This window comes from Pholis gunnellus, assembly GCF_910591455.1.
Source record: "Pholis gunnellus genome assembly, chromosome: 17".
Classification (NCBI taxonomy): domain Eukaryota; kingdom Metazoa; phylum Chordata; class Actinopteri; order Perciformes; family Pholidae; genus Pholis; species Pholis gunnellus.
The window spans coordinates 19,667,248-19,809,341 of NC_136544.1; the positions used below are offsets into that span (position 1 = coordinate 19,667,248).

The 142,094-nt window shown below is 41.1% G+C and overlaps 11 protein-coding genes across 13 annotated transcripts in view; 5 read left to right on the plus strand and 6 right to left on the minus strand.

Moving 5' to 3' along the window:
• Window positions 1-6,940: 6,940 nt before the first annotated feature.
• On the plus strand, window positions 6,941-11,234 carry unm_sa1261 (un-named sa1261; the record flags this gene model as incomplete). Its single annotated transcript, XM_079176893.1, has 3 exons — window positions 6,941-7,112; window positions 9,908-10,110; window positions 10,416-11,234. The coding sequence occupies 3 exons, from the start codon at window positions 6,941-6,943 to the stop codon at window positions 11,232-11,234; spliced, it is 1,194 nt and encodes a 397-aa protein (XP_079033019.1).
• Window positions 11,235-14,882: 3,648 nt separating this feature from the next.
• LOC306709672 (uncharacterized protein) lies at window positions 14,883-22,302 on the minus strand. 2 transcript variants are annotated; one of them, XM_079177912.1, is made up of 6 exons: window positions 21,972-22,302; window positions 18,813-20,776; window positions 17,937-18,030; window positions 17,700-17,749; window positions 16,697-16,765; window positions 14,883-16,225 (listed from the first exon to the last, which is right to left on the minus strand). In XM_079177912.1, exons 2-5 carry the CDS (start codon window positions 20,772-20,774, stop codon window positions 16,724-16,726), a joined length of 2,148 nt encoding a protein of 715 aa, XP_079034038.1. In that variant the 5' UTR covers window positions 20,775-20,776; window positions 21,972-22,302; the 3' UTR covers window positions 14,883-16,225; window positions 16,697-16,723. The 2 variants fall into 2 exon arrangements, with proteins under 2 accessions (XP_079034038.1, XP_079034039.1); XM_079177913.1 differs by lacking the exons at window positions 14,883-16,225; window positions 16,697-16,765; window positions 17,700-17,749; window positions 17,937-18,030 and adding an exon at window positions 18,270-18,397.
• A 1,699-nt stretch (window positions 22,303-24,001) lies between these two features.
• Window positions 24,002-44,714, minus strand: LOC306709266 (uncharacterized protein; the record flags this gene model as incomplete). The annotated part of the gene is made up of 22 exons (XM_079177333.1): window positions 24,002-24,646; window positions 24,746-24,832; window positions 25,174-25,275; window positions 25,440-25,599; window positions 25,699-25,816; window positions 26,425-26,572; window positions 26,732-28,891; window positions 28,998-29,090; window positions 29,208-29,718; window positions 30,178-30,287; window positions 30,369-30,458; window positions 30,545-30,613; window positions 30,697-30,753; window positions 31,599-31,697; window positions 37,293-37,410; window positions 39,200-39,341; window positions 41,042-41,219; window positions 42,112-42,196; window positions 42,278-42,429; window positions 42,781-42,846; window positions 42,951-43,028; window positions 44,589-44,714. 22 exons carry the CDS (start codon window positions 44,712-44,714, stop codon window positions 24,506-24,508), a joined length of 4,890 nt encoding a protein of 1,629 aa, XP_079033459.1. The 3' UTR covers window positions 24,002-24,505.
• A 2,333-nt stretch (window positions 44,715-47,047) lies between these two features.
• Window positions 47,048-57,440, minus strand: LOC306708994 (splicing factor U2AF 65 kDa subunit-like). Its single transcript, XM_079176994.1, has 11 exons — window positions 57,339-57,440; window positions 55,174-55,357; window positions 54,455-54,558; window positions 54,128-54,279; window positions 53,894-54,010; window positions 52,748-52,886; window positions 52,592-52,671; window positions 50,152-50,274; window positions 49,982-50,068; window positions 49,529-49,765; window positions 47,048-48,813 (listed from the first exon to the last, which is right to left on the minus strand). The coding sequence occupies exons 1-11, from the start codon at window positions 57,385-57,387 to the stop codon at window positions 48,682-48,684; spliced, it is 1,404 nt and encodes a 467-aa protein (XP_079033120.1). The 5' UTR covers window positions 57,388-57,440; the 3' UTR covers window positions 47,048-48,681.
• Window positions 57,441-58,796: 1,356 nt separating this feature from the next.
• LOC306709083 (dehydrogenase/reductase SDR family member 7C-B-like) lies at window positions 58,797-64,085 on the plus strand. Of its 2 annotated transcripts, XM_079177110.1 has the most exons (8): window positions 58,825-58,930; window positions 60,171-60,250; window positions 60,858-61,023; window positions 61,723-61,835; window positions 61,983-62,193; window positions 62,275-62,367; window positions 62,925-63,074; window positions 63,519-64,085. In XM_079177110.1, exons 2-8 carry the CDS (start codon window positions 60,197-60,199, stop codon window positions 63,722-63,724), a joined length of 993 nt encoding a protein of 330 aa, XP_079033236.1. In that variant the 5' UTR covers window positions 58,825-58,930; window positions 60,171-60,196; the 3' UTR covers window positions 63,725-64,085. The 2 variants fall into 2 exon arrangements, with proteins under 2 accessions (XP_079033237.1, XP_079033236.1); XM_079177111.1 differs by lacking the exon at window positions 60,171-60,250 and having other exon boundaries at window positions 58,797-58,930; window positions 63,519-64,084.
• A 577-nt stretch (window positions 64,086-64,662) lies between these two features.
• LOC306709924 (protein NATD1-like) lies at window positions 64,663-66,136 on the plus strand. The gene is made up of 3 exons (XM_079178244.1): window positions 64,663-64,854; window positions 65,565-65,674; window positions 65,748-66,136. Exons 1-3 carry the CDS (start codon window positions 64,704-64,706, stop codon window positions 65,862-65,864), a joined length of 378 nt encoding a protein of 125 aa, XP_079034370.1. The 5' UTR covers window positions 64,663-64,703; the 3' UTR covers window positions 65,865-66,136.
• Window positions 66,137-68,456: 2,320 nt separating this feature from the next.
• Window positions 68,457-75,938, minus strand: LOC306709670 (germ cell-specific gene 1-like protein; the record flags this gene model as incomplete). The annotated part of the gene is made up of 5 exons (XM_079177910.1): window positions 68,457-68,760; window positions 69,684-69,795; window positions 71,961-72,113; window positions 73,495-73,542; window positions 75,635-75,938. 5 exons carry the CDS (start codon window positions 75,936-75,938, stop codon window positions 68,457-68,459), a joined length of 921 nt encoding a protein of 306 aa, XP_079034036.1.
• A 4,135-nt stretch (window positions 75,939-80,073) lies between these two features.
• Window positions 80,074-81,467, plus strand: rcvrna (recoverin a; the record flags this gene model as incomplete). The annotated part of the gene is made up of 4 exons (XM_079177414.1): window positions 80,074-80,155; window positions 80,203-80,591; window positions 81,128-81,239; window positions 81,349-81,467. 4 exons carry the CDS (start codon window positions 80,074-80,076, stop codon window positions 81,465-81,467), a joined length of 702 nt encoding a protein of 233 aa, XP_079033540.1.
• A 4,311-nt stretch (window positions 81,468-85,778) lies between these two features.
• Window positions 85,779-102,714, minus strand: gas7a (growth arrest-specific 7a; the record flags this gene model as incomplete). The annotated part of the gene is made up of 10 exons (XM_079176888.1): window positions 85,779-85,910; window positions 87,011-87,109; window positions 87,831-87,910; window positions 88,926-89,049; window positions 89,906-90,037; window positions 91,454-91,532; window positions 92,672-92,746; window positions 95,050-95,165; window positions 96,508-96,597; window positions 102,586-102,714. 10 exons carry the CDS (start codon window positions 102,712-102,714, stop codon window positions 85,797-85,799), a joined length of 1,038 nt encoding a protein of 345 aa, XP_079033014.1. The 3' UTR covers window positions 85,779-85,796.
• Window positions 102,715-119,984: 17,270 nt separating this feature from the next.
• On the plus strand, window positions 119,985-134,743 carry LOC306709267 (myosin-4-like; the record flags this gene model as incomplete). Its single annotated transcript, XM_079177334.1, has 39 exons — window positions 119,985-120,188; window positions 120,429-120,572; window positions 121,251-121,407; window positions 121,490-121,517; window positions 121,893-122,001; window positions 122,101-122,193; window positions 122,283-122,346; window positions 122,430-122,528; window positions 122,617-122,720; window positions 122,811-122,949; window positions 123,031-123,149; window positions 123,483-123,632; window positions 123,726-123,896; window positions 124,242-124,548; window positions 124,928-125,004; window positions 125,394-125,481; window positions 125,560-125,677; window positions 125,747-125,870; window positions 125,941-126,077; window positions 126,804-127,059; window positions 127,136-127,378; window positions 127,457-127,633; window positions 128,424-128,569; window positions 129,107-129,197; window positions 129,281-129,670; window positions 129,757-129,883; window positions 129,965-130,083; window positions 130,164-130,360; window positions 130,937-131,120; window positions 131,664-131,829; window positions 131,914-132,038; window positions 132,287-132,595; window positions 132,673-132,876; window positions 133,360-133,485; window positions 133,564-133,734; window positions 133,879-133,983; window positions 134,338-134,433; window positions 134,513-134,644; window positions 134,720-134,743. 39 exons carry the CDS (start codon window positions 119,985-119,987, stop codon window positions 134,741-134,743), a joined length of 5,820 nt encoding a protein of 1,939 aa, XP_079033460.1.
• Window positions 134,744-136,447: 1,704 nt separating this feature from the next.
• The window catches only part of LOC306709268 (myosin heavy chain, fast skeletal muscle-like), a gene marked incomplete at both ends in the record, with an annotated part of 14,174 nt that continues 8,527 nt past the window's right edge, over window positions 136,448-142,094 (minus strand). Inside the window, 14 exons of the mRNA XM_079177335.1 lie at window positions 136,448-136,489; window positions 136,706-136,840; window positions 137,442-137,537; window positions 137,670-137,774; window positions 138,436-138,606; window positions 138,680-138,805; window positions 138,898-139,101; window positions 139,466-139,774; window positions 139,858-139,982; window positions 140,068-140,233; window positions 140,319-140,502; window positions 140,972-141,168; window positions 141,262-141,380; window positions 141,537-141,663. Of these exons, the coding sequence (XP_079033461.1) occupies window positions 136,448-136,489; window positions 136,706-136,840; window positions 137,442-137,537; window positions 137,670-137,774; window positions 138,436-138,606; window positions 138,680-138,805; window positions 138,898-139,101; window positions 139,466-139,774; window positions 139,858-139,982; window positions 140,068-140,233; window positions 140,319-140,502; window positions 140,972-141,168; window positions 141,262-141,380; window positions 141,537-141,663 (2,106 nt within the window). The remainder of the gene's footprint in view (window positions 136,490-136,705; window positions 136,841-137,441; window positions 137,538-137,669; window positions 137,775-138,435; window positions 138,607-138,679; window positions 138,806-138,897; window positions 139,102-139,465; window positions 139,775-139,857; window positions 139,983-140,067; window positions 140,234-140,318; window positions 140,503-140,971; window positions 141,169-141,261; window positions 141,381-141,536; window positions 141,664-142,094) is intronic.

A 142,094-nucleotide genomic window follows, 5' to 3' on the forward strand; every position in this document is an offset into this window, starting at 1 on the left:
GAAAGTAAGGTCATGGATGAAATAGGGGTGAATTGTTTTTTGAGGAATTTCTCAATCATGCAAGTCTTTGTTGAGCATTTTTGCTTTTATCTCATGAATTATTACCTTCACTCGAATAGAAATCTATTACATTTCTACGGCGATGCTCGCGGCTCTGTGCGGCTAATGACATGCTAACAATGGCAAGGCTAACATGCTGATGCTAGGCAGGTGTTGTACTTATCATGTTAATTGTCAAGTTATGTTCTTAGTGTGTGCATTTTCCCCACTTGAAAGGGATCGACGAGTCCGCTCGAAGGGTCCAACTGGATTTCACTCAAATGACCAAACAGTTTTTTTTTTCTTTTTCCTCCTTTTTATTTTGGTAGGTTTGCAGTTCATCAAACTTAACCACAGTGTGGCGTTGTGTAGTGCATTGTAGTTTAGCTTAGTTCAGTTCAATTCAGTTCAGTTCAGTTCACTTAGTTAGCTCAGTTTAGCTTAGCCATCTAGTCAGTTTTAGCTCAGTTCAGCTTAGCCATCTAGCCGTTCAGTTCATTTAGCCATTTAGCCGTCTAGCCGTTTAGGTCTCTAGGTAAAAAACCTTTAAACAGAAAAGAACAGAAAACAGAACTCATATATTAAATATATAAATTAATGTACACAGGCAAAGCTTTGATAATTGCTTGATTAATAAAGCACCACATCCTATTGTAAACATGCCCTGATATTAATCAATACAGTTAATGCTGTACATCAGTAAACAAATTAAACCATTTAAACTACTACAATTTACCACAACCAGATAGAACCCATTCCCGGACAATCAACCACAAACAAACAACAGTATTACACAACAGAGGGCCAGACTATTGGCGTATGCATTTGCCGCAGATAACGCTAACGCTAACCGATCTTCACGTCAGCCCCAATGTCTCAGTTGTTGTGCAGTTCAGCTTCCTTACCGGCTGCCTCTCCAAACCTTTCGGACTCGTTAGTCATGCAGTGGCATCGCAGATCTCCACACTGATTCACGTCGGTCCGGTGCTTGCCCGACGCCGGACCGTATTGTTTGCGACACGACGTGTTACTGCGTCTCTGCTTATATAAACCTCCAGGTAGATTGGTTCCGCCCTGCTCCCCTCCGAACACTAGTTTGAACTCCTTTCAGTTATTCATATTGTTTATCCTTACATAAAAGAAAACCCCTGTTTGACTTCACATTAATTATTTTAGTTTAGTTCATTGGGAATGTCATAAGCCAAAGAATCGGACATTGTGAGGTTTTGACTTCATGGTGGCGCTAGATGAAAAGTTTTGAGGGATCACCAAAGTTATTATAGTTCATCCTGAGGGGACCATGAATGCTTGTGCCAAATTTCATTGCAATCCATCAAATATTTCAACCTCATGGTGGCGCTAAAGGAAAAGTCAGAGGATCACCAAAGTCTGTATGGTTCATCCTCTTGGGATCATGAATGTATGTCCAAACTTTAATGACAATCCATCCAATAGTTGGATAGTCTGTACCAAACACCAAGTTACTGCTGGAATACAGGATGATTAATGAGGTGTTGCTTTCTGCTCTTTCTGGAACTCTTTCGAGGTGGAACAGACGTTTGCGTGCAGCCAAATATAACTTAAGATGAGAGCAATTGTTCCTTAAGTATTTTCTCGTTGGCTGACAAATTGATTTAGCGTCACAAATGATTAATTAGGTGCTGAATGTTTTACAAGTCGATGTTGGCCTGAACTCAAACGGGGTGATAGAGGCAGTTTTTCTGCAGTGCTGAATGTGTGTCTACTTTAACAACAGAGGCCATTACTCAGCACTTCTGTCAGGTTCTATGTACATTTGCATGTCATGATGTGTAGTTGTATATTATCAGGTGTGATGTTGTGAACGTGCAGACGGCAGCTCCTCTGTCGGTCTTTGGTTAAGTTTTGGAGAGTCAGTGGATCATGACTGGAGTTGTAGAAGTCCTATGATCTTGAAATCGATCCTGAAACTAACTAGCGGTCAGTTCAAGGACTCCAGAACAGCAATGTGATCTCCCGTCTTTGTTCCAGTTGAAACTCCTGCAGTGTCGTTCTGTACAAGCTGTAATTGATTTACTGACTTTCTGTGGAGACCTGAGAGCATTGAATTGCAGCAGTTGAAGTCTGCTTGAAATGAAAGCTTGTACAGGCTTCTGTGTCGAGGGGGAGAAAGACACGTACTGACCTTTTTAGTGATGTTCTTTTTCTGCGAATAGAAAATTAGGCCAGAGGCGGTCATGCATACAATTCTTGCCTACAGTGTAAAGTCTAAATGCCATTTCTTTGGATTTGAGTTGTACTACATATACAATATTTAAGCTTTTTTTCCATGTGTCCAAAGCTGTTCAGCACAAGATCTGAATGGATAGAGGAGAGAGTGTCAGTGTTGCAGGAATGTAAGAACCACATCGACGGAGCATTCTGAGACAAATCAATGTGAAAACAATATTAATAATTCAACATAAAAGGTCATGTAAATTATTGGATTATGACTCTTTGATTATCAACAAACTTTGTCTTAATTTGTACTTTTATACATGTGTATATATGCTACACATTACTCAAAGAAATACATATTTTATGCAGTTGTACACATTTTTGCCGATGTACTATGGTTCTCCTTTTGGTAGTTCTTACAGTCAAAACATTGTTAAAGAACAACCGGTGTTTTTACAATCCAAAGAAAGCATTCAGTCTACGAGGAGACCCGAAGCGGACATGACAGATTGCTGCTGCCGGTGCAGGGAGATGAATTAAAGGTCTTTAAGCCCGTTCCCCCTTCAGGTGTTAGACCTGTTCTGTGCAACCGGCCAGCAAACGTTAGCCGGGAGGTACAGATGGAGAGAAAAGCAGCAATGACGCAAAGCACATTGGCTGAGTTCCAGCTTTGATTACAGAAGAGAATTTCACTGAAAAGAAAGACGGCGAGGCGGTCTCTCTTTCCACCCCCCTTTTTATCCGGGAGGCAAGAGGGGCTTGGCGCTCCTCGAGGCCCTCTGGGGAGCCGCCATGGCACCGTTAGCCTGAGAAGGAGCGTCGCGGCTGCTGAGAGCTGGCGTGAACAGAAGATGCTTCTAATTAGTGCCGGTTGTGTCTTCTTTCATCTGCTGGCTCTTTTGAAATGACGGCAGTGTGAGCGCACATAAGAGAGTACGTATGCTTATGCTCGGGAGGTTTGACGGTCGAGAGAATATGAGCGTGAAACTGTGCAAACTGCATACGTGTCACGGTTATGGTTAAGTGAAGCTAAGAATAACACAAGGCAGCAAGTGAACATGTTGTCCCACTCAGGAAACAGTGGTAGCAAGTTTTAGCAACATAATAGATTAAATTCAACTTATATCATTGAACAAGTACTGAGACAGTGAAATGCAGTTTGTCCAATCAGAAGAAATCAGAATTTAATGTTTTACATTTATTAAATGAACAAAAACAAGCAGAAGATACTCGTTTACAGAAGAAGTTCTGTTTATATCATGCAGCTCAAGTTTTAAACATTTCTGGAAAATTTGCAAAAGAAAATATAAGTTAATGCACATTCCATCCTCTATTGCTATTTTAAATATAAAGGAATAGTTCAAACAAAGATAATGTAAATGGTCTATAATACTCTCCTCCTATTGGCTCTCTGTGGTGCCACACAAAGACGTGTGTCCAACGGTGTGAAGGAGAGCGCTGCGCAAACAATCTAGAACCTATCGGTGCAAACAGACGAGAGAGATGAAGATTAGAAAACTTCTGAAACCCTTTTCTGAAAAATCCGGTGCAGCATCATCCAAGTGTCTTGTAACCGTTCATGGGAATCAGAACACACATTTTGATGCTAAACTATCTCACAAGAACAGAAGGGAACCAAAGGGATGAGTGAATATTCTGAACACTCTTGGTAAACAAAGTGTAAAACATGATGGAAACAAGAGTCTGTTTCCATCATGTTTGTCGCATTTAGATTGTATTGATGCACCAACTCTTCCATCTCATTAAGTGTAAATGCTGCTTTGAGATCTTTCAACTTTCTTTTTACAAATTTCAGGCATTTCTCCTCATATACGTACATATACGTGCAGTAAAAACCGGTGAAGTGAAACCGACTTATTGTGTATCATCATCGACGTTCTAAGCTGTATCACGAGGGGATTTGTTTACTGTTTGTACAACTTGAATGCGTGGGAAACACACAAACTGTGAAAATCATTCTAAACCAATCTGCTCCTGTATTTTCTGAGTGTTGGTAAACAATGATGTGAAACCCGCTTCAGAGCGCCTCCTCCTGGACCGGATAATATTCTAGAGTTCAGCCTTTGTTTAAAGCTGAACATTGTTTTAAAGCTGGTACAGAAAACCCATTCTCATGTATTGTGTTGATAAAGTAAACTGTGGTGAAGACGAACTGGACAACGCCGTTATTATTCAGAATTGAATTCTAATCGAATCACAGAACCAGTAAATGAAAAAGAGAGTTTTCTGTTTGCAGCTCTGGCTCCTCGTCCGCTGTGTGTTTGTTTTATTGACCTTGTCAGACGGATGCTGAGTGGACCGGTGACGGACAGCCAGTCGGCTCCTTTGGGTTCAGCTGACTCGTCATTTTTATCTGCTTGTCGTCCTTTTATGCTCAGCACATACTGTTTGCTTTCAGCCTCCTCCGTCACTGCAAGAAGACCCAACGTTCTGCTGTGACTCTCAGCTCCTGAACAATAAGAACGATCACGATACGCGAGGACGGTTAAATCGATGTGTTGCAAACATGAGGAGTTCAGTCCGGGTTGATTTGGTGGTTTGATCACGAGGCAGACGAGTACCTGGTGTATCTGTTCACAGTGCAGCCAAACAGAGTATCATAGCTAGTAGATAATACGAGTACATTAGTACAGCAGTCAGCAGCGGTGGAAAGCAACTAAACATTTACTCGAGTACTTAAAGTGTTAAACTTAAGAGCGTCTTTATCTTCTGTACTGTGACTGATGGACGGATGGATTGATGGTGTATCTTCTGATGTTGTTGGTTGTATTTGGTTGGTATTCGCCGACGTCAGCACGCGTCATATTCTGTTGTACGGGAAGAAAAGATAATTGGATTTTGCTAAAGAAATACAAAGAATTTTTTTCCGTATATTGTTAAATATGTGCACAATATGACTAATCGTGACTTAAAGTAGAATTTTGAGGTTCTTGCACTTTATTTATTTATGTTTAAAGTAACTTTATACTTAAATCTAAATCTCAGAGGCAGTTATTGTACTTTCTTCTTCACTGCATTCATTGTAAAGCTTTAGTTACTGTACAGATTTAAATCACTGATACCGAATATAATGTTTAATAACATTCATAACTCATGTTGTTATAGATTAAGCCCACTATTACAAAGTAATAAACTTATCTTCATATGTACCTGCTGCAACATTAAAGTGATGAACACATTAATGCACTAATAATTAGAATCCAATAATATTATATATATTATTCTGAAATGAGTACTTTGAGTTGATTTTAATGCTAAAGCTTTACTACTTTTACTTGTAACAGAGTATTTCTACACTGTAGTATTACTACTATTAAGGACTTGTAAATAACACAAAACACAGTTTTACTGTCACTGCAAGTATTTCCAGTGAAACATACTGTGTTTTTTGTGTTTGTGTTGTTGTTTCCACACGTTTTTTTTGTTTGTTTCGTGCACACATGTCCGCGTCGTGCACGCTCTCACCGTAGACAGATGGACCGTCCCGTCTCCTTCAACACTTTCTCATCCTCGTTAATGAGACTTGGTATAATTGTGCGGCGCCATCAGGGCTGCGAACGTCTCTCCTGTCATCGGATGTCTTGGCCCGCTGCGAGTGATGCAGCAGACGAGTGTCGCTTGGCTTCTTGTGGAAGCAGAAGGAGGAAGGTGAGACAGATTTACTGAGATTGGAAGCCAGCGGGCGCGACGGAGTGGAAAACACGCCGAATCAGAATTAGACTTTCATTAATGCGGGAGGATCATTAGTCAGCTGCAGAGGATGAGCTCCACAAATAGCCAAATGTTTCTCATCTCACATCCACTTTGATTTTATCACTTAACCGGCTTTAGAGTTCAGTGTTTGACTGAATGTAAAGAAAGATTCTGGGGAGTTTTATCTCTGACTTACCGACCTTCAAACCTGAGGAGGAGAAAATGAAAACCGCTCAGGAAAGAGTCCGTGTTGCTGCCATCGTGTTGCTGCCATCGTGTTGCTGCCATCGTGTTGCTGCCATCACGTTGGAACGACGACGACTCACAGCCAGGAACTCACTTCATGTTGCAGACAGTTTTGAGCTCAAATGTATAAGTAAACTAATTGCATTCCCATAAGTTTCAGATTAACTTGGCGTTTTGAGCTAATTAGCTAACGCACGCAACTAACTGGTTTGGAAGCAAAATTCAATAAAACTATCTTAATTGCAGAAAAAGGTTTTACGCTCACTTGAGACGTTTTTTTGTCATTTTAAACTAAATCCTGAAACTTGTCTCTACTTTTCTCTCGTCGACGGTTCGATGGCGACTCGTCTTGTCTCCGGTTCACAACCTCTAACTTCTTCTTCTCTGTTTATCGTTGGATTACACATTTCAGAAGTTGACTTAATATTTGCTTGACTATTGACTGAAACATGACTAATGTGTCATTGCCATTTATTTTCAGTCTCTCTCTCCCTGTGATCTCTAAAAAACAAAAAAACGTTCTCATGAACACAAAGTGTCGATTCAAAGGTTGAATGCAGTTCTTTTGGCCTGAACACAAAGCATTCTGTCCACACGTGCAGTCGTGCACACACAATACAGTAGCTGTGTTTACGGTGGGGGGGGGGGGGGGGGGGGGTGCCGGTCACATAGTGAACCTTTCTCTTCCTTCCTGCTCCTCCCGTCCCGCAGGAACATCCGTCTCCAGACCAGACCCTCCACAACAATGAGCTCCTCGCCCCACGGCTCCCGAGCCTCCATCGACATCCTGGAGGAGCTCCAGCTGATCGCCGCTCAGAACCTGGAGAAGCTGGACATCAACAAATACTACGAGGTGGTCTGTGAGCTCGGGAAGGGCACCTACGGGAAGGTGGACCTGGTGGTCCACAAAATCAGAGGTAACTTCTGTTGGACGCCTTTTTGAAGCTAGCGTTGGATTTCTCCACATGAGCACAGTGAGCGCGAGTAGAAACAATAACTGGAGTTTAATACGTAAAAAGAAAATGCATTCGAAGCCCTCTTAACTTTCAGACACACCTGGATGTAACAACTGACGATTACCCAGAATTCATAGAACCAACACAGTAGATAGTGACAGGGTAGAATATATGAATACATGAATGAATACATACATTCATTCATTATTGATCAGGAGGCCGTACATTTGCCATTTACGGAAGAAGTACTCTGATCATTTACTTGTATAACAGTAACGATACCACAGTGCAGAAATACTCTGACAAGTAAAAGCCTACGATCAAAATGTTACTTTAGTAAACGTACAAAAGTATCGGCATCAGAATATGCCGCCTGCTGTTTGACGCTTCATTTCCAAAAAGGAATCCAAAAGATCAAACTCAGAGTCGATGAAGACGGTTTGACGTTTTGACTTCATCGCCTCGCGTGTGAGAAGACGTGTTAGATCTTCAGGGCTTACTGAGTGAATTAAAAAAGAATCCTGTTTTCACTCAGGTGAAGTGTTGAAGCCGCTCTTTAATGCAGAGCTTCAGAACCGATCTGGCACCAGACGGCCTGAAGTCACTACTTTAACTAATAGAAAAATCTGTTCAACCTTTTCACATTAAAAGCCCGACGTGTTGCCCGTCGGCCGCGAGCTTCTAAATCGTCTCTTTTTATGGAGCACAAAGCTCATTTTCAGAGCGGCTGCAGTCCGTCAACGAGATGAGTTCTGACCTTTTCCTCCAGCCTGTAAAGTGCAGTTAAAGCAGAAGATAATGAAACCAGGTCCACGTGTTTCTCTCTTTAATACAGCCTCCATCAGACGGCCAGTGTGGCTTTAATCGTCTGCTGCTCTGTATAAATCTCACGTTAACTATGAGAATAAACGGGCTGAAGGAGACGATGTTCTGACCTTTTGAGTCCTTATTGTGTGCAAATACATTTTAGTGAAGAAGAGAACTTTAATGAGAATCAATCACAGATTTAGTTTCTGCCCTGAAACACTAAAATAAATAACGGTTTATCTTTGCACATTAGCCGGCAGGCGGATTCTAACAGAGCAACTCGTTCTCCACGTAAACATGAAGCTGCTGTTGATGCTGCAGGAAAATAGTTCTTTACTCCATTCAGAGAAGATATGCTGACTGCTGCTGCGTGTTTGGGAACGAATACTTTAATACTATTAATAGTAGGAGTCAGAAAAAGATACGAGTGCAGAGGAAACAATACAGTGAAGTCAGTTTGGTGTTGCTGCACCGATCCAGAGCAGTATTAGAATCAAATAAAGTACCAAAAGTAAAAGGTCTCGTTCAGAATAATGTATATTAAAGTACTGGATTATGTACTATTGAATCATTGATTTGTTCATTAAATGTACTGTTGCAGCTGGTAAATGCAGAGCTCACTTCTTACTGCTGTGTATCTTAATTAACATATATTATAAAATTAAGTTATTCATTTAATATCTTTTTGTTTTCTAAATCTGAAATTTGCTATTGTTTTCAAATAAATGGAATAAAAAGCACAATATTTACCTCTGAAATGTAGAGAAGTATAAGTATGCGTACAGTACTTAGTTTAAGGGGACAACGCTCTATAACTCCAGAACCTTTCTCAGTGATATTTATATGTACATCCAGTAGTACACTGCAAACAAGAACTAGTACTAGATGATTCAGCATACTTTTAATGTACTTTAAACTCAAGTTGTAGCCACTTGAATCAAATGCAGATTTATAATATTTATAAGAAACCTCAGGGAGATGATCAATTTGCAAAACTTAGAGCGTGATGGAAGAAACATTCTTCATTTATTTATTCACGGTGGCGGTAAAGTCCTTCTGCATCACGGCGTCAAACACACCTCCTGACCTTTTCCCAAAGAGTGTCTGCACTCTGGAAAACTGTAAAACTGTAAAACTGCACAAAGCTCTTTGCAGAGCTGACCCGGTGGTATTGGAGAAGCGTCTCCTCTCGTCCTCGCTGACGCTCTGGCTGTGGTTGTGCAGAGAGAGGCAGACGTGGCTGCTCTCCAGCTCCGTGCTGTCTGGGCTGTTTCACATTTAGCTCTGGTTATTTCCCCTCGCTGCTCCTCTTGCTGCAGTGAAGTGTCTGCCGAGGCGAGATGATGCATCTGAACCTCACAAATTACTTTTCCCGTGTTCCCGCCGGACGACTCGCTGTGTTCCAGTGAATCTTTTACATTATTAAATCAAGAGGCTCGTCTTCGTCGGCTTTCTAATCCAATTTATGTCTGCAGCCGTTGATGTAAAAATACACGAGAAGAACCGTGTAACTAAGTACATTTAGTACAGATTCAACATATTGTACTTGTTACTCCTGTCAGAGGTACATGTGGTACTTTTTACTCGGATAATACTTACATATTTAAAGTTATCAATACAGGACCTTTACTCATAGTGGAGTATTTTAACAGTGTGGCATTAGTACTTTTAAGTACAGGATGTAAATACTTCGTCACTGCATGAAAGCAGCTCAACGTGTTCGCTCTGTGGGAACATAATCTGGCAGAGGATTTGAGAAATGGCAGCAATTAATTCATTGACATTGGAGTTTTGAATTATTCTTCTAATTTTGATCATTTTAATTAAGTTTCATTCACGCAATTAAGCGGCCGTGAAATAAATCAGTTGGGAAAAGATCAGGAAGAAGCGAGGATCTAGATTTATTTGAGTTATCTAACGCTTCGCTGTCCTCTTTTTCTTCTTCTCAGGGACAAAAATGGCTCTGAAGTTTCTGAGGAAGAAAACCACCAAACTGAAGAGCTTCCTGAGAGAGTACAGCATCTCCCTCTACCTGTCGCCCTGCCCCTTCATCATCAACATGTACGGCATCGCCTTCGAAACAGACGAGTACTACATCTTCGCTCAGGAGTACGCTCTGGCAGGAGATCTGTTTGACATCATCCCTCCACAGGTGAGGAAAACGATCAGCTGTGAGAGAAACGTACATAAATCTGCTTTGTAATCATGATGTAACGTAAGAAAAGGTATAAATATTACATAGTATAACTCCAGAACTTGCCTCAGAATCATTATGTTTTTAAGTTTTCTCCAGCATCAAAGTAATCCGGTGATACGGGGACAATAACCACCAATACTTCATACAGCATACTGTTAATGCTGCTACATTTGACAAAATGTAAACAAATATAGGCTGAAGAAAAAGCACTGAGGTGGCGTCGTGTACCTATAACTTTATTTGTCTTGGTCTCTGTTCAGGTGGGACTACCTGAGCCGGTGGCTAAGCGCTGCGTCCACCAGGTGGCCATCGCCCTGGACTACCTGCACTGCAAGAAGCTGGTCCACAGAGACATCAAGCCCGAGAACATCCTCATCTTTGACAAAGAGTGCCGGAAGGTCAAGCTGTCCGACTTCGGCATGACGCGGCGCGCCGGCTCTCCCGTGAAGCGCGTGAGCGGCACGATCCCGTACACGGCGCCCGAGCTGTGCGACACCGCGCGGCACGAGGGCTTCTGCGTGGACTACAGCACGGACGTGTGGGCCTTCGGCGTGCTGCTCTTCTGCATGCTGACGGGAAACTTCCCGTGGGAGAAGGCCATGCCCAACGACGCCTTCTACGAGGAGTTTGTGCGCTGGCAGTGTCGCCGCACGGGCACCGTGCCGTCGCAGTGGCGCCGCTTCACCGACGAGGCCCTGCGAATGTTTCGAAGGCTCCTCTCCATCGAGCAGGCGCGTCGCTGCTCCGTCAAGGAGGTCTTCAGCTACTTCAACCTGTGCTGGATGTTGGACACGGAGAACGGGAACAACAACGGCATCGGCAGCTTGGCGAGCAGCGCGCCTCCTCTGGACATCAGCTCGTCTTCATCCGAAGAGGACGTGTTGGTGGACAGGCTGAAGCAGCAGAGGTTGTCGCCCGCTTTTGCGGTGGCGAAGGGGAGCATCATGATGGACACCCACTACTCCTCCATGTCCACGAACAGCTCGCCGTCCTCCACCGGCAGCTACGAGCGGGTCAACAGAGATAACAACGAAAGAGGACGCATCTTGGTGGCGACGCCCATCGAGATCTGCGTGTAGGCGGCTTCGAGCGGCGCCGCGGTGGTTCAGGCTGCCTGCTCACGCGTGTGAGCTGAGGAGGAAGATGTCTCCGATGATGACGAGGAGAGTGTAGTTATTGGTGCTTAGCGTCGGGGTCAACGGCCTGACATACATTGTAGCTTCACTGCGGATTTACTCGTTTCTGATGAAGACGAGCTCTGAGGAAATGAGCAGCGAGACGACCACAGGCCTCTTTGTTTGTGGTTTATTTATCAAGACACTGAAATGAACTCACTGGACAAACATGTAAATAAAAATAAAGCTGAAGGGGAAAGAAAACAAAACAAAAAACGAACAAGCATAATCCACAAGCAATATGTTCAAATGTTTGGAATAGTTCACTAAATGCAAAAATAATCTGTGAAGAAAAGATATGATCAACTTTCAAGATGACGTGTTGATGGTACTGTTGTGTTTGTTTGGTAGATATGTTCCTGTAAAGTGTGTGTGTGTGTGTGTGTTTTTTTTGGAGTTAAGTTATTTATTTATATCAGATGCATATATTTATGATTTGTTTTTACCAGAGTTTAGAGTTTCTGTAGAAGCAGGTGGCTTTCACAAACCCACGTTTGTCTTTAAATATGTGTCATGTTGTCGTGATCTCACATAGAAAATAAGTAAACAGACTGTTCTTTCTCACCCTAAATGTCCTTTTTCATGTTTGCCTGTGATGCCTAAACCAACTGTGCGGTAGCGACCACTGACGTGAGCGGCTGAGGACGCACCGCGGGTGAATTGGGCATCTTCTTACTTTTCTAGCCTTCTAGAAAATGGCTGCAGCCAATTAACTTTTAAGGTAAAAAAAAAAATACGTATGTAATTATCTATTTGGTAACATGACGAGTGGGAGAAGAAAACACTGAAGTATCTTGAATAACCTTAGTTTTTCAATATGCATGGTTGATAAAGAAAATAGAAATTGTACCTTTCATGGAAATTATGAATTAGTCTTTTTCTGAAAAATAGGAGAGATCAGGGAAATATCCTTAAAAATGGAAAACAACATAAAAGTATTTGGGGAAACTCAACTTTTTATTCCTTTCTTTTGCTGATTGAGTTAAACCCTGAAAAGATGAACAAATGTTTGAAATATTTCAAAAACACTTGGGGGATAGAAATGTTACGGAAGTTTTCTTTGTGTTTTTTAAAAGTATTGTATGACGTGATTATTACTGTGGTGAACATTTGTTGAAATAAACACCCAGAAAATTAAAAGTGGACGCTGTTATTTGTTCTTTCGACATTTCTGGAAGATTTTATACTATTCATGTCTCGACGCTACAGAAAGCAACCGCTTCGCTAGAAGACAATGGAGGGAAAGAGCTAGCTTAGCTTTCTAACCATTAAACGATTCTGTCTAAAAGTACCTCTAAATACGAGGTTCTCATGCCACCATGTGATTGAGGGCCGCACAGGAAAAAGGTAAGCGTGAAACCAAATGTCTTTTCCATCTCACGTCAAACTAGTTCTCCACCAAATCTGCTAACTTTTGCTAATAGCGTGACAGAACGTCATCAATGCTTGTGTCATAAAAAGTCCCTGTATACTATTATACACTGTGTACTATGTCATATGAATTAGACATAGTCATGACATGTCGTGAAACAAAGTAATATATGTCGAAAAAGGGATAGTAAAGTATGTCATGACAAAAGTCCTAGTATAGTATTTAATGCAAAAGCCATTGTATGTAGAAAAATATAATTAAAAAGCAATAGTGTCATACTGTGCTGGAAAAATGTCCTCATAGTATGTCGAAGAATGTCATGAAAAACGTCATAGTATCCAACGATATAACGGTTTAACCGTTTTCTGCTATTTTAATTGATCACACTGCAGATTAAAGCCAAGAGATGTGCAAATGTGCATTCCTGCGTCAGCATGTATTTTCTATATTTAGACTTTTTCGGCATTAGATGACGCTTCGCTGCATGTCGGTCACATAATTATGCCCCAATAAACACACCGAGCTGTGGAACCACTGGGGCATGTTTCTGACAGTAACGAGCAGCGTCTGCCTCCAAAAAGCCTCGCAGGAAGCTGAGTTACATAACACGCCCACCGAGGCACAGAATGTGATTTAATGTTACAGCTAAAAAAAATATAATACACACACACACACACACACACACAACAGTAGATCTGAGGCTAAAAACACTCGTTTCTGATGCAGCAGACGTGCACATCACACTGTGTTTGATACACTGATACGAAACAGAGAGATTAAATTGGTGTTTCCAAGCAGAATAAACTCAAGTCTGCTTGTATATAAAGGATGGAAGAGGAGAGGAGGAAACATCTAAGTGCAGCTGAGCATCGCTGCATGTTCAGCATAGTAATTACAGCTGCACTCACTGATCTCAGTGTTTCTCCCACCAACATGTTTACTCACCAGCAGACGGAGAGTAAATACCAGGAATGTTCATCTGCTTCTGATGTTCACATCTGTTACTTCAGGAGTTGTAATACTACACTGATGTACAAATACTCTGGTACGAGTAAAAGTAGCTGTAAGTAAATGTACAAAAGTATTGGCATCAAGATTAAACATGTTTCAGGATGTTTCGGACGTCTCAGAATGTCTCAGAATGTCTCAGGATGTTTCAGGACGTTTCAGGATATTTCAGAATGTCTCAGGATGTCTCAGGATGTCTCAGGATGTCTCAGGATGTCTCAGGATGTTTCAGGATGTTTCAGGGTGTCTCAGCGTTTCTATTCTGAGGGAGAAGCAGCTTCCTCACGCCACCGCAGGTGAAGTGACGGAGCAGAGCTGTGACGTGTTTATAGAAATAGATTCTAACGCTACGACGTGTTGGAACTATTTCCATCAAAGTGACTCCAGAAGCAGAGCTCAGTGTGAAAACACTCTTTTATTAAAGTGTATTTATTTACTGGATGTTCAGCTGCTGCTGTAAATCGCACATCCTGTTAATCCTTTGATCATGAAGAAAAACCAAATACCTGCATTAATGTATTAATGAATGAATGTGAATACTGTTAGTTCCGTCTAAGATGAGGCTTTAGTTAAATATAGATAAATTAAAAAAATATATATAATATAGTATTTAATGTAATAAAACTATAACATAATATGCAGTATTAAATATAAGACATAGTACAAGGTGAAATGTAGTAGTATATTCAAATATATAGTACAGGAATCTAACATGGCATATAAAAGTATAATTTAATATAATAAGTAATAAATATATTATATTATATAACAGACATTTAACCAGATCGAGTTCCTCAATGACGAAGAGTTTAAATCTTTATCTTAAAACCATGAAATTAAAAAAGTTCAAACTTATAAATTGTTGGATCTCGATTGTTTTAAATGAAGTTTGAAATATTTTCTTTGGAAACGTATTTCTGCTCGTTATCACACAAACCTGCCAGATGTTTGAACTTGTTTACTGAAAGACAAGATATGAATCTTGAGAATAAAACTTTCAGATATTTGGTGATTTGCCAAAAACGCAGTAAAACTTCTTCTTTCAGAAACAAGAACATTTAGTTTCTGAGTAACGAGTGTGGATCCCAACAAAGAAAACTACAAACAAACATGAATCCGTGTTTCTAAATCTATTCGTCTGTTTAAAGACAAAGACAAGAGTTCAGTTTTATTGACTTTTATTAAATAACATTAATCATCTTTTTCGTTCCTCAAATGATAAAAGTTGAAGTTCTTAAACAATGAATGAGTCGTCCGTCACATCACAGGAGCTCAGAAACAGACGATCGTTAAAGCTCGACGACATATTAAAGGGTCAATTCACCCAAATCACAAAAATACATTTCACTGCGTCGCTTTGTCAAGTTATGAACTTAATGTACAGTTTGATTTAATGAGGACGACATCAACCTGTCTTCATATTTAATAAAAGAAATTCCATAAATCCTGGTAGAGGCTCACTATAAGCTACGATACGTTTCTTCTGTTTAAAGTAATCCAGTGTCTGTCTGTACGTCTGTGTGAACACCGCAAACTAAATCTTAACAAATACTACAAAGTACTTCCTGTTTACACCCCCAATACCAACAATCATGGGAACTGTAGTTCTAAAGTAATATTCAAATAGTTCGTTTTGTCTGAACAAACACTAAATACTAATAATTAATCAATGATATGAAACAAAGAGCAGAAGCAAATCCTCACATTTCAGAAGCTGGAATTTGTATTTTTGTATTTAAAATCACAATTAAAAGAGCATTTTATGCATTTTATTTTTTGTGATTTTGTTGAAGTGACCCTTTATTTTGAAACTTCCTTCAGTCTTGTAACGTCACAATAAGAGAAAACTTCACAGAAACATTGAACGCCGCCGTTTATCAGAGGTTTGTTTAAATAAATGTGCTGATAATAAGTAGAATGTACAGTTCGTGGTCTCAGAGGCTTTAAACAGGAATTCTATCTTCTTACACTAAATTTAAATAATACGAGTAAAAAGGGGGAAGATTAAAGTCTACAAATAGACATAAATAATAACCGATAAACATCACCTGTGCATGCAGCTTTATGAAAATAAATAACTTTTTGTTATGCGATGACTGAAGAATGACAGGAATTCAAAAAGTATTAAAAAACACTGTAGAAAGAAAAGAAGTGCTTCATATAAAGATATCCTAAACAACCAACCAATACATCGTGTAACTCTAATTATGACGGTCGAACAATAAAACTGAATTTGTGACATTAAGTGTGGAAGAATAAATACCCATTCTCTCACACACACACACACACACACACACACACACACACACACACACACACACACACACACACACACACACACACACACACACACACACACACCTTATAAAAACCTAAAGTGGCCCCTGATGGATCGTCTCCGATGTGGAATCTTACCAGAAGATTTTCCTTCTGCTCGAGCAAACACACGTGAACTCTCGTTAGTTAGTGTTTAAAAACAGCCGAGGTGAAATCAGGAGGAGATCTGTGGATCGTTCTGGAGGAAAGAAAGACAATAAAGATATAGAAATGTATTTATGGACATATTATTATTATATTTTTATACATTTATACGAGTAGAGCTGAAAATAATCTGATCGTCTTCTTGATCAATTGTTCGTTTGGTCTAAAAATATGAGAAAAAATAAAATAATTACAGGTTTCAAGTTATTTGTCGTCATATTCACATTTACAGAGACGCTCGCTCCAATAATGATCATTAAATATTGATTAAAGTACCAGCTGTGTACAAGTACCTGCTGTGTACAAGTACCAGCTGTGTACAAGTACCTCTGATTGGTCATCACTATAGAGGACCAGGTGACATCTTTAAATGTCTCGTTTTGTCCGACCAAAAGTCCAAAAATAATATTCAATTTGCTTTCAAACGATTAATTAATTTCTGAAATAGTTTTGATTAGTTGCAGCTCTACAAACAAGCAGCTTTAAATGTTTGAATGTTACAAACCTCCAGTTCCCCCAAATGTCTTGCGCGTCATCTCTTCTGTTGTCGGGTCACAACGGTCAACAATTTGTTCTGTCGGATACAAACACACATTATTAACAATAATAACAAATAAATAAACCCACCAAAATATTTTTCCAAAAGCAGGACATGTGTGACGGTGTATTAGGGCCATTGTAGGTTACTTTTTTTTTTAAACTTATTTATTTATTTATGTTCACAGAAAGACGTGTATGTATCTTCCAGGACCTCGGCCTCTCACAGCGGCTGTCCGTCAGAAACAGAAATCTTTAGGATTTATCTGATAACACGTAAATAAATCAAACTCAGTTCTGCTGAGTGAAGCCAAAGCTTCATGTGTTAAGCTGCATTCTCTCTAGTGTCCACCAGGGGGCGACTCCTCTGGTTGTATAGAAGTCTATGAGAAAATGACTACTTCTCTCTTGCTTTATTACCTCAGTAAACATTGTAAACATGAGTTTATGGTCTCAATCTCTAGTTTCAAGTCTTCTTCAATACAGCATGATGCTCATTTAGTACATGATGGTCCATTTTGAGTCAAACAGACCATAAAGCAGGGGATGCTTTCTACAAGCATCTACATTTACTCGCTTACATTTTATTGTGATTTATTTACAGTCTATAGTTTACAGGAATTAAATATATATCTGTTTGCTACAGTATGTTGTGTTTTTAATATTTATTTTGGAAACAACAAAACAAAGAAATGTTCCATTTAATATATTCAAATATGGGATTTAAATCTATTTCTCTATCCATCTTTGTGTGGCTATACTGCACTTTGTATTAAACTATTTCTGTTATTTTATTCTACAAATATCAAGATTAACTTTCAGTTGTTGATACCAACATGTAACGAGTCTCCTCACACACTCATGATGCAGTTTTAGATTTTGATAAACCACCAGTGACCCCCGGAGGCCGAGCAGCTCCTCACACTGTGAACCGACAGACGTAAAAGCTCTCTCACTAAAGCTGAACTCACTTTGTGCTCCGGACATCGAATTGAGAAGTTTTCCTCATTTAAGACGCAGCCTGAAAAACACAAAACACACAAAATAAACGTTCACGTTCTGAAGTGTTCGTCCCTTCAGGCCGAGTGAGAACGAAGGTTTACACGAGCTGTTCAGACAAGCAGGTAAACAAAAATAACATTTATCCGTTTCATTTATTGATCTCTTCACAGCTGCAATATCTGAGCGGCACATGTGTCAGACTGCACCTGACTGAACAGCACATCTGTAGTGATAGTTTCTGGGACAGCCCTTCTGGAAACATCCGATGATTGCACCCGTTCGTTGGCACGCTGAACACATCTGAAAATGAAAAGCACATTTATCTCTTTATGTGACGCAGAATCACAGAAAACAACAAAGAAACATTCATATTGATATTCAATGCAGCATTACATTAATAAAACTCTTTGCACACAACAACTTAAATATGTAATATTTCATCTACGGATACGTTTACTGTCTCTTAAATGTATTTTAATAAAATAACTCACTTCCTGTTATGTATTATTTAATAGTTATTGGATGCTAAAAGTATTCCTCCTCTTCATGCCGGCTGGGAAAAGATCCTCAACACACACATCAGTCCTCATAAATGAGTCAGATCACGGTCGGGTCCTCGAAAGTTTGCTTTTAGTTTGAAAATCCCTCTTTGCTTCCTTTCTGGCGGCTGTGAGAGGATTGTAAAACAAAGAGGAAGTTTCAAGCTAAAGAAAATAAATGTAACTTTTGCGCTAAAATGATTTGTTGATCGCTATTTTAAATAAGTAATTTTTCAGGCAAAAGTAGTGAAACAATCTTTATCGTTTATTATTGTAAAGTAAATCGTTTAGGGTTTTGGTCTTTAGGTCACATGACATTTGAAGACGTCACCTTCGGCAGCCAGGAAGTTGTGCAATTTTCACTATTTATGACATTTAACAGACTTAATTAATGAAAGATGAAAAGAATCATGAGTTGCTCTGATACACTTGATCTGACTTTGGGTTTCATCACTTCTATTGGAAGATGTACAACAAGAACTTCAATAAATAATTAAACTATCATTTAATTATGATGCATCAGACGATGTGTGCGTCACTCACTGTTTCCTGTGCGAGCCGAGCCGCCTCCTCCAGCCCGTACAGCTTCCCTCGGACCAGGAAGACTCCGGCGGACCAGATCCCGCAGTCCTCGTGGATCCAGCCCTCGTCCAGACGAAGAGGCACCTTCGGGAGAGAGCGGCCGTCGCCCTCCAGCAGACCTTTGACGGCGGAGCAGTCCAGACCGTCTAGACCGTCCTCGGAGGAGTTCACTGAACGTCTGCTGACGAGTAAACGTGGTTCTTCCTCTTTGTGCTCGGCCCTGTAGTCCAGAGACGGGTTGGTGGGGTAGTACGGGCCGTGGAGGTCCCCGAGGCCCGTGGTGTTGGCCGTCTGACCGCACAGGCAGCACAGCGGCGTCACCGGACTCCTGTCGTCCGAGCCGAACCGACCCAACTGGAAACAGGACGTACTGGGAAGGAACCCGGGCAGAGAGCTGGAGGCGTTCTGCTGCCGTCCTCTGCTGCTCCGGACCGTCTCCTCTTCCTCCTGGTAGTTCACAACGGAGCACATCCTCTTCCTCACGTGAACAAACGGGCAGAAACTTTCCAATTTCTTGATCTTTTTCTCCCTTTTCATGTTTGCATACTTGAGTTTGATTTCTGGCTCTCTGGGAGAGAACAGAGCAGAAGGTCCGGTCTGTGAGCGACCTCTTTTCTTCCGCCTCGCCACAGGTTTTTTATTTGTTTTCTTTTCGTGCTGCTCTGCTGTGGAGCTGCAGTTTTCTTTCTGTTTTGTCCTCAAGCTTTTAGCTTTACGAAGCGTCGGGGGCTTCTTTCCTTTATTGATGCTTTTGGCGTTGGAGGCTTTGTTCTGCTGCTCCTCCGGCTCTCTCTGCGGCGACTTCCTGTCCGTCCGAACGTCCACGTCGGACTCCTCCGAGTTACTGCTCGCTCTTTGCGACGCATTCGGCTGCGAGGCCGACTCCTTGTCCGCATCCAAGCTGAACAGCCTCACCGCGTAGTCCATCATGTCGTCAGAGTCACAGCTTTCGTTATAAATACCCACCGCGTCGCTTTTGGCTTGTCTCCTCAAACTGTGGCGAGACACACTGCAGGTGAACGGAGGCGTTTCAGACACAGATTTCCGGATTCTGGGGCTACGTCGAACTTCTCTGAGTGGAACTTTTTCGTCCTCGCTCTGAGGAGGAGTTTCTCTCACGAGACTCTTCTTCTTACAGGGAAATGTTTTCTTCTTTTCGCTCGTGACAGACACCTCGATGACGTCGCTGTCGTCGCTCGTGACGTCCACCGGAGATCCGGCAGCGTTGCCGTAAACGGCGGCGAGGTCGGACAGGAGCACCACGGGTCTGGTGTGATGGACGGGAATGTCCACCGAGCTGTCTGAGGAGTCCTCCGAGTACGAGCTGTCAGGACTGGGTGAGCTCAGAGGCTGAGGTAGGTGATAGCAACCTCTCCCCGCCTCCAGTGAGGACACAACCGGGGTCAAGGGCTCCACCATGTGCCTCACGCTGTCTTGGAGGAAAGAAGTGCATAAAAGCGGCTCCTTAGCGGAGGACACGAGGAAGATAACATCGGAGCCGCTGCCGCTGCCGCTGTCGCTCTCCTCTCCGCCGCTGCTTTCTAAGACTGGACCGCCGGTTTGGTCGGGTCCGTAGAACCCCGGGTGCCACAGGCTGCCGTGAACTCCGTCGCGGTACAGATCCAACCCGGGAGCTAGTGTTGAGTTCACGTAGTCCCCCAAAGACTCGGGGGCCTGCTCCGGGTCCCTGCAGTGGACGGGCGCACCGGGCTCAGGATGCAGCGGAGCGCTGTAGGAGGACGAGGCTCTGGACCTGAACGGGGAGCTGATGTCGGTGCTGCAGCTCGGCGGGCGTCTGTGGTACCACTCGGGCTTCCTTGCCAGGTCCATGGACTCCGTGTGGCTGCGGGTCAGCGGGTTGACTGAGTAGCTCTTTGACAGGTCCATGGCCATGAGAGGAGGGTCCTGAGGGGACACTTCCATCACTGCAACAAACATCATGAATTCAGTGAAATGTATCATTTTAAACCAGTTTATTATAATTTCTTCAAAAGAAAATAGTCTGTTTGCAGGTGTTGAGGAATACTAATGTGTATGAGATGCATATATAACTTCCGAAGTGACATCTTCAATGTTTTAGTTTAAATAAAAGTCTAAAACCTTTAAGATATTCAGTTCACAGTTCATCATGATGATGAGAAACAGCAGATCATCTCATCTGAGAAGCTGAAACCAGAGAATTTGGGCTTTTTTCCCATTATTACTGCTGGAAAAATGAACCTTTCCAAATAGTTGATGGTTATTTGTTTTTGTCAATCAGCTGTTTAATCTCTAGAGTAGCAAGATCCCCAGACGGAAAGAGATGCCGCCATGTTGTTTGAGGTGGTTTCGTGTCTTTTTCAGTGGCACACTAAAGGTCAACCACAACCAGAAATATACAAAAATATATACTTTGATGATTGGTTCGTTGTTTCAGTGACTTTTCAAGCAAGAAATATGTTTTTTAATTCACTTTGGAGATGAAGAGAAGCTGGCTGAGGCCTGTTTATCACGGTGAGCTGTAGTACTCATAGAAATACTAATAATCATGTTGATTATTGTATTTGTGAAGCAGCGTTCAAGATGGGAGCACATTGTGCTTACACAGCATGAATACAAAACTCAAAACAGCAAAATACAAGCAAACAGTTCAAATAAATGCACAAATAAAAAATCATCCAAAAGACAGAAGAAGAGAAACTGTTCAGATAAACTCGTGTAGTATTATGTAAACAAAGGCTGTAAAAATGTTTCCTAAACAGGAAGCAGAAACAGATGCAGTCTCTATTTTATGTATTTTAATTCTGTTTATTTATAATTATTTACTAACTTTAGTGTATTTAAATAAAACAATGTCTCAATATGCTGTACAGCCTTAACAGGGAAGAAAAAAATCCACTAAAGCAAATATTGGATTAGATTTAGTTCACAAAGACTAAAGACTAAAATTGATATTATTTATCTATTCATTAATTAAGAATCAGGATCAGGTCTTTAATTGATCTTTCTCACCTGTTAACAGGTAGGCCCGTCCATGAGTAACGTAAAAGGTAATGTAACCCGCTTATAAATGAAGACATGTAACGTTACTTTAACTCACATCACAATAATAATGTGTGTTTTATTAAAGTGTTAAATTACCCCTGAGGTGGCAGCAGGTCTGACAGACGACCCCCGGTCTTGGTCCTCACAGAGCGGCTTTAAGAGGACCCTCTCCCCAGAAAACACGCCTGGTAGCCGGGTTAGCTAACACACCTCACCGTCATCAGGACCGGATGTAAACAAGAGCAGCGACTCCATGCTAGCTGGCTAGCTAACGTTAGCACGCTAAGCTAATTCAAACCTAGCCAACACTCGACGCGATAACGGGACATAAACATTGTTTTTGTTTAAATAATTTGCTGTCAGGCAGTTACAACCCCCTCTGGCTACTGTTGGTATTTTAAAGTTGTCATCATGGAGACCATCTTTCTTCAGCGTAAAGTCGGACTAGAAAACCAGTAGAACACCGGAAGAGAACGGCGTCCTTTCAAAGTAAAGGACCTCAAGAAGCAATGCACACGTTTTGAAATGTGTCCCTAATCCCAGTGGTATGGAAGCCCATTTAAGCGAGAAAAAGATGAGAAGTTAGACTTGATAATAAAAATATCCCCATGGTAAATCAAAATTATAAGATACTTAAACACAACAGTCATAGAAGCAGCTCTTCATAGGTTACCCTACATTTGACATATAAATGTATTGTGAGTACATTGAAGACTTTAAACATGGCTTTACAACAGATGAAAAGCTCTGGAGTAGAAAGAATAAAACCGATGTGGCTGAGGAGACAACCTTCATTGAACAGCAACAGGAAACATCTGGTCAGTGTCATGGTTGCAGATGGATGCACTAAAAGTGTCATGGGGATCTTTTTATTACCAAGTCTAACTTTTCATCTTCCAGCTTCCATACCGATGACTCCCCAGTAGAAAAAAATGGTTTCTCACTAAATCCTCTAAATAATAAAGCCCCTTTCAAAGAGATTCCACATAAAAGGCATATTGGAATCGGTTTATAAATAATAAATATATTGGAAGTCACACAACAAGAAACTCTGGCAAGACCTTCGCAGATTTGTCATTGATCATATCTGTAAAGACTGTGGAGCGTTCGGTTTCTTCAATAGTATGTAAATAAGAACAATAACAGAAGTGCCTGGGTATATCGTACTGAACAAAATATATATAAAACAGACAGATATTAAGTGTTTTGTAGCCTTTTTGTTAGTAAATTGCCATCATTATGAAATATATTATTTAAAAAGTCTCTTCTTTTCTTGAGTTGTACTGAAGCTGTATTATGTTATTTTGTTTAAAATAAAAATACATTTAAAAAGTTTAAAAGATGAATTCTTGTATATGAAGTAACAGTTCTGCTCTGACTGGTTATGTTTTTTATTACACAACACGTTCAATGTGAGTTAATGTCAGTGGTGGAGAAGTATTTAGATATTGTACTCAAGTAAAAGCACCAGAACAACAACATAAAAATACTCCATCAAATATATTTAATGTTTTTATGTAAAAGATTGACCTGAAAAGTAGCTAAAGCTGTCAAGTAAATGCAGTGGAGACTGCAGGATGAACTGGAATTACTCAAGGAAAGTACAAGTACCTCAAAGTTGTACTTAAGTACAGTACTCGGGCTAAAGGAGTCACTTTCCACCACTGACACATGTTCAAGCAAATCAAAACATTTTAGCTATAAAGGTCATTTTTACTAGCAGTGTATACAGCAGTACGCCACATTACAGTTCGTACAATAGATCTTAAGAAGTTTATATTTAATGTTGAATCTGATTAAGTTTAGTCTATTTCTTTCACTATATTCTGTCCGACTGTTAGAAGAGGAATGTCAATAAGGGCTTTTATTTTGAAATAATCACTCGCAGCCACAGAGCTGAACTTTATTTTTCAGGAGGACTTGACGCTCTTCCTCTTCTTCTTCCTCTTCTTCCTCCAGAAGGAATGCTGAGTACTGTCATCGGGAGTCGGAATATTACAATATAATATAAACTGACTTTGATTTAAATCTTTCATTTATAAACTTCGTCTCATTAACAAAATAAAATACAATGTGTCCGTGTTGGTTAAATCGGCCAATTTGGTTTAATTAATAAAAAACATTTATGTTTTTAATACTGGAGTTTACAAATATAAATTACAAGTAAATTTACCTGCAAGATTTTTGTTTAATTTAAATTATTTAATTGATAAAAAAGAAAATACTTGACCAGTTTAATGACGACACTTACAGCAGAGGTTAGAGAGCGACATACACGTCAGATTGAAGAGTTACAATGACAAAATGACTGTACAGATACAATATATACATCACACACATTAGGACCTTTTTTGGGAAACACACATGTTAAAAATAACTGTAAATGACAAACTCAGGGTCACAACGGTTAATAACTGATCTAAACATCCACAGACAGACAATATAAACAACTTTAAAAGCAAACATAGAAAAGGAGTGTGAAATGAGATCGTGTTCCTGGATTTATTAAATAAGACACACGCTCAGATTTCTTTGTTTTAAATATCTTTCTTGTGGGTAAAGCTACAGGAGAAGTTCTCCGTGTTACAGTGAAGACGAGTGTGTCGTTGTTGTTGTATAATCGGTTGTTTTCAGGCTGACGTCTGGTCCAGAGCGTGATGAGCCAGCCTCAGGTTCTCTCTCAGCTCGTCCATCTCTCTCTCCGCTTTGGCTCTGGTGACGCTGAGCTCCGTGTACACGTCTTTGCACTTCTTTGAGGCGTTCCTCTTGTCCTGAAACGTGACAGACACCACACCACGGTCACTTCTTCTCTTTTTCATTCACAGATGTTATTTATGACTCCAGCAGCTGTCCCCGTGTGTGATTCTCACCCTCTGTGCCGACTGCAGGTCGTCCCTCAGAGACGTGATCTCCTGCTTCAGACACTGAACCTCTGACTCCTTCACTCGCAGGGTGATCTGAGACAAAATCAAAGAATCAGCTTCATATCTTTAGAATAAACAGGATGCAAAGAATCAGAGAACTTCTTCACACTGAAATGACACATACACATGTTTAGAGTTCAGTTATTCATGTAAACTAAACTTGAGGCCCATAAAAGAAAGTGACCACCCCTCCATTCAGATCACACTATAATAATAAACCTTTTTATTGCGTCTATTTGCAATTATTGACAACGAGCAGCAGAGGGAGCCACAGACAACTTCATGATGGAGGTTTATCTCTTTTCACTAAGTTATAACAAACTGAGAGTGATATTGCACATGCTGTGGTTATTATTGTCATATGATTGACGAACCTCCATCTCGTACACGTCCATCCCCTGACTGAGCGGCAGGGCGTCCTGCTTGGCCAGAGAACAGAGTCGGGTGATCTCTGCTGCGAGGTGACCACTCAGCTCCTGGACGACAGAAACAAAACCACAATGAGGCTTCTTACTTAATGATATAATAATCTGAAATATACCGTAATAACATATAATTCTCTCTTTAATCAAGGCACTGGAAGTAGTTTTACGCCCTGGGTGTCTGTGATGTAATAAAGAAGGCGTATCGGAGCTCTCGCCTGGTTTCTGGTCCTCAGGTCCTGGTTCTCCTGCTGGCACTGACACAAGGCCTTCCTCTCAGCATCCACAGCCTGGACCAGATGTCCGTTCTCCAGACACTTCAGAGAGAACTGCTGGGACAAAACCTCCAGCTCCCGCTGGTACGACGCCAGCTCCTCACTTCACAAACACAGAGACATTCGACATGAAGATCAACGTTACATAAGAACATATTAAACCCCCACGAGACGCCCAAATGATACGGTTTACAAGACGCACCTGTGCTGTCTGTACACGTCCTCCAGGTGAGCGTTTCCTGTGCTGTTCTGGGTCTGACATCTCTTCTGCACCTCCTTCTCCAGCTCCAGCCGGTGAGCGTTCTTGATGGCTTCGATGGCTGAAACAAGATTTTATGATAATTAAAGATTTATATGTTGAACATCAGAAGCAGCTTGACACGTGAACACATTCTGTAAAGTTTGACTCAGAAAAGTGTTTAAAGTCTGATGATGATAAAAATGTCAAATGTTATTTTTACCAAGTGGACTAAATAGTTCATTAAATATATTATAATAAAGCAACAAATACTGCTGTGTAACAATCAGCTCAGAATTAAATATACTTTATTATGCAACAAATAAAAGACCCAAACTGCAGTTTGACCAATTAAATTACAGGTTAATATTCAAGCATTATAAAATGTCTCTTCTTCTTCTTCAGTCCCAGAGACCTCACAAATTAAGGGTAAACATAAGAATAATACTTTGATGCTTTGAACATGATTATCCCCCAAAGAGAAGAAAGACAAAGAATACAGATGGAGTTACAAAATACATTCATATTAAATCTTTTCATGTAATCAATTGTTTTACCTTTAAATATTGAATAATGTTAAGAACACGAGGGTTAAAGCTGAAGGAGACTCAAGAGCTCGATGGGTTTAATTCTTCCTTATAGGCAGATTTTCAAAATAAAAGTCAGGAGTGACGAGAGTGCCTTGCTCACCGATTGCAGTAGCAGCGCTCTCCTCCTCCAGCAGTCCGTCTCTCTCCACCAGGAGGCGCTCCACTCCCTGTTGGTGTTGATGCTGCAGTTCCTCCACCACCTTCAGGTGAGACGCCTCCATGGAGGCGAAGCCGCGCTCACACGTCACCTGGAGACGTTCACACGACTCACAAACTTAATACTTAAACTTCAGCATGTTAGAGATAAAACACGTTAACCTGTCAGATATCTATCAAAGTTTAAACACACAATATGTCATTGTCTCTCAATCTGAGGTCATAACGTTTGTGTTAACCGCTCCTCTTACCTTCAGCTTTTCCATCTCCGTCTCGTGTTGCGTCTGAACAGAACTCATTTTCCCATCAAGCTCTTCTTTCACCTCCTCCGCCATGACGGCCAGCTGCTCCTCCAGCTCCTCCACTCTCCTCCTCAGCACTGACACTCGCTCCGTCTCTACGTCCGAAGGATCCGTCTCCTCGTGCGTCGCTTCACTTTCCTCTGTGTTTCCTTCGTCTGTCTCCTGGATCTCCAGCTGACCCTCCAGGCTCTCGGCCTCTTCCTCCCCAGTTTCACCTGCAACACTTCTATCTGCCACCTGTAACTTAACATCCGTGTCCTGTGGGTAAGCTTCTTCTGTCTGACAACAGCTGTTCATCGTATCGCCCGAAGACGACGGCGACTGTTGTGCTTCTAAGTCTGACATTCTTTCTCTCAGCTCCCTGTTTTCGTCCATCAAGGCGACACAGTTGTTGCAGACGAGAGAAGAAGTGAGTTCCTGTTTGGTTTCTTCTAGTCGCCGCTCGTACTTTGACTGAAGTCTGCTTAAATGACAGCAGTGCAACGCCTCCGTTGCTGCAGAGTGAATGAAACCAGACCAGGGGTGCCGGTCGGAGAGCCGGTCGGCCGTCAGCTGCAGTTTGTCGTGGGCCGAGGAGCCGACCGAGGAGGCGAGGTGGTTCAGCAGAGAGATCTTCACCTGTGCGGCGCTTCTGAAATACTCCATCTCATACAAGTGGTTGTTGAAATCAAACATCTGGTTGGTTTCTGTCTCACTTGCAATATTCCAAATAATGTCCAGTTGTTTCACACCGTTGTCGGTGCACGTCTCAGAGAGCAGACGATGGCCTAAAAGCAGCATTTGTTTCTCCGCCATCATACGTTCTGTCACCTCACTAAGAAGCTCCTCTACAGGTTCCTCCTCGCGAAGCTCGGACGGATTCACCTTCAGTTTGTCGAGCAGAAAACCCCAAAACTCTTCCTCCCACCTCAGCTGACTCTCCACTGTGGCCGTCGTCTCCTCCTCCATTCTCAAACCAACATCAAACTTGTTCATCACCTCCAGTAACTTCTCCAAAGCTTTCAACCTCATGACCATCCCGTCTATCACTTGCCGGATCCTTTCTTCACCAGAAGCACACCCGTTGCTCTCTCCATCTTTCAGCCTCTCCTTCTCCAACTCTTGATTCAGCCTCCTGACGTCGGCCTCGGCCTCCGCGGCTGTTTCACTGCATCGTTTCTCAGCTTCCCTCAGCTCTGCGTTCTGCGTGCGGAGCTCCCTGCAGGTGAGCTCTGATTGGTCGAGCTTCCTCTCCAACTCCGTCAGCTTGGCCTCGGTGGCCTCGAAACACCGGAGCAGGTATCCCTTATTCTCCTGTCCCGATTCTTCCGTTTCTCTCGGGACGTTCAGCTGCAGCAGCGCCTCCATCTCCCTCAGATTCTCCTCCAGGGAGGCGATCACGGTTTGGGCCTCCAGGAGCTGCTGGTCTCTGGAGCTCAGCTCGCTCTCCAGATCTTCCACTCTGGTTTGTCCCAGCTGTTCCACTTCAGGGAGGTGATGGGGTTCGGTGTACCTGCTGCTGAGCTCCGCTTTCAGTCTCTCTATCTCGCGGTCGGCCTCCGTCAACTGGTTCAGCATCTCCTGGTTGCGTTGGTTGAGAGCCTCGTTCTGGCCGGTGAGCAGCTCCACCTCATGGGAGAGCCTCCTCACCGTCGCCTGGTCTGGAGGTGAATGTAGCTCCACACAGCAGCCGAGCGAGTCGTCGTCTCCTTCTGAAGGCGTCTCCAGAATCAATGAACTAAATTCACCGTTATGTATTTGCGTTTCTGAGCTGGGAACTTGCTCACGGTCGCCTCTGTCCAGCTGATTCTGGTGGTTGACTGTTTGTCCGTCACTCTGAGAAAACAGGAGTTGTTTCTCTGATGCAGGTGATAACAACAAAGTTGTGTCTTCTGTCTCAGGAAGCAAATCTCCCAGTTCCTGGAAGTTGCCCTCCGCGTCCTGCAGCCAGATGCTGGGCGTCTCAGGTGTTGGAGAAGGCGACTCGAAGCTGAGCTGCTCCTGCATGTTGATGAGGTTCTCTCTGGTTTCTTTGCACACATCCTTCAGGGTCTGCGAGCTGCCGTTCAACAGCTTCTCATTTGTGTCCGATGGGCAAAAATCTGCTTCGGGAGTCAGAGGAGGGTCCAGCTGAGAAAGACAACAGAGAAGAGGAGACAGGAAGAAGCATTAGCGACCACACGGGTATCAAACACTGAGAGAAAAGCGAGTAGCGGAGGTGTAACATGTGGCGAACCTGCAGCGTATGAAACCCTGCTGTACTCAGCTGAGCCTCCAGGTCCAGTCTGTGACGCTCCGACTCGATCAGCTGAGCCTTCAGATCCTCCACCTTCAACAGAAAACCAGTTTGTATAAAAAGCTTCTCACGTTTCTGTAGCTACAGCATAATGATCTATTGTCTGTTCTATATGTTGTTGTGAGTTGAAGCCAGACGTGAGGCACTCACCCCCTTCCTGTAGCCGTCCAGCAGCTTCTCGGCCTCCACAGAGTCTTTGTCGTCGGTGATCAGCGGGACGTTTCTCTCCAGCCTGAACACCGTCTTCTCCACCAGCTTCCAGCACTCTTCGATATCTTCTTCCACTTTCTGCTGAGATTTGGGACTCAGCGCTCTGACGCCGCCGTCTGCCGTTGTACCTCCGATCACCTCCCAACCCAGAGGGAAGCCCAGCATGCTCTCGTACCTCCTCCTCCTCTCCTCCCTCCTCTTCCTCCTCTCCAGCTCGCTTAACTCCAGCGAGCACAGAGCTTTGGTCCTCTGAGGATCCAGAGTGCGTTTGCTCTGCGGCCTGAACTCGGCCCAGTCGAAGGTTTTGTAGCGTCCCTCCCGCCGTCTCTCCATCACGGTCCTGTGTTTGGGGTGAGGGTCTCTCTCTGTGGAGACGTCAGCGGAGTCCTGAGTCACATCTGGTTTGGGGAGAGCTTCGGGGGGGATGCAGGAGACGTGGTGGCCGGGTAAACTGCAGAAAAACACGGAGGTATGTTTAGATGGAGAACAGGAACACATGGAAATATAGAGAAATTCATTTTTATAATCAAGTAACTGTTAAAAATGTGAAGATTTTCTACTTTTCATTGTTTTATATCAGAGCAAATTAAACATCTTTGGGTTTTGGACTGTCGGTCGGACAAAACAAGTTATTTCAAGATGTTTACTTTTACTTTTAATACTTTAAGTACATTTAGCTGATAATACTTGTGTATTTCTACATTGATGTCTTGGTACTTTCATCTTTACTATAAGATCTCAGAACTTCTTCCCTGATTGGCTTCAAAATATGCAGATTTCTTTTTCTATTTATAATAAAAACGATTAAATGTCTTTAGGTTCAATGAAACTGATACCGAAGGCTGGCTACATTAGGACTGCTTTAGGATTTGATATTTCATTATAACAATAAAAGAGTGTTTAAATGTACCTGGCCACATCCGGGGCTCCAGCTGGACGAACGCTCTTCATCAGAGCCTGGATCCAGTTCTTCCGTATCCCTGAAGTCATCGCTGACAACGTGAAGACACCCTTTGGGGTCTAAAGCAAACATTTTACTGACTTTAATGTTGATGCAGAGGAAACCTATTTGCATGTTTAGTGTAGGAACTGTTTTCTTACATAGATCTGAAAGCCATAGTTCCTCTGCACCTGATACTCAGACACACTGTAACACTTCGTCAGGTCGATTTCTCCTTCCAGATCTGAAGCCTGAAGAAAGAGAGAAAAAGATGTTTGACAATTATAGATTAAACACTTTATTTTTATTTTATATAAACAAACTAATATTAGAATACCTCCTCAGCTACGGAGTCCTTGTAGCACCTCAGACTGTCCATCGACAGCACGAACCAATATTTCTTCCACTAGAACCGAAACACAAACAAGATGTTTACAAATCATTCAAACCAAGAACTTAAGTTTAGTTTAAGACACTTCAAATGTTTACCTGCTCATTTTCATCCAATTTCACCATCCAGCCTTTTTTGAAGTTTAATAAATCTGGCTGTAAAGAAAACACAAAGTTTACACGTTTACTGTGAACAACAATAATCAGACTTGTGTGTCAGCAGCAGTTCAAAGGTTTTGTGTTACTTTGTATTTAAGTGGTTCATTGTGAAACCAAACTTAACTTTGTTTATTGAGAAATAAATGAGATATAAGTGATGAGAGAAGTGTATTTATAATGTTTGTAATTGTAATTAATATTCATATTTTAACTTCAAGTTTTAAGTTTTGAATATGTGAAACTTTTTATCTTTTCATGTTTGCAAGCAGTGGAGAAAAGTAATTTACTTCAGCACAACTTTAAGGTTCTTATACTTTAGTATTCTAGGCTCCTTCATACTTCACCTCAGTTCAGAGAGAAATATTGTACTTTTTACCAAACTAAATGTTTCTCAGTTACTATTTTCACAATTTCTACAAACTAAACAATCAATCGATTAATGGAGAAAACAATCAGCAGATTAATTAACACAACAAATAATCAGTAGAATCCTGCTTTTACATGAATGCATGAGTAATAATAATCTAATGATAGAATACATAACAATAGAACAGACACAGTTAAGTACATGTTAAGACTTTTATTTGTGTTATCTTGTTTTCACAGTGTAGTATTATTACTTTCACTGAAGTAAAAGGATGTGAAGACTTCCTCCACCACAGATGTTGGTCGCTTCTCTGAACTATTGAACGTGTAATGAGCTGCACGGCCTCCAGGTGTCGCTATCGAGGCAGTCGTGTTTTTATCTGCTTCACTCCTCTGATGCAGCCACAAATAAATAGTTTGAAGTTTGTTGAAGAACGAATCACGAGTGAAAAACCTGGTTCTGTTTGGTGTCTCACCGTCATGACGGTGTCGGACGTCCTGCGGTCCAGAGACTTGGCTCTTCTCTGGGGCGGGGGGGCGCTGAGCTGGGCTATGTCTCCACATGACTGGAGCTTCTGTGGGAGGCAAAGACTAAAATAAATCAAATGATAACAACTCCAAAGTTAGTTTTTTATCTGAAGACGTGAGGTGTTTTCTGAATCAGTGTGTGTGTGTGTGTGTGTGTGTGTGTGTGTGTGTGTATGCGGCCTGCATTCCATCAAGCAGAGTAACCGATAGTCTGGATCCTTGGCAGAGACGTCAGCTGTAAGGATTAGGCCCGGCTGCAGAGCACCGCGGGGAGCCCAACAGGCTTTTCTACACTGCCTGTTAAACTCTTACTCACATCGACACCCGGCTGCACACGGATGACTGCATTCGGCTGAGTGGAATGCATGAAAAGGTTGTTTATCCCTGAAACTTTGAGGCTTTTTGTGTTGAAAATGATGCTACAAGTCATGGTTCTTCATGGTTCATGCTGCACGTATCTCTTTCAAGTCTGAACTACAGCATTAAATAAAACAACGGTACGTTTTTGTTATTTTTGTTTACTTGAAAAGATCCATTCTTCCCTCTTATATAATCACTTCAACGGGGGAAAAATGACCACTTTGAATGTGACAGAACATTCTTTGTGTCTTTCTTTTCCTGGCATTTACATTGAAAACTATCCAACACACGGAGGAACACGGCGCTCCGGGCTGCACCGATCTCTTTCTTTCTTCTTCTTCTTCTCAAACAATCGCTGACCGCTGCAGACAGAGCCCGTCCTCTGTTTGGTGAAGAAGCCTCTCAAAGCCGGAGGGGGAGGAGGGGGAGGCTGTCTTGTGAATCCGGGCTCTGAGGCCTGAATGAACTCCAGACCGGCTCTTTTGACCTTCTCCTGGCTACCAAAACAAACGCTCCCAAAGACACATAAATCCTCACATGGGATGAAATGTGCTGCCGAGTGTATTTAAAGGGCAAATCCTCTGGAATGAGCTCCTCTGTTTAATCAAAGATTAACAGCTGCCTCAGTGATGACCATCTGGGTCAAAATAAATGTACCGTTTTCTACATCAAGAAGAGAAAAGTAAACCGCTCATTGTTTCATAAAAAAGTCACGTCCGGTTTATTTCGTTTCATTTGTTTTGAAACACAATAAACATCAAAAGCATGTGAAGAAAACAGACACGTTGGGACTAAACTGCACATTTAAAGACATAAGATGGAGAATAAAAGATGAAATCAAAGCCCAGGAGAACTTTCGGCTTCATGTTTCAGGTCAGCAGTGTGAGCTCTGACTCTTAACGTCGCTGATCCGCCACAACTGGTATCACAAACATGTTTTAATACCTCGCACGGCAGCTGGATTCTCACAATATCACGAGATCACATGAGCATTGTGGGTAAATCCGTCTAGTCAGGCTTCTGGGAACGTGTTTGTGTACAAACCACAGAGGTGAGAGGTTACTGGAAGCTATGGGATGGTTCAGGTGTGTGAGACGAGACACAGAGAGGAGACTGAAGAGGTTAGCGTCGATGCTGCATTAGCATCAGTTATATCAGAGCTGGAGAGTATTTCAAAGAACGATGGAAAAGATGTTTTCACTCTTCTCCCAGCTGGCTTCGATAAGAGTTTGATTGACAGGCGGTTCAACCAATCACACGCCTAGTATTTATTTAAAGTGCCGGCCCTTTTCCAGTGATGACTTCTTAGATTGTTCTGTGTGACAAACCATCTGGTGCGTCACGTTACATGTTTCATAAAGCAAGATTACCAGTTAAAGCAGACTTTTTTTAAGTAAGTCAGCCTGATTTTCTGGAAATTCTGTTTCATAAAGGAGGTTTAAAAAAGTCTTTCCGTCAGAGGTTGACACTTAATTGCATGATTCAAATCTGAAGTCATATCTTTTTCAATCTAAAAGTCAACATATTGTTTGTTTTTAAAATCGCTGCAAACAGCTTCGACCTCATGCTGCAGCCTCGTTCCCTTTAAATGTCACCACATCAAATTAAAGAACCATAAACCAAGAAATCTATTTATTTACACTTTATGTACACCATATGGATGCTGTAATGTCACTCATAAAAACCAAGTAACAGTTCAACTAACAGAGAAGCTCAATACTTTACTTTACTTATTCAAGTTGTTTAATAGTAATCTTATGCATCTTTGATTTTCAGCACTAATTATATGAAGAAAGTTCACATAATAAATAACAGCTGACGTGAGTTCATCTCTACTTCTGAGAGTCGGAGATCTCTGCTGACACACGACTCTTTTAGTTTGTTCACGGAGTGATTTTGTTCTCCAAATTAAACTGAGTTGAGCCCAAAGATAGCCGACTAACCCACTAATCAAGGTTCAAGCTTCAGCTTTATTGTCATTATTTAATACAGGATTGCACAATGAGATGCAGCCGACTCCCTATTACACACAGTAACTCTACAAACATATGAGTTAGAATAGAATGAAAACAGGTCGTAAAAGTATGAAAGAAGCACCAAAGGAAGAAATAAAAAGGAAAAATAAATTGTAAAAAGATATATATTTACCTATATAAGTACATAGGTAAAATATAATTTTCATAGCTTTGCAGTAAATGCCTTTTTTGTAAATGTTATGTAAATTATTGTTTTTTAATGTATTTATCTATTTGTAATACTTATTTAGGTCCTGTGTCAGGAAATGTCCTGTTTTGGGAAAAAATGGCAAATTCAATTTAAAAAGAATGATGTGCAATATGAATGTAATATGTATGTTATGGTGCAAAAAGTAATTAAGAAGAAGTGTGAATGAGATCAAAGGTCTCGCTTCAGTGTTTCCTGAAGTAAACCTGGTTTAACTGGTAATCTTTATGCTTCATGTTTGTGTTAATACTGTCACACACAGACAGACACCCGTTAACGTCTCCTTGCCTCCTTAATCACTAGGGTCTAGCCCGACAGCACACAGTGACTATCATTCACAAACAGATGTGCACTTGGAGAAGGAGGCACGACTCTGTGTGAGTTCATCAGGTTCAGTAAATACAGACCGTCATGTGAGTTATTTTAGATTCTCGTAAAGACTTGTTGAGAGTTCTCAACGTTACACTGTATCTTGTTTTATATCCGAGGAATCCGGGAAAAAAGTCTGAGAGGAACGCCGTCCCCCAGATTACAAAACACACAAAGCAGCCGTGCTGAACAGCTTCGGGGCATCAAAACCAGTTCTGTTCGCAAACGAAATGCAGCTCTGAGTGAATCACCGCCTCTCTCCCACCTGCTGACACATGCAGCCCCTCACACACACACACACACACACACACACACACACACACACACACACACATGCTCGGAGGAAACACACAAGCCTTGACACGGCAGGATCGACTCGTCCACGCGTCTCGTGCCAAACTCTCGTCACCTTCTGCTTTTCGACGTGAGACGAGCTGTTACAAAAGCAGACGACTTGACGTTTAACACGTGTCGGTCGACGACTGACGCAAACACAGATCCACTTCGTCCAGCCGAGTGTTTGATCAGGTCAGAGCTCTCGTCGTTAAAGTGACGATGTTCTCTGAGTAACACCTGGTTGTTGTGTGAATCATGTTCAAACCAGTCCAGCCCACAGCTCAGCCCAGTGCAGGCTGAGTACAGCTGGGAACAGAACAGGGACTGACTGGTCTTGATCATGACAAACCGAACTTGAGATTAATCAGCAATTCCGTTTTATGGCAAATGGGAGCGAACGACCACAGTCAGGAAATGGGTTTTTTAATCGTTTGCTGATGTGGCCCTTAAAATCCTATTTTATTATTCATGTCCCTGCATTATGCTACGAACATACTATTAACTACTGTAATCATAGTCACTTCTAAAAGGGATATTTACGCTTCTTTCACCTGGTTGGAATAATAATTTGACGTCAGGTACACCTCAAACATAACCACTCTTAACTCTTCTACCTGCAAACAAACCTGCCAGCATCTTTATTTCTGTCCTATTTCATTTGCCCTTTATTTTCCTTCCATTTGCCTCTAAAACTAAATGTTAGCTGTAGCTTCATTTGTACCATACAAACGTGAGAGTCGTCTCATTTCACTCGAAGCATTTACCCAAAAAGTAGAACTGCTCCTTTAACAGACACTGCATGACGTTCATTGGTGTTTTTCACAGCGATGACAAAAATGTATGTAACGTGCAGAAACCTGCAGAAATTATATAATCGTGTGGCTTTGGTGATTTGAAAGTATTCATTGTATGTTGTCGAACAAAACACGGCCCCTCTGTGACTAACCTTGAAGATATTTTGGGAGGAGACCCCGTGACAGACCCAGAACACGTTGGAGGGATTACATATTGACGCCGTCCAATCAAAACCATGTGTGTCCAAATTTGGTGATTTTTAATCCAAAAGGAGGAGAAGGAGATCTTTTATGGGTCTCTAAGTGAAACCACTAAATTATTTTTTTATGCTGTAAACAAAATCACAAAAGGTGTTTTTGGACCAAACTGTTGTGATGACTTCCCTCGAGAACTACAAACCTTTACATTTTGTTCTGCTTGCATTCGCAGCCTCAATAGAAACACTAAAGTGATGTAAGACGACCTGAGACGCTCCCACACATCTCCAGCTGGGAGAACGGCTACTTCGCTACATTCCACCAAATCTGTTAGCTTTTTTCGAAATACTTAACATAAAGAATATATTAACACCTCTGTTACACGCCACAATCACAGAAACGCCATTAAAGTGCCGTCATGAAAGTACATTTTGCAATTTCTGTTCAAATCAGTTATCGCTCTTTGGCCCTGTGGGTGTGCTTTGTGCTACAAGGTTAGCCGTTGTGCTACAGGGTTAGCCGTTGTGCTACTGGGTTAGCCGTTGTGCCACGGGGTTAGCCTTTGTGCTACGGGGTTAGCTGTTGTGCTACTGGGTTAGCCTTTGTGCTACGGGGTTAGCCTTTGTGCTACGGGGTTAGCCGTTGTGCTACTGGGTTAGCCTTTGTGCTACGGGGTTAGCCTTTGTGCTATGGGGTTAGTCGTTGTGCGACTGGGTTAGCCGTTGTGCGACTGGGTTAGCCGTTTGTGCTAACATTACTGGGTTAGCCTTTGTGCTACAGGGTTAGCCGTTGTGCTACAGGGCTAGCTCGCTGAGCAGCGGTTCCCACTTGCTCTTTGCTTCAGTGTGTATGTGCTTATGAATAAGTTAACTTCTGGACTTCACTGTTGTTTTATTCGTGTTTTCTTCAATTTTTTTGAGTTGTCTGTTTACACGCCTAAGGGTTTTTAAAAACGTTGATTGTTGGTGCTGCACTTGCTCATGTGTTGGACCGATTACCATAATGACATTATTACTGAACGAAGGTCCGTGTCTTCTGTGTCCTCTAACCCCCCACATCACTAACTATGAAACCACGAGGCCACAGTCATCACCCACCACTCCACTGCTACATCTATTAATTATGTTGACAGGGAGGGTTCTAGCAGGATTTGAGGTTGTAGTGAGTCTTTAAGCTACATTTAAAATCATTTTGGATTATATGAAAAATATACATGAAAACAACCGTGACAACTTCCTACTTGACCTCAGGATCCATGAGGAAGAACTGGGCGACTCCCAGTAACTTAGATAAAAGGGATAGTTTGACCTGTGTACTGTCGAAGGTATACTGTAGTACTAAACGTGTACTTGGTGTGGTTACCTCTCGCTTGCTGGTGCGAGCTTCACTCCTTCCCATCCTGGAAACAGCTGTTCCTTCTTCCTGCTCTTTGTCGGTGGCCTCCGATCCCAGAAGCCTCTCTGTGTGACATGTGCCATTGCTGGAAAACACGAACAGCTAATGAGTGAAAAACTGTATGTGTGGCTTTCTTGACCTCGCTAACACAGAAGTGGGTTCTGACATAATTTCCCCCCACTTGAAAACTGAGGATGACAGCTTAATAACAGACTCCTTACAGCACCTGTGCAGAAGACAAGAGCCCCAAAGACACCAGATCTCCTACTGTTATTGTTGCTATTAAGAGACTAAATAAGAGCCGACATCCTTCCACTGGTGTCAGAGGTGTTTTGTGTAGAAGTAGAGAAGGAATTACACTGACCGAATACCCCAAAGTAACCTGATATAATGTATACACAACTGTCAAGGTAAGAAAAGCACTGTTGTCATTTAAAAGTTGGGTTTAGTATCAATCAATGTGTGCTGTTGGGAAGTTGATCTCAAGCATGACAGTAACATTTACATTCTTCAGATTTAAAGGGTTTTGTAAACATGTTGATTTGTTTGCTTTGAGTTGGTATTTTAAGTTTAGTTGAGTTTGATTTCAGTATTTGAAGTAAAGTTTAATTTTATGGGACGTTTTTAATTCCATCAACATCAATCCGTTGGCTAATTCTGATCATCTTAATCGTATCGTGAATTGTTAATCAAATAATATATCAAATATCAAATACCCAAACATATGATTATACCTCATTAAATGTGAGGATTTACAAAATGTTTTAATATTTTTAATCAGATTGTGCACTGGTAGTTTATTGATATTTGTCAGTAATCAGTAGATTAACTGATAGTGAAAACAAGAAAACATGCCAAAAAAAAAACATGCCAACATGCTAACAATGACAATGCTAACATGCTAAGAATGACAATGCTAACATGCTGATGTTCAGCAGATATAATGTTGTTTATCATCTTGTGTTAGCATGCTAACATTTACCCCAAAAACGAGAAAGTCATTAGTTTTTTTCAATAATTCGGTCATAAATTAAACAGATTGAACAAACTAAAATGTAGAGGAAGAGATCAAAGTTATTACAAATCATCCTGAGGGGAACGTGAATCACTCAACCACATTTAATAGCAACAGTTGTCCCTTAAAACCTCGTTCTTGTTAGCACGCGTCTTTAAAAACCTGAAACATCACATGAAGAACTGTGTGTAACTCTTTCAGTACATAATATATATATATATATATATATGATTATAAATGTAGTAACTTTTCCTGATCCTCATGTTTTACGCTCTACCTCTGGTGCATCCAGACAGCTTCTTGCTCTGACTCTGAGCTTCCAGCTGAAGTCGACTTCCTCTGACAGCCGGGCAGACAGTCAGTGTGAAGGTCCTGAGAAACAATGGCTCAGATATCCAATTACACCAGCGTTTTGGAATTTCTGACCTTATTTGGGGGCCATTAAGTATTTTGTGTTTTTGTTTCCCAAAAAGGCAGTGAGTGAAGAAATGAGATGTGCTCTCCTCACGTGACCAGTTCACATGCTGCTGGGGCTCAAACTGGGAGGGATTCTTTAAGCTAAATTTAAAAAAGCACCAGTCAGATCTCTAATGGAGGGGTAGAGCGTGAGCCTTTGATCTGGTGTTTAGCGGTGTGTGATGGCTGTTCGGCTTTATACTGGGGGGAAGCAGAGAGGCATTGGATGTCCTTTGTGCTAATTGCTTGCACATTTACCCCCTTTTCCTCCGCCAAGGCACTTTCAATGGCTGTTACCAACAGAATACATAAGAAAATAAACACCACACGGCTGACAAACACAACATATATACAAGTTATTCATCAAAAATGGCTGGAAATCTACTTCCAATACGTTTCTGACCTTTTGTCCTGGCTCTGGTTCTTGTTGTTTGCTGATGTTTGGATGTTGTTGGCCTCAGCCGGCTGGTTTCTACTGGCGGGGTCGGTGTTTCCACTGGTCACCAAATCCAAGGAGACGGGCCTCAGGTAGCTAGATGTGTTGCCTGGATATAGAAAACACCACAAAAGGGTTTCAGACTGTTAAACATACCGAGAGCAGGAACATAGTTTGGTTTAATTCCACACTGACCGGCTTTAAAGAGCCAGCAGCCAACGAGCTGGATGAAATCATTCTTTATTTAATCACACAACACTACGTCAGGGTTCACACTGAGTCCTGTGGCTAAAAACCTCCAGAGCTTCCCCTCTTAAGATTTTACTCCATGATAAACTGTATTTTTTATCAAGATTAGGAAATTACCTTAAAGTTAAACGAAGCATCTTCATCTGTTTTTCTGGATAAAATACTAAGAGGTTTAATATTCATGATTATTGTGCCAGAAACACAAATAATTGATGACTTAACATGACAAGAATAAAACACAACATTCCGAACCAAATGTCATTTTTCTACGTTCAAAGCTTCTATTGAGGTTTTTGAATGAAGCTTTGAATGTGTGTTGTCTTTATTTATGGCGACATCACCATAAACAAAACCTAAAGAATCCTCGAACAAAATCCTCAATTTGAATAAAGTAATTCATCAAATTAAATGAGTATTCTTTTATTAAATCAACTTTCGTTAAAGAATAGAACTCGTCGGTGTATGAACATGTATTTTTAAAGAATAAAACGCCAAGAAATATGGATTGAAGCAGAATGTTTTGTTGAATAAAAACATGTTGTGAATGTTGGAAATTATCTTTTTAAATACATTTTGGTTCTGGAATTGTTGGAAATTGGAAACAGTCCTTCGCAGCCACGACCAGAATACAATTCAACAAGTGCAGCCTGATCTTTATCTGCAACTGTGACGAAAACACCAAAAACACTAAAAACACATGCAAGAAAAGAAAAGCTGTGCAGCGTTCAGATAAATTTAGAATTTGAACGTCAACGTAATGAATGAGGCGTCAAAGCTTTTCAGCACAGCCCAACAAGATATCTATATCTATATATATATATATATATAGATATATATATATATATCTATATCTATATATATAGATATATATAAATATTTGACTGTATGAGTCTGTTCATGTTGTTTGTCTAAAAGGATGAACGGTTTGGTATTTTACAGCAATGCTGAAAACATCTTAAAGAATTCAATGATTGTCCAGGAATCAGGACAGGAGGGAACCCTGACTGAGCATCTTTCACTAGACAGCCTCCCTCATGTGCAGCCTCCATCGCTCTAATGAAGAAGCCCATAGTCAGCAGGAGTTAATCCAGACCTTTATTGCAGGACCAGTCCTGCAATAAGTCCAATGCCAGATGGGTGCTGCTGTCCACTTTGTGGCTGCACAAAGCTCCACTAAGGGGAGAATACCTGTCCTGTGCTAATTAGGACGTGTTTAAGAGCTCTTTTATGGATCATGTTTGGCTTTTATGATGCCGGAAGCTTAAAAACAGACGTTTTTTCCTGCACATCCCACAGTGTGTTTCTGTCTGTTCGTCTCTGTTTATGTAACTTCCTGCTTCAGCTCCTCTAGCCTGTTCCCATGATTACAAGTCAGTGCTGGATCAACATGCCTGGTTAAACGAGGGTTAAATGAAATGTATAAACAAAAAAGCTGGAAGTGTGAGAACATCTGCAGGACGTTAGGACAGTGAGAGAGAGAGGACAGGAAGTGGCTGTGATTGGCCAACGGACATAAAAGCCTGGGTATGTGTGTGTGTGTGTGTTTTGCTTCTGCTGCACCTGCAGGGGTCTTCTCCAGGCCCCGGGGATCTGGGTCTGGGACATTATACTCAGTGGTTTCCCCCGGTCCACTGCCCTGCTGAGGGTCTTCCTGCCACCGACCGCAGCCGGACTCTGCAGCGTTCTCCGAGGATGGAAAACTGGGATCAGTTGCAGCCATTTTTGCTGGACCGGGTTCCTGATGTTTAAACAAACAAAAACATTCAATAACATGTTTTCTTATTCATGTCCCATCTCAATTCCCCAAAGCCCAAGATGATGTTTATAGAACCAACAATCCAAAACCAAAAATGATTCAGTTTAGAGCTGAAATGATTCATCAATTAATCTATTCGTTGATAACTATTTGATGAATTGTTACAGTTAAAGGTTACAGCCCCATATTCTCTTGTTCCAGCTCCTCAATTGTGAGGATTTTCTGCTTTATATTTAAGGTTTAGGATTGAAAAAAAGAGACTTGATGCTGTGATCTGACATTTTTATACCAAACAATAAATCAATTAAGATTTATCGTCAGATTAATCCGCAAAAAAAAAGAATCTTTAGTTTAAATTTACAAATATACAAACACAGAAAAGCACAATTCAATACATTCAAACGAAAGCTTGTTGGAAGCAACAGAAAAAAAAGCCAAAATGGAAAAAGGGTTCATCCTCTGGAGAACCTGAAACTCTGCTCAATAGAGTTCCATATTTCTAGCCTTGCTAGCAGCTTTAAGGACGGCAATGGTTGGTCCACCGCTCTGGTCCAGACTGAAATATCTCAACGACCTGATGGACAGCAATGTTATTTGGTACAGACATTCATGGTGCCCAGAGGATGAATCCTACTGATCGGTGATCCTCTGACTTGTACTTTCCCGTTACCAGCAGGTTGACATTGGTGGTTTTGGTTTTAAATGTCTCTCAACAACAAATGTTTTATATCGATGTTCCCCTCAGCATGAAATGCAAAAACTTTGATGATCCAAGACGGAAGGTTAGCGGGTCGCCAGAAACAACATGGTTTATCCTCTGAGGACCATGAATATCTATATTGAATTGTATGGCAATGGACATTTGCTTTGCTACCTGGGTGGCAACAGGTTCCACTTTGCGTTTTTTCTTCTGAGTCTGCCTGTTAGTCCGCAGATAGACGGCTAGCTGTTCGGTCCACCTGGTAAAACAAAGACATCGGTTACAGAGAAACCTTGTTACATGCTGCTCCAGTAATTTCTCTACAGTTTAATATACCGACCCATTAATGATCTCTTTATTGTCCCCACGGATGAATATTTCCTGCTCCGGCGTGACGATGCAGAGCGCGTTTCTCTGGCCCGTCTTGGGCTCTGCATCCGCGACGTCTGAGCACAGATTGAGGTTCACCGTGCCCTGTGGCAGAGTGCTCGGCTGGAAGGGGAATCACAGCGTGTAAATTATTCTGGTGAGCTAGTTACAAGATCTGGCTTACTGAGAGGACTGATCCCCAGATGAGTGACAGTAAAACAGAGAGCAGTTTGTGGTGTTGAGTGTGCAATGAAAGAGATTCGAGGGGATCACAGAGAGAGAGAGAGAGAGAGAGAGAGAGAGAGAGAGAGGGGGATGTGTGCATTAGAGGTCGAGCTAAGCCCAAATCATCTGCTGTGGTTGTGCACACGACATCTGGCCTAAAGATGCTTGATCCCGACATACTGTAAATGCAGATACAGAGCAGGATTGACTGTACACTGCTACCTTATGTATTTTGTTTTTGCTTCTTACCAGTTCGTCCAGGGCGAAGCTGAGGCTGCCGTCCTCATACAGGATGAAGAAGCGTCGCTGCCATTTCTGACGTTGAGACACGACAAAACAAAATCACCATTTTTACTTGAGGAAAAAAATCACGATAAAGAACTAGAAAAACAAATGTGTTTCCGCTCATCATGTCCTACCCTCGACTTCTGCATCGGGTTGTCAAAGTCTGTCCCCTCAGGAGCCAAACACAGCCAGCCTCCATACAGCGGTTTGGCCTAAAAAGTGGAGGAAAGGGAAGTAATTAGCAAGTATTGTGTACACAGTATGTACTTCAAAACATGTTAACAACAGTCCAAAGATGCTCCACCACAGCTTTGACTTCAGTCACGTCATGTGTAGAGTTTGCAGGTTGAGCAACAGGCACTGAAATTACAGGGAACTGTGAAAGCAGCGACGTGGACCGAGAGTAATAACATATTTTAACAATGTGAGGCATGAAGTCTTCTTACATCACCTCCACATGACAGACCTGCAGGAGGAATGTCTTCAAAAGGCAGTGGACAGAGTGCAAAGTAAATAAATGCCTCTTCTGCTGAGATGTTTCATCAACAACTGAGAGATAGTTTGGATATTTAATTAATGTTTGTCACATAAGAAGTAAAAAGCAAACATTTTATGATTCCACAGTCAAAAATGCTTCTTTTTTTGCAGGTTTTCTCTGATTCATTCAATAATAATTTACCAATTTCTAAATTTACAGCAAACATAACAAAAGCTTTAACTTTTATGACACATTTAAGTTCAGATCTTTTGCAACGATGCAGAAGAAAATAAAATGTGGCATTTAGAGTGATGGGGAAAAGAAATCCCTGAAACGGAGACAGTATTTTGGTTCCTTTATTTTGCGATTATTTCATTTTGTTTTGTGTGTTTGTTTGTTTTTAATGTTCTTTATATCTATTTATCAAAATGTAAATTTGGGGTTTAAAAACTGCTAATAATTTGTGTACAGTCCCTAAATGTTCATGCCTTTTAACTAACAGATCCCAAGAGAACATACAGTAGCAGATACAAACTATTCTGTAACGTTTTTACATTTATATTTGTATGTTTTCAGACTTGAAAGGAAGGCTAAAAACATTTTTATGAGAGTTAATTTTTTAATGACTAAAGTACTCTTTGAATACGGTAATTTGATGACGCAAATAACGTTAACATCCGGACGGTTTAGGATGCGATTAACAAGAAGGATGACAACATACGTGGAACATGAGTCACAAAAAGATGTTTTCTTGATGTAAAAGTTGTGACAGTTCATTTATCATACTTTACTGTTTGAATGTATTAATTGTCACAATAACTGAATAAAGGTGAAGTTTAACTGAAAACTGAAAACTAGCTAAAATACAGTCATTTAATCACGCAAATAACAAAAAGGAGTGGACATTTACGTTGAACATCAGTGACTCACAGTAGTTTTCTGAACTTAAAAATGGGTAAGCAGTTTAATTTTCAATTAATGTTAATATTTTTAGTGTAAAATCACTTTATTCTGTAAGTTTAACTATCAAACTGCCTCAGTAACTACATAAAAAGTAGGGTAAAGTTGATTAAAGATAACAAATTCCGATCACAAGAGGGAGCAGACTAATGACGTCACGTACGTCGAACATGAGTTACCATAAAACATGTCTTCTGGACGTAAACACAAGTCTCACAACTTCTATTCTGTAATGCATAATTATCAGATAACGTTCCGTTACTCTTTAACTAATGCACTAACCGTCACGTTAATAATAAAACATAAAAAATAAAAAGAGTAGTTTTAACGTTACCTGCTCCATGCCATGGTCGGTCAACAGATGCAGCTCGCGGGACTTGAAGCAGTTTTGACATTTACTTTTATTAAATATGTTCGCCTGGAATTTGTTGCACGGACTCGTCGCCTTTTCTCCCGACATGTTTTGCACACGGCGCCGCTCTCCCTCCTCCGGTACTTTGGATGGAGCGGTTGATCCTCAACGAACATCTGTCAAATACTCACAGAGGGAGCTGTTGACTCTCTGTCGTCATGGACACGTCACGTGACAAGGTAACCCCCGAGCAACATCCGGTCACAACCTACATAATTAAAAGCAGCAACAGATTTCTATAGTTCTTTCTTAAAAAAAAGAATAAAGTATGGATAGCAAGTAACCAGTTATATAAACAATATGCTAAAATAAAGTAAGGTAAGATCCAGCTTGATCCAGAGGGGAAGTGCAGGACAGAAATAGTAGAACAATAATAAACATATTTTAAATAAAAAATAAGAATGTAAATAAAAATTGCCCCAAAAAACTCAAAATTACAAGGCAAGTATGTTGTTCTAGATACACAAGAACTGTACTTATATTGCAATACTGTCTTTAGTGAAGCAACATAGTATGGTTATGAGTAGCAGCAAAGCCAGCAGATATATTATATATCTGTCTTTATATATAATATTTTAGTTATTGATTTTTTACTTATTTTATATTCTCTACTGTTTTATTACTTATTTATAATACTTGTTTTGATGTTGTTTTTTTTACTATGTTTCTTGTTTGCATTATATATATATATATATATACTCCACTTTGCTGCTGTAATCCTGTAAATTTCCCCATGCCGGACAAATAAAGGATTATCTTATTTTATCTTATTGTATGTAAAAGTAAGATACCATCTACGATGACAACATACACCAGAATCATATATATATATAAGTAAAGTGTTTGTCTGTATTAATATATAAATACGATGTGGTACATAATATAATAAATATGTGTGTAATACAGTACGATATAGTACAGTATAATATGGTATGGAATAAAAAATGTATGCAATAATATACAAAATATTACAGCAGTAAATAGAATAATACAAAATTAAAACTGTGTAAAGCTCTCATGTTACATTCAGCTGTAAATGAAATGTATTGTTTGACAAAGATAATCAGATCAAAGAAGATTGATTTGATTTGATTTAATAATAATATATTCAGTGAATCAAACCACTCAGCGTTTACCTGCATGTGCAATAACAATAACATGACAATACAATCACCATCAAGTCCGTCAAAATGAATACTGAGGTCATGTCTTATTTAGTTTTCTTTACGGAAGTTTTACTTGATAGCTTCGTTGGAGACGTTTGAAGCAGTCCTCTAGATCGGTTTGTATTTACTATTTAGTTTGAAAGTCATAAGCGGAAGTGAAGGAATTATATTACGTCTAACTTGACATTTGATCTCCACGCCAGAAAAATGTAATTTAACCCATTTGTGCCCAAAGACTACATTCAGTATGATAAGGAAACATGCCACAACATTGGTTCTGATTGGTCTAAAGTCTTACAATTTGATATGTATATACTTAAGGAACATATCTAACAGTTATATTTTTAATGATACAACATTAAAAAAATCACACTTTTGTTAATAATAAAAGACAGGATTTTTGAAAAATGAGGACAAACGTAAAACAGTTTTTATGAAATGTCTATCATATCAAATGTATTTGTTTACACTGCATATGTGCATATCTTTAATATTCAACTTGTTATGAGCTCACTTATACCAATTAATTGATATTCCTTGTAGTTTCTAAGATACAGCAATTCTTATTGTACTATATTTAGTCTTTGGGCACATGGGATTACAGTTATTTTATTTAGAAAATGCATTAAAATATTTTTTTTAGGTAGGTTCTTTCATTATTTCCAGTACACAGATGCAAGAGGCTACTAAATATATATTCCACAGAACTACTATAAATCATGCAGCAGGTGAAAACATTCACTTGAGGACAAATTCTCCATTAGTTTCAATGGATTCTATTCAACAAGTTGTTTTGTTAGATAATTCTCAAATACATATTGAAATGGAGAATGGCTTCTCATGGCTTAAAATATTTCTGTGCAACTTTTATTCAAATGGAATATATATAAGAGCTTCTCGCATATGTGTAGTGAAAATATATATATTTTTTAAACTACATTTTTACTGCTTATTTTAAGGCATTTTCTTCAGGATAAAAACCCTCTCTGTTAGCCATGGGTTAAATATAGTGTTGCAGTTTCACACTGTGGCCACTGGAAGGCAGTGAACACTCATGTTTCTAAACACAATAACATATAGACAGAAACAACACAAAACTAACAGCTGTAAATGTTAAATAAATACATTTTTAATATCTGTATCATCACGTAACTGAACAAATGAATGTCACAGATAAATGTATTCCACACAGACAGACTGACAGTGGATGCAAGCATTTATTCAAGGCAATGGCAAGGATTGTTCAAACTAGAAAGGTTTTTCAAATTGTTGGCCATCCAAAAACGTATAAAATACAGTGGCTGTTTATTATCAGTTGATATGTTCCACTTATTACACTAACATACGATTTAAAACAGGACAGTTTGCTGCATATGCAAACCAGGTGACTTCTAATGCATATTTTCTCAGATTTGTTTGGGTATTTGTGTCTGCACTATTTCGTAATAAATTAATGCTTTAATTTAATGTTTTCTCCGACAAATCACACAAAGAATAAAGCTTAAAAAAAATAATTCAGTTTATCAACAAAACTTAAAAAGGTGCATTTCTTAAATAAGAGCACGAAGACGGATTTGATTTTGTTATTCTGATTTTGACAACAAATTGTCGACTATTGCTGGTTGGATGGACGCATTTGACGTTCATTAAGCCCCGCCCCCTTAGTTACTGTACTGTTGCTATGTCGGTTAAGCTAATGTTGGCAGATTAACCTTTGAAATCTTAAGTATTTTTTTAAACAATGGGTCCTTGATTTAAGACAGAGGAGAACAAAAGTTCTCATTTAAAGCCGGGTGACTGTCAATTTCTTTTGCAGATTTAGCTCGCTAGCTAGCTCATTGATCTAACGTTAGCCCTATTCCATGAATTGGTTGAAAACATATTTGACGTTTATAGTTGTCTGCCGACTTGTTTTCAAAATAAGAATCTCACAAAAGGATTCTTAAATACTCAATGGATACATACATGATGATGTGCTAAAAGAATGAGGCTAAAGCTAAATTACCATCCTCACTAGGTGATGGTCCACCTGGAAGACAGAAATAAAGAATTGTTGTTTTGCATTGTAGAGCTAGCAAGCTAAGTTAGTACAAGAAATATCAGTTAGCTACTGTAGCTAGTAAGCTACTTAGCCGGACATGCTAACATGTAGCTTACATTGGAACTGACAGTTTAATCTATTCTTTACACTTAAGTTCTTTAAGATTTTCCCAGTTCGTAATACTGCAAATACAAAGGCTTCCATCAGCGTACCATAGGCTCGACCACCATTGTGTGTCTTCGAGATTATTACTTTGATGTTTCATATTTACAAAATGTCCGGTTGAGGCCGTTCTGACAAAAACAAGATGGACATTTGGTGTATGTAAGCAGTGCAGATAATAGCATTATTCATATGGTTAAAGAACATTAATATGCAACACATAGAAGAAAATATTACTTTGGAAAAATAAATAAATAAAAACTTTTTCAGTCTCATAGCCCCAGAATAAACATTTACGATGGCTTCTCAAATCTAAAACGGAGAAATAAATGTTTGTGCTCAGGAGTTTAATCTAAACATTTGACCAGCTACTCTGGCATCATCAGGCAGTATTAGTTAAGGTACATGTCACATTCATTCTACTACAAATCTAATGGATACTACAGTACTTTTTAAAGTCAGAATGTTCACTGTGTGGGTGTTAAAGCTAAAGCTGGGAGTTAAGATAATCAGTGAAGAAACACACACACACTGCAGTCCAGTTTGTTAAGTAGAAGACGTAATAAAACAAGTCTTTTCCTTGACGCCTTCGCGACATTCAGAGGAGTAAAGAAACAAACAGAAAGCAAGGACGTCGTCTGTGCTTTCAAAAGTCGTGTCTGTGATACATGTCCGGGTCGTAGTATTTGGTGACCACCACTCTGTTGGCAAACTTGCGGCCGGTGAGAGCTTGCATGGCTTTGTGACAGTCGGCAGCAGAAACGTACTCCACAAAGATCTGGAGAGAAAAAAACAGTCTGTCAGGTCCTGAACTATGAAGATGAGGGTCTCAGATCTGTGACTCATTCAGGAGCTTCTTCATATGTGTGGAACGTTCATTAAACATTGTGTTGTGGCCAAAAGAAACTCATCATTCTCAGACCTGAATGTATCTCATAGAAAATCTTGGAAATGCGGTTCTGCCGAGAGAAGTCAATGCTTCATGTGTTAAAGCTGCATTCTCCTTAATGACCATCAGGGGGTGACTCCTCTGGTTGTATAGAAGTCTATGAGAAAATGACTCTACTTCTCTCTTGATTTATTACCTCAGTAAACATTGTAAACATGAGTTTATGGTCTCAATCTCTAGTTTCAAGTCTTCTTCAACACAGCATGATGTTCATTTAGTAAGCTGTGGTCCATTTAGAGTCAAATAGACTATAAAGCTGGGTATGCTATAGGGCGGGGCTTACTGTGATTGACAGGTCTCTATCAGAGACGTATACGTTGTCTCTACGTCTCCAATGAGGAGAGAGCAGCATACGGCCACCTTGAGAAAAGACTGATTTTTGAGCACATTTTTCCAGTTTGACAGTTAAAAGCAAAGAAAAAGAACAACCAAGTGAGTGCAGAGTTTGAGGGTTTGTGCTAGCTTAGTGAAGCTAATTCATCTTAAGAGTGTATAATAATAATAATTTGTGTTTTTGTGGAGATAATGAGGTCTAAACTCGTACCTTTCCACAGCCGGGGACTTCCACTCCGTCGACGGGTCGGGGGATCTCGATGGAGCGGACGCTGCCGTACTTGCAGCACTCCTCGCGGATGTCTTCCAGGATCTCCTCGTAGTCCTCGTCGTCCACCAGCTCCTCGGGCATCACCATGTTGAGGAGACACAGCACCTCCGTGGGGATGACGGAGTTCTGCAGCCTCTGAAGCCCGGGGACCTGCAGCGTCACCGGGGCCTCTATGATCTGGGGGTTGGAGGAAGAGTCATACTCATCAGCTCAGACTACAAATAAGATCCTGACTTTTATCACAAATATATTTCCCATGAAGCCTGCTGCTTCGCCCCCTCCGGGTTTTGTGGAGGAACCCAAGGAAATCTCAGGATGTAATTTCCCGGTATGCTGGCTCACTGTCACACCTGTTGCTTCTCTAATTTAATTGAAGAAGGTAAAAGGACTCACAGGATTAGCGTTCTTAGCTCCCACGCTCGCCCTTTGGACGATCAGCTTTTTGTCGCCCAGCTGCATCCCGTTGAGTCCGGTGACTGCCTGATGGAGAAAAACACACAGACCTCAAAGTGAACATCTCAAACAGCGCGGCCATTAATCTCAGCAGCTCGTCGCACCGTTACCTGATCGGTGGCGCCGACGTCCACGTATTCGCAAAAGGCGTAACCCTTCGACAGTGACGTGGCACTGTCCTTCACAAGATTGAACGCTTTGAGAGGCCCGAACGAAGTCAAGAGCTCCTTCACCTGTGAAGAAGAGTCAAGGAGAGAAGATATGAGGCGGAAAATCCACAGCGGACACGCAGAAAAACCTGCAGAGTGAAACATTAAATCACAAAGTCTAGCCGATGACATTATTACTGGAGACAAAATGTGTGCCGTTAAATAGAGTTGGCTTTGGTCGTTTGAACATTTTGTATTTTTACAGATTTGTGCATTGCTATAAATAGAAGGAAGAAGAGACGATGCTCATGTCTTCTGAAGGTTTGTGAAGAGCTGATGATGTGGATCTGAGCAACAAAATAACTTGACATTGACTTGACATAATTATAAATATATAATATATATAATCTCACGTTCAAAGTTGGAACTTTTTTTCTCCTTTTTTTACAACAAGCTGAGCAATACAGTAATTAGATTTTAACTTGTATTGTATTTTGCCAGCTATACAGGCAAATTACAGTTAATAACAGTTGCACAATATGTTTTCTTACCTTTACATTAATCCCCTCCCACCACCACAAAACCACCAGCAACAACAACAACAACATCCTCAACTCTTAATCCTTCAGGCCTTAAACCCCCTAAAACCCCCGGGGCCTAAACGCGCTCCAAAAGCATGATGGGAGACAGAGAAGAGCCTGGCGGCTGGGAGTGAATCCGTGTGAGGACCAGAATGTCTTACTTGCCTTGTGTTACATGTTGGCATGGCAGCAGTAGATGAGTACTACTGAACAAATTATGAGCGCAGACTTAACGATCTTACAGGCCCCTAGCTGGGGACAAAGTGGGGGAACAAAAAATGAAAGAGCTGTGAGTATCAACGCAGTGGCAAGTGACTGCAAGAAGTAAAAAAACAAAAGAAGTCAGTGAGTAATATACATCTACGACGGCCTATTATGGCTATTGTCAGTTAAAATAAAGTTAATTACAGAGGCGGAGGAGACGGTTAATATTCCCAGAAAAGAACTTTCCAAATTTCCAAGATTAAAGTAGTAAATTAACAACAGAAAACGTGGGTATTCACTGAGATTAAAGTCGCAAATTCACTTTGTTTTGCACATTTACAGCTTTATAACCTCAGAATAGATAGATAGATATCTACTTTATTCATCCCCAGGGGGAAATTTGTAACACATTTGTTTTCTCGTAAATTTGTGATTTTTGTCTCATACATTTACCAGTTAAATCTCAGAGGATATCCACGGTTCTTTCTATGAATATCACCCCCCTCCCCCGGCTCTGTAAATATATATATATATATGTATATTTTTTACCTACAACAGCCCTAAAACGCCGTCGTATACATCAGGCTTCATGTGCTCTGTGAGCTAGTTAGACTAAATGAGACAGAATGAGTTAAACTGTCACAGAGAAAGTTTTCACCATCTTCTCACCTGAGAGCAAAGATGGAGTCTTAGACTCAGTGGAGTGAAGCCTTTTTATGAGCAAATATTTAAGTAACGTTTTGATATTCTCAAAGAAAAAGTCCAACTATGGATTTAAACTTCTAGTTATGATTCATTCACAACATTCAAAGCACTCTTTTGACTTTTTTGTGTGTTCCCACTTTCCCTGAACCTGCCTGATTTTACCCACAATGCCTTTCTACAACCACCTAAACTTATTGTCTCAGTTAACAGCCGGTGCAAAGTCGGACTGCAGGTATAACCCGAATAAAACTGGATTTTTTAGGCTGATACTGATATCGATATTTGGGAGGGTGATTGTACAGCTACTGTACTCTACGTATGACAGCCACTCTATTTCAAAATAAAACATGCCGTTTTCTTAAAGTGGACTTTTTCTTTGACAATATGGACTCAAATGAATCGGGAGTCTAAATACACACAGAAATAAAACACGTCTGTTTATCAGCCTCTTATGTAAATATACTGGACTTGTCTTACCTTTCTTTAATCAGTATGCTTAACATGAGAAAGGTATAAGCAGTTTACTTCACAAAAAGCCTTTTTATATATCATTAATGACATGATATGATTCATGTTTGTTTGATATCATATGGTTTTAGCAAAACACACAAAAAATAATCTGCAGAAGTCATTGTGAATAATGAACCTATTTTTTATTTTTCCTATATCGTGTTATTGTTAAATTGTTGTTTTTTTGTGTTTATGCTGCGGGGTCACGTTCTGTTTCTGGATCTTATAAACATTTATTCCTACTTCTGTTTTCTCTCTACAACAACACAGTTATTTTATGACATAAAGAAACGTAAAACATATTTTGTGGGTATTTAAAATGTGACAACAAACCTCAGCAGGTGAGAGAGAAAAAGAGGAAACATGAGTGCACCTGTTCACTCTGTTTTTCAGTTAAATACCTGGTCATCGTTCAGGTAGTTGGGCAGGCCTCCGACGAACAGTTTGTGGGGGGAGTCGGGAACGACCGTGGAGACGACGCCTACAGACAACAAGACAAACATTTAGTTGATGGTGTAACAGAAAACGTCATCGCTTCATATGAGTCAGTGACACACCTGGAACGTGGAAGGCCGGCTGCTCTGAGATGCCGGGTAAAGGCCGATAGTCGTGAGGTCGTCTGATCTTCAGTGACTGACCCTGAAATATGATCCCATCGAAGGCCATCGCCTGCGTCGTCTCGTCTACGGACCGGAACTGGAGAGAAAAAAACATCTGCTTCATTATATATAAATACTATATTATAGTCAAATCAAGTAATAATAGCAGACTTTAAAGAAACTATATGAAAACATTCAATATGTCTGGATGATGTGTAAATGCCCTGTTTATTATTATTATTACATTTTCAAATAATTTAAAACTTTTTTCCAGTTATTTACTCTGCATTTCTTGTACATAAATAAAGTTTTTTTTTTATCATTATTTATTGTAAAAATTGTGAAAGTGTGTATTTAAATAGAAGGTACAATCTTATTTATGGACATTTTAAAAAACAGAAGAAAAAAAGCCGTAACACAATCCAAACAAAAAAACAAAGTTTAAAAACAACAAGTTGTGTGTAGAGTCTGTGATATTAAATAAAACTTCTTTCTGAAGAAATCACGGTGTGAATGCTGAAACGCTACCCCGAATTGCTGGCTTAAATTTGTAAGAAGAAGGTGAAGTAGTAGTAATAGTTAAATAAGTATAAATGTCATTGAGAAGTTTAATTACACCAATAATCTATAAAAGATGTGAAATATTTTAAGATTTGAATGAAGTTTCTATAAGTAGAAAAGATTTAAAAAAGGTAAACAACGTTAGCTCTGTAAGCACCGTTGCCATTGTTTTGCACTGTTCATGCTGTTAGCACCGTTAGCCGCGAGCCGCCGGCTCAGCCGTCGCCATGTTGAGAGCTGTGTGGAGGCAATAAATATGGATATCGATTCACCTTTAATTAGTGATCTTTGGAGCTGCTGGTAGGTAGATTTATTTTTCTAACCTTGGTCAGAGCCGGGCTAGCTGTTTCCCCCTGGTTCCAGTCTTTATGCTACGCTAAGCTAACCGGTAACTAGCTGAAGCTTCATATGTAACACTAACGTGAGAGTGATAACGACCTTCTCATCTGACTCTCAGCAAAAAGAGAAGCATAAAAAAGTATTGCTTTAAATAAAGACTTTGTGAATGTGTGAATGGATCGTATGCTACATCACAACACGCACCTCTAAGAAAGCAAAGTTTTTATCCTGGTTGATCTGCACAGCGAGCACAGGGTTGCTCGGGGCTTGTGAGAGGCCTGCGAGCCTCATCTGAGCATTGAAGAACTCGGCCATGGACTCCTGAGGAGGCAGACAACAAACAGCATGGCTGGAAACAACACGAACATATCAGTGTTTGGTATAAATACCACAGAATGAGCAGGCAGTCTACGAGAAGGGCAACGAGAGAGGCTTCACCTCAGTTACTCCAAAGGGAATATTTCCAACGTAGAGGCGCCTGGCTTGTCTCGTCATCTGACTGCCAACTACGGGCACTTGTGTTGGAGCTGCAGCCACTCCGGTGGTGGTGGACGTCGCCAGCAGAGCTATCGTCGGTATCTGGCCGGCGGCTGGAGGAGAGAGAGGAACGTGAGGAACGTGAGGAACGTGAGGAACTTCAACTACAAAACGGTTACCTTCTGCAAACAATGCTGCATATTTCTTTTCTTGAAAGACTTGTTGGTCTCCATTTAAAAATCTTTAGAAAATCTCTACTTTTACTCAAAAGGAGAACATGATAAGTACCTTGCATAGCTTTATATTGCATTGGTGTGATGTGTTCAAAGCCAGGAGGAGAAACATCCCAATACTTGCAGGTCCTTTTCTTCCTTGTTCGCCTCGGAGAGTGGCTGGAAGCAGAGGAATTACAAAATAAAAGCTTAAGCGCTGTATTAACAGTGACACATAAATGCCATCAGTTCTCTACAAAAAGCTCGCAGTACACTCGCTGCTCAGCAGAAAACATCAGACAGACACAGTCAGAGACGAGCTGGTGAACATAGTGGAGCATTAAGTAGCATTTAGTAGCTAAAGAGACAAGAGATATTTAATTTAAGAGGTGGTGGAGACCAAAAACAGAGCTAAAAGAGAACTTATGTTTACACAGTGGAGGAGGAAGTATTCAGATTCTTTACTTACGTAAAAGTACTAATACCACACTATAAACATATTCTGTTACAAGTAAAAGTCGTGCATTGAAAAGTATAAAAGTATAAGCAGGAAAATGTAGTTAAAGTATTAAAACTGTATATTGTAATACAAGTACCTGCAGACTTTCCCCCACTGACCTGTGCTTCTTGTGATCCCTGGAGGAGCTCCGGCGGTCCCGGCTCTTCCGGTCTCGGCTCCGGCTCCGGCTCCTCTTCTCTCGGCTCCTCTTCTCTCGGCTCCGGCTCCGGCTCCTCTTCTCTCGGCTCCGGCTCCGGCTCCTCTTCTCTCGGCTCCGGCTCCGGCTCCTCTTCTCTCGGCTCCGGCTCCCTCTGTCTTTGCTCCAGCTCCCTCTGTCTTTGCTCCGGCTCCCTCGGTCTTTGCTCCGGCTCCCTCGGTCTTTGCTCCGGCTCCCTCGGTCTTTGCTCCAGCTGCGATGTTTGTCGCCTCGGGCCGGAGATCCACTGCGACTCCTCTTTTTGTGTCTTTCTCTTTCTCTCTCTGTGCAGCAACAAGCAGTGATTACTATTTGTGTCTGTTATTAAATACTCCACATTTATAAATAACAATGGAGGTACAAGAGCTGCAAAAGTAGACAGAAAAATAATTGGCGAATATTTTGATAATCAAGTCATTTTCGGGAAAAAACATCCTCTTTAAGTATTTAAGTAGGCTACAACTCAGAGGTACTTGTCCTTACCTTGAGTATTTCCATTGTATGATACTTTATACTTCTACTCCACAACATCTCAGAGGGAAACATTGTACTTTTTCCATTTATTTACCAGCCATAGTGACTTTGACTTTACGTACATACAATTAACCTGACGTCGACAATGAGAACGATAAAGTTTGAATCTGTCCCACAACAAAACTAACAAAATAGAGAAATAACTAAAAATGTATTTCTCATGCACACATTATTATTATATTGTTTTTTTATTTTGATTAATTTCTCAAAAACATAACGTGCAGACTGAACGAAGATGAAAAACCACCGTTAGAAGCAGCCCTATGTAGTATTACTGCATTACTCTTATCTCTTTACAGGTAATTAAGATGATTAATTAACCAATAATTTCTGCATTATTAGCTTGTTAATATTATTTAAATGTGCCTAATTCATTCTTATAATTACTGAGATGACCTGACTTTAAATACTGTACCTGAACTTATTTCATGGGACTAACTGCAGTTGATTGTATTTTCTTAAAACCAATGACCACACAAGGTGAAATAAGGTTCACCATAAAACACATCGTCTCCTCTCGTTATTAATAGCTCTGATTCCCTCCAGCTCCTCTGAGGAGTCACCAGACCACCGCGTCGTATTTCTTTGAGGAATCTGACAGATTAATGTGGTTGTTCTTCTTGGCTAAAGGAGAACGTGAGGTAGAACACGACTTAAGAGCTTTTAACAAATCAATAGAGGTACTTTTCATTTCTGCTCAGATCGGATCCATCTGGCAGCTCCACGTTGATTTAAAGTTTTAGATGCATTATTGTATATTTTTATTCTTTATTTCTTTGTGTTTGGGAAAATGATTGGTGTTTTATGTTACTTCTTCATCTTACTGTACTTGAGCTCCTTATTTATTTCCTTTATCAGTTACTTCAACTTTTTTTCCGCAGGTTTAATAGATTGATTGTTTGGACTTTAAAAAAAACAGAAAATAGTTTAAGTTTCTCATCATTATTCCTCATTTTAAAAGTCTTGTTTTGTCAAATAAAACAAAAAATGCAGGACCGTCACATTGGAGTAAATGGAACTATGGAATTTTAGGATTTTAACTTAAAAATGTCTCAATCTTTTATCTATTTGTTGCCAATTATTTTTACGATGATCAGTGTTTTCTCATGATTGTGAAGCCTTGTACAACTTTGCTTTTTTTTTTTAGACGTGCTACACAAATCAAAGTTATGATGGGAATGATGCTGTTGATTATTATTATTATCGCTTTGTTTTTGTCGTCAGGTGACTATATAAGTAATATGTGTTTTCTTTGTGGTTTTTGTTTATTTAATCCTATTAATAATGTGTTGCAACTCTTAACAATGGATGCCAAATTGAAAAGTACATCATAACGATTCAGAAAATCCCAAAGTGAGTCACTTCTGCGCACGTGTACCTTTACAGGAGAGGATAACAATTTAAAAAGGTGCCATATTTTAATTAATTTTCGCATCCGGCTGTCTCGCGCACGAGAGAGCCGGAAGGTAACTTCGGCTGTGTTCTCTCACCGGTACCCAGACTACGTCAGGTTCACCAACGGCTGTGGGATGACGTTACCGGCATCATTCATATTTTAATATTAATAATTAATAATTATGCTAACACGAATTAGCTGAGTCACGTTGTGGGAAAAACCACGCGCTAAAGTTGTGCTGTCAGGAGGAGTTATTCATTCATAAAATAATCATAATGTCTATTGCGTAATGTAGCTAGCTTGAAGACCAAATTGGGGGCACAGTTAACACTCACCCTGTCGATTCTCGCTCAGCTGTTTCTCAAATTCCTCGAAATCCGACATTGTTTCGGTTTGTTTGTGTGTCTGAAGATGCAGCAGGTCTGTCTGTCTGAGGAGGACGATCACACAACCAGTCCGCTAAGTGTCAGTGCAGCAAAACACACTGAAATCTCCCCGGAGTCCAACAACCACAGAGGCAATAGATAAATGTACAACATCCGGTTAAAACCGTCAGAATAAAAGCATCCAGACGTACCGGGGGTTTTAGTTGAAGAAAATGTTTCACTTTTATTTACACATATTAGTTAAACCCTGAAATAAAAAAAGGAATCAGTAAAAAGAGATCTATGATATGAGGAATGTGTATAAAAACACACAATGTTCATACATGTGGCAAAGAAATAAAAATACATATACCTGTATATATTACTTTTGGTGAAATGTAACTAAGTGCATTTACACAGGTTTTCACTTTGTGTACTTTTTTTTATTCCACTACATTTATCTGATCAGATTAAGAAACAACATAAAAAACATATACATATAAAAAAGTAGATACAATTTCTGCAGATGACAAGACCCAGAACTGAACTTAAAATTAGCAACAATATAAAAAAGCTACATGTTAATAACAATCCTGCAATATAACGCCATCATGCAAAAAGCTTACTCTTACTTTTGATACTTTATTATTATGGTAATTCAGTACTTTTACTATATTGAGTACAGGACTTTTACTTGTAATAGAATATTGTTAAAAACAAACATTAGTATCCGAGTACTTCTTCCACCACCTGCGTACAACAAATTAAAAAACGGACGACATACTTTATATGCAACTCGTCACGCATGCCACTTTTTGCCAGAAAATATAAATAAAAGATAGTTGCATCCAAGTTTAATGATGCAATCCTTTCTTTTTAAGGACATTTTGTCATTTAAAGGGGTACAACTTTAGAATCATTTTCAATGATTTTATTTTTATACTTTTTTTAATCCTTTATTTTTTCCATTTTTTTCATTGTAATACTTTCTTATCTATCTATACGTTCTTATTTTACATGTTTTGTTATGTATGATTTTTGCCTATTTTTGCTTTTTATTTTGAAGCTCACCGGCTCTACGTCTACTGTAATAAACGTGCTAAATAAATAAACTTGACTTCAGTCTCTAACATCATGAAGACCTCAACACCACAGCTCTCCCTCTGGCTGCTCAATACATAGATTGTTTTAAAATGCCTGACATTCCCTTCTTTGTCTTTTAATTCTGTTTAGCTCTATATGACTCTATGTGTTCATGTGTAATTCATCTTTGTACAGTACATTAGAAATGTCACCTGAAAGAAGCCTCTCTCACCCAGCCCCCCCCCCCCCCCCCCCCCTCTCCTCTCCCCTGTCACTCTAAACATAAACATGTCGACAACATACGTGGAAAATAACTGACTCAGCTGTGCTGCTATTAAAAGAGCTCAAATCCCAGAGTATTGCTCTGGCAGCGCTGCAGCCCGTCATGTCAGAGGAGCTCTGTGAATGAGCTGCTGAGGCGAGCAGCTCCTCGGGAGGCGAATAAAACCCCCAGAACACCTGCAGAGGCCTCAGAAGCAGTAAGTGTTGGCTGCTAATTCATTTCTTGCTGGATCGAGGTCAGTTAGACGTGACCGGCTCTCTTTAAGTCACTCGTGCAAAGTGCCAAGACGCTTTGTCAGCAAACATTTATTCTAAACAGCTGCTGCATGGAATAAAAAAAGTGCGTATTTCTTTATTTTTGTTGCTGTTCAGTTTTTGATAGTGTTGATGTATCTCTTGACTCTGTTGAGGAATTATTTGGCTGGTTCTCTCTGGCATTGAGTCTTTGTGAGAGGTACAGTATCTATTTCTAGGGCATGTGTATATTTAGACAAACAGCCGGTGCTTGGTATGGTAAACCTAAACCCAAAGGTTATCTTCAAATTCCCTGTTGGACAAATCTAGAACATGTAAGTGTCTGTCTTTATAATCTGACAACAGAAAGTGGCCTTTTCAAGAGGTTTCTAACAGATTACACTGAAAGTGAAAGATAACTCTATGAGGTCATGGACGGATTAGGAGACAATGAGCCAGAGGACACAGACCTAAAAGACATCTTACATGGGATCAACAGTCCTCTAGTCTAGTTGTTTTGTGTCTCTTTGAAGTTGTTTTGTGTTTCCTGGTCTTTTTGTGGTTGTTTTGTGTCTTTTTTTGGTTGTTCCATGTCTCTTGTGGTCATTTTGTGTCTCTTTGTGGTCTTTCTGCGTCACTGTGGTTGTTCTTGTGACTTTTTATGTTTGTTTTTCATCTTTTGTGGTCATACTGTTACATTTTGCGTCTCTTTGTCTCTCGTGGTGGTTTTCTGTCTCTTTGTAGGGATTTTGCATTTCTTTGTGGTCATTTGACCGACCGACCAACTGATTAATTGATTAATTGATTGATTGAGCGAGACCCTGGTCCTGTTTCAGGTCCTGTTCCCGGTTGGCGCTGTTCAACAATCCATGTTTAAGATATAATCACATATATGATTCATAAATTTGAAACTCAAATCTCGAAGAATAGAAGTAGGTTTAAATTATTGTTGAAAAAGTTAAAAGGCTGGATTTGTTAGTTCAAAATTAAGATTACATTAATATTATTTACAGTTTTCTGATTAGTGATTTTCCTCATGCAGCACTGACCGGCTGTATATTGTATTTAAATATCCATATGTATGTACAGTCTATGCAATAAGCACAAATCTCATTGATGATGTGTTTTTTATCATTTATTCTTTGTTTTGATGACCGATGTAAGAACATGGTTAAAAAGATGTCTTCTCTGTTTGTATTTCAGAGTTGTAAAAGTAGTTAGATTAAAAAATGGTTGAAGCAGGTGAGATGGATTCCAATGTTAAGGAGCCGGAGAGCTTTTGGGTACGAAACGCTCCTTTTCTCATGTTCACTAGATCTGAAATGGACATCTCATCCCATCTCATCTGCATCTTCAGAAAAATAATTTTTCATCTAAAAAGTATGTTTAAAGCATCAAACATACTTTAAGAACAAACAACACGTATCAGCTAACGTTTAAACACTTATTCACTTCCTTCCTGAGATTTAGATGAGAAGATTGACACCAATGTAATGTATGATAAATATGAAGCTACAGTCAGCTAGTTAGCGTAGCTTAGCACACAAACTGGAAACAGTGGGAAACAGCTAGCCTGGCTCATAGCTCACTATTAATATGTAGCATCTTGTTTGTTTATTTCGTACAGAAACCAAAGTGGTACAACGTTTTTACAGTGAGTTTTGCTCTATTCCTCCCTGTTTCCAGGCCTTATGCTAAGCTAAGCTAACCATTTGCTGGTTGAAATGTTGTATTTAAATCTCCGTCAGGAAGTGAATAAGTGTCTCAGAATGTCAAACTATTCATTTAATATTTCCTGCCAGTACTTACAGAGACATATCCATACTTTTGTTTTGTGTCAATTCTGCATATTGAATATAAAAATAAAACCTTTTCCATGATATTCTGCAGGAGATGGACTCAGTTTGGACCACCACTGTTCTCCTGGTTCCATGTGTGGTCGTGCTCACAGCTGGATTCTTCTACCTCTATAGCTTCATCGTGGGTCTGCTGTCCAAAACGTCAGTACGCAACAAAGTGGTGGTTGTAACCGACGCTTTATCCGGGCTTGGAAAAGGTAACAATGCTTCGATGTTACTGTGAGGAACTTTTAACTGGTTGTGAACCAGTCTCAGTTTAGACCTCCATCAGTAAATGAGACCATCAGAGAGAAGATGGTCTGTTTCTATAGAGTTATTCTTAATGCTCGTCATCGGGGCCACCGGGTCGGATTCTGGTGAAACCAGATGAACTCATGCAGGTTCACCAGAAACTCCTTCAGCTCAGACTCCAGCAGAGACCGGTCCACCGTGGACAGACCCAGATCCTCCAGCAGAGACTGGTCCATCATGGACAGACCCAGATCTGGCTTCACCTGCATCCTTGGACCTGCAGTCAGAAGCTCTGGAGGGAGGAGGAGAGCTCAGCTCCCGGCAGCGTCTCCTCCTCCTCCTCCTCCAGGAGCAGAGCTTCTCCTCTCTGGGAGCCAACACCAACACCACGCTGCTGAGACCCAGGACGTATTGCTGGACCCGCTGGAGGGAAGGGAGACACGGGAGAACCAGAACCAGGACTGAGAGGAGCAGACTATCACACCCTGCTGAAGTAAAATGAAAGCTTTTCTAAAAGGAGTCTGGTGCTCAGAAACACGAAACTGGGACCAACAGAACCAACACAGAAAAAGTTCCTCGTAGTAACTTCACTAAATAACAAACTGCTCTGCAAAGATTCTGGTCATCCATTTGATTTCACAGTGAACTTTATTTCTTCAATGCAGAATGTGCAGGTGTGTTTCACCAAGGAGGAGCGAGGCTGATCCTCTGTGGGAAGAGTTGGGAGAAGCTTGAAGAACTTGCCGATGATTTGGCGAACGCCTCGGACCCAACTCTGGTAAGAATACCAGCTCTGAAACAGGAAACAGAGAGCGGTTCAACACTAAAATACTACGCTACAAGTAGAAGTATAAAGTAGCTTACAATGGATCAAGTATTAAACTATCTTTGAGTAAATATACTACTTATAATCCCCGTTCCTCAGACGTTTCCCTCTAAACTGGTGCTGCTGGATTTCGGAGACATGGACAGCATGCCCGATGTGATCTCTGAGATCCTGGAGTGTTACGGCTGCCTGGACATCCTCATCTTCAACAGCAGCATGAAGATCAAAGCTCCGGCACAGAACGTGTCTCTGGAGATGGACAAGTTACTGATGGACAACAACTACTTTGGACCGGCCACGCTGGCTAAAGGTAGACGATGGAGACACACCTCGGTCCGTAGAAGTACGATAACGTTGTTATTTGCGGTGTGTTGAAACATTTCTGTTTCAGGTTTGCTGCCCTCAATGATCTCCAGGAGAACCGGTCACATGCTCCTGGTCAACAGCATCCAGGGGAAAATAGCTGTGCCTTTTCGCACCTCATGTGAGTTTTATGAAGGGAAATACAATTGACTTCTTATTTTGGGGTGCTATTGTACTTATTCTCAATGGATGAGAGGGATTACCTTTAAACTTTGCCCAAACATTAATGGTCCCCAGATGTTTTCCTGTAGCGCCTATCATGAAGTTACATTTGTGGTTCTGCGTGACAACTTTTGGATCTATTGCCATGAAATTCGACGAACGCATTCATGTTCCCCAGAGGATGAATTGTAATAACTTTGGGGAAACCTCTGACTTTTCATCTAGCGCCATCATCAGGTCAATGCTTAATGTGTCCAACGCTGTAAAACTCCTGACATTCCCATCAGCCTCAGCTGTACTTTTGTGCTAATTAGCAAATATTAGCATGCTAGCACGCTAAACTAAGCTAGAGACTTAGCACATTTAAGTCCCGCCCACACCGGATGGTAAAACAAATCATCGCTCTCCATTGACTTTGTAGTGTGTGAAGGTGCCTCCTACAGTTGCTACACTACCAACAGGGTAAAGAACATGTACATGGATGTACTGTGAAGATACTGTGTTTTTACTTTCCAGACGCAGCCTCTAAACATGCGGTCCAGGCCTTCTTCGACTGCCTGAGAGCTGAAGTGGAAGAGTTCGGCATCTCCGTCAGCACCATCAACCACACCTTCATCAATCGCTCGGCCTCGTCCGACACAGAAGCCTCCAAATCCATCTGGTCGCGTGAGTAAAATCAGAGGATGAAGTTCAACCAAACGTCGTATATTTCCCTGCTGCAGGGCAACATAGTGTGATGACAACTGCCGTATATTCTTGGTCCCCAGAGGATGATTCTGATTCTGAACATCATCAGGATCAATTTTCACCTGAGCAACACTTTTGATTTGATTCCAATTGTGTGGATATTTTAGGCTCCCAGAGGATTTGTATGTCCTCTAATATTTTAGTTGATATCATGCGTACATGGATCATGTTCTTAAACTGCAATAATTGATTTTTAATCTGCTATTATTACCTCAAACTTCCACTTAAATATGTTCGGAAATACACTTGAATAAAGATTTATAAAAAAGTGAACTCTGGTTAAGTCTACTAGTAGTTAGACTACGTTTTAGGATAACTTTAATGAATACAAACTATATTATTGTGTCTCTCTGCTCTTCGCAGTGTTGTACACAAAGAAACCTCTCGGCGTTTCTCCGGACGAGGCAGCGACTGAGATCGTGAAGACGTTGAGCAACAAGAGGAAAGAGGTGGTGATCGCTCCCTCGCTGCCGAAGGCGGCGCTCTACACCAGATCCTTCTTCCCCGACGTGTTCTTCGCTGTGATGGCTGCAGGAGTGAAGAGCGCTGCAGCCGCTGAGAACATGTAGTGTGATCACTGAGGATGTGTTTCATGATGTTTCACCCTTTCATCCAAGCAGGCAATCTAAAACATAATCAATAATCTGTTGTTTGACCTGTTTGCACGACATTAAAGATGATTAAACCATATGGCCAAGATGGTCTTTAATTTACATTTATCATTTAAAATAATGTCCACGTAGCATTTGGGATGCAGAACACATCCAAAGGATAATTAATATGTGAAGTTATACTTTGATTGTTCACAGTTTTCTGTATATTTTGCATGTAAACATGCATAAAATGATCATCAAGGTGCAGCATTGACACAAAAAGAAAATGTTGTAATTGTTCTTGTATTTGTGGCTTTACAAGATGAATAAAAAAATATTTATGTGTAAACTCTAGTCATTTAAAAGGTATTTTCTTTTTCTTTTAATGCATTTTATTATTAATTTAATTAAATTACATTTTTCCAACACACGTGCTAAAAGAAAAAATGAACACTTTAAAGTTGATGATTTCCACTGAGATTTTCCGGAAATAAACATTTAATTTGACACTAATTAAATAGATTTTTTTTAAAGAAAAGCTTAATTCAATTAAATTAAATATTCATTTATAGTTACTCTCCATATATGTTGAATTGTAGGCTTGCCTGTAAACAGGTAGAAGGGTATTATTGAATTTTCTTTTGTTGTGTTTTTTCTTAAATTAATACCAAATTATGTAGATCTTTCTAGAAGGTTTCTTAGGAAATCATTCAGAAATTACAAAACTGTAAATTAAGTTATAGTGAAATTTAAAAAACCGCACCTAATTTCTAAAATGTTTCATCATTTAATCACATTTTAAAATAATTAAACTCGTTTTACTGTAGAGGTAAAAAAAAGAGGTGATAAAGAAGTTAATCATTGTCTTGAGAGCGAAGGCGCCCCCTGGTGGTCAGTCTGTATAACTACTACTACCTTCCACTGTACTAGTATTACGTGTCTTTTTCATGTATAAATGGCCTTTAAAGTATTCTCCAGACTCACTGCGGTGACTCTCCGACTGCCTCATCCTGCCGCCTTCAGTGCGTTGAGCTCCGGCGGCAGTTTAACGGTGGAACACGACCGACAGAACCGGCGCTTCACCGTCTCTCCGGACAGCGGGGCTGGTAAGCTGAGGGAGCCGGGCTGGGCGCGCCGGTAACGGGGGAGATCCTGAAGGAGAGCCCGGGGTCCACATGCGGCCAAGTCTGTCCGATAAAATAATTTACTTTTTACAATAAACGGCTGTTTCTTTACGGACGTATATTTAGATTTTGCTCAAATATTTACAGCGTCGTTTTTGTACGTTGAGAACTCTGAGCGAAACTTCGTTTAAAATTCGTAAGATTTAATTTGACTTCACGTTGTGCACACGCTCCTCAAACGATGTGAATGAACTGTTCTTAATACAATTTGTTACTATCCGCCAAACCGTTCGGCGCACATATTACAAGCAAAAGTAACACCTTTCAGGACATTTCTGGCTAGTTGGCCACAGCAGCACAGTAGTAACAGACACATAGGGCCCACTTAAATACAGGTATTGTTGAAGGGAGCTTGGTTTTGTTCAAAATGTCTGTTAAATGGTTAATCTAGGGCCATTTAACTTCCACTCAATGTCCCTCACCCCCATTATATTTAAACAAAAGATGTGGCAACTGCTCCCTCATTAGAAAACACGAGTTAATGCAATAAATACTTGTATAATTCAAAGTAAAATGTTTGATTTTTACAAGTTTAATTAGCTCATCCTGGGGCCCTCGTTGCCTGTGATTCCCATAATGAGCTGTGGTTATTTAGAACCCAGTCATTTTAAATGTTCTTCCTCTCTCCACAGACTGTGCCGTGCTGCTCTACAGGTTCACCGGGGAGAAGGAGGTGGATCTCATGTCAACCTTTGTTCCGGAGACCTTCAGGGGCCAAGGTGTTGCTGCTCTTCTGTCTCAGGTCAGTTAAACTCACTACGCGTCAGTCGGCGTTGAAACGCTTGTTCTTCGTGTATTAAACGCTCCTCTTACAGGCTGCCATGGACTTCCTGGTTGAGGAGAACCTCAAGGCTCATGTCTCCTGCTGGTATATAAAGAAATACATCGAGGAGAACCCGCGACAGCGTTATGAACAACGTGTCATCACTTGACTGAAGAACAGATGAGATTCTACCTCAAATCAACAACAACCTCACGCGTCAATGGATCAAGACACATATAATTCATAACAGAACAAGCTTTTAATTCAACGTAATTATGAATAAAGTTACGGAACAAATCTCCCTGAAAGGAATTCTGGGTTTGAAGATGTTTGTCTGTAATCACTGTGTTTATATTTTCAAATAAATATAAATATTTATTCATTATTCACATGTTTATCAACATAATGTTTGATTATTGATCATGTCTGCATACTTGAAGAAACACTACAAATCTTTGTCTTTCTAAGACGTATTTGTTGACAATTAAAATGCTAATTTTTGAAAATGTCTTCTCTGAGTATTGATATCCGGAGGGGTGGGTTTACTTTGTGATATATATATATATATATATATACAGTATATAAACATCTAATGAGATCACTTGCAGCAGCAGCAAGAAGAAACGATGAAGAGATCAGCAACACATTCAACAGACGTCACTCATCATCAAGGTTTTATTTCAGTTTTTGTTCCTCAGTTGAAAAGTATTCATGTTTCATTTAATGACGAGTAAACTATGAGATCAAACGGAGCAGAAATGATTCCTGTGCTGCAAATACAAACAATCCTTCTGGTTGATTCTAGTTTTAGTCCGTCAGAGAAACGTTCTTCACTCCTCTTGTTGGTCGAGTCGATGTTTGTTTGTTTGAACAAGTAAACTCAGTCAATGACAGAACTAAAGCGCGGACGCACGATAAATTAATGATGTTTAAAAATCAACCACATGCAGGCGTTTTGTTAACATATCACCATCAAAGGTATATTTATAAAAAGCTTTTTGTTGAGGGTGTTATTTGTCCTTTGGGGTGTTTGTATCTGTGTTGTGCTTTATGTCCTGTGGTCATTTTGTGGTAGTTTTGGGTCCATTTGTAGTATTTTTCGGTGTCTTTGTGGTCATGTTGTATCCTTTGCGGTATTTGTGTGCCTATGTTGGAGTATTGCATCTTTTTGTGGTCGTCTTTTGGGTCTTTGTGTGTTTTTTGTCATTGTGTTTTACATCTTGTGGTAGTTTTGTGTCAATTTGTAGTGTTTTTCAGTGTCTTTGTGGTCATTTTGTGGTTGTTTTGTGCTATTGTCTGTCTTTTTGTGGGTGTGTTGCATCTGTTTGTGGTATTTTGTGTGTCTGTGGTCATTTTCCGTCTCTTTGTTGGTGTTTTGCATCTTTCTATGGTCTTCTTTTGGGGTCTCTGTGGGCATTTTGTGTGTTTTTGTCATTGTGTTTTACGCCTTGCAATCATTCCGTGTCTATTCGTTGTGTTGTTGTTTGTGTCTTTGTGTACTTTTGTGGGTGTTTTGAATCTTTTTTAAGTTGTTTTGGTCGTCTGTTGGGTATTTGTGGTTATTTTGCGTGTTTTTGTCACCATCAAAAGTATAAAAGAAGCTTTTTAACTCTTGTCTCTCGAGCCACACATTTGCAGATGTCCTTACATACGAACACACGGCGGAACGCTTCGGGCCAAGTAGAGGTCATCAATACAGCAAACGAGCATCGGCTGATCCTCTCGGCTCTATATGAGCCGTGTGATGAACCGTCGGCTCCTCCCATCTGCTCCTGAAAGACCAACGCTCCCAGCGTGGTCGGCTAAAGACACGGATGTGCTTTTAGCCGACGAGAATAATCTCTCTCCTCAGACGTAGAATGGCTTCACATGAACGGATTATTAGACAATGGACTTGTATGGTTGGAGGGTACTTCTGTGTCGTATTTTGTAGTAGTTTTCAGTGTGTTTTTGTGGAAATTTTGTGGTTGTGTTGCGTCTGTTTGTGGTATTTTGAGCGTCTGTGGTCATTTTCCTTGTTTATGGTAATTTTGAGTGCCTTTGTGGGTGTTTGCATCTTCTTGTGGTCTTCTTTTTGGGTCTCTGGAGGCATTTTGTGTGTTTTTGTCTTTGAGTTTTACGCCTAGCAGTCATTTTGTTCATTTTGTGTCTCGTGGTAATTTCGTGTCTCTTTGTGGTCATTTAGTGTTTCTTTGTGGTCATTTAGTGTCTGTATTTGTGTCTATATGAAGTCGTTTGATTGACTCTTCATCAACAACCGTTTACTGTCCGTTTGGGCCTTTGTGCCGATGCTCAGTCGTCCCTTTACAGTAATGTTCCTACTGAGAGCCATTGCTCGTCTTAATGAGCAGGTGACCAAACGTCGTCCCAGAGAGCAACACAAGAGCAACATTTTCATGCAACTTGAGTTGAGAAAAAGGCCAAAACAGCGACGGATCTTTGAAGTGGAAACATCCCAACACGACACATAAAGGACCTGCAGCTGCAGCAGCCTGCACATCCTGCAGCTTTCCTCAGATTAGTGGGAAGGAGTCGAAATTGCAGCCCGCTTCCTCCCACAAATAATATCACACGGAAAGATTTGATGAAATACATGTTGTGTCAAAGCCGACCATGTTACATTATTTTCCGGAAAAAAAAAGAAAGAATCCGTGGCAACAAACAAATATGTCTCCTGTATTAGAAATTTAAATCCCAATCTGGGTCCAGGAAATCAGCCTGAAAACTGTTCCAGTGGGTCACGGAGGCAGAGACTTCATTTTCAACAATACACCTCTCCTTGTGGTTCTGGTTCACCGTCCATCTCCACCACATACGTTGTTCCTGTGGAGGGTTTGTGGCCGTTGACCGGCAGCTCTAGCTGAGCCTCGGCGCCGGCGGGAACAGCGGTGAGGTACATGTCCCACATCTGGTCGGGGAGGTCCTGCTCCAGCATCTTCTGCTTGATCATCAGGCTCTTCGCGATGTTCCGCCGCTTGTATTTAAACTCCACGATGGTCTTTGTGTACCTGTTGAGCGCCGTCACCGCAGAGCCCATGCAGGTGCCAAAAGAGCCCCACGCTAAGCTGAGGAGAGGTTTCAAAAACAGGAAACGTAAGAACTCTAACCAAATAGACAGGAATGCGTCTTTTTCTGAACGTTTCTATCAGAAATTAAAAAGACAAAACCACCGTTCAAAAGTTATGAATCTCCTGCCACCAAAGCTTGACTCTCCAGTCAGATGTCAATAAAACATTTAATGTCTGAATTATACTGTTTTTATGTCTGTTAAGATGGTTGTTACTGTAGGGAAGAACCCACTGAGCAGGAGACGTCTGTGGCCATAAACTGGACGACCATTGACGACCAGACAGAGTCGATCATTTACATATTTTTTAAACAAAGAGGAGAGACTGGCGTGGACTTGATATCTTGATATCTATGATATCTTACACGTTTCTCTTCATTTTTCTCTTTCGTTTTCCTTCTAAAGTCCAGCAACACGTGTACATTTACACTCCTTACATGCATACAGGCTTTTCAAAATAAACTTCCGTCTTCACAGGAAATAACTGAGTTAGGTTGAGGCAACAAAACTACTTAGGTTGGTATAGGAAAAGATTGATGTTTGGGTTCAAATAAATACAGAAGTTACTGTCACTGAACTACTCAAGTTACGTGAAAATAAATCAACGTTGACTTCCCGTTTCACACGGGGAACAAACTGCGATCTACTGGCTAAAAGTGTGCAGTTTGTTGGACTCATCCACCTTCCATCCACCCGTCTTTGTGTGCTTTAGCGGCCTCTTTACTTCCTCGTTCATGATTACGCGGGATAACTATGAATTATGGCGCTTTATTTTTCGTCTGTATTGTTACGAAACGCTGGATGAAACCAGCTCGACCAGAAATGTACAGAACAGAATATAACAGCTGATCCAAACTTTACAAACAATACATATATATATATATATATACACGTGTTCCAGTGGCGTTAAAAAGAGCTTACACATAAGACCAGCTGTAGTCCCAGGTCTTGGGCCTCCAGTCTTCTGGTCCCATAGCGACAGCCAGCTGGAATATGGTGGTGAACATCATGTGGGCCACCATCCCACAAAGGCCTGAGAGAGCAAGAGCAAATCAGTGAGTAAGATGAAGTAATATACACATATGACTTATTACTTTAGTAATGAGTGGATTGAACAGAATATTGATTAATGAATTACACTGTTTTCAGTCTTCCTGATCGCCAAGACTCAACATTACAGGCATGAAAAGTCAAACTACAAAGTCAGACGGGTAGAAAAAAGGATGGAGAGCTAAGCTAAACACAATGCATGATGGGAAACACTTAATCTAAACACATTCTATGCGGCTTGTTGAGAGACGACGTATTCGTCTTTGGTAGCGGCAGCGGCCTGTCGATCACTGTGTAGCCCCGCCCTAAAGCATACCCTGCTTTATGGTCTGTTTGACTCTAAATGGACCATCATTTACTAAATGAACATCATGCTGTATTGAAGAAGACTTGAAACTAGAGATTGAGACCATAAACTCATGTTTACAATGTTTACTGAGGTAATAAATCAAGAGAGAAGTAGAGTCATTTTCTCATAGACTTCTATACAACCAGAGGAGTCGCCCCCTGCTGGACATTAGAGAGAATGCATGCAAATTATGACTTTTATACAGTGTTGATATGTACCAAACGGTTGTTGCAGATGAAATGTAAGATGAGATCTTTAAGGAACACATATTTAGTGACAGTTAAACTGTGTTGCACTGGGACGTGCGATGCATTCAGACGGACTCTGGTTGAGGTGAACTCGCCTCTCTCTTATCTCTGTTATATCCTGGATCCTCACTCATCCAGCAGCCTGCCTCTCCACAGCTGCTTTTCTTGGGATTAACTCGTAACAACAGAGGGGGATGGGAGTCAAGGGGATGGATGGATGAATGGAGGGGAGGGGGGGGGGGGGGGGGGGGGGGGGGGGGGGGGGGGGTAGAGGGAGCTCCTCTGGGCAGGTCTTGGCACAGCCCAAAACCGCTGCCCCGGCTCCAATCGGATTAGTCCACAAATCCTCCGAGGTAGTGAGCGGACGCAGGACGCCGCTCTGTGTTTGCTGCTGACTGACCTGCTGCCCTGCTCCGACTCATTTACAGTCATCTCCTCCGAAAATACAGTAACGGCAGCACTGTTTACTCTCTTTACTATTTAGCATTCATAAGCAGTCTAAAGACACCTAATGGATGGTTTTTAACACACTATAATGTGGCAGATACAAGTGTTTATTTAGGTATTTGTTAACAACTATATGCAGCTTCTCTCTCTTTCTCTCTCTCTCTCTGTATATATTTATAAATACATGTATTTTTTTATAAATATATATATATATATATGTATATGTAATTTTTTTATAAATATGTATGTTGTTTTATATATACATATATTATAAATATATATTGGCAACTATTTTGAAATGTATCTATCAGTATTATTAATTTTGTAAGTAAAAATGTAAAAATTCTCTGCTTCCATCACCATTTTCTGACATTTAACAAATAAAACAACTAATCAATTAATTGTGAAAATAATCGACACATTAGTGAGACATGTGAAACACCTGTCACACATTCAGCTGTGCAGAGACTTTTTCATTAATATGAAATATGTCTTCACAAACACTTAAAATGTTTGTGTATGTATGTAAAAAGTTTTTTAAATTAAAAAAAAAAAAGTTGTTTATCCCCAAACGGCCACAAGGGGGCAACAGAGCCAATTCCACAGTCAAAAATAAACTATGTCAAGTAACACCAAGATGAGAATAATGCTTTATTGCGAGTGTTTTCAAACACTATTTTTAATCTTTTTTTAATCTTTCTTAATTTTTAAACTATCTTTATCTTTTTGACTTTATTCATTTAGCTTTCTAATTATTTGTTTTAGTTTAGCTTAACTTTGCTTTATTTCAAATATTTTTTATAATAGCTTTTCCTCAGTTTCTGTTTTACTAAATGAACATCACGTTGTATTGAAGAAGACTTGAAACTAGAGATTGAGACCATAAACTCATGTTTACAATGTTTACTGAGGTAATAAATCAAGAGAGAAGTAGAGTCATTTTCTCATAGACTTCTATACATCCAGAGGAGTCGCCCCCTGATGGACATTAGTGAGAATGCAAGTTGTAAGACACTTCCGCATCGGCTTTACTTGGCAGAACCGGAGGTTTACCGCCTGGTCACAACTCACTCGGATAGACTGAAAAGCAAACAGCAGCGTTACCTGAGAGGGCGGTGCACACGGCAGCGAAGGCACTGAGCTTCAGCTTGTTCATGATGCTGAAGCAGGGACACTGCTCCAGGGTCATCAGAGCCCCGCCTGCGAAGAGCAGGGTGAGGTACAGACTCTCAGCCACGATACACAACCACAAAACCCCTGTGAACACAAAACAAACGGAGGAGGGGAGGGTTAGAATTGGGTCTTGTTGTCCTCATAATACCCTGTCACTGATGAATAATCCCACTGAGGTCATGTGGGGACAACAGGTCTGCTCCTTTTAGGTCTGGAGATCTGAATCTGGTCGTCTGAGACCAGATGGATGAATACAATCAGGGCAGCTGCTGATGCTATTTATTCATATCGTGCTTGTAAAGCTGAGATCTCACAGCACAGTGAAGGTGTTCTTTCGGGTTTATGTTGTTGTTATTGTATGTTATATGATTCTTTTTCTAGACTAGATGATGCTGACTCACTAACTGGATGTACAATTACATTTACTTTAAGATCTGGCACAGGGCAAAACATCTGCTAATTACATTCCTTTAGCCATTTGCAATTTGCACACGTGTAGACTCTTTTACTCTTATGTTAAAACTTGTCCATCCATCCATCCATCATCATCATCCATCACCCATCATCTTTCTGTCTGTCCGTCCATCCATTATCATCCATCCACTCATCCATCTGTCCATCCATCCATCATCATCCATCCATCATCATCCATCCATCATCATCCATCCATCCGCTCATCCATCCATCCATCATAATCCATCTGCTCATCCATCCGTCCGTCCGTCCATTCATCTCTCCAACATCCATCATCCATCCATTATCATCCACCCACTCATCCATCTGTCCATCATCTCTCCATCCATCCATCATCATCCATCCATCTGCTCAGCCATCCATCCATCTCGCCATCCATCCATCCATCATAATCCATCTGCTCATCCATCCGTCCGTCCGTCCATTCATCTCTCCAACCATCCATCATCCATCCATCTATCATCCATTCATTCGTCCGTCCGTCCGTCCGTCCATCCTACTTCATCCATCCATCATCTGTCTTTCTGTCCATCCATCGTCTGTCCGTCCGTCCATCCATCCATCTAAATCCTACATCATACAGTATCGTATCATATCGTACGATAGGCCATAAATCAGAGTGTCAGCAAATTCAAGACACTTCTATGCTGACAAAACACTTTAAAGCTCAGTGATTGGATGTTTCTTGTGGAAATGCACCATGGGAATTGTAATAGTTGTAGTAATCTTTTATTATGATGATTCAACTGCAGACGTTAATTTAACTTTTATGTCATCATTTAAAATATTTGTAATGGGCAAGTAATCTCGTCTAATTTTGATGGTTGACACTAAAAATGTTGAACTTTTGAGATTTAGGTCGCCATGTTTGTAGTGAAACATCAATAATGTTACATGTGTTCAGAAATGCATCACACAATTGTCCTGCTCTCAAAACCTTCAAACGAAACATAAAGTCATTGTTAAAAATATCAGACTTCCAGCATTTTACCTCTTTCATGTTCTGGTGCGATCTCTGAGAAGTCTCGACAGTCAAATCCTGTTATCAAAGGAAAGAATACAGTCAAATGAATGTAATTGTTTTATAATGAAGTGACAAGAGTCATTGTAATTTGATGATACATGATGGTAAAAAGGACTTTCCTTGAAATTAATTAATTTAAAGTATACAAATTGATGTAGTTTTACAGATCAAAAACAAGACTTTTAATGGTAAGAATAGTAACTGTAGTCTGTTGTGTGGTCAGCAAATGTTTTTGTAATCAAATGAACCTAATCTAAGAATGACAAACATCCCTTTTCTCTCAAATTAACTCACTTCATTCTGATTTCTTTTTCAGGAAACATTATGACTTTTTTTCTGGAAATATTATTTTTTCTTTTCTTTTAACAGCGGCCTTAATACTCTATTGTACGAACTAAACCTGCTTTTCAAGGCAAATCGAGTTTAAAGCTTAATATATTCTGCATAATTCCAATAATTTCAGATCCCGGCTGGAGATCTGAATTGATTAAACCATCAAATTATTCTCTTAGTTAGTTTTCAATTTGCCTTCCTGAGAAACTGACGAACAATAATTGTTGTCGGTGGAAGTCGGCACATCAAACCATTTGTCTTTAAATTGCTTGCGATTCCTGAAACTTATTGTATACTCCGTGTTATTATTACAGCTTATGAAAACAGATGGGACGGCTTGCATGCAACGCTAAGAGAAATGGTTTTAATCCGGTTGTGGCTCACAGGAGCTCTGCTGGTAATGTTGAGAAAACAGAATCTTACAAATACTCAGAGTGCTGAGAAAGGTGGCTGCATTGTTTTCTGCATACTGACATTAATCCCACTTCCTGAGACAATGTGGACACGTTCACCTACACAGTGCTCAGAATTACACAGACTTTGTGGAGGTTTTTACTTTTACTTTCCGGCATTGTTAAGTGAAATGTTTAAAGGCACATCAGCTGTTTTCAACCAATCAGGATGAAGCATCATTTGACTCAAGTTTCTGAGCGTTAAACTCTTAATGAACGATAATTTATGATGTATTTTCCAAAAACAGGTTGTCGCTTCTTTAGTCATGAATATTTAAAGTCATTAAAAACAAACTAAGGTGTGAAACAACGTTTTTAAGGACTCCAATCAACAATTTCACCGCCCTCTCGTGATGAAAAAGTTCTTAAAGCAACTTTCTAAACTGAAAAAAGCTGCAGTCATTCATCCAGTAACACAAACATAAAGCTACAGACAGCGGTGGAAACTACATTTACTAAAATACTGTACTTTCGTGCAATTTTGAGAAGCTTTTACTTGACTTGAGTATTTCTAATGTATGTTTCTTTTTACTACATCTCAGAGGCAAATATTACTTTCATTCTACTACTTTTATTTGACAGGTTCTCTCCTGTACATGGTGGACGAGTTAGTGATACAAAATACGATAAACTAATAAACTATGATGTGTAATTATGGATTAACCCACCCAGCATTACATAAAGAAGGTAAAGCTTCTCCTTTACCAGCTGCAACATTAATGCTTCACTAATTCAATAACTATAATAATATATATTATTTTGAAATTGGTCATTCTGCAAATCTAGTGCTTTTATTTCAGTATTTCAACTATATTTTGGGCTAGTACTTTTGTACTCTTACCTCAGTAAACATTTTAAATTGCTACTTTTACAAAGTAAAATATCTCAGTTCTTAAGACCTAAACTTCAAGTTGATTTGTTCTGGAGCCTCTTTACCTGCCGTTATTGTTTCCAGGTCAAATGATTAAGTTTCATGTTCTGGTTGATGATATTTAATGATGATAGAGTCCTGGTTAATCCTGGTAGATCTTTGACTTTCCATGCATTCGTTAGCACCTTTAATCTGTCCTTACCTCACATGCATGGTAGAAAACACAGCTGTGAGTCTGATTCATTATTTTGTTGATTTAAAATACACATAAAAGGCCTTTCGAGGTACATAAATAAAGTGAATAAAACATATTCTAGTGTATTCACCAATGACTAGACGGACTCTGCGATTACTCTCATTAACCTGCAGCTCGACTAAAGAGTCATCTGACATCACTTCCTGTTTTTTGAACACCTCTAGCTGAACCCGAGGGGTCTTTGGTCAGGCTCACCGTTCATGTCGGCGGCCTGCTCGCAGGAGAAAAATATTCCCGCGTGGAACTTCCTCAGGAGAAACTTCTCCTCTCCGCTCTCGAAGATGTACTGCACCAGCCGGCTGTCGTTGATGTTGGAGCTGTTGAAGCGGATGCAGAACCACTGCTTCACCTTCAGCGGCGGGCCCGTGCAGAACGGTTTGGGCACCTTCCTGGTCCCCTCGCACCAGTAGCTGGTGGTCACCGCCGATAAGGCAAAGGCAAACGCCACAAAGTTGAGGGTGAGCGCCAGAGAAGCCCTCCGCCCGCGCTCTAGCCTCATGGTCGAGGCCAGGCCCGAGGAGACGAAATGAAAAGGCAACTAATCCCGGCTTTCGATATGTAGCCGCCGTGTTTCGCCTCCCAGCAGATGTGTCAAATCTTCATAATCTCGTTGGGGCTCTTTGGGTGAGAATTCTGCGCATCCCTCCGCCGGCTCTAATGATGTGCTACCACCTTGATTTAAGGGATTCATTATTCTCTCCACTTCCACAGAAACAATAGAAACCCATGGCACTCTTTGCTTTTCTCGGCTTCATTTGAACTCTTTCGCTCTTCACTGCTCGTCCAGCCCCATCCTCGCTCCTCCCCTTCTACAAATCTTTTCCTGCATTATTATCCATTACAAATGGCAAATTATGTTCCAGATTTCCTTTGAGCAGAGTCATGAAAAAAATAAATAGAAAATAGATTACTATGAGCTTAGATTATAATCCAGGACCCAAATTTACATTTCCCAGATTTCTCCTGCCTTTAATGTCGAAGCGCCTCTCATGGCAGCCGCAGACGTAAGATCGAGTGCCTGTTTCCCAGCCGGTGAGCCGTGACATAATGTGTACAGTCGCACATGAAAATCCATCCATAATGTGGGCGCATGCAGGATAAATCTGCTCATGTCGAAAAAGCCCGCTGATGTGGGTTACGCCGTGCAAATAAAGACAAATTACTTGCAGAAAGTAAGGGAAGGATGACAGATGTTTGCAAAAAACAAACAAACATCTGCCGTCTTTACTGTGATTCATTTTGTTTTTTCCTCTCCATGATTTTCCATCTCAACATTAAACTTGTTCATGAGATTCTGCAGCTCATACTTTCAGTAACAAACGTGTCACCTTTGGTTTGAGCCACAGACTGTATATAAGAAGTGGACGTAGTCATCGTGACGTCACTCATTGGTTTGTGGACTGATGTTTTGAAGCCTTGAGTTTGGCGATTTCGCATTCACCATCTTGGATTACGGCCGTCGCCATGTTGTTTTTTGGGCAACCAGTGAACGAAAGTTACCATCTTTGGAATGCGGAGGAGTGATGTAGAGACGCCGTATACGTCTCTGGTAGAGACCTGTCAATCACAGTAGCCCCGCCCTAAAGCATCCCCTGCTTTATAGTCTATTTGACTCTATTACTAAATGAACATCATGCTGTATTGAAGAAGACTTGAAACTAGAGATTGAGACCATAAACTCATGTTTACAATGTTTACTGAGGTAATAAATCAAGAGAGAAGTAGAGTCATTTTCTCATAGACTTCTATACAACCAGAGGAGTCGCCCCCTGGTGGACATTAGAGAGAATGCAAGTTTCAGGACAGTTCCGTATCGGCTTCACTCGGCAGAATCGGAGGCCATCTTGTTTTTTATGCAACGGATGAACGGAAGTTACCATATTTGGACTGCGGAGGAGTGACGTAGTGGTGCTGTCTAAATGGACCATAACTTTCTAAATGAACATCATGCTGTATTGAAGAAGACTTGAAACTAGAGATTGAGACCATAAACTCATGTTTACAATGTTTACTGCTTCCATACAATCAGACTTAATTTTCTGCAACCGGAGGAATCGCCCCCTGATGGTCAGTAGAGAGAATGCAAGTTTTACGTATCGGCTTCACTCATCAGTTATGTTTGTTATGTTTTTTTCTTGTAGAGTTCAAAATAGCTCCCACTATTCAGAAATATGTATGTAGGTCTGATGTGTGTGAACATACAGAAAAGCTTTTAGACTCTTTGCAAGAAAAGTATTTGCATCCGTAAATGTTGATTCATTCTCAGGTAAATTCATCTTTAATTAAACTTTAGGGCAGTACTTTGATTCGTAGCCAGCATCTCACCGAGTAATTCCCCAAAACACAAAGAGATTATTCTGAACATTAGTCTTCCATGTAATACAAATGTAAACACGGGAAGAATAAGTCCAGCATTACACTTGATGAAGTAGTAAGCCTGTTGTTCAGTGACTATTTCCAAGACTCCTCCCTTTCTTACATAATAAATACCTGCCGGGGGGGAACTCATTCTGAGTAAAAGCCGTAATGTCAGAGTTTACGACCAACAGATGTGAGCCTTTCCCCTGACACAGAGATGCTCCACATTCTGTGCATTTTAATAACAAAACCTAAATGTTATGTGATTGTGTAAAAGGACATGATGATATGATGAAAGACTAAAGACTGATTTGGGTTTTTTTATAATCTGATTTGGCAAAAGGGAGATATTTCAGATAGATGCTCCAAACGTAGACAAAAAAAGAACAATATCCATTCACTCGACACTCAACACTTACACAGCACAGTCCACTCATCCCAATTCATTAATTGCCTTCACTCGCTGTGGTTTCGGCGCCACTGCAGCAGATGGTCTTGTAATCTGGCCTGAGACTATTACACTGGAGACAGATAATCTGATCCCATTTATTGTGCAGGAGCAGCCCACTACCAGAAGGGATTCACCACAACCCCCAGCGTTCAAACCGGCCTTGTTTGAATCCCTTTCTGCTGTGTCACTGCTATCTAATGCCACTGCCCTGTTACTATCTAATGCCACTGCCCTGTTACTATCTAATGCCACTGCCCTGTTACTATCTAATGCCACTGCCCTGTTACTATCTAATGTCACTGCCCTGTTACTATCTAATGTCACTGTCCTGTTACTATCTAATGCCACTGTCCTGTTACTATCTAATGCCACTGCCCTGTTACTATCTAATGCCACTGCCCTGTTACTATCTAATGCCACTGCCCTGTTACTATCTAATGTCACTGCCCTGTTACTATCTAATGTCACTGTCCTGTTACTATCTAATGCCACTGTCCTGTTACTATCTAATGTCACTGTCCTGTTACTATCTAATGCCACTGCCCTGTTACTATCTAATGCCACTGTCCTGTTACTATCTAATGTCACTGTCCTGTTACTATCTAATGTCACTGTCCTGTTACTCTCTAATGCCACTGCCCTGTTACTATCTAATGCCACTGTCCTGTTACTATCTAATGTCACTGTCCTGTTACTATCTAATGCCACTGCCCTGTTACTATCTAATGCCACTGCCCTGTTACTATCTAATGCCACTGCCCTGTTACTATCTAATGCCACTGCCCTGTTACTATCTAATGCCACTGCCCTGTTACTATCTAATGTCACTGTCCTGTTACTATCTAATGCCACTGCCCTGTTACTATCTAATGCCACTGCCCTGTTACTATCTAATGCCACTGCCCTGTTACTATCTAATGTCACTGTCCTGTTACTATCTAATGCCACTGTCTACTGCTCTACAAAACCTGGATTCACTGTCAGTCTGATGGATCTAGATAAAGAAATAAAAAATGACCAATAAAACATTACCGTAGTAGGTCGCAGTGATAAAAGAAATGACTTCCAACTAACATACGTAATCGTAAAAAAGCTTATCATCAATCCAGTTGCGCTACTTAGGAGCTTAAAGTTTAAAATGTCAGTGCTCTGTTGGAGATTGTTAAAAGAAAGCTGCAATAGCTAGGTTTCTAGTTTGAGCATTACAATAAAAGATCGTGTCATCGGCGTAGAGACGGCCGCTACGTAACCGAGTGTGTTACAATGTAACTGTATGTGTAACGTAAACAGGACAGGACCCATATAGATCCTTGGGGAACTCCCTTTATATTCAGAAAATAGCCAAATTGTTCACTTGTCAAACAACTTTCATCTACAGTACGGTGCAAATAAAAACAGTTGTTGTGACTGTGATCATCTTGAATCAAGCAATTGTTTGTTTTTTTTCCTTTTAAAGTGCTTTTCAGTTCATGTGGATTCAAAAATAACCCTTAAAGCTGAACATTATTCATCGTATTGCCACCTGGGTACTCTTGATAGCTTGATACTGCTATTACCAATCATGTAGCCTGATGTAATTCAATATCACAGAGCGTTATTAAGCCCAGGGATGGCAGATGGGATTGTAGTTCAAGCAATAACAGGGCAAAAAGGGCGTTTAGGGTCCCCAGATGTTGACCTTTAAAGTGTTAGCCACCTGTTGTGTTTAATCCTCTGTTTATACCTCCAGTATTTAACTGTGTCTTCAAAAAAAAAAGGTGTCATAGTGGTGTGACGCGGTTTATCCCCTTAATCTTCCAAGACAGCTGTCTGGATTTAGGTGGTGATGACCATAATCTCATTTGGCACCTTGAGGGCCAGCCAGGGTGATATACGAGGCAGAGTGAACTCCAACGAGCGCCGCCGAGGTTTTTAAACCCCCGAACACAGGAGGACAGAGAAGAAGAAGAAGAAGTCTGCAGGATGGGGAATACTAAGAGCAGCGCTTTGTCGAAGGAGCTCCTGGAGGAGCTGAAGTCCAACACGAAATACTCAGAGTCCGAGCTCTGCACCTGGTACCAGTCCTTCCTGAAGGAGTGTCCCGGCGGGAAGATCAGCAAGCAGCAGTTTGAGGGCATCTACGCCAGCTTCTTCCCAAACGCGGACCCCACAGATTACGCGCGGCACGTGTTCAGGAGTTTCGACACCAACGCGGACGGCACTTTGGACTTCAAGGAGTACATCGTCGCTCTGCACCTCACATCCGGGGGGAAGACTCTGCAGAAGCTGGAGTGGGCCTTTGCCCTGTACGACGTGGACGGGAACGGAACCATCAGCAAAAATGAAATACTGGAGATTGTTCGGGTACTTAGACCTTTTTTTTTTGTTGCTACTCACAAGCTGAAGTATTTGATATATTTCCTTTATCCCTACAGTAAGACTTCCATTCAGCCTCTTTCCAAAAGCCTTTAACATGGTTAAACGTTGAAAACAAGATGGTATATTGTTCCATAATTTAGATTTATTTATATATTTTCTTCACCTTATGTTTGCTCTTTACACCTTTATTCCCTGAAAAATATCTGGAATGGAAAGAGATTGTAAGTAAGTGATTAATTTAATGAGTCATTGATAAATAAATCCTAGTGGTGTAAACTGCCATTATAACAGACTTTAAGAAAATAATAAATATACACTTATACAAAGCAAAGAAAAGCAGCAAGTTGTCATATTTCAGAAGTTCGAACCAGTAAATGGTTGATTGATTTATTTTCAGATTTCTTCAGGCACCGACTGAACCATCGCATAATACGCAGATTATTTAAATTATTTTGTGTGTATTTAATGATGAATCTATACATGCACTGTAAAAACACGTTTTAAAAATTACTCTCACGCAGTCGATATTCAACATGATTCCTGATAACGACCAGAAGAACCTCCCCGAGGATGAAAACACGCCGGAGAAGAGGGCGGAGAAAGTCTGGGAATTCTTCGGGAAGAAGGAAAACGGTAACTCATAATTCATTAACCCCCTTTTGAACAGCTGCTTTAAAGCCTCGCCCACGTGTTTGATGCTGTTCTATTTTTGCTGTTTATTTGCATTTTTATCCTTTCCTAGATAAAGTCTCAGAGGGAGAATTCATTCAGGGTGTGATGGACAACAATGACATCCTGCGGTTGATACAATATGATGAACCTCAGAAAATTAAAGACAAGCTGAAAGAGAAGAAGCAATAACATGTGGAAAAATCCACTTCTTGTGGACTTTTGTTTTTCTGTTTGTCCTCTTCAACCATGTTTCACTCTTTTTTTGTTGTATTCTTTTGGTCTAACAACCAGGCAGACAGTACTGCATTTGTGTCTTTGTACCCAGAGAGTATTTTTTTCTGTGCCCTTTAGGATGAAGTATCTCAATGTTTTTTAGGTCAATGTTTGATTGCTTTAATCGGCATTAAAGGCATAAATAAACTGCAACGACTGCACTCCTGCTAGTTACGGCTATCTGCTAGCCTTCTAATTTACCCCGTTTCCTATAACATCTTAGTAACTGAGTGTATTATTCCAAATAAATTAGACAATGGCTAAATCTTATAATGGAGAAAAAATCACAGATAAGCTGGTCCAGCTAAACGCTAACTAGCAGTGTAGCCGTAACTGCCATCTCAAGGGAAATTTGTGTGATTTCATGTGGCTAAGATACTTTAAAATAACATATTTTGTCTTTAATTAAACATGAATGTATAGCTCAAATGGACAAAAAAGCTGAGGAGGAAACAATCTAATATTTCCTTGTGTGTTTGGCCCTGTGATTGGCTCAATAGAAGTATGTAAGGTCATTGACTAACCAGCACAAAGGTAATAAGCTAGTTGTGGCTATCTTACCAACTAGCCTCAGTCAAAGCTAATTTACCCCTATTTCCTGGTTGAAACAACTATTTTGGTGCTAAGAAATCTTAGTAGTGTATTTGTTAAACCACATAAATCAGACAACAGCTAAATCTTAAGAAAATAGGGAAAACATGATCACCAGATAAACTACTCAGGCTAAGCGCTAACTAGCCTAGCTAGCAGGGTAGCAGTAACTGCAATATGTGCTGCCTCTAGAATTCATGTGATTATTTTAGCTACTTTCATTCACATTTTTGTGTTGAATTAAACATAAATGTTTTAGCTTATTAGCTCAAATGGAGTGAAGAAGAAACAAAGAACATATTTTGTGTGTAAACATTGTGTTTTTCCTTCACCCTTTAGATTGTTTTTTTATGTAAGGACAGTGCAAATATTTAATAATCAGTATAAAAAAATGACACAATTTACAACTTGTATCTGTTGTACTCCTATGTTTCTTACTGCTCCCCCCCCCCCCTCTTTAGGTTTACTCGCCAGCCTTTCCTTGACAGCCAATTTACTCTCTCATGTCTGGCAGCGTACCGGCAATGTTTGGTCACACTTGGAATTGATTCATTAGGTTGATAGTGAGAAAGTCTGGACGAGAGCTCCTTATGAGAGGAATTAGGCTCAGGTTAACAATCTGCCTGAATCAGCCGATCCTATTAAGAGCTGAAGGTCAACTGAGACGAACACGCTCCTTTACTTTAAGTGTGTGGTGAAGATAATGTGGGCTTGGCACAGTGAAGAATACTTTAGTTATATATATCGTTCGGCAAGCTACAAGTATTACAATTATAATGTATGTGTCAGTGAATGTATGTGTCAGTGAAAACACTGGCCAAAACACTGGCCAAATGGAAGATAACTCCTGTTCTTACTTTCATATTGTAGCGTTTTGTGTTCTGTTTTAGATCATTATTATTACTTAAAAAGATTGTTCTGATGTTTTTAAGTGGGGTTGAATGTATGTTTTCATAGTCAGTGTATTACTGACAGTAGATGGAGTTTGGAGAAACAGACCGGGAGCGAAACAATGTTCTGATGTGGACGTATTTAAGAAGCCAAAACTTTGAGACCATAAACTCATGTTTACAATGTTTACTGATGGAGTCTAAAATACGCCCACTTTCTTCTAACTGGGTGATGCTCATGGCCACCTGACCATGATTACGTACCTCATACAACTCCATTTAAAAAAAAAAAGAATGATCCCTTTAACCCCATGAGGTCTAAGAGCATTTTCTTGACTTTTGCATATTTTCACCTTTAAATGTACTTACATATAACATGACAACCACGTGTTTCATATAAACATTTGCAGAAAAGTCTCAGCTATATGTAAAATGTGTCACTGTGTAAAGACATCATTTGGGCCTAAAGCAAATCTTCAAATCTCTTGGGAAACCGTTACTCATGTGAACCAAATTGTTTTGGTGTTTCAAATGAAGTCTTGTGTGCACAAAAGTAGTATATAATATAAGAATAGAATACTAGATATATGTATAATAAATGTCTTTCAAAAGGTACCTGTCTCGTATTCTAATGCTTTGTGTGTTTCCTTCGAGGCCTATGAACGTGTTGAATGTATGTCCTCATAGAAACATTTGAAAAACTGACTGTTATCGGGATTAAATGTAAATTATTTGGAGCAGAAAAAAAAGAGATTTCTCTTTGCAATACACTAAAATAGTTGAGTCAAAATAATTAAAATAAAGAAGAGCACAGAAGGTAAAGCGTCTTCATCAGGAAGATTGGCTTTGCATCCTCTTTGGCTTCGGGTCAATACACCCCAGACCAGGGACCACCTGTCTTACTGGTCCTTCCAATCTGGACTGGACTGGATCCAGTAGCGTTTGGAAACCCAAAGATCAAAGGTTTCAGCTGATTAAACTACAAGGCTTCCTGCCTCCGAACACAGTTACATAACGACACACCGTGATATTAAATCTTTTCAGAGAGGAGATTTATTTTGGACACTGCATTCCACAGCACACCGTCTGGACAGAGTTCACCTATGATCAAACATTCGTAAAACATCGGGAACATCGGATTTGAATGCACGTTATGAAAATGTTAATCACGGGAAGGGGGGGAGGGGGAGGGGCAGTAAACTCGACTGTTACGTCATCGTGAAACCGTTGAGACATTTAGTTGGAACGTAATAACTTTGTTACATTTAGTGCACAACATTGACACTCACTGATAAAACCTCTACGACAGATATGCTATTTAAACCTGCGCATGAAAGTGTGAAATACGACTTCTCTTCATTTAACACAAAAATAATGTAAAGCACTCTACGCATTATGAATGTTGGTGATAAGGCAGGTAAGCATATATATATATATATGTATATATATATATATTTATTTTAATAGCAATTGTTTTCTTGTGCTCAGCAGCTGGATTACGACTTTAATCTTTATCTGATCGGCTTCGTGCTTTTGAGAGATTTTAAAGAGACGGCCCACAGAAAGGTAATAATCGACCACAGTCAAATGTAAAGGACAAAAGACAGACACACATGTAAACACACACTGTTCATGCAGTCTCTGATATAAATGCGTTTTTTCATTTGGGCAACTGGGATGAGCTTCAGATCAACAACGTTCTGGTCTGCGAGTGTTTTTTCAAAATTTGCTGAATTTTTCCGCTTTCAAGCAAAGTTATTCTCTGTACATTTACCCCCAAAAATAAAACAAACAACGTCGCACGGTACAAACACCTCGTCGATGTTAAAACATCTGACAGCAAAAACACGTCGAGCCTGTACAAATGTTCACTGATGCAGTAGAGTATGTCAAGGACATTCCAGGTATATAACCGTTAGGCACTAAAAGGTGTTTCAGTGTAACTTGGACCACCTTTTTCCTCCGGACTGATCCAACATAGACCCTGGGCCCAAATCTGATCCACCACCAGAATCAAAACCACATTCCAAAAAAAACACTGTATGTGTGTTTTAGTTATTTTTTTAAACAACTGAGGTTACCGGCTATTACTGCTATACATGTGTTGTGTTTTTGTTGTGTGTGTGTGTGTGTGTGTGTGTGAGAGAAAAGCTCCTAAATTCTGTCACTTGCCAGGATACCTTGTGTAACGGACTATACCAAAAACAACCATCGTGGTTCCACAAATTGTGCAGCTCTCCATATACAGAAAAAGCAAGATATTCAAAACATGCATTTCCACCAAAAATGATCCGGCAAAATATGAAAATATATCATATTCAGTCTAAGATCTCAATATCCGTATCTAAAATAAAGGTAATATCAACAATTAGACTTTTTTTTTTTGTTTTTAGTTTGGTTCACTCGAACTGTGAAAAGTGTAGATTGAAGCTAAACTAAACGATTCAAAATACATGTAGTTTTTCTAATAGTGTCAACTTTACAACAGGTAAACAGCAGAATATGTTAAATGGCATTCAATAAGCTAGTGTTGATTATGAGAGGGTTTAAATTTAGGAGGAACATGCTGGTACTTTGATCCGTCATCACGTTTCCTGACTGCGTTACGTGTGAATCTTTCCTGCTGTTGTTCCAGCCGGAGAGAAGATGAGCAGACCTCGGTGGTCTGGACGTGCACTGTCCCCGGATCAGTGTTATCAGCTGGGACTCTGTGTATGTGTTGTAATACTGAAGACAGAACGGCTGATCCCGGGTCAGGGGCGGTCTATATGTCCATGTCCACAGGTCGGACGTCGCCGGTGTTGTTCTCCTTCACCCACAGCTCCCTGTCTTTGGCTGGATCCACGTTCTGCAGCAGCTGGTCGACCGGCTCCACCATCTACACACACAGACACACACACACACATATCAACAATTACATCATAAGTTAGGGATTTTTAACGGGTCCGTACAACCGTAGCACGCTGCCGTTGCACATGTTTTTAAATCGCGCCTTAAAACCAAGAGGCAAACTGTGGTTCTGAAAATCTTGGAAATGAGTTTATGCCGAGAGAAGTCAATGCTTCATGTGTTAAAGCTGCATTCTCTCTAGTGTCCACCAGGGGGCGACTCCTCTGGTTGTATAGAAGTCTATGAGAAAATGACTCTACTTCTCTCTTGATTTATTACCTCAGTAAACATTGTAAACATGAGTTTATGGTCTCAATCTCTAGTTTCAAGTCTTCTTCAATACAGCATGATGCTCATTTAGTAAATGATGGTCCATTTAGTGTCAAACAGACCATAAAGCAGGGGATGCTTTAGGGGCGGGGCTTACTGTGATTGACAGGTCTCTACCAGAGACGTATACGTTGTCTCTAACCACGGTATCACCCAAGATGGTGACGGTCAAAAAGTAAAACTTGAGTCTTCAAAACATCAGTCCACAAACCAATGAGTGACGTCACGATGACCACGTCCACTTCTTACAGTCTGTGATTGAAACACACTTTCATTCTTTGGCTTTTATCTCCTTACGACAGTCGCTCTGCTCTCATGGCTTTGCTTTCGTGTTTTTTGATTTATTGTTGTTGTTTTAGTTTTAATGGTCTTATGTTATTATTATGTTGTTGAAATTGTCATAATGAACATATGAAGTCTTGAGTAATGTGAGGTCATAGTGACATCGTGTTTTTTTTTTAGATTCACAGGTTTTCTCTCCACCTCCTGAACGAGCGGAGCGTCTCTCAGCGATGACAGCGAGCGTGTTTGACGGGAGGCTGACAGACGAAACGCGACCGCAGGGCTCGATGTGTCAAAGCGTCTACGCTCACACCGTGAGACCTGCCACTCACGTCAGAGACGGGTTCAATCAATGTCCGAGGAGGAAAATGAAAACATGAATCCAGGATGTTTAAAAGCCTGTTTTCAGACTCGATGCTCGGACACAGTTACACCTTCAGAGACGTCTAAATACAGGAAGGAGGAGCTCTGACTCACGCTCTGGTTGAACATGTCCGTCTCGTGTCTCAGAGTCGTGTACTGACGTAAATGCTGCTGAATCCACTCGATCCGTTCAACCTCCAGTTTCTCCAGCTCCTGAAGTGGAAGGAAGACAAAAGGAGAAAACCTGTTGAACCCTTTTGTTTTCTGGACATTAACTTTACTTCCTCATTGTTCCACCTGACTGCTGTACGTGTACTAATAATAATAAATAGCTAAATCAACCAATTTTCACCTTTAAACACCGATACATAGAAACATTTGAATAATTCTTTTCTTTTCGTGGATGGATATTGTTATTGCTTCCTAAACATTTGTTATTATATTTATTGTATTATTTTCTTTCATGGAGCCTCACAGTCGTATAAAGTGACAATAAACATCTTGAATCTTGATAAAAAGGAAAACATGCAAAAATAAATATATAAAATACCCTTTGACGTACATTTGATGAAGGAAATGATCATAAATCAAATACTTTAAGTTTATGTTAATTGGATATTCATGAAAAGGTATTTACTCTTTTTTCACACCAACTCATTTACACACAAATAAATGATCAGTGTTGCTTATTTTTGGGGTCAATTCCCTCTTTGATGTGTTATAATACTCAAATAACAGAAATCCAATCACTTGGGTGATTGGGAGAAGAAGTGCTGCACAAAGAGTCTTCTCAACATTGTCCACAGATGAAAATCTACTTCAATGAACCTCATTCTAAAGCCGAGGTCTCTGACAGAAACAGAACTAACGTGTCTGTGTCATAAAGAATAAAGCTGTTAAAACCATCAGAAGGTGAGGATTAACCCGCTCTCACCATGCTGGTGGTGACCATCTCTTCAAACCACTTGCACTGCGTCTGGTTGTACAGATCCACGCAGCGCATCAGGTCGTCTCCTGCAGGACACAGAGAGAGGTCAGAGGTCAACATTTAAGGTTTTCAATCATCTCGTTTCAGCGCCGCGTGTCCGTTATTAGTGGTTTAGAGCAACACCTGTTAGCTCCAGCAGAGGGTGCTCACAAACCACCGTTCAAAGATCCTGATTTCATGTGGACATGAATCTGTTATTTTAGCTGTTTTACAGTTTTAATCAATCTATAAAAACTGATGAGTTATATTCTAATATATTGGGAATGTTTTACAAGAAATGTGCCACACTGTGTCTTAAATTGAATAAAAACTGAAATAAAATAATAGTTTTTTTATTTTGACTGAGAAACGCAGCACATTTCTGGGACAAAAGTCAAACAGATCTCAGATTTGGTTCAACAAATACTGTTTTTAAATCAACTGATCTGCTCACATTAGCTTTGAATAATATATTTTTCTATTCAGTAAAGTGTCTGAGTACGTCATTAACATCTATCATGTCTCTAAATTAAATCTTCTTCTTTCAATTCATTCTAATAAAGTTGGTCAAACAGAATATTCCAGCTGTCTACATCCTAACACATGAAGAAGAGTCAGACAGTGACTCTAAAAACGCGACTGAAGCTCATTAATATTCACTCCGTGAAGGTAAAATCTCATCCTGGCGTTTTGGCGGCGAGCCGTGATGACATTGTGACCGGCCTCGAGGCGGCGGCGTTAATCACGATTCACACATTTTTGCAAAAAAAACAGACTAAAAGACACGGAGAGGCATTAACATCAGAAAAAATAAACCAGATTGTGAACATTTAACAGTTTCTTTTAGCTGTGATTCACACGTTTTACCTTTAAAAACACCACAAAGAAATATGGAAAATCTCCAGGTTCAAACTACAACTCAAGGTTTAAAAAAACACAAGGAAACAGATGCTGTAATGTCTGCTTAAACCTGAAGTGTTCCACGTGTCTCAGTGCAGCTATTTGATGTCAAATAAACTGTGACCGGCTCTCATTCAACGCTCCGACTCCGTGACCTCTGACCTGCTTGTGTGGATTTCCGCCGGGCCTTCTTGATGTCCTCCTCCGTCTTGTTGCTCAGTTTGATCTCCAACTGCTGGGTCTTCACCTCCAGATCCTTCTGCCGGTCCGCCAGGGCTTTACGGGACTGCACACACACACACACACACACACATTGACACATATCTTTAGCGGGATGTGTGAACGCAGACACAATGAGTCATTCAGCATAATCCTCAGATTTACTGTACCTCTACATCTATTACAGGAATCATTACAGCCTTCTCATGCCGGTCTCATCCTTTAATCTGTTCTTAATCTGTTTCATTGAGTGTTTCCTCTTATTTATCTATTCTACTGTGGAAGGATCGAAGGATCACGGATCGAGTTTGAAAGGTAAACACACAGTAACAGTGATGCCAAGAAAGTCTCTTTTGTTTCAAGAGACAACAACGGAGAGAAAAGCTGTGGGATGGAGTCAAACGAAAGCCCACTGATCAGGTTAAAGCAGCAGAGCAGAGAGCGGTTTGTTTTGGGCTGGAAACACTTATTACAGCAGAGATAAACCTCAGTGATGGAATAAAAAAAACATGTCAGACTTACATTTCAAGATGATAAAAACTGTTTATAATAACTTATTTTGAAAATGCGTATATGCATATATAATGCATAATGCATTATAATATACAGAAAGACTAAAACACAGTGTAGCATGCATGTGTGTGTGTGTGTGTGTGTGTGTGTGTGTGTGTGTGTGTGTGTGTGTGTGTGTGTGTGTGTGTGTGTGTGCAGAGGGAATTCATTCATGATCTGATTTGAACAGGTGGGAGGCTGTAACAAAATACCGATATATCCCCAGCGTAGGAGTTACCGGAGCTCTTCGTCTTATGTAACTTTGTGATGGAGACAAACACTGATGTGTGTTTTTCTTGTGAAACTAGTCCGTCACTATTTGGATGGAAAACGTAGGAATGACGCCGTGTCGGCTACGCCGGACTCGGTACCTTCTCCACACTGGCGTAGCGGCTGGCCAGCTGCTTCCTGAGGTCGGCGATGTGATGGTCGTACTTCTTCAGGTCCTTCTTGAAGTGGTCTGCCCGGAACGTCAGCAAAGGTTTTTCTACCTCAGTGTGGAGCTGTGAAAACAAGTCGCTCAGCTGTTAATAATTCCTGTTGTGTCATGTGAAGAAAGAGAATAAAACACCTGCATTCTCTCTAATGTCCACCAGGGGGCGACTCCTCTGGTTGTATAGAAGTCTATGAGAAAATGACTCTACTTCTCTCTTGATTTATTACCTCAGTAAACATTGTAAACATGAGTTTATGGTCTCAATCTCTAGTTTCAAGTCTTCTTCAATACAGCATGATGTTCATTTAGTAAATGATGGTCCATTTAGAGTCAAACAGACCATAAAGCAGGGGATGCTTTAGGGCGGGGCTACACAGTGATTGACAGGTCTCTACCAGAGACTATAAAATGTCAAAGTCAAGGCTTCAAAACGTCAGCACACAAACCAGTGGGTGATTCCAGAACGTCTACGTCTACTTCTTACACACAGTCAAGGGTTAAAACCCAAAGCATGGCTTCTCAGGGCTTTTTGCTTAATAAAGCCTGTTTCCTGTTCTACAAAGTCACATCCATCACCATGAAGGGAAACGATTACATTTTAAAGCCTCGGTTTCATTTTCTCCCACCAAACACTTTGTCCAATAATGTGGAAAAAGTCTCTTCAATAAGCTACAGTCAGCTGTGTGACTGCAGTGTCGGCTCTCCACGCAGAATGCTAATCTAGTCCAAATGCCAAAGCTGGAAGATATAGATGAAGCTTATTAGAAAACGAGCCAGAGCTTCTGCAGGCCAACGCGTTACCTTCACCTCACCCGTCTCATAATGAGGCGGCGGAGCGTCGGAGCACCGGCGGAGCACGGAGGAGGCTGCGGGGCCTCGTCAGAACGCGGAGCTAATTAATCAGACAACAGAGGGCCACGAAAGAGCTCCGAGGCCGCCGCCGCCGCCGCTGCGTTATTCGGGGCAGCAGCCGAGGCCGGCGTGCAGCTTCTGCGTGGCCGGTAATCGGACCGCACACGGGTCACTTTTCTTTCGGTCGGCGCCGACGAGGTCGAGGTAAACAAGCCCCGTCGCCTCAGGACGCGGCCGGGTCAAGTATCCATTACTGCAGATGATTGAAAACATTAAACGCTTGACCTGAAGGTGCAGAGAGACACCGAAGACATCCACACACTATTAAAGTGTTTGTGATTTAGAGGAAGCTAAAAAAACTTAAACTTCAGGCAGTTTCACACCTAAAGTCTTCACAAATCGATGGATCATTTTCTCTAAGAAATGCTACAAAAAAGTGGGAAAAGACTGTCATCATACTTCTTCTTGCCTTTTCTGAGCATCAAGCAGAAACCACTAAGATTGTCAGTTTACCTTCATACACTTTGCTTGAAAAATGGCCGAAACTATGAATCGATCATCCGATCAGTCCATGAATGAAAAGGTTTGCAGCTCTGCACAATAAACCGTCCGTGTCCTCGTCAGACTTTACCTTGTTGGAGAACTTTAGGTGAACTTCAGCCTCATCGTGAAGACTCTTCTTCAGCTGAGTCCAGGCTTCTCCGAGAGTCCTGAGAAAAGACTGATGTCAAATAAATCCTGGAAATCTTTAATGTCGTTTAACATAAAAACAAACAGGGGAAATACAACACAGTGGATGTTCTAGTCATGAACAAGGCTTTTTAAATGAAACCTGTAAATCCCACAAAATAAATCTACTGACACGTGAACACTTGTACATTTACTAAAGTACTGCACTTCAGTACAATTTGAAGTACTTGCACTACATTTGAGTATTCCTATTTTATGATACTTTATACATAAAGTAATAATCGATTAAAACGAACACTCTGAATGATGCTATTTTGCATTTTGAGTACTTTTACTTTTGATACTTTTAAGCACATTTTGCTGCAAATAAAATGACTTTTACTTGTGACGTAGATCTCAATACTTCCACTAATGGATGAAATACCATCGTAAACACTCTTGAGCGGTCGGACCAGACAGGCGGACATTTGTGCCGGATTAAAGCCGCTTTATTTTGAAAAGTCAGGCTGTTTACAACACACAGTCTGGGTTGTAATTTACTGCCGGATAAATCTGATTAACCTGTTTGTTGGCTTGAAGGTTGTTTACAACCTTTCCGACCGTCTGACCCTGAACGTTTCCTATCTGGACCTTGGGTTTGTGCCTCCGCTGAATCAATGAAGTGACTAATCTGTCGCTTTGGGCCGAGTCGAGTAAGATCTATTTAATGGTTTTATTCATTTTCATGCTTTTTTGGAGCACAAGATCTAAAGTGGTACTTTTGTGTGACTCTTTGTGGACAAACTAAAAAAACAAACTTGATTTATCGACAAATAAGAAGCCTCTGGTGGAGAACAGCCCCGGGTTTGTGTCTCTATTAGTTTCATTTTTAATGCCAAAACAAATATGTTCTGTAATCGAGGAATCTCCGGAGCTGGACAGCGACCAAAACACAGCGTTTCTTGAGCCAATAAGCCTCTTTTCTGTCTGCCGATTTTGAGATCTGCTAAAATATTTTGGTGTCATATCGCTGACAAACATGAAAAAGCATCCACTGTTTGATGATAGTAACACGGAGAAGTCGTGCAGGAGGTCGACCTTAAAAGCTATTCTTAGACCCGTTTGTGTGTGTTTAGTAAAGCGACGTTTGGTTCTCAGAGCGTCTGTGTACTCCGCTCACCCTTCCTCCTGCGCTGCCAGCGGGCTCAGAGACAGCTTGGAAAGGTTCTTGGCATATTCTTCTTCAATCTTTATCCTGAAAAAACACAAAAGACAGAGATGTGAAAACATGAGCTGCCTGGCTCAAGGGCAGGGCAGACACCGCTTCAGTGAGGAGACAGACTAACGTTGACCATCACGGTGTGAAATAAAGTTTTATTAGTTATCCGACAATATTCAGTCAGAAGATGCGATGAGGACGTCGGCTTTAATGCTTTCTGATAACGAATGGAGGTTCCATAGAGTTACATTATGATGCCTTCAGGCTCTGTTCAGTGGAAATGAGTGTAATTATAATGATGTGTTCACATGTAATCTGGTCAAATTTAGAGAAATTTGAATAAATCCAGTAGTTTGAAGATGTTTTCACATTAAAAGATATTAAAGAAAGAATGATGAGCTGTTTACACTGAGCTCTGAACAGCTTATAATACATCATTAAAACTACTAATGACAAGATTAGTTTTAAGCAATGAAAATACAATCCTTTATTTCCTCATCATTTAGATTAAACACTCTAGATGACTGTGACGATGTAAAAGGATAATATTGAGAGTTTTTGATGGTTTACACTGACGTCAGAGCGTTGAAATCATTTGTGTGACGATGAAACACAGTCTGGATCCTTGTAGACCAGCTGCTATAATCAAACACAAGACAACGACGGGATCTGTGTCTGCCAACGTGGATCATCAACGATGGATGGTTCATATCAGCGGCAGCAAAGCGTGATCGGGGATCTCTAGAAGTTATATTTCCTCCTGATCATCCTTGACTCCGATCATTGAGCTTTATGATCTGTCGCACCTCTGACACGGATCATCTCAGAGATGCACCGCAGACAGTAACTTCCACCACAATTCACTGCAAAAGGGTCGGAATCCAGCCGTGACCCCTGAACATCAATAATCCCCCTTTTCGTACTTTGCGTGACATTCACTTCCTGCGCCGGCCTCACATCCACCGTCCACACCTGAGTAAATCTGTCACCCGCAGAAGGTCGCGAGGCCCATTCTTTGACTCGACGCTTCAGATTCTCAGCAACACGGAAAGGTCAGCGCTGAATAGAAACCTCACGGAGGGATTTGGCCTCTTAGAGTTTATTCAGAGGAGGATCCTCGTTAACTTCCCACCACAGTGAATAGAGCTTCGGCAGACTCGGGGCGGAGATGAAGCCATAGAGAGAGACGTGAGATCGGATGTGAAAGTTTTTCACTCGACTCCTAATTATTCATGTCGTTTTATTGACGTCCTGTTGCAGGTTCAGCGGGAGCCAAAACAATCAATGCACTTCCTGTGTGCTCAGCGGAGATCTGAAGCCGCTTTAATTACTGGTTCATTGATTACAGCTGAGAGAGCAAAGCTCCGATCCCGACGGATCCTTTATGAATTCATCACGTGTGTGAAGAATAAAAAAACTGTTTCTTTCTGCCTCCTTTGAGAGGATTTCTCACAAACAGCCTTAGGATGTTGTTAATGCGTATACATAATATACACATGAAAAAAAAACGAATTATTGCATTAATAAAGAATAGAAAATAAAAAGGTAAATGACTAAATGAATCAAAAGGGGTTTGGTGTTGTTGTCTTACAGGTGCAGAGCTTTGTGGTGCGGCTTTCATACAGTTATCAAACATTACCTTTGGATTAAAATGATATGCTCATAAACAGTAGACATGTTCATACATGTTGTGTCATGTGTTCATGTGTATAACATGTCATGTGAAGTGGTGGAGAAGCTATGAAGAAGCCCTGCACTGCCCTGCATCACTGACTGACTGTACATGCTGTTGGGTAATAAAATCTATGAACATTATATATAATGTCTGCAAAGTGTGAACCTGCAAAGTAACTCGTATACTTTTTACTGCGCTACATTTATATGACAGTTGAAGTTATTCCACCGGTACTATGTGTGGAACTGTAAGTGTCGTATAACTGGATTCATGTTCAATGGAAGCAGAAGTATCTCAAAGAACTAAAGAGCTCAAATGCTGACGGAGATAAAACTGTGACAGCTGGACACTAACAGCGAGCATTCATTGGTTCTCTGACCATGATGGACGACGCAGCTGTGATGAATATTCAGCAGAACTGGATGTTTTCAACAGGAAGATGATACTCAGGCGTCGATACACACGCAGTGTTTGTTAAAGGTTTTTAGTGTTTTCAAGAGAAATATAAAAAGTAGCCAGACTTATTCATGAAACGAGGTCACTGATATAATTACTGATCTCCATGTTTATTTTAGCTGAGCTTGTTTCATGTAACAACGTCTCGTCCTGTTCATTAGTTCATTACAGCTGAACTGTTTGTTTGGTTGTCATCCGTCTGCGTTACCTCTCGTGGATGAACTCCGACATCTCTTTCTGCATCTGTTTGCCCTTCAGCTGCTTCTGCAGGGGGACCTCGAAGCCCGCCACCGAGGTGGTCCCCTGGGGGTCCTTCTTGTCGGTCTGAGGAGGAAGAGGAGGAGGAGGAAGAAGATGAGTAAGAGGAGAGCATCGCTCAACCGATAAACAAACCACATAGCGTGCAGAAACGCCTCTTTGCTGTGTGTTTGAGAGCGTGTAGGGGGGGTTTGTGAATGTGTGACTCACACTTACATGTCAAGGAGGACACGCGTTGGTGTGTGTGTGTGTGTGTGTGAGTGAGTCAAGCACTGTGGGGTGGATGTGTAGCGCTTTGTGACAGGACTGATGTGGGTCAAGAGGTGCCAGGTTTGATTCCACACAGCAGGTCGTTACAGAACATCAGGACACGACAAAGAGCCAGACAGCAGAGCAGCAGCAGCAGAGCAGCAGCAGCAGAGCAGCAGAGGGGACAGGAGGTCGGGTTTCACTCACTTAGCTGAAGCTGAAGGGTTTTACAATTCAAATCTAATTCAGGACGGAAATGTCCGGAGACTGAAAATGACATTTGAAGCAGGACGATCTCTGTGTTTGCAGAGAAGCCGGTCGATCGTGCCTTCATGTTAAATCCATTTGTTTTCTATTCACGTCGTCTAACGTCGGCATGAGACGCTTTTAACTGCACTTTAAACGGCAACGATTGGTTTTAACGCGACGTGTTGACAGGAAGCTGCTGCAGCTTTTGGGTAGAAACACAATCATCGTGTACGCAGCAACACAACGCTTTCTGTGGCTAATAGAAAAATCTATATATTGTTTTTTAACATAATAAACATTTGTGATCCCTTAGATTTGTCTTTATTTTGGACTGATTTGTACTGAGCAGGACAAAGTACCTCCAACATATCTTTGACATTTCACATCTTGTGATACATTGATGTAGATACTGATGTAACTTAGTATATTTACTCAAGTACTGTAGTCAAGTAACATTTTGAGGTACTTTACTTCTATTTTATGCTACTTTATACTTCTACTCCACTACAACTCAGAGGAATATTGTCCTTTTAATTACATTTATCTGACGCGCTTTAGTTTCTTTTCAGATTCACTTTATTGAATCAAAATATGAATAAACTAATAAATGATGCTGCTGCAACATTAAAGAGACGAACACACTAAAACAATACAACTACATACTATAGTATAGATTATTCTGAGTACTTTTAATTGCGGTACTTTAAATATATACCTTTTTACTTTTACTTAAGTAAGATTTTGAATGCAGGACTTTTAATTGTACCAGAGTATTTTTCCACTGTGGTATTACTACTTCTACTTCTAAAAGATCTGAATACTTCTTCCACCACCGCTGGATCTAATTTAAATCCTTGTATTGTTGAACTTCGTAGTCCCACCGTAGCTGCTGCGCTCCAGCTGAACTCACCCAGAAGTAGTCGCAGTAGCTCCATTCGTTGGGCTTCAGGAGCTGCTGCTCCGGACCTTCTCCAGGCAGAGGGAAGGTCACACAGTTGATCTGAAGAGAAACACAAGAAGAAGAAAAAAACCAGGATGACGAACCGAGAAGTGAAAGAAAACTACAGATCTGTGACGGAGAAGAAGACACGAGGAGTCGGAACGACGTCTTTAAAGTCACAGCGGAACAGAAGTTAGAGCTTCATCTTCTGGATTTCACAATAACTCAAATACTTTTGCTCTCAGCATCTTGAGCTTTCTGCGTTTCACATCCATGTTCTGACCTTTTCTGATTGGTACTAGCTTACATCATCACTACATGTTGTACCTTTACAGGAAGAAAAGATAACTGGATGATGATTTTGGGCCTAAATTGTTAAATAAGTGCACAATATGACCGAGGACGTCATCTAAAAGGTTTTAAACGGCTTTTTAGAATGTCATCTCAACTTTCAGAATGAGGGAGCAGAAATGGGTTTCGTCTTCTATTTAAGTACAATTTTGAGGTACTTGTACTTTACTCAAGTATTTTCATTTCCTGCTATGTTGTACTTCTACTCCACTACAATGCAGAGGGAAATATTACACTTTTCATTCCACTACATTTATCTAACAGATATTTACTAGTTATAAAAAACAAAGATATAACATGCAGCGTGTAAACGTTAAACCGGAGGCTGGTCTGGTTTCATCATCAGGTCTCAGACTTTTACTGGTAAAATAACACACTTTATTTCTAATAAAACAAAGGTACAAAGTGCTTTACACGATAGAAATGGCAGAAAAACAACGATAAAAACCATTTAAAATAGTTTAAAAGTTATACAACAATGAGCAAGGAAGCCAGATATGAGAAACACATGTACTTATACATCAAGGTATGTAGTACTTCTTCCACCGCTGCATGTGGATCATGCAGATGAGAGGAGAAAGGTCAGGCGTGAGTAAACATAGCATCCAGAAGGTGACCCGCGAGCCTTCAGGGGGAGAGAGAGAGACGACTCTGTCCTCTCCAGAACACAGAGAAACCTTTATTACTACGAATAAACCAACTTCACACACTTGAGAATGTGCGGCGCTGCAGATAAATGCAGCCAACACTCGGCCTGAATACAGACTCCACGGTCCACAGCGTCTTCAATTACTCTCAGGGCTGCAATTACGTAACGCTCACCATCTGCGAGCCCTCCCTCATTGGCACCGCAAGAAGCCCTCGGTGCCATGTCAGCTGCTGCTGCTGCTGCTGCTGCTGCTGCTGCTGCACAACCACACGGGCGCCCAGACAGGATGCTTCATCCACAAACACACAGAAACACACACTGAGTCACAGTGTTTGCTGCGTGAGCTCAGCGCTGTGCTGCCGTCTCACAGACTGAGGGGGGGGGAAAACACGGAGCGCTCACCAGCTGGAGCAAAAAGAACGGCTGCATTCTTTTAACTTTCCAATTAAAATAAAAAAGGTCAGACATCTGAACAACATGGTGTCAGTTCATGTCCACGTTCGTGTGAGGCTTCGCAAAGAATCCTGACGGGAAGCGAGACGCTCGAGATGAGAGAGGGGCCGGTTTGGTGTCATGTGACACAATCATTGCAAGAACCACTTCAAACTAAGGCTGCAGCTATCGATCATTTTAACTATAGTTAAGTAATCTACCGAGTACTCCATCGAGTACTTGAATACAAAATACCATCGCTTTATTAAAGAGCGACAGTAAACATGAAAGAGAAAATGACTTATTGGTTTCATTTTAATTTAATGCATTTACAGTTTCAAGACTCAAGACTTCTTTTCATCACCGTCCTGAGAAATAATGTCAACCGTATTTAATCAGTGTAAACCGTCAAAACTTGTAAATGATATCCTTTAACTTTGTTATTGTCATGACGGTGAAGGAGGAGGTTCATCTACACGAAGACGCGAGATTATAATTATAGCACTTATTTTTGGTAAAATTCGTCAGACAAATTATAGTGCAAGAGACTGATGTTTATGACCAAATTACGAACAGTTTATGTGACCGCTGTGTAATCCTCTACTCTGATTTGAATCAGACAGAAACAAGACTCAGGTGTGATGTATAACTACACATTAAACCCATTATGATTCATCCGTCTCTGAGGTTTCTCTTCTCTGCAGCAGCCTCACGGTGATAAGTCAGACGCTGCTCTGCATAAAACTCTGCAGCTTCACACATCACAAATATTGAGCTCGTAAAAAAAAAAAAAAAAGCTGAGCTTCCAATAAAACGCTCGACATTGACCTCTTCATTCTCGCACCGCCACCGCAGCACTTGATGCGAACAAACTCCCAATAAACAACTTCAGAAACAGATGAGTAGTACTCGTTCTCCGTTATGTAATCAGTAGGAATCCAGAGGAAACACTGACATGGCTACTCATGGCACAGCGATACGACAGGAAACAGCTGAAACGTGCGTAAACAAGAGACGCGTTAACTCACGTTAACTCACAAGAACACGTCACAACCTGAGAAGGATCAACGGTGTGATTTACTCCCGTGTGTCGGCCGGTCACTTTGTTCATTTTCTGCCTCAGAGATCGTACTGATTGTCACGGGCAGCAGATTTTCCATTACTCCGGCTCCACATCTATCACCGCTGTTGTTTATCTGCCTCTCACATCCGGCACAGAATGAGACCATTCATCTAAAAGACGGCTCGCTGGCGAAGTTACTTCTTCTCCTTCATAGCCGCTTAGTGAGGGAATAAAATATTGATATAGATTATCTTTATTACACAGCGGGAGATAAATCCTTCTGAGGGATCTGAAGGCCAGCTTTCAGACGTGTAACGCTGCAGCACGCTGTTTCGCCATATTTCATCATTGAAGGACTTTACATGCACACTAATGTTATTCCTGAAACGACAATACTCTGGATTTGATATGGGTCATTGTAAACAACATATACCGTAGTTAGTTGGGCCTTGTTCCCAATGGAGCATTTCTGATTAAGACATTCAGGTTTGAGGAGCGTTCGTGTATCTGGGTTTCTTTCCTGTTCACCAGCAGCTCTGTGGGTCCAACAAACAAAACAAATAGCCAACAGTTTGCAAAGTTGGAGTAGAAAAGCATGCCCGAAGGAAAAGCTCACATTTCTGGTTGAGAGTACAAGCACGCCTGCTGTTAAACATTATAAAAGAAGTAATATTTAAGGTATTTAAAGGGCGTAGCTGTCGGACGCAGGTTGTGGGTGATTCACGTTACCCGCAGGATGATCGGCTGCATGTAAACGGAAATATTAGTGGAATAATCAATTTCGTTAGCCATGTATACAGCTTAGTGGGAATTAGGGATGCGCGGTGATATCGGCAGATAATTATAATGAGATAACGGCATTGGCCACAAATGATAAGATGACGTGTAGGCCTACGCACACGTGACGCAAACCGTTGACGAAGCAGGTGCAAAAAAAAAACAACTTTTCAGGATCGTCTCAGAGACAGAATCGTCCAAGCTGCTTCAGTAGGATGAGTATTACTGTTTTTCTTTGCACGTACTGCTGACACAAATAGAATTAACGCCTCACGGTTGTTTATATCTTCAGGTCACGGTTAGTTTCCTATTTTTTCCCATTTAGAAAAGCACTGTATTTAATGTCTGCTCCTGCCAGAGGGCCAAAATAATTAATTCCAGGAGAGACTTTCTGTTCAGTTAGGTTGCAAAACGAGTTGGGAAATATCGTCATTTCGGCACAAATCCAACATCGTGCGTCTCTAGTAGGAATTTAAAACAATTTGGGGGAATAAAAGACAAAAAGCAGAATATTCTTTGCACGCAAACGTGTTCGATGTTGCAGTTTAACACAAAACAAAGCTGCACGCCACATAAAGGAGTGCAGGGTGGATTGGGACATTTTGTCCTCACTCAGCGTTCATAAACATTCCCTCTCATGGGGGTGTGTGTGTATGTGTGTGTGTGTGTGTGTGTGTGTGTGTTGTGGGGGGGGGGGTATATCCAGGCTCCAGGCAATGTGTCATTACACATTTTTATGTTTTTACTAATTTATTTATTTTTGCTCTGCGAACACAATGGAAGAGGAAACGGCTTCAGAGAGAGAGAGAGAGAGAGAGAGGTAAAAAGATAAACTGAAACACTTCCTCTCTCTCTCTGTCTCTCTCTCTCTCTCTCCCTCTCTCTCTCTCTCTCCCTCTCTCTCTCTCTCTCTGTCTCTCTCTCTCTCTCTCTCTCTCTGTCTCTCTCTCTCTCTCTCTCTCTCTCTCTCTCTCTCTCTCATCCATTTCTCCTGAGCAGAAGGTTTCAGTGAATGTGACTGTAGGATGCTCTGCAGCTGTTGCTACGCGACAAATTACTTTTGCTGTAAAAGACCCCCCCCATCTCCACACACACACACACACACACACACACACACACACACACCTTCACATAACAAAACAATATCAGAGTCCCGCCAACGAGACTCTCTTTAACGAGCTGCTGTGTCACGCGCAGCATATCAACAAGTGAGCCGCTGGTGATGGAGGTTTGATGAGCAGACAGCATCTGTTCTGATTGGTCCCGCTCGCTGAAGGTGAAAACAAGGTCGCAGCGTTGTGTCTCCTCTCTTGATGCGCTGGATGCCTCGGCGTCCTGCGAGGGTCCGTTCATTCTACCAACGACGGTCACGGATGTGTGCGTCTCCATGACAACTGTGGCTGGGGTTGTGTAACGCGAGGTTCACCGTCGACGAACAAAACAGAAAGACACCGTTTGTGGACTGACGTCACCCGGCCACCGCGATCGCCTCCTGGTTCTGTGTCGATTCTGTTGCAGCAGAAAATGTTTAATATTCACGCGCGGCTCCTGAACACCGGACGTCAGACACATTGTTCAGAAATCAAACACTCCTTCTCTGCAGTCCTGTTTATTTAGGAACTAATTGAGAATCTGACAAGCAAAGAGTAAAAAAAAGCAGATTCCTGAGAGCGGTGAAAGCTTTGAAAAGGGCCAAAGAGAAACCGTACGTCACACCGTACGTCTTCAGTGGACCCCCCCCCCCCCCCTCTGTTTTCCATTTCAACACCCATTAATCAGTGCTATTGCTTTTGTCACCATGGAAACTGGACTTGCTGCATCTCACGCAGGTCTGGTGCGTTGCTGGTTTTTTATTATTTATTTTCCTCCACAATAGCCAGACTGACGGCTCCCGCGGCTGCAGCAGGTCAGCGAGCACAAAATCAGACCCCGTGAGACACAAAACCACCTTTTGTGTGTCTGTCTCACCATCATCACCACCATCACCATCATCATCATCACACAGTCGCCTCCCCCCCCCTCCACTCCACTCCCACAGTCATCATTACACCACATTACATAACCACAGCTTCTGTCTGGGCGTCTTAAGACAAATACATGTTGACATGTAATCCTCCTCAGTGTTCTGTAATGAGCCTCATCACCGGACGAAGGACCCTGCAGCTCAAATACTACTGTAATCAAAGAGGGGGGGGGGGGGGGGGGGGGCTCCTCATAGTGTTCACTTCCCCAAATGCTGCTGTGTGACCTGCACTGCCCTACAGATTGCATGCGGAGCCCTTTGAAAGGAGAACAAGAGACGAGGGATGAGGGGGAGGGGGGGGGGTACAGAATCACACCGAGCAACAACTCGATACTAAAAACACCATCAGCCGTCTCCTGATCAGCTGCTTTTCACTTCACATTTAAAATCTGGCAGAGAGAAAAGAAAGAAAACGCATTTCAGCGTCTCGAGAGCGGAGCGTTAATTCCTCTCTGACGAGCATCGGATCAATATTATGGATCAGGTCGGTCAGTCAGTCAGTCAGCGAGACAGAAACGAGTCTCCCGGACGGCTTCTTCATTCAGACTAATGTGGAATCCAATATGCAGGGAAAACCCACGATACTCCCAACGAGATCCCACAATGCATTATGCTTTGGGCTTCAGGATAATATGTCAACAGATGATAGTAAAAAAAAAAGATGAACTTATTTCTAGCCCCGTGAGGAGACTCAAGAGGATGGACAAGAAGAAGATGAAGAGGGGGATTAAGTTGGAGCTCCTGGGTACTCACCGTGATCTTGGTCTCCTTGACCTCCTTGATCTGCCTCTTGGCCGGCGACACGGAGCCGGGGTGCTGCGGGGTGAGACAGGAGGGATCGTCAAAACTCTCCTCAGTGTCAAAGCTGGCTTCCATCATCATCCCTCTCACCTCCTCCTGATGCTCTATTCTGGGAAAGCCTCACTCTCTCTCTCTCGTCTCTCTCGTCTCTCTCTCGTCTCTCCTCTCTCTCTCTACGCACCGAGGCTGCCTCCAGTCTCACAAGCTACAGAGCGAGTGGAGAGGAGTCGTGTTGCAAAGAGAGAGAGGGAGGGGGGGGGGAGAGATGTGAAGCATTGGGGAAGGTAGCGTTAGGGGTGAGGAGGGGGGAGGGTCGTAGGGGGAATCTGTGGCGGCAGCGCGAGCGTGACGAAGTCTAGCCTCCGGTTAAGCTGCTGTCACACGAGTCTTAAGGTTGAAGGCTGCGAGGAGATGGATGATGCCCGCGAGGGACTCTCACCTCCACCCCTCACCCAAAGATGTCCATGCAAAGAGAGAGAGAGAGAGAGAGAGAGAGAGAGAGAGAGAGAGAGAGAGACCACTGAGCCAGCTCATGGATGGAGAAGCTGGAGCGTAAAGGCGAGGATGAGGGGGGAGAAAAGAAAGAAAGCATGAAGAGATAGTAAGAGGAGGAGGAAGAGGAAGAGGAGGGGGATTTATTTACACATGATCCCTGCCACACCTCCGTCCCCAGAGAGAGGCAGATAGTGTGGGAGGAGGGAGGAGCAGCAGCAGCAGCAGCGGTGGTGGAGGTGTTTGTGATGGGGGTTGGTCTGATGGAAATGGTTGAATGATTATCTTTAAAAAAGACTCATTACGATTGGGAGGAGAGAGGAGGGAGAGAGGAGGGAGAGAGGAGGGAGAGAGGAGGGAGGACAGGCAGCCAATGAGACGAAGCCTCTCTGATTATGTGTTCGATCAAAGAGGTTATAAAAGTGTGTAAGGAGACGTACCGCACAACGTTGTGTAATCTAAATGTGCGCGACGCGCCGCTCCGCTCGTGTTGACAGTAAGTGTCTGTGCTGCTTCTCCGTCGTACGACGGAGCTTCACCCGAGGATTCAAACACGAGCTGTTCAGCCCTCACACACCTTTCTCACGACACCCACCTGGTCCCAACGACACCGTCACAGACCAGAACAACAAAGACCCCACGCTCTCACCTTCGCCGCACAGAACATGGCGGTTGGGCGGCTCCGACCACCACGGTCCCGGTCCAGGTTTTTCGTGATCCCACCGCCTCGGCTGGCTCCCCTTTCTAAAAACTGACAAACTCTGACAAGTGGAATCCAAATCTCAGCTGCCCATATGGCACCAAGTGTCCGTCCATCTATACTCTCCTGTGTGATCAGGACTCGGTATGCCCTCATCCGACTAGTTAGTCACGTGGGTTGGCATGTAAGCGGCGCTGGCCCCGGTCCATCAGAGCGGCGGGAGCGGCCCTGCTTTTCAGCAGACAGAGCAGCTTGTTATCGAGGAAAAACTGTTTCCAGATTGTGAACAGAAAGCGTTTGTTTACATCGGAGAAACAACACTTCATATCCCAAAGATATTCAGATTACAACAATTTAAAAATATTTCTTCAGATTTGAGAAGCTAGAAACTGAAAAGTCCGGCATTTTTTACTTGATACACGACTTAAATATGTTATCAAAGTTGCTGTTGAATCATTTTCTGTCGATCTCAACATCATCGTTATTGTTTCAGCGCGACATTAAAAGCCTGAAGTGGAACAGCTTCATCGATGTGTGATGCGCCACACGTCATTAGGGACGCACGTCATCTATCGGCAGATAAAGACCTTCAAATGAAATATCGGCATCGTACAGAAATAAACATTTCCTCTAATATGACGCGTGTGCACTTGTGACACTAACTGTTGAAGAAGCTGGGAGATGCTCAGCGTGTGTCACGCAAGGAGGAGCCAGATCGCATTCCTTCAACACTCAAATGTAATTACCTGAAGAGACGTCTTATCGACCATTACGACCAATTTGTGAAGGACAGACGCACACCGGCAGCCTTTTCTCCGGTCCTTTCATACACGGCGTGTTATACAAGTGACCTCGGGTCAAGTAGTTTTCTTTGCCCAGAAAACGTGTACAACAGCAGGCATAATATGTTAATTCCACTACTTCTCTGTAAGTATGTGTAAAATAACTGTGTGCGTGTAACGGTATTGTTGAACAGACAAAATAAGCTGAAAAATATATCGGTTATTTGGCAAGAATCTAATATTGTGCATCGCTTTACTCAGTTAAACAACACAAACACGAGACTGTCCACACGAGAAGAACAGCATCAGCATTGGTCGTTACAGCAAATCACAAAATCGATACGTTTTCATTGAAGTGACAACGCCTCTGGCGCTGGAAGTAATTATGGCGAGAGGAAAAGAGGAGGTGAGGGGACGTTACAGTCCAGAGAAGGAGGAGGTTGGAGGTGGACGGATGGAGACGGTCTGGACCTCTTTGTTTGCAAACAGAGCAGAAGGTTCTCGATGCGGACTCGTCTCTTCAGGCTCACCTGTTTGGTCCCGGTGGGTTTCCTCAGAGCAACATCAGCGGCCTCTGTGTGCTGACTGTTGGCTGAAGACAAAAGCAGATGATAAACACACATTAGTGACGAACCTGACGGGAGGCTTTACTTTTGTTCGATAACTTCACATAAACGAGCAGGAGGGGAGAAAAGGTCAAAGATGTGACATCCTAATCTCGGTGAGTACTCGCTGTGGTTCAGCCTTTTCAGAAGAGACACAGACTCCCTCACGCTCAAATAATGACTATTTCATGCAGCTTTTGTTACATTTAAAGGCCAATTTTCCAGTTTGCAGAGTACGATATCTCTTCGCAGATCCATATCGCCACATATTGAATGACTGTCATTAATGAGCCGGGTCCCGAGGGGTTCGCGGCTCTGAGGAAACGTCCCTGGTTTCATCCTTTAGGCCCTTAATGGTTCTGCATGGCCTGTGATTCATGAGCTGTCTGCTCGTCGCATCTCCAGCTGAAGGTAAACACGTGAGCCCGGCACAGTGAGACCCCCCGAGGCCACACGACACAGCCGTGGACGCCGGTCAGAGCAGGACCAGATGAACCAGAAATAACAATGACTGTCCCCTTTGCTTAAAGGGACATTAAGACGTCCACGGCCTTTCATTAACCTCCGTTACTCCACAGAAAGATTCAACAGGTCGCCGACACGTGAAAAACAGGAAGTCACATTTGCACAAAAGAGAGCAGGGATCCATCAAAAACAGACGTTATATTACATGGAGAGAATATTCAGCTGTGTATTGTGTGATACTTTGAGTATTTGTACATATTTATTATAGATGTGCTGTGATGCAACAATCCGGTCTCTTCTACTTCCCCTTGACGGCTGCCTCCCTGTTTCTCTCTCTGTGGATCCAGCTGGTTAAACCTTCTGCTTCCTGTCCAGAGGTTTTCAGGAGACGTCCAGGCTGCTCACCTTTAAACCGTCTTTCATTACTCTTCTCTCTCTCTCTAAGGAGGATCACACTTGTCTGGTTAAAAGCTGACAAAACTCCTCTGCAGCCGCCTGGTTTTTTCCCTCTACGTGTGTTTAGGCCACGTGCCAGCAGAAAGAAGAAAACCATCTGCTATCTGCTGAGACGTCGTTAGCGAGGATGCTGCCAGCGATGAGACATAATAAGCCAGTCATTAAGAAAATGTAGGATTTCCATCCAGTAGGGAGACTCGTGATGATGCAGGACACAGCAGAGAAATGTATTACAGGGGATTTATCAAAGGTTTTTGTTAAAAAAGCAAATGTGTCTTAAGTCTGTTGGAAATTCTCGTATCGTGTCAGTTTAACTGCTCAGCTGAAGGAATCTGGTTTTAGGATAATAAGCAGATTTACTGCTGCTGACGCCAAAAGGCTTATTAATCTGTTATGACCTGTGGGCTCCACATGCTCTCCATCTTTGTCACTCCTAACGTCTTAAACCTTTCTACCTTACGCTATGCTTCCTGTGCTGTTGTTTTGTTTTCTACACGTCGGTGCCTTTTCAGAAATTTGTTTCAAAAAGAAAAGCGCGTGTGGCTGAGAAGATGCAGGCTCAGTTTTACCATATGGTGAGGCGTTCTGTCGCGCCAGCGGTCTCTGTGGGGCCTCGGCTGACGAGGACGGACGCCGCCATGTTGTTTCTGGAACGAGACAAACGACAGCGAGGATGACAGCTGAAAAAGGAAAATGTGCCACACTTTCACACATCGTCAGCTCCTCCTGCACGTTGATGTTTCTCTGCAAAACCTTCATCTACACTTTGCATTAGAGGCTGTAGTTTGATGTAGAAATGCACTAACTTTCCTTTTTTGCGTGAAATGTGAGTTAATTTGTGGTTAAATTAAATATTAATTGCATTTTTGAAGTTGTGTGAGACTTATTTTCAAGGTGCTTGTTTGAATAAATCTAAACAACAAAAAACAGAAATGTGCTGAGCTCATTCGTTCTCCTCAGGGGATAGACCTTCTCCGTTTTCTGGCTCCAACTTCAGGTCGAAATGTCATCTTTGCACACAAATGATGTCAAAATCAAATGAGAAGTTCTGCACACATTCGTCCTCACAGGACAAACCTTCCTGATTTTAATTATGGTCCAGAATAAACCTTTTAATGTGTGGTTGTAATGAAAACACGGCCACAGACTCTCTGTGCTCCCTGCAGGATACTTGGTCCTTTTATTGTGATTTAACTTATTGTATGCTTCTTTCTAGTCCAATTTAATTAAGGACAGGAAGCCTAAAATGTCCCTTAAACTCTCAAACATCATTCAGTAAAAATAAAAACCTTTAACCTTGTTGTGACAGCACTTCAGGTAAAGTCACAGTCAACTTTATTTCCTAATAAGCTTGTTGTTTATAGACCCTCCTGCATGATTTCCAGCTCGCCGCCGGTATTTTAGTCGTCTATCACACGAAGTAATCAGGAATCATTCCACTTAGTGGAGCAGGAAGTCCTTTACGCTGTAACAGCTGCGGGTGAATCGCTGTCGCTCTGTGGTTCCTCAAGTGCAAACTCGAAAGCACAAATGTCCAAATGTGTGTGATGGATGGAAAGATGAAAGTCAAGAATTTTAATTAAAAGACATTTAACACAGCATCAAACAACGATTTGCTGTTTAAAGATGTAGTGAATGACGTTCCGTTAGCTACACGGGGTCGCCATGTTGAGAGCCGTTGAGAGGCAATCGAAACGCTCCCACTCTGGTATTATATTAACTCTCTGAAAAGCATGTCTTCTTTAAACAATCGCCAAAACTACATCGTCAATCATAGCCAGAGGATGTAAATAACGCCATTATCATCAGATGTTCATCTTTCCGACAGTCCTTAAACACATCATGTGTGAAAAACGAAAAATATGACACGTTTTCCTGATCGCTCCACATCCCACCGTCAGATTTTCAGCCACAAAGGGATTAAGTGGAAGGATTTCGACTGATCCTCAATATTGTGCACTTCCTCCATTAAATGACGAAAACAACAGCTTTCTAATAAACACTGTTGGCATCAAACACACACACGCACACACACACACACACACACACAGCTTTTGAAGTTCCACGTTCAGACACAAAACAACAACAAACTGTAACAAAATAAAAAGTGACTGTTGCAGCATATGGCTGCTGAATGTAAAAATAGCTTTGGGGTGTTTTTTCCCCCCCCTGCTCAGTGTGTGTGTGTGTGTGTTTGTGTGTGTGTGTGTGTGTGCAGTGAGCCAAAGTGGATTCACTGCCAGAGATGTTGTTGATGCTGCCTTTCATCAGTCCTGTGGGAGTTTGTTTTATCCCCAGTGGATTTATTCCCAAATCAAGTGTAAAACACACACACACACACACACACACACACACACACACACACACACACACACACACACACACACACACACACACACACACACACACACACACACACACACACACACACACACAGGAGCATATGTTTGTGAAAGGTCGCCTGCCTTCCAGCCTAATACACCTCTTCAGACTCTAGTATTAGCAGTATAAGTATTAGAGCAGAAGACAAATATCCCTCCGCCTCGCCTGAGTCCACAGATCTCTCTGCTGAGGTTCTGGCTGTGCAACACGTTTAAGATAATCAGATTAAAGTGGATCCAATCTGCAGGCCTGTGTCCACATGAATGGAGCGCTGAGACACGACGATGGGGAGGAATGATAATGAGTCCTCGTAGTTCACAGTGAGAGCCGAATGACACGATGAGCGAACTTAAACACAAGAGGAAGTGATAACAGTTTGGTACGGGGCGAATGAATAGAAAAACATGACTTCTGTGTCCGATGGAGGGAAGTTTTCGTTGTGTCTCAAAAGGACAAAAAAACTCAATTCAGCATTGACTCAAAACTCTGAGTGTCACATGTTCACTTCCCACTGTTTTGTTTCACTGGGGAAACCTTATTTTCAATATCTTTACTTGAAACATCTAACATTTACATTTAAAAAGTATAACACAACAGTGAGCCAACTAGTTTGAGAGCAACTCGCTGTACATCTGCATAAAAGTTAAAAAGTTTTAAAGATTTTAAAATGGGCAAAATAAACAAAACAAAAAATAACAATATTAACTTGCTGAGCAGGTATGATGTTTACCGTGTTAATCATCCCTGTTAGCATGGTAACGTTTCATAATTAGCACTAAACACAGCTGAGGATGACATAAATGTTATTATATTTGCAAATATTTGGTCATAAATCAAAGTATTGGACGAACCAAATGGTGGCGCTCGATAAAAAAGTTATTTTGATTCATCCTCAGGGGAACATGAATGTAACAAGTACTGGAGCAGAATTCATGACAATCCATCCAATAGTGGTTTAGACATTTCACTGAGATCAGAAATGTCAGCCTCAGGGTGGCGCTAGAGGAAAAGTTAGAGGATCACCAAAGTCAGTAGCGTTAATCCTCTGGGGATCATGAATGTCTGTGCAAAGTTTCATGACAATTCTCTCAATAAGTGTTGTGATATTTCAGTCTGGACCAAAGTAGTGGAAGAGAGAATGAAGATCTAATTATAAAAGTGATATTTACGACACAAACACTTTCTGTTTCTTCTCACTTTAATTTGCAGCAGAAAAACAGCATATTTTGAATGCGTGTTGATGTTAAATTCAGGTGAAAATCACTTTACTTAAAACCAATATATTGAGTCGTACTTATTAGAAAGCTCCATCAGTGATCACAACTCTATTATTATGATTATGGAGCCGGAAGAATACTTTGGTCCGACTCCGACGTGAAAACAAAAGTCTCAACCATCTTTGCCTTCAGCCAAACCAAACCCCTGCTGTTAAGAATGATGTACTGATGTACTGATGTACTGATGTGCTGCTGTACTGATGTACTGATGTACTGAGGGTGCTTCACGTCTTCGTGGCTCTCACCTTTGCTGCGGCTGTTGACGTAGTATCTGAGTCCCTCGGGTGACGTGTAGCTCCTCCACCCTGGAGGAAGAGGCCGGCTGTCAGTCTCCTCTGTGGGCGCACCAGAGCTCACAGCCGCTGGCTTCTGTCGTAAACAAACACTTTAAATTAAACTTAATACTACTGACATACTTAAACTCTACTTACTGGTACTGCACAGACTCTACTGAACTGGCTCCACCTGGTTTACAAACAGTTTACATCTTAGTATACATACATACATATGTTTTTACAGCAATATAATATATATATATATATATATATATATATATAAATATATATATATAGATATAAATGGAATATAATGGAACTTCCGAACAGTAGCTCTATGCAACTTATAATACATAATTGAAAGTACCAAACATACTAATATGTTACATACTAACATATATATACTGTATATATACACAGTATATGTATATTAGTATGTTTGGTTTTATGCACTGGTATTGGATCAGTACTCATATTAGCCGATACACAAGATCAGATATCATAATTGGTAAGGAGAAAACATCAGCTGAACGTCTCTCGTGAGATTAGATGCTTTAATTCATCGAGTAAGTAAGAACATTGAGTCAAAAAGCCTATAATGTGATGCTGCTGCTTTATGTATATGCAGCAGCAGCTTGCATATATAGTAGATAATGTAAATCATAAGAGCCTCTGCAATAAGTGCCGTTATCATCAAACCCCCATTTTGCATTTCAGCAGTTCTCTCAATAATGGGGTTATTCATATGGGGAGATATATGATCGGTTAAATGGATAAATAATGATAAATGCTAAGGCTCCACCTTATCAGCAGTCCCCAGGAGCTGCACACACTGAACACTGGGCCAGAAATTACTGCAGTGTGCTGCACGAGGAAGAAAGCGACTTTTACATCTGCGGCGATCGCTGGCTGGCTGTTCGTTTTCAGACGCAGCGGTGCATGCAGACAGATGTGTGCGTGGCCTCGCTCACATCTGTCTGCTAAAACTTCAGGCCGGTGCGCTCCAATCAGACATCTGAGGGGAAGGTGGGCGGACGGGATCGGACAGATGTATGAATGGGGAGATTATTAGCAGAATGATAAAGGAGTCGCACCGTGTTCTTTATGAGTGGGTGGATACGGCCGATTGATGTGTAACATTAACAAGGGAACTCTTTTCTATCTCTGCTCCTGATTTAAGTTTTGCAGCGAGAGCAGCAGATAGATTCAGCTGTGTTGTGCTGCAGGATTTACTGGATGTACTGTCAGTATATCCTATGATCTGCCCCATAACAGGGACAACAAATGTGCCACCTATAGTGGAAGAATTAACCTTCATGTGTTGCTTCAGGAAGATGCTCGGCAGGATTATGTTTTTCTTATCAGACAGCAGAACATTCACATTAACAGTTGACAAGTCTTCATAACTAGGTGACAAAATAGGTCATTTGTAATTGCCTTAAAAACGCGTCAATATTCCTCATGCAATACTTAGTCAAATGCTAATCTCAGCAGCACGACTGTAGTATAATCACAGCTAAAACACTCTCACTGTGACCTTTAGAGAGCTTTGCAAACTTCTGATGGCCATTCATCACAAGTGTTTCTAACATACTGAACATTAAACAATTAAAAAGGGAAGGTCCATCTGTGCTCAACTGGAAACACTCAGCCGTGACAAAGGTTACTGAAGCTCTTCAATAAGGTTATGAATGATGGGAACACCAGCGCTAACTGAGGCTAGCTGTGCTCCATTTGGAAACAACTGAAAGGGTTGGATTGTTTTTGAAGTGTGGTTGTATGTATACTCCAGCTAAATAAAACTACCGTTTTTGTCAATGGAGTCTGGTAGCGTTGAAAAGAGCGATATAACGGTTTGAGTTCCACGTCAGTTAACAGACTCCATTAACAGAAACACGGGAGTTCTGGTCTACCGCTGCCTCGATCGGTTAGTTATTTTGTGCTATTCTGTGACTTTCCGATACAAACTAACCGTACGTTGCTGAGCTTCTCTGCCTGTATTCTGGTCTTCTTCTACAAACTAAGAGCGTGCTGAACATGTATTACACCGACTATAAAGATGAACATATACTGTATGTGTAGCAGCGTCGTCAGGTCATGTTGGAATGCGTTTTTTAGACGGGCTTGGGAATTGTATTGTTTTGATGCTAAAACAAATGTACTTCGACCGAAATTGAAATACAATAATAATAATGGATCCATCCTTTAATTAATTGATAATGACAATAACTGCTATTTGACAGCTGTCATTTGTTTATAGTTACTTTAAGGCAACTAAAACTACTTGGACAGTCTATGAACGATTACAGTCAAAGTCAAATGATTAAAAATAAAATAAAATCAACACACAGCAATAACCCACGTGGCTGAGATAAACTGCAGACCTCCTCACCTCTCTTTTCCACTACACCACATGAATGTCAAACTACTTCCTGTTTCCATAGAATTCTATTGGACACAAAACTAAATAACTAAAGCAGAAGACTTTTATCTGATTATAATTTGTAATAGACTTAAATCGCAATAAAAAAAACATCCATACTACTTTTTTTCCACTTGCAAGCAAAATCCTGGTTCCCACACTGTGACTGAATAAAAGGTTTTGAAGATAAACTCTTATCGGGAGTTTTCACACGTCCTCTGGCTTCCAAGGAGAAGAAGTGCAGCTGAATGGTATCTGAGCTTTAACGGAAACGCACACAGATCTGTAAGATATCACTGCCAAAATCCCCACAATCCTCTGGGGTGCTGCTCTCAGTGTAACCCTGAAACCAGAGTCTCCTCTCCACTCGTGTTAGTTCACTTCTCCCTGAATAGCAGGAAACTAAGAAGACAGGCTGTGTCCAGAGGGAGGAGGCCTCTCGCTGCTTCACGGGAGGTCCGACGAGGAAAAGGAAGAAATCACTGAGATCCTAGATTCTACCTGGAACACGAGATTAATGAAACTCAACCTTCTTACGCTGGTGAAAGAGAAGAGCTGGTGTTTACATTGCTGTGCAGCATTTCACCTAGTTCAGAGAGTTATATAATTATTATAATATTAATAACGGTTCACAGAGGTACATTTTATACGAGAAGAATACTAAATGTTGTTTTTGTACTATAGAAGAAAACACAATGACGTGGACCAGCACGTATGACTTAAATATAAGTAAGAAACGGGGCGTCTCAACGCAAAGCAAACTATTTCATTATCATAAATATATTCAGGAATCTGAACTGTATGCAATCTTAAATTATCAAAAAAGGAAACGCTTCAGTGTGTAATTTTAGATACGAAAAAAAAAGAAGCTAAACGGACACATTTTCACAGTTTAATTCTGTGTCTCGAGGCAGCTGCTGAGAGTTCAAACAGCAGCAATTATAATATACATAATTATATAAAATATTAAAGGAAGAAACCAAGGGGAAGGCTTATAGAGGAATGTACAGTCACTCCACACAGGATGCTGATATAAGAATAAATAAAGCAGAGGGCCTGAAACAGCAATGAGGCCTTTAATCTCTCAGAGGCTAAATGAGCATCGACATCACTGAGGTTGGCTTTTGTTCCTCTGAGGGACGCGGAGCTTCTGGTGAAGGATGTAAATGAGAAGAGACGACACCGAAGCTTTGAGCATCTCAAAGCTAACTGTAAGAGTCTCCAGCCACGCTAGGCTAGCAGCTCTGTGAGGAGACTTATGCACAGGGACGCTGCGGGCTACATGCTAACGACGGCATGCTAACATACCGTATATAATGTTTACCTATGTACTCCTTTACATATCTGCAGTGGGGAAATGTAACTAAGTACAGATACTTTGAGCTACTTGTACTTTACTTGAGTATATCACTTTTATGCTACTTTATACAACATCTCAGAGGTAAACATTGTACTTTAAACCACGTATCTCCAGATGTTTTGAATGTTTGTGATAAACTGAAGGATGAAGTGTTTCCTTTATGTGTTGAGAAAATCCTCCGACTTCTTAAACATAAACTGAATAAACTGTTTAAAAAGCTTCTTGGATCAGCTGTTAAATGCACTAAGCTGAGAACAGCTGTTTGTTCTTTTAAGAGATACGAGGTTCTCACAGGACAGACACGCTTCAAACGTGATGATCGTATAGAATATGATGCCTTGATGGAGAGTAAACCAGCCAACAGGATATGCGAATATTAATCCAGAAACATCAGGTATGACAGTAAAACACTGACAGGGAACTTTTACTTTTACTTTAGTAATGTTTTGATTGTCGATACCACCACTGCATGTCTGAATAGTTTATTTTCTGTTTTACAGATTCATATATCTCACTCACTCGTTATTTCTGCATCAGAGAAGAACAACTCAGTTCAGATCTTGGTGTTCTTTCCACAAACTGTAATCATGAATGAAGCTGGAAGCAAAACATGTTGTTCAATAATAACTGGAGCATTGTGGGGTGAGATTTGAAGTTCTCTGCTGTAAACGTGTTACATAAAGCCGACGTAAACATCCTTTAAATCATCTACGTGTCTGCTATGAATACTGGTGAAGATGCAAACTAAACACAAACTCTCACATTAGAATATAAGCTTAGTCTAGAAGACATTTGTCTGTATTTGTTTTATGTGATAAAGACACAAGTCTTCTTTAAATAGCAGTTAAAAGCAGTTCTTACCATGCTGCTACGCTGTTGTGCTGCAGGACTGTATCAGTCGACGCGCCTCTGGAAATACGAACGAAGAGACAGAAAAGACTATTAGATGTAATTTCTGTCCATTATGATCCAAAGCCTGCAGCGAACGGAGACACACTGAACATCTTTCAAACTCTTTTTCCACTTGTTGAAGAAGTTCTGGCAGAGAGGGAGATGAAGACATTTTCTATGAGTCTTTGTTGAGCAGAAATGTCCGGCGGTCCTCACTCTGTGTCAGAAACACAAAGGAGGACACTGTAAGACAGAGCTGTGATGTTCGGGGACACAACAAGGACCTTTCTGTTCTGCTAAATCAAATTGACTCTGAATAAAGTGAGTGACAGTCTGGTCATATCCAGTTCAAACAGATGAGGTCTGTCTCTCTCTCTCTCTCTCAGCAGAATGAAGCCACTTGTGACTGCACTGCTGGGCCCTTTGGGGGCCGTATGTAGGATCTGAGTGTTACAGGTTACTTTACAATGTGCAGACGTGCACAACAACAGCTACGACTTAAGGCCGTTTACATCAGTCAAAGATTAAAAGACAAGCTAATAAAAGAGAAACAAACCTGTATACATGAAGCTTTAACATTGTTCTATTGTGGCCCATTCTGGTGAAGCAATCTCAACTTGTATTTGTTAAATGTGTGTTACAGGAGTCACAAGTCAACATATTTTGCCTAATTCCAGAATAGGGCTTCATAAATGTAAATGTAAAAATTCAAAAATGAGTTTGCTGCCTTAAATGTAACACAAATCTAAATATGTATTTATCAAAAAAAGATTTTGAAATAGCATCTCCAAATGTATTTGTGAAGACACGTTTTTAGAAGTCAAAACGTTTTTAACTTCAATTTATGGCAATTAAAAATCACCCAAAAACAAAAAGAACTGTTTAAACCAGTTTACTCCCAAATTATAAATAAATGCATGTTTTGTACAGCAATGTGTCGTCTAGTGGTTAGGTTGACATAATGGAGGCCCAACAAGTAAGTTAGCTAACAAGTAGCTACGTTAGTTACTTACTAAACCAGAAAATGACAGTTTGACATAAATTAAAGGTTATTTCCAGCACAGCTAATCAAAGGTGATGATCAAACTGGGTCCATCACATTAGTTGTGCTCCTCAACGTGCTGTTAAACTGCTCATCTGCCTCATTTGGGGTAAAGTTAACTAGCACAACTTAAATAACCCTTTCAGAGAGATGCTTGTGGTCCTGAAAGCTTGTTCTTGTTGCATTTCTTCCGAGTAAAACAAGAAATACTTTCTTCTGACGGCTACGGGCCAATCACAACAGTGGTACTTGGCAAACAGCCAATCAGGTTGCAGCGGACCGACATATAATAAACCCCACGTGGCATCAGGTTTGTGCTACAGCGGCTTTACGCATTATTGTTGTTTCCCCCACACTCGGGACACCGGACGTTGCAAGCTCAGCAAAATTTTATTTGATTTTGTAGAATAAAGCTAAATGTCAGCAGGGTGTTTTATATCCTGCATTAATTCAGAATTTCTAAATTACTCAGTACTTCGCCCCTAAATCCACAGTTTGTTTTGCTGCCAGCAGGTGGCGCTGTGTCGTCAAATGATGGTGTCTGCAAACATGTTTGTTGGAATTCCTATATCAAAACAGCTGCTAGTCCCAAATGTTGTAATGGCCGCACGCAGATTTATTATTTAACCACCAAATCTTAACATTGAATTATAACAATATTTAAAATGCTATTGCATCTTCAAGTCCCAAATGTTTTAGCGATCAATATATTTGTTGTACTTAATATTCTGCTATCAAACCCCAATTTTGGCAAATCTAATTTATTTATAATTAATATTAACTTTTTGTAATAGACCCTGACTTTGATATAGCAAAAATATATTATTGCGCTCTTAATAAACTATTAATTAGTTTAATATTGTATTTATTAGACTAACTGATTATTTTGGGAGCCTAAAGAATCCTCTAAAATCACCGCACAAATAATGAATTCATCATTAAATAAATAATCTGTAAACGATTAGTCTTCACAACAGAGAGATGAGGCTATAAATAATGAAATCATTTCTTGTTTATGCAGTTTATCTCTCGCCATTTTATGCCTCTTTCTCTCCGATTTTTCATTGTTTAATAAATTAATTTGTGTTTCTCTGATATTTTCTCCTCCTCATTCTGTCACCGCTGCACAAAGCAGCTTTGTTCCAAAGAAAAAGAAAACTAGGTTATTTTTGTCACACTGTCCTTTTTTTTCATTTTGGATCAAAAGCAGTTGGATGTCTCACTGGAAAGCAAAAAAACAAGACGAGATCTAAAATTAATGACTTTAACTTCAAACGACTAAAAGGAGGCGAGGGAAACAACCGCACACAAGATTTAGTTTATCTCGTGCTTTTCTTGTACAGAAAATAAATCGGTTGGAGATGACTTCATTATGATTTAGATGTTTATTTCACCGGCTTTAATTCCTCCGACTCTATTTTCCTACTGAAGCCCCTTGAGGGTGTTAAAATACAACAGCAGTACTGCAGTATATTATAATAATAATTGTTATTCTAATATATCAGCCTCAAGCATCCTTTAGACGTTGTGCGTTCGATGCACCGTCAATGGGAGAATGTACAGCGTTCAGCATCGACAGTACCGGCTGATGCAGTAAAAACAATCTCATGTCAAAAACAAAACGCATTGTTCGGGTCTTTGTGTTGCACCTAATGACCTCCCACTGATCTATGATTCATAACTTTTCTGCATATTAAGATTTAATCAAATTAGCATACATTTTCTTTATTGTTTTTAGCAGCATGAGTCTGAGGACGTCCAGACAGAAATATCTCAACATCTATTGGACGGATTGTCTTGTAATTTTGTACACACATTCATAGTCCCCAGAGGATGAATCCTACTGATTTCAGTGATCCTCTGACTTTTCTTCTTGCGCCACCATGAGGTTAACATGTGGGGTTTTTGAGTAAAATATCTTAACAGCAGAATTACGATGATGTTTGGCCGTAATCAGGTCAAAGTATCTTAATTATTAAGATACTTTGGTTTGTGACCAAACACCTGCATATTCTGTAGTTTTTGTGGAGGGAACCAGTGTGCTGCTGACTTCCTGTTGGTCCACATCCCCGGAGCACCTTATCATCCCTGATTAGCATCAGCATGTTAGCATGTAGCTCAGAGCACCACATGATTAAATGCAGCCTCATAGAGCCGCTAGCATGGCGCCAGACTCTTAGTCTTGTTTTTAATAATAAATGAGGTGTTCCCTTAGGGGTCATCCACTTTTTATTTACCACTTCACATTAATTGCATTACTCACCGACTCTGGACTTCCCAGCATCCTCCTCTCCTCTCCTGTAACCTTTCAGCTATCACAAAATAAAACCGTGTTCAAGTTTAATGTGGTTTGAAAGGTTTATGTGTTTCCTTGGTGTTTCATGATTTTTACAAACATCTTCGAGAAGGAAAAACTGAAGTGCTGCACGAGTTCAAAGAGGAAACGTTCGCTGATATCAACAAAGTGAAACCTGAAACCTGCAAACAAAGCCGCGCAGACTCTTTGTTAAAATCCTGTCCTCAGCTCACCTTGCTGTGACATTACAGCTACATGACACGATAACAACAGCAGCCTCCCTTGAAACGTTATATAGCCCGGTTAACGCTGAAGATCACGGCCAGCCTCACACAGGAATAACAATGCACCTCTGTTTACTTTGGAGCGTCTCATTGTTAAAACAACTGTTTCCCACTCAGGCTTTCAAGGCCTTTATTACCGCACCAGCTGCCTGCAATAATCCTCTAAAAGGAACAGAATCAATCCTCTTCAGATCCACTTTTAGAGGCTGTCTGCCCGTCGGTGTCCGGCCACTAATCACCTCAGTCGGCTTTATCCACCAAAATAGCATTTCGTAAGACCCTCGAAACACGTCGGGGGGAATCGAAGGTTATATTCGCCTCACTTCTGCACGAATGTGAATGAGATCTGACGGACGGTATAAATAACCTGAAGCTCTATGTTAACTCTGTTAATACTCTGTTGATCTTTTTTAAATTTGCAGAATGTGTAAGTACAGAAAACAGACTAAAACAAGCACAATGCACAAGCAGAGTTATAGTCAGATGGGATTTATGCTAAAGAATATGAAGAAATATGGAAAGTACGAGAAAGAAAATTTGAAATTTCAGCATTTTGCAAAACACAACGTACGTAGTTTTTCAAAATTCCATATATACATTTGAGCTTTTTATAGTCATGTTTCTTGTTTCTAGTGCATCAATCTGCTTCATTGTTTGATTATCAATGAACAATAGAAACTTCAGAAAACAATTAATCTTCAAAATGTTTTCTTGCTTTATCTGCATTACATTTCAGATTATTGTTTTATATATTGCACTGTAGCTGCTGTTTTATTCTATTTTATGTATATTTTTCATATTCTTATTTTTCTCTTCTATCTTATTTTACTCCCTTTATGTGACTGCATGTTTTTTCTATTTAGCCTTATTGTGTTTATTTTACATCTGGTCTTAATGCTGTTACTGTATGTTGGGCACTTTAAATTGCCTTCTAGTTTAAAGGTGCTATACAAATAAAATTGTCTTGCTTGTTTGTTTTATGTGTGTATCCAGTTTGGTTTATGTTTGTATGAAATATACATACAACATGTACAGTATGTTGTAGTTTGTTCTCTCACGTTTTCCTTCTAAATCTTTGGTTGTGCAAATGAAAGTGCTTTATTATTTAAATTTAAATTTAAATTTTCTAAATCTCCACTTACAAACATCTCTCTTTCATGAATCAAGACACAAACTGTGTAATCAATCTTTCAGTATTCTTAAAATGTGCCACTCTTTGGCGTCACTCTATTTATAACCCGGCTGCATCTTAATCAATGAGCCGTCCTCGTCCACGATGAGCGACAGGTTTGTGTAACTCTACATGTCCATTTAAAGGAGGGAGGCTTCACACCAAAGGACAAGGCTGAGGTATAAAAAGGAGCAGTGCCACTGGTTGTTGTTGTTCTTTGCAGCGCAATCAAGAAGGTGAGTCCTCCGTTCTTTGACAGCAGGATTGTTGTATTTTAGGGAAAAGTTGAGACTTTATGTGTTTTGTTTATTTCTCCTAACTAGAGTTCAATCTTCAGCATTCCTGTATTAGAGCAGTAAGTGAGGTGAGTACATGTAAAGCATCATCCACATGCATAAAAGAACTGAAGAGAGGCTGATGGTGGAGTTTTTCTTTGATTCAGGAGGAGAAAATGAGCACAGATGGGGAAATGTCAATCTTCGGGCCGGCTGCCCAGTTCCTCCGCAAGTCTGAGAAGGAGAGGATTGAGGCCCAGGCTCGGCCGTTTGACGGCAAGGCGGCGTGTTTCGTCAGCGATGACAAAGAGCTGTACGCGAAGGCCGAGGTCCAGGACAAGGAGGACGGGAAAGTCACCGTCAAGACCGAGGACGACAGAGTGGGTGGACTCATGACCTGACCTTTTTATTACTGAACACAGACAGGGAATACGTTTATGATATTGTTATGTGAAAGGATTTCATGCATTTTCAGTTTGTAAGAAAATCTGCAGAATTTAGAGACATTTGTGAGCTTTTTGCACGTCATTTTCTAAGAAATGAAATGCTTTTAAAACTCATTAGTGGATATCAAGTTTCTGGTTTCGACATTTGTTCCATGATTTTTTATGGTTTTCCAGACTTTAACCGTCAGGGAGGACCAGGTGTTTCCCATGAACCCCCCCAAGTATGATAAGATCGAGGACATGGTGATGATGACGCACCTCCACGAGCCGGCAGTGCTGTTCAACCTGAAGGAGAGATACGCAGCGTGGATGATCTACGTGAGTCTCTCAGCAGATACGTCCAGATTCAAACAGGGAGAAGCTTTAACACCGCAACTTTTAGCTTGGTATTCTTTCAAATATGTGACGTGAGATTGTTCCGCTTGTTTCCAATGCAGCTCCACAATGAAATATCTTGTAAACGAGCTCAGTAAGATGGTTTAATTTAAATTCAAACCAGATTTATTTTTAGTTTAGAGGACATGAAGTTTAATGAAATCTTAAGTGGTGCCTACATTTTGTTCGGTTGTCATTTGCAAGTTCCTTCATCATTTCAAGTTTATTGTAAAGAAATGTTATTAAGATTTTTTCATTTTGTGTTTTATTTTAAGAAATCTCTTTTGCTAAATTTGCTAATACAGTATTTGTGTTGTTCAGTATAATTGGGCAAATATATAACGCTTTTACTGTCTCATTGAAGCTAGAATTTAACTCAGTAAACCTATTAAATCAGAGATAAATAGTAGAAACAAAATTCACAAAGAATTAAAATTCAGTTCATAACTCGGCTTTGACAAATACAAATTATGACTTTTTAGAAATGCAAAAAGTATTGTCACTTTCATTACAGCTGAATGCTCCTGTTTTGATTTATTGTAGTCATTGAGTACTATGACGGTCACCAAAGTCAGTAAGATTCATCCTCTGGGGAACATGAATGTCTTTAAATCCACGCAGACGTACTCTGGGCTGTTCTGCGTGACTGTGAATCCCTACAAGTGGCTGCCGGTCTACAACCCGGAGGTGGTTCGGGCCTACAGAGGGAAGAAGAGGATGGAGGTTCCCCCTCACATCTTCGCCCTCTCTGACAACGCCTACCAGTTCATGCTCACCGGTACGTCAGAGAGCTCAAATATCAACGCAGCCGAATGATCTGATCAACTCTCTTCACCGTGTTTCTTCTTTTATGTCCTCAGATCGTGAAAATCAGTCGATACTCATCACGTAAGTTGAGCTGATATTTAGTTTAGTAGTATTTTCTCTGAGCGTCTAAAAATACCTAAATTACTTGAAAGCCTGTTGCATTTTAAATACGCTTAAGGACGTCTTGTACTTTCGGTGTTTGACGCAGAGCGTGACAGAGCGTCAGTATTTGACGCGAATGAAAAAGGTCGGAACTATCATAAACTTTTGTTTGACACAGACCTTATTTTATGTAATAATCCAAAATCCTATGTAAAAATCCAATTGGCTCATTGTTGAGGGAACCAGTTCGATGCTAACTTCCTAATTAATAAATAATATACGTCATCCCTGCAACACTTTATTGACACATAAAATAGTTACAAATATTATTAAAAACTGTGTTTTTTTGTAAAGTGGAGAATCCGGTGCAGGAAAGACTGTCAACACTAAACGCGTCATTCAGTATTTTGCAACGATCGCAGTGTCAGCGGACAAGAAAAAGGAGACGAGCAGTAAAATGAAGGTGAGCTCGGGACGACTTTGGACAAGTTGTGGATGTAAGTTACTGGTTTCCAAAGAGAAGCGGGTGTCAGATTTACAAGTTTTATTTTCTCTTTGTTAGGGGACTCTGGAGGATCAGATCATCCAGGCCAACCCTCTGCTGGAAGCTTTTGGGAACGCCAAGACCATGAGGAACGACAACTCCTCTCGCTTTGTGAGTCCCAGCCTGACGGACTTTCATTTTAGTTATGAAGAGTTTGTCCGACATAAGAGAGTAAAAGGTGCTCCTGTTTTGTTCAACAGGGTAAATTCATCCGAATTCACTTTGGCACGACTGGCAAACTGGCTTCTGCAGATATTGAAACGTGTGAGTTTTTACACATTTTGTACAAAATATTAACAAATGATGATGCTGCAAAAAAAGTTAATTTAGAATTTTCTTCCCTAAAGATCTGCTGGAGAAATCAAGAGTGACATTTCAGCTGTCGGCTGAGAGGAGTTATCATATCTTCTATCAGCTTACTTGCAACAAGAAGCCTGAACTGATCGGTAATCTGATTATTAATCGTCTTATCTTCAGTGTTATTCTCGTTTTTATTCAAACAAAGAGATTTCAGCTGGATTTCCTTCCCTTTAGATCTGCTCCTCATCACCACCAACCCCTACGACTTTGCCTACGTCAGTCAAGGAGAAATAAGCGTCAAAAGCATAAACGACGCCGACGAGTTAATGGCTACAGACGTGAGTCGACGCCGTTGAAGCGCTACAAAGCTCGTCCCGTCTTTTTCAGCTGTTTTACGATCTCACTTATTTTTATTTTCGACGACGCAGGAGGCATTAGACATTCTGGGTTTCATCGCCGAAGAGAAAGTGTCCATCTACAAGCTGACCGGATCCGTGATGCATTTTGGGAACATGAAGTTCAAGCAGAAGCAGCGGGAGGAGCAGGCGGAGCCCGATGGCACCGAGGGTGGGGAATCACACATCGAAATGAATACTGTCATGCAAGAGATGAAGCAGAACGATAATCTATTTTTATTTTGTTTTGCAGAAGCCGATAAAGCAGCGTATCTGATGGGCCTGAACTCCGCTGATCTGCTGAAAAGTCTCTGTTATCCCAGAGTGAAGGTTGGGAACGAGTACGTCACCAAAGGACAGAATGTGCAGCAGGTAAAGAAGTTAGCGTAGCACTGGTTCCCTCCTCAAAAAGCCAACGAGATGTTTCCACTGGATAATCTCTGTGTCAAACAAATGTTTGATACTTACACGTTGTGTTCTGCAAGATAATCCTCACAAATAAACACCACTTTTATGATTTTTGAATACAATCAACAGAAGTAGAAAGGCTATAAAGGGAATATGACAATTATGTCACTTTCTATCCCTATCTATCTATAAAATGTTCAATAATCCTGTCCCTGGTCACCTAAACACTCTCAAAGTTAAGCACTCAAAAATACGACAATGTCCAAAGAAACAGCTCAACCTTTAACTTCTTCCCAGGTGTACAACTCCATCGGTGCCCTCGCGAAATCCGTCTACGAGAAGATGTTTCTGTGGATGGTGATGAAAATCAACCAGCAGCTCGACACAAAACAATCCAGACAACATTTCATTGGAGTCCTCGACATCGCCGGCTTCGAAATCTTTGATGTGAGAGTTCAAAGTATACTTAATGTATTTTCTCTTTCTCCACACACTGATTTAACATATTCAAACATGGTTCTTTACGAATCTTGTCTTCAGTACAACAGCATGGAGCAGCTCTGCATCAACTTCACCAACGAGAAGCTGCAACAGTTTTTCAACCACCACATGTTCGTGTTGGAGCAAGAGGAGTACAAGAAAGAGGGGATTGACTGGGAGTTTATTGACTTTGGTATGGATCTAGCAGCCTGCATCGAGCTCATTGAAAAGGTACCGAATACTGTGGTTTTTAAAACGTTATCCTAAATGGAATTTAAGGTGTTGCAACTGTGCAGCGGTGGAAGAAGTGTTCAAATCCTTTAGTACAAGTACTCAAAACCTTACTTTGGTAAAAGTATGTATCAGCAAAATTTACATTAAATTAAATTCTGATAAAGTATCAGAAGTAAAAGTACTCATTTTGCAGTAAAATGTCAAGTGTTTTATGATTATTTCTGATAGTAGTAAAAAGTAGAATATGTACCTCTGAGAGCAAGTTGCATAAAATGAAAATACTCGCCTAAAGTACAAGTACCTTGGTTTTGCTCGAGGACAGTAAATGTGTTTGTTTCTTAGCCAATGGGGATCTTCTCCATCCTTGAAGAAGAGTGCATGTTCCCAAAATCATCAGACACCTCTTTCAAGAACAAACTGTACGACCAACATCTTGGAAAGAACAACTGCTTCTTGAAGCCCAAAACAGTGAAAGGGAAACCCGAGGCTCACTTCACGCTGATGCACTACGCCGGCACCGTGGACTACAACGTCTCCGGCTGGCTGGAGAAGAACAAAGACCCTCTGAGCGACTCCGTGGTGCAGCTTTACCAGAAGTCATCGGTGAAAATATTGTCCATGTTATACGCAAGCTTCTCTGGATCAGATGGTAAATCCAGTTGAAGGTTTTCCTAAATATTCTATTATATTCCTGCTGCTTTGATTCTCCACCATACTGTTTTGTAGCCGGTATTGTGGCTCCAAAGAACTGGTGAACCCACATATTAATTAAATTATTTCATATTGCTTTGACTTCTAGAGCAGCCATTCTCACATTTCCCATAACCATCAGCTGTAATCACCATATTATCATTAATCTTTACTCTTCAGCATAATTGTGGAAATAGGAAGTATACCTAAGAATAGCAAGTTGAGTGGTGATTTCTATTCATGGTTGCAAACAGAGAAATATTCTACATGCAAAGTGAAAGTTATCTGACTACTAACGTTACTGTGTGTTAGTTTAAAATGTGTGATTATTAAAGCAGAAGCAGCAGCAGGAGGAACCAAGAAAGGAGCCAAGAAGAAGGGGGCGTCTTTCCAAACTGTGTCAGCGCTGTTCAGGGTGAGACGCCCAAGAAATATACGTTACACTGAGGTCAAAATGTGTCTGAAACCACGACATTTAAAACACTTGTCCTCACCATGCTAGCAGCTCAGTGAGCTTGTACTTAAAGCTACGTGCTAACTTCAACATGCTTAAAAACAATGCTCACATGCTGATGTTTAACAGGAGTAATGTCTTAGTTAAGCACGGTAGCATGCTAACGCTAAAGTTTATTTTGAAAAGACTGTCTGCATGTAAAGAGCGGAAATTAACACGTGTTGCTGGCGTTCATAGGAAAACACACGAAAAATGAGAAGTAACTTTTTGTCAGATATTGTACAAACCTTAAATGAGGATACGTTGACCAGACAAAAACCCAACAAATTCACATGTACACTTTCTTACAGGAGAATCTGGGGAAGCTCATGACTAATCTGAGAACCACTCATCCTCACTTTGTGCGCTGCTTGATACCAAATGAGACCAAGACACCAGGTAGTTTTGATAATCTCAATATGACACATATATACCATAAAACAACATGGATAAACTAAATGATTGCCCTTTCCATAGGTGCTATGGAAAACCAGCTGGTTATCCACCAACTGCGCTGCAACGGCGTGCTGGAGGGAATCCGCATCTGCAGGAAAGGATTTCCAAGCAGGATCCTCTACGGGGATTTTAAGCAGAGGTAAATACAGCTTTGCATTTCAGTATTTCATGTTTGGTGTCATACTCTGACCGATTATTCCTCCTACAGATACAGGATCCTGAACGCCAGCGCTGTTCCAGAGAGACAGTTTATAGATAACAAAAAAGCTGCAGAGAAGCTGCTGGGCTCGATCGACGTGGATCACACGCAGTACAAGTTCGGACACACGAAGGTTTGTTTAAACGGTAGAGATATTAAATATTGAACGAGCGGCACGGGTTAATATTTACCTTTAATTGCAGGTGTTCTTTAAAGCTGGTCTGCTGGGCGCTCTGGAGGAAATGAGGGATGAGCGGTTGGCCCAGGTGGTGACGTCCACTCAGGCTCTGTGTCGCGCTTTCATCGTCCGACTGGAGTACCAGAAGATGATGGCCAGAAAGTAAAGATATTTAAAGATCATCGAAGAGGCTTCATTAGTTCTACTGATGACGTTATATTATTGTTGTGTGCAGTTCAGGGCCATGAACACGATTTAACAAATACTGAGGACGACTCAGGAAATAAAGTATATAAAGGGAACGTAATGTTACGTATCAAGCGTTGACTTTCACCCAGGACACCAACATCAGTGTCCTGGGTGAAAGTCCTGTAATAGTTTGACCCATCCATTACCCACTTCATCTCTTTTCCCTTTGTGGACTTTCTCGCTTGAAATACTACGTTACTTGCTCTGACTGAATGCAAAGACGTTGACATTCAATGTATCCGCAGTTTGCAGAAACGTCCAATGCCAACAATTTTGTCCTGATGACTGGGCTGAACCTCTAAAATGGAAGCTACGTCCTTGTGCTACAACACAGTGTAACAATAACGCAGCTTTGACAAAAACAAAGAGGTGTTGTACGATAATATGAAACATTGCGGTGTCTTTACGTTACGGCAGTAATCTCAAATACTGTACAGACAATTTCTTTAAATGGGCAACAACATTTAGAAACTCGCAATTACATTTTTCCTGTTGCTTGATGAACAAACAAAACACCAGAAAGTAATTTCTTATTTGCCGATTCTCAGATTTGAGTTTGAGAATGTCATGATTTTGTGTAGAAATAGCACCACAGAGGCTGAAACCGGCACTAAACTAACCCAACTTTTACTTTGACAGGGAGTCAATCTACACCATCCAGTACAACTTCCGTTCCTTCATGAATGTGAAACATTGGCCGTGGATGAAGTTGTATTTCAAGCTCAAACCTCTCTTGAAGAGCGCTGAAGCCGAGAAGGAAATGGTCCAGATAAAGGTGGATTTCACAAAACTCAAAGAAGATTTACTCAAATCTGAACATCGGCGAAGGGAACTGGAGGAGAAAATGGTCTCCGTCGTTCAGGAGAAGAATGACCTCCTCCTACAAGTCCAGTCGGTAAGTTAGACCACATTGTCGGCATGATTATTATTATTGTGAGTGTTTAGCTCTTAACATTGGTGGCTGATATCAGGATGCAGACAACCTCCTGGATGCAGAGGAGAGGTCTGAAGGCCTCATCAAAAGCAAGATCCAGCTGGAGGCCAAGCTGAAGGAGGTAACGGAGAGACTGGAGGACGAGGAGGAGGTGAACGCCGAGCTGACGGCCAAGAAGAGGAAGCTGGAGGACGAGTGCTCCGAGCTGAAGAGGGACATCGACGACTTGGAGCTCACTTTAGCCAAAGTGGAGAAGGAGAAACACGCCGTAGAAAACAAGGTAATGTTCGTGTGTTTTTGCAACATCGTCATGTTTAAGCAGGAATTTGCCACGTCAGCGTGTTGATAATGTCTTTAGGTGAAAAACCTGACGGAGGAAATAATGAGCCAAGATGAAAACATCACCAAGCTGTCGAAAGAGAAGAGGGAGCTGCAGGAGGCTCATCAGCAAACGCTGGACGACCTGCAGTCAGAGGAGGACAAAATCAACACTCTGACCAAAGCTAAAACCAAACTAGAGCAGCAGGTAGATGAGGTGAGTCACTGCACATCAGCGGTGGAGGAAGTGTGCAGATCTTTTACTTTCAGGCTTAGAATGAGCCCGCAATATCGGGAGCAGGTCCTCGTCACAGAGTCCGCCGTGTTTCTACAGTAGCTCAGAACGGACAAACTAAACACTGGCTCTAAAGAGAGCCTTTTCACGTTTTTAGTTCCCTGAAGGCTACCGTAGTTCTGTGACACGCTTGTGAAACTGCAGTAACGTAAGCTGCAGAGTGTAAAGCCGTCTGTTGCTCCTGAAGTAGAGTTATTATAGTGAGGATGTCCTCTGAGCGAAGGAAACAGCGTTACCATGTTTTTTTGCACTCGGAGTGAGCAGAGGGATGTTCGGTTGGTTGCAATCTGCAACCACATCACTAGGTGGCGCCAAATCTTACACACTGCACCTTTAAGTGAAAGTACAACAAAATGTTACTCTAAAAGTTTGTAAGTATTACGTGCATTGAAAAAGTAAAGCATTAAAATGGTGACTGCTCAACTATTAGATATCCTCTTCTTATGTTTTGTATAAAACATTTCAATTAGTAAAGAAACTTAAGCTGTCAGATAAATGCAGAGAAGTAAAAAGTACAATATTTACCTCTGAGATGTAGTGAAGTGGAAGCAGAAAGTGGCATGAAAACAAAATATTTAAGTAAAGTACAAGAACTGCTAATTCTTCCTTGAGTAAATGTATTTGGCTTCATTCCATCTCTGCTGTACGTCCAGGTTAGGCTGTCGCATATCGTAGTTTGTTAAGATGTAATGACTGTCTGTGTGGTTTTCAGCTGGAGGGTTCACTGGAACAAGAGAAGAAGGTCCGTATGGATCTGGAGAGAGCAAAGAGGAAGCTGGAGGGGGATCTGAAACTGGCTCACGAGTCCATCATGGATCTGGAGAACGAGAAGCTGCAGCTGCACGAAAAGCTGAAAAAGTGAGTCGATTCACCACAAACGTTTTAATATACGTCAGTAACTATCCATCTGCACGGTGGTCTGAAGTGACATAGTTACTGTGATTTCACTGTAAAGTATTTTTAATATTTCTTCAGTAAATAACTGTTGAATCGTAATTTCACAATTACATAAAAATCTACGTAAAATTACAGCAATTATCTTTGATTTGAGATATTTTGGTTCATTTATGTAATGTTAAATTTTACTGTTATGATATCATTTATTTGTTTTGTTTCTGTTTTTAACATGTTAGGTACCTTTAAGTACCTTTAAAATGGTTTTATAAAATAAATGTATTATTATTATTATGATACATTTCATATTAAAATTGTGGAAGACAACATGTACAACATAAGTAAAGTTTTAGTGCAAAAATATTTTGTTTCTAGCTTCTCGAGTTGCCCCTGTCCTGTTTGATAATGCCAATACATTTTAACGTTATTTTAGAAGTACCGTCTCTCACTTCGCTAGCTGATGCATTTTCAAAATCTTTGAAAATTCACTTGACTTCACAGGAAAGACTTTGAGTTTTCTCAGCTGCAGACGAATATGGAAGATGAACGAGCTCTTGGTGCTCAGCTGCAGAAGAAAATAAAAGAGCTGCAGGTGAAGAATTCAACCACCGGCTTTGGTTTAAGGTGATAACACAAAGCTAAACTAACTTCAGTGGGTGAATTTTTCTTCTGCAGGCCCGAATTGAGGAGCTGGAGGAGGAGATTGAGTCTGAGCGCTCGGCTCGAGCCAAAGTGGAGAAGCAGAGGTCCGACCTGTCCAGAGAGCTGGAGGAGATCAGTGAGCGGCTGGAGGAGGCCGGAGGAGCCACCGCCGCTCAGGCCGAGATGAACAAGAAGCGCGAGGTCGAGTTCCTCAAGCTGCGCAGAGAGCTGGAGGAGAGTTCGCTGCAGCACGACGCCACGTCTGCCGCTCTGCGCAAGAAGCATGCGGACAGCGCGGCCGAACTTGGGGAGCAGCTGGACAACGTGCAGAGGGTCCGGCAGAAGCTGGAGAAGGAGAAGAGCGAGATGAGGCTGGAGATGGACGACATAGCGAGCAACATGGAGACCACGGCCAAAGCAAAGGTCGGTTCTCAAGTCCTCGTGAATTTCTTGATGTTCAGTTCCATGTAGACGTAACAAGTGCATGTTTTCTTTTAAAAAATATCAAGATTAATTTAGAGAAAATGTGCCGTTCGCTGGAAGATCAACTGAATGAGGTGAAAACCAAAGAGGAGGAGCATCAGAGACTCATAAACGACCTGTCGACTCAGAGAGCTCGGCTGCAGACTGAAAACGGTGAGGAACGTTCGATCGTATCTGAGCAGTAAACACTCAGAGATGAGGCAGCGCTAATTGTTTTTCTCACTTATCCTCCAGGTGAAATGTCTCGCCAGCTTGAAGAAAAAGAGTCGCTAATGTTGCAGCTAACTCGGGGAAAGCAAGCTTTCATTCAGCAGATTGAGGAGTGGAAACGACTTCACGAGGAGGAGGTTAAGGTGAGAGACGAGCACGATTAAATGTTTTTGATAAAAGTTTGAAGACATAGCCGTGTGTTGATGTTCATTCTTCTTTGCAGGCGAAGAACGCCCTGGCTCACGGTTTGCAGTCGTCTCGTCATGACTGCGAGCTGCTGAGGGAGCAGTACGAGGAGGAGCAGGAGGCCAAAGCTGAGCTGCACCGCTGTTTGTCCAAAGCCAACAGCGAGGTGGCTCAGTGGAGGACCAAATACGAGACGGACGCCATCCAACGCACTGAAGAGCTCGAGGAGGCAAAGTAGGAAAAAGCCTCCACGCCAGCTGACAATGTATTCTAACGATCGTCATCTTGTGATGGGTGTTCTCCTCAGGCAGCAACCTTTGTTCCTGCCGAGTGAAGCCGATGAGGAAGTGTCTTACAACCTGCATTCTCTCTACTGTCCACCAGGGGGCGACTCCTCTAGTTGTATAGAAGTCTATGAGAAAATGACTCTACTTCTCTCTTGATTTATTACCTCAGTAAACATTGTAAACATGAGTTTATGGTCTCAATCTCTAGTTTCAAGTCTTCTTCAATACAGCATGATGTTCATTTAGTAAATGATGGTCCATTTAGAGTCAAACAGACCATAAAGCAGGGGATGCTTTAGGGCGGGGCTTACTGTGATTAACAGGTCTCTACCAGAGACTATACGGTGTCTCTATGTCACGCCTCCTCAGTCCAAATATGGTCACTTCTGTTCATCGGTTGCAAAAAACAAAACATGGCGACGGCCATACAACTCCAGGCTTCAAAACGTTAGTCCACAAAGCAATGGGTGACGTCACGATGACTACGTCCACTTCTTACATACAGTCTGTGGTTCTCCTGCAGGAAGAAACTGGCGCTGCGTCTGCAGGACGCAGAAGAAGCCGTGGAGGCCGTCAACTCCAAGTGTTCCTCTCTGGAGAAGACAAAGCAGCGGCTGCAAGGAGAGGTGGAGGACCTGATGATGGATGTCGAGAGGTCGAACGCTGCTGCCGCGGTCCTGGACAAGAAGCAGAGAAATTTTGATAAGGTTTGGACTTTGAGATCTCGTGACATGTCATGTTGATAGTTGATAATAAATCTACATAGGACGCAACTGGAATAAAGAATTTTTTAGTTAAAGGTTTGGTATCGAAGTCGTCGACATCCTGGAACACAACACGTTTTTTTACCAAAATAAAACAGTTTTAAATATCGTATTTTAATTTGGTAAAGCTCAGGGAAGCTGCTGTGTGCTCGGAGCTTTCAATTGATTTGAGCAAGTAGTTTCAAATAACGTAATTGATTCTGTTTTAGCAGTTATTGCAGTATTATTAAATGTATTTGTTGTTGTTTCCTCTATTGCCTGATTTTATATTGCTCTAATGCGACTGTTTGTGTTGCCGTCTTGGCTCAGCATCACTTTGAAAAATAGCAGGACGACCTGGAGGCCACAAATCAAATTCATGATCATGTTCAGATGTTCACGATGGATCAAACTGTTTTATCTGTGCGGCAATAAATTCACAACCACACCACTGCTTTCAGCTGTCGAACCTTAAAGATAGTGATCGTAGTTCTCGTCTTCCGGCAGGTTGTTTCTGAGTGGAAGCAGAAATATGAGGAGGGTCAGGCGGAGCTGGAGTCAGCTGTGAAAGAGGTGCGTTGTTTGGGCACCGAGAACTTCAAGATGAAGAATGCCTTCGAAGAATGTCTGGAACAAGTGGAGACGCTCAAACGGGAAAACAAAAACCTGCAACGTACGTCGGCGCGCTCCTTAAAGCTGTGCATCTCTGATGCTTTTAAAGCAGAGAAATGAATCTGTCGTGTTTTATCCTGTTCAGAGGAAATAATGGATCTCACTGAGCAGCTGGCCGAGACGGGCAAAACCATCCATGAGCTGGAGAAATCAAAGAAACAGGCTGAACAGGAGAAGCTGGAGGCCCAGACGGCTCTGGAGGAGGCCGAGGTAAGTAGAGGAAAAAATCGTACAAACCTTAAAAGTACCAAAGCGGACCAAGTATTTCACGATCATGTAACGAGCAGAAATGTACATGTGTTGCTGGAAGAGTAACTTTTTGTAAGATATCATATGAAACAGTTTAAACCTCTTCAGTCTAACCACTGAGTAGACTCCAGAGCAGGTGTTCCAAACGTTTGAAAGGTTGTGTATATTTACACAAACTCCACCGTCTCTCGTGTCACATCTGGACTCAGGCCTCCCTGGAGCACAACGAATCCAAGATCCTGCGAGTCCAGCTGGAGCTGAACCAGGTGAAGTCCGAGGTGGACAAGAAGACAGCGGAGAAGGACGAGGAGATCGAGCAGCTGAAGAGAAACAGCCAACGCGTCATCGACACCATGCAGAACAACTTCGACGCCGAGGTCCGAAGCAGGAACGACGCGCTGAGGGTGAAGAAGAAGATGGAGGGCGACCTGAACGAGATGGAGATCCAGCTGAGCCACGCCAACCGGCAGGCGGCCGAGGCCTCCAAGCAGCTGAGGAACATCCAAGTCCAGCTGAAGGTGAGACTCGCGTTCAGAGTTTAGCTCTCCTTTGCACGAACGGTAGAAAAAGACGCCGCTTTCATTCTGCCGTACAGGAAGTTCAGATTCGACTGGACGACGCTCTGAGAAACAGCGAGGACACGAAGGAGCAGGTGGCCATGTCGGAGCGGAGGAGCAACCTCATGCAGGCCGAGATGGAGGAGATCCGAGCGGCTCTGGAGCAAACGGAGAGGAGCCGCAAGCTGGTGGAGCAGGAGCTGCTGGACGCCAGCGAGAGGGTGCAGCTGCTCCACTCGCAGGTCGGTTATCACCTCAGTCGAAGGTTCAAAGATTGTATTTTGAATACATCTTGGTAATGTTACAATTTCCCTTTGCCCCAATACTTGTATTTACTGAATGGAGCTTGAACGCATCATAATGTAACTCAATGCAACCTCCGCTAACGTTAGCCGTTATAAAGCAGGCCTGTGCCCGTGTTTGTAGCTTGTGCTCCTATCAGGTAATAATGAAACTAGCGGCATTTAAACTCCTCAAGCTTCCCAAATACATAATGATTCTCCAAGTACTTAATCTGTTTTACGTTTAAATGTATTCAGAACTTGATTTTGACAGATAATACAACTTTTTGATTTAAATCATTTAGAAAAAGACCAATCACAGCCCAGTGAGAGTTGCGTTCAGACTGGAATAACGAAGAGGAGATTGATAAATCATCCGTCTATTTGGCATCGTTGTGCTGCTATTCTATGAAACATAACTTCCTATAAAAACCTTTCTTACAGAACACCAGTCTGCTCAACAGTCGGAAGAAGCTGGAGGCTGATCTTTCTCACATTCAGGCGGAGATGGACGACAGCATTCAAGCCTCCAGGAACGCCGAGGAGCGAGCCAAGAAGGCCATCACTGACGTAAGTGTCTGGATTTAACTTTAGATTCTCACCTGAACTAAACGGCAATCTAATCACTACTTTAACTACATGGTTCAGGCCGCCATGATGGCCGAGGAGCTGAAGAAGGAGCAGGACACCAGCGCTCACCTGGAGAGGATGAAGAAGAACCTGGAGGTGACGGTGAAGGACCTGCAGCAGCGTCTGGAGGAGGCCGAGCAGCTGGCCATGAAGGGCGGGAAGAAGCAACTCCAAAAACTGGAAGCAAGGGTGACGTATTTATTCAAACATTTATTTCAGGAAAAATATTTTTTGAAAGTGTTTAATCACGTAAAAAGTTATTGCGAGGATGACCAGAGCTCGTTTTGTCTTTTTATAAAATCGATCAAATTCATTTGAACTGCTCTTTTGCAGGTGCGAGAGCTGGAGAACGAGCTGGAGACGGAGCAAAGACACGGATCAGACGCCGTGAAAGGAATTCGCAAACTTGAGCGCCGGATTAAAGAGCTCACCTATCAGGTAAACTCTAAACACCACAGCTTGCTGCTCTTTAGTGCTCACAGGTGGGGATGCCCCCCCCATGAAAACCTGGTTCCTGCCCCCCCCATGAAAACCTGGTTCTACCCGGAGTTAACGGTTCTGCTATCGGTACTTTGGAATTTCCGGAGAGAAAGACTATTTGTTTACATACAAGAATAATAAAGAAATGTCGATTCTTTTCTAAATGTATTGTCTTTTTTCACAAGATAATAAAAAACAACCGATAATCAGCATCGATAAGAGTACTAGTATCGATAAAAACCCTAACGAGACCCATCCCTACTCACCCGTCAATCAGTTGTAAATAATTTGTCTCCTGTTGTTGAACTTCAGTGTGACGAGGACAAGAAGAACGCGACGAGGCTGCAGGATCTGGTGGCCAAATTCCAGCTGAAGGTCAAAGCGTACAAGAGGCAGGCGGAAGAAGCCGTGAGTGATTATTTTTGTTTAAAATGTTTCACGTCACATTTGGAGTTTTTTTGTGAATCGGCTGTTTGGTGTCGGACAGGAGGAGCAGGCCAACGCTCACCTGACGAAGCTGAGGAAGGTGCAGCACGAGCTGGAGGAGGCCGAAGAGCGAGCGGACATCGCCGAGTCCCAGATCAACAAGATGAAAGTCAAGAGTCGTGACTTGGGGAAGGTGAGTCGGTTCGGCTTCTGGTTACAAACTGAATCTCATCGACACTGATGACGTCTTTGTCTTTGTCTCGTTCAGCTGGCGAAAGACAGCGGAGAGTAAACCGTAAGACGACGCAGAGACGTCTCTGAAGACGATGAGATAGTGTTCAACATACTCTTATGTGTTTGTTTCTTCTTTTAAAGCCATTATGTGTGTGTTTGTATGACATCACAGCATCTTTTTAATCATTTCTATGAACTAAGTTATTGTTTGTAGACAAATAAAAGTGAGTCATCAAGTTTCCATCCAAATGAAATGCAAATTCTGGCAGAATTTCCGGAAAATCAGCAAAATAAACTGCAAATGAAGTTCCACCCACTGCTGCTGAGTGAATATCTAAAAGCAATAACAGTTTGTGGATTTAATCCTCCACTCAGCTGCTCTTAAAGTGTTGCAGAAGAAGAAGACGACGCAGCAAGATTATGGAATTAATTAAAAGAACTCCAGTAAAACTTTAAATTACGTAAACCAATAAAGATGACGAAACACTGGAATGTAACTAAGTACATTTACTCAAGGAATGTACTTTACTTGAGTATTTACATGCCTCTTTATACATCTACTCCACTAGATCTAAGAGGGAAATGTTCTTTTTACTCCACTACATTTATTTGACAACATTAGTTACTTTACAGATTTTAAATACAAAATATAAATATTTTAAATTAAACTATCACCTGCAACATTAAAGTGATGGACACATTAATGCATCAATAATTAAAATCCAGTAATATAAATATTAAATTCTGTTTAATGTGTACTTTTACTTGTGGTACTTTTGAGTATATTTTGACTTTTGTATTTCTACTTAAAGCTACAATTAGGAACTTTAATGTTGTGTTGATTTTGGCGGCCCCTGTGGACAGACGTAGTAGTGTTTCTGAGCACGAATGTGAAGAAGATAATCTTCAGGTAACAAATCTGATGTTTTCAGCTCTTCAGTTGAAACTTGATTGGACGTTTACGTTACACTTTGTATTTTATAGATGCACAAACTCAGACAAGCATTAAACAAATTTAAAAAATTGGTGATATTTTAAAAATTATGTCTTTTCTAAGCATTTTTTTAATGCACAAATAGCAAATGTGCAGACAACAAGTGAATGGAAACACACTAAAGTGTCTTTGTTAAGTCGGCCACTGGAGGGAGACAAAGCAGGACATTTTCTAAATCTACACATAGTGGCTTTAAATACGATGCTAAATAACGATTAGCTCCAGGGTTTGTTTGCATTGTTGTAGTGGATGTATGTTGCCTAAATTTCAATAAAGTAAAAAAAAAATCAGATTCCTTGATTTCTTGTATTAATCCAGATATGTTATTATGATTACTATTATTATCATGATTTTATTTATTGATTGCTGTATAGAGAAGGGAAGTACAGATATTTACCTGTTTAGTGAGTGAAAACAGCACAAATGACTTCACTTTTACAAACATTTATTACTTTTCTAAACTACGACAGTGAAAGAAACGTAAAAACTGTGACTTGGAAAATGAGACGTATGTGAATTCAACCAGACAGGAAATGATTGAACAAAGTTATAATAATTTAACCATTATAATTAAAGGATACTAAATGTAATGTATTAACATGCTTAATCATTTGATTAAACATTCTAATTTAAGAATATGCAACATGTTTTATAATTTAATAATGTTTTTCATTGTACTTTATTATTTCATATTCACGAACAAAGTTACTTTTAATCAAGTTACAGCAACCAGCTGTGTTTAAATGAACCTGCAGCTCCGCTGGAGAGTTAAAGTCCAACATTCAGCTTCTCGCCCTGTCCTTCTTGTGCCTGCAAACGATGCAAAAACAGTTTATATTAAGACATGATTAAATAAAGAAGTTTAATTTCTAACATCTGATTTAATTGTAGAAGCCAAACATGTGGATTTATGGGAGAAAACCCCTGATAACTAGCTTTATATCTTCTCTCCTACCACTGAGTTCTAAACTGAGAGCTAAATATTAGAATATTTACTGTGCATATGAAATAAAAGACAATCAGTACCTTCGTCCCTATGTCGCGGCTCTTTGCTCGCATCTTATTGGCCAGAGATTCGGCCACGTCGGCTCTCTCTTCGGCCTCCTCCAGCTCGTGCTGAGCCTTCCTGAATTTGGCGATTTGCATGTTCGACTGCTCCTCCTGGAAAGTTCACCGTATCAGTCAGTGTGTGGGGGGGGTATTCAGATCCTTTACTTAAGTAAAAGTACTAATACCACACTGTAATAATACTCTGATACAAGTAAAAGTCCTGCATTTGAACCTTACTTAAGTAAACGTGTGTAAGTACTATTAGCTAAAAGCACTTAAAGTCCCGAAAGTAAAAGTACTACTTGTGCAGTAAAATGTTCCCAGTCAGTGTTTTACTATTATATTATATGTTTCTGGATTAATATTGCTGCTGTATTAATGTGTATGATGCATGTTTTTAACTATTTTAATCTCCATCAATGCATCATATTTAATTTATTTTTAAGAAGAAGGAGGATTTTCTCAACTCATTAAGGAAACACTTCAGCCTTCAGTTTATCACAAACATTCAACATCAACACATCTGGAGATACGTGGTTTTACCTGGACAGGAAGTAACTAAAGCTGTCAGACAAATGTAGTAAAAAGCACAATATTTACCTTTGAGGTGTGGTGGTAGAAGTATAAAGTAGCATAACATGTAAATACTCCAGTAAAGTACAAGTGCCTTGAATCTTGAATACATTATGTCTGCAGATGGAGATTCACTCACAGCTTCTTCTGCGTGTTGTTTGTAGGCCTTCGTTTTGTTCTGGAGCTTGTCGACCAAATCCTGCAGCCGGATGTTGTTCTTCTTGTCTTCCTCCGACTGAAACAAGTCGAGACAAACTTCTGGATTCTGTCTTTCACGATTTGATCTTTTTGAACGACAATTATGTCGCTGAAATGCTCGTTCGGGCTCGATACATTACCAACAAAAGCAGATCTGTTGCATCTCTACCTGATAGCTCAGCTCTTTGACTCTCCTCTCATATTTGCGGACTCCTTTGATGGCCTCCGTCGAGCGCTTCTGCTCCGCTTCGAGCTCGCTTTCCAGCTCTCGGACCTGATGGACACAATTCAGGATCCTTTCTATGATCTTAAGCATTTTAATGTTCCAGTGGGCCTCCAGGGTTTTTATTGGACTGCTGATGTTAGAAATATTACTTAAATAATATACAGAAATAGACATTATTCAAAAGAATAGATGCAAGATCCCTTTGTACCTTCAATGGTTGAACATGTGGTAAAATCTGTGCTACATCTACTTTAATAGATTCTTTTATATGTTTTATTTATGTTATATATGCATATAGGCTACTTTGTCCCTATATTTTAACTTCTGGACTGTTTAATGTCTTAGATTTTCTTCTAGACTGTCAGACTCTGCTGCAGCAACATGAGAGGTTTTCTAAAAGGGACTCTGGTGCTCAGAGACACGACCACTTTAGTCCACAGGGGGCGACAGAATCAAACAAAAGGAAAGTTCTTTGTAGCAGCTTTAATGAGCTCTGATGGAGGGAGCCTGAGAACATTTGTATGGCCAACAGTGCGTACTACAATAGATAACTTCATACATATATACAAAGCCATCCTGAAATATATAGATTTAAATGAAATACATTTAAAAAAACGTTTTTAAATTTCTCACAAATCGTTCTTAGAGATGTTCTCCTGATACGATCATTACGACCATTATTATTATGATTATGTAACAGTAAACATACCCGAGCCTCCAGTTTCTGAAGCTGTTTCTTTCCGCCCTTCATGGCCACGTTTTCGGCCTCGTCCAGTCGGTGCTGCAGGTCCTTCACCGTCACCTCCAGGTTCTTCTTCATCCTCTCCAGGTGAGCGCTGGTGTCCTGCTCCTTCCTCAGCTCCTCGGCCATCACGGCGGCCTGGAGATGTCACAAAAAGTTTTGTAAAATCTCATCACGTCTGCGTTACGAGCAGAATACGTGAAACACTTACGTCAGTGATGGCTTTCTTGGCCTTCTCCTCGGCGTTTCTGGCCTCTTGGACGGCTTCCTCGATCTCAGAGTGAAGACGAGTGATGTCGGCCTCCAGCTTCTTTCTGCCGTTTAGAAGACTGATGTTCTGCCAAAAAAGATAAAACAGATGTGACTTCTGCAGATCAAAAATAAAAAGCGTTTCTTCGATAAGTTTCGACAGTTCTTAAAAAAACCCACCTGAGAGTGTAGAAGTCCCGAACGCTCGCTGGCATCGATCAGTTCCTGCTCAGAGATTTTGCGGTTCCGCTCCGTTTGTTCCACGACGACTCGGAGCTCCTCCATCTCGGCCTGCATCAACGCCGTCCGTCGCTCCATCGTGCCGACCTGCTCCTTCATGTCGTCCTGCCCTCTGACTGACTCGTCCAGGTGGATTTGAGCGTCCTAAAAAAGTAAAGTAACAAGGTTTATGTATTGAAGTACAATGTGGAGGCACTGGTGCTTTAAACTAGTATTTACTCCGATACATTTCAAAGGAAAATGGGTTTTCTTTGCACAGAAAATTTTAATGCAACAATAGTTCCAGCTTCACAAAAGTGAATATTTTCCTTTTAATAATGTTAATAATGTTAATGTATTAGTAATGATAACAAACATGGTGAAGGTGTCACTTTGGGTGAATGTGACGCCATTTCTCACAATTTTCAAAAATGTTTACAAACCAGAAAATCAAACGATTTATGGAGAAAATAATCAGCAGATTAATTTATATATATAATCATTATTAATAATCATTTTATAATTTTACCTTATGCTGCCCCTGGATGTTCCTCAGCAGTTTCTGGGACTCGGCCGCCTGCCGGTTGGCGTGGCTCAGCTGGATCTCCATCTCGTTGAGGTCGCCGTCCATCTTCTTCTTCATCCTCAGCGCGTCGTTCCTGCTCCTCACCTCTGCGTCCAGAGTGGCCTGCATGGACTCCATCACCCTCTGGCTGCTCCTCTTCAGCTGGTCGAACTCCTCGTCCTTCTCCGACACTTTTCTGTCCACCTCGGCCTTCACCTGGTTCAGCTCCATCTGAGAGCGTAGGATCTTGGACTCCTCTTGCTCCAGGGCGGCCTTTTTAAAATGAAAAAACACCGGTTGTTACTTACATCAATGCCAAAGACATATTTGAGGGCTATACTTGTTATCACTCGTACCTCGGATTCTTCCAGCGATGTTTGAATCTCGTATTTTTCCGTCGCCACCTGCTTCTTGAACTTCTCCAGCTCATGAATCGTCTTCCCGCCTTCACCGAGTTGTTCCGACAGGTCGGAGATCTCCTCTGCGTTTTAAAAAAACCAATCACTGATTTATAAAGAAATGCTTCTCTCAAACACAATGTTTCATCTGGTTAAGATTCCACTTACGCTGCAGGTTTTTATTTTCCCTCTTCATCGTCTCCAGGTGCTCCAGCGCTTCCTCGTAGGAGTTCTTCAGTTTGAAGAGCTCAGTGCTTAGAGATCGAGACTCTTTCTGAGCGCCTTCAAGCTCCGCCTGAGTCTCCTCGTACTTCTGCTTCCACTCGGCTAGAATCTGAACAACAGGGGAAACGTGAGCTCCTCGTGATTACAGATGTGATATAAAGACATCGATGTGGTGAGTATGGAGAATAAAATACCCTGTCAAAGTTCCTCTGCTTCTTGTCGAGGGCGGCGGCTACGCTGTTGGACCGCCCCACGTCCACCATGAGGTCCTCCAACTCGTTCTGAAGTCTCTGTTTGGTTTTCTCCAGCGAGGCGCACTTTGAGTTCACCGCCTCGATTTGTTCTTCGGCCTCTTGGAGGCGCTGAACGAGCTTTCTCCTGTCAAACATTAAACCACTGGTGTTAAAATGTTACCGAGGCGCCTTTTGGGTCTCAGTCCATTCATTCTTCCTTTGGTTTAAGTCGTTTATTCATTATTTTTCATGCTGAATTACTTATTTCTAAGAAACTAATGAGCACATCTCTGGTCAACACAAGATTTAAAGTGGTGCTTTTATGTGATTCTTTATGGAGAAACTCAGTTTTACAGATCTGAAGACAGAAGGACAGATATTATAGATATTAAAGGTTTTACAAGTTAATGCTTTATTTTACGTGACTATAATTATTAATAACTTTCTTGGAAGTTTTGCTGGAAATAATAATATAAAATGGTATTAGTTATGGAGAAAGATACAGGAAAAAGTTTCAGTATAACTGATAAAACTAAATGTGCACTCATATTGGTGCCTGTTTGATGTCTCATACTACAGCCTGATGTATTGATTTAATATCAGGGTGGGATCACTTTGCTTCCTCCAGCTCTTCGGTGCGTTGGATGGCGTCCGTCTCGTATTTGTTCCTCCACAGAGCGACCTCCGTGTTGGCTTTGGACAAGCTGCGCTGCAGCTCCGCTTTGGCCTCCTGCTCCTCCTCGTACTGCTCCCGGAGGAGATCACAGTCGTGACGGGCCGAGTGTAAACTGTGAGCCAGGGCGTTTTTAGCCTGTCGGGGGGGGGAGACAACCAATTGGGAGCTTCATGAGGAGGAAAAAGCCAAGAAAAAGCAGAACGATGTTTGCTAAAGATCTTCCATTACCTTCGTTTCCTCCTCGGTGTGTCGCTTTAACTCGTCAACCTGCGTCGTGAATCCTTGTTTCCCTCTCGTCAGCTGGGAGATGAGACTCTCTCTCTCTTCAATCAGTCGGGAATATTCAGCTACGACGAGCCAAAGAATAAAAACAGTGGTGGAATGTAACAGAGTACAGTTACTCAAATTTGAAGTACTGGATTTGTACTTTTACTCGAGTAAAAGGACGGACATACTAAACTCTGTCACTTAATGAACTTCAACAAGAAGAGGAACATAATTACCGTTCTCAGTTTGAAAACGAGCCCTCTGATTGGTGAGATCAGAAATCTGCCGCGTGTTCTCGTCACTCTTGGTCTTCAGCTCCATGAGCTGGTCTTCAAGTGAGCGACACGACTTCTCCAGGTTCACCTAAAAGTGTGTGAAGGTAAGTCAGTTCTGGATTCCCTTATGTCAGCCTTAACGCCAAACAATTTTTCAAGAAATTTCCCTGTTAATCGGATTAAAATCATGAGTTTTTCTAGAGTTGTGGCGCTCTCCTGTGATCTCGATTGTTTGGTTTCAAGTTGTCATAAAACTGAGCTTTCTCAATTCTTTCTCTTGACGTTACGATAAAATCAAACATGTTATCGTAAGTTTTTAGCCTTGGCTCGTGAAAATAATGATGTTCATGATGTTCATTTAGTAAATTATGGTCTATTTAGAGTCAAATAGACCAAAAGTCTGTCTACTTTTTTGAGCTACGTCTTTTTAAGTTTCTCTTCTTGTAAAGGAATCTAGTTGTAGTGACCCTGCAACCTTTGACTAAAGACTTTGTGACTTTAGATGTGAAAGGATGTTTT

Coding starts and splice junctions, on each gene's coding strand:
- LOC306709672 (XM_079177912.1), bottom strand. CDS start 20,774: ATGGAAGTGTCCCCTCAGGACCCTCCTCTCATGGCCATGGACCTGTCA. Junction 18,031..18,812: donor CTCGGCTCGCACAGGAAACA/GTGAGTGACGCA, acceptor TTTCATTTTCAG/ATGTGTTCAGCGTGCCAACG. Junction 17,750..17,936: donor CAGATGTGCTGTTCAGTCAG/GTGCAGTCTGAC, acceptor TGTGTTTTTCAG/GCTGCGTCTTAAATGAGGAA.
- LOC306709924 (XM_079178244.1), top strand. CDS start 64,704: ATGGCCTTTAAAGTATTCTCCAGACTCACTGCGGTGACTCTCCGACTG. Junction 64,855..65,564: donor CTCTCCGGACAGCGGGGCTG/GTAAGCTGAGGG, acceptor CTCTCTCCACAG/ACTGTGCCGTGCTGCTCTAC. Junction 65,675..65,747: donor TTGCTGCTCTTCTGTCTCAG/GTCAGTTAAACT, acceptor CTCCTCTTACAG/GCTGCCATGGACTTCCTGGT.
- LOC306709083 (XM_079177110.1), top strand. CDS start 60,197: ATGGTTGAAGCAGGTGAGATGGATTCCAATGTTAAGGAGCCGGAGAGC. Junction 61,836..61,982: donor ACGCCTCGGACCCAACTCTG/GTAAGAATACCA, acceptor CCCGTTCCTCAG/ACGTTTCCCTCTAAACTGGT. Junction 63,075..63,518: donor CTCCAAATCCATCTGGTCGC/GTGAGTAAAATC, acceptor TGCTCTTCGCAG/TGTTGTACACAAAGAAACCT.
- LOC306708994 (XM_079176994.1), bottom strand. CDS start 57,387: ATGTCGGATTTCGAGGAATTTGAGAAACAGCTGAGCGAGAATCGACAG. Junction 50,069..50,151: donor ACGTCGGCGCCACCGATCAG/GTAACGGTGCGA, acceptor TTTCTCCATCAG/GCAGTCACCGGACTCAACGG. Junction 48,814..49,528: donor AAGTCCCCGGCTGTGGAAAG/GTACGAGTTTAG, acceptor TTTTCTCTCCAG/ATCTTTGTGGAGTACGTTTC.